Consider the following 110,062-nt stretch of genomic DNA (forward strand, 5'->3'; position numbering starts at 1 on the left):
AAGCTGTATTAGGCATACACTCAGTGATAAGTTCCCATCTCTTTTATATATCAGCTGATAAAATGTCACAAAACTTTACAATATAAAAGGGTGCTCAAGATGAGGACCTGCATTATCATAAAGACTTCAAAATATTTCACTTTTCATTATCTTTTTGGTATGTTGATTTCTGTTGGTTTTGTTACTAACTGCTAGTTAGTCCAGAGAGAATAAGCATCTCCTACTGAAAGGGAGACACATGTAAATACATGCAATGGATCTATCTGTCTAAACATAAATGCTCCTGCATAAGGTCAGCTGAGTCACTGTCCAGGCTTCATCAGTGGCATTGAACAGATTTTGAGCAGCTGGAATGGGTGGAAGGGCACTGAAGTTGTTTGTAAATACCTACATGTAGATCTCATATCTGAAAGCAGAATCCCACCTTAGGTACCTACAAGGTAGGCATCCACTCCTGAAGCAGCTATTACAGATTCCCATGACAATGAATAGAGAGAAAGGATTAACGGAAACACACTTTCCAAGATCCAAAACATCTGATCTGCTTCAGGTATCTATTTTCTGATGGGGCACTTCATGACTTAGAACTGAGTTTTGACAGTCAAAGGAGTCCAGAGTGAGCAGTTCAGGTGTTGGTGCTGCAGAGGCTCGTGCCAGGACAGGAGACTTCCCCACATGTCTGCTCTCTGAAGGCCCTGATGCTAAACTATCAGAGACGAGCTCTAACTCACTGTTTTTTCATTTCCCTTTTCTAGACATACCAAGGCCAACCAAACAGGGATCAAAGATTTATCTTTCTTAAATGACAGCTGAAAATACTAGTGCAGACAAAGCTTGAGGTTTGCTTTTTATAAACCTATTAATTCTACAGCTCTTTTTATCAATGGCTGCTGGCTGGAGCTGGTTTCATTCTTTTCTAAACTGGAAATTGACAGTTGAAAACAACAAATCTTATCAACAAAGTAGTGATTTCCAATGGAAAGATTCCTTTTGTGTCACCAGCCAAGTACCTATGTATATAGCAGGGAAAAACCACCTAGTTCTCATAATTTAAACCAAATAAGCACTGAAGCACTTTACTGATTTGTTAATGGCATGCAATTTACCACAATACATTCAAGATCAATATCAGCAATAGAACAGATAAACCACACCTCCTGCAGGAGAAGGAAGGTCCCTCCACAAGCCCCCCATACATAGAAGACAACCTCCAGACAGTTTCTTGTATTCAGCACACACACATACAAATTATGCTCACACTCTTGTCTTACGTGTTGTTATTCAGGCCACTTGTGGCTCTGTGAGCACCCTCACATACTTATTTTTTGAAGTGTTGTGAATATTAATCTCTTCCCTGGTTATTTTTTTATTGTTTAATGTAGACTGTGGTTTAGTTTCATATCTCTGTGGATGCTTGAAGCTGTGCACTCACCTGCAAGCCTGTTATTCATTAAAATGCAATCAGCAGCACTGCCAGTGAATTAAAGGTTGCATATTGAAGCTTCTGATAATTACGCAGGGAAAAACAACTATGATCATGCCCAGTGCACTGAGTTACTAAACTATTGGTAAGACACAACTGAAGACAAATTATTGTCAGCTTTGTTGCTGCCAAGTGGACTGAGCAAAAAGTGGGAAGCTGAGAAAACCTCTGCTTCCAGACTTGCACTTGCTGTTAATGTGCCATGTTATATTGAAAGCAAAGTGTGCGAGCTGGGAATGGCCTGAGCAAGTACAGGCTCTCCACATCTACTGAAAGCTCTCCAGCAGATTGAATAGACCTTTACAATAGTGGAGGGATCTGCTCCAGCTTCAAGAGAAATGGGAGCTGCTCTTGGCCTTAATAAACCCACTGCGTCTCGTGCATCCTATCAAGAACCCAGGACACCAGAACTAGCCAGCGTCATGGGAATATTGAACTCTGCTACCTTTTGATCCTCTGCTGTCCTAAGCTTGTTTTGGGGCTCCTTGGTACCACCACAGAAACCAGTAGAATCTCGTGGATGCTTTTGTATGTCCACGGGCTTCTCACCCATGCCAGGTGCTCAGACTGCATCTCCTGGTCCTGTCCCATTGGAGTTATGGCCTGTGCTGGGGAAATCAGCCCTGTCTCCTCAAACCCCCAGAAGTTACTTTGCAGACATTTGTCTCAGGACAGGATTGTGTTCATGGAGAATAAACAGGTGATAAACAGGTGGATATGTTTCTAAGCTATGTATAGAGTGCAAGTACAGCTATAACACAGCATCAAAATACTGGCTTGGTTTGGTAATTGACTGTTGTAGGTAGGAAGAGTAACAGTCTGAATGAGGAACATCCCAAGGGAAAATAAAAAGAAACTGAGAAAACAGCCAGCTAGAATCTGTGAAATAGAAAAAGGCTCCAACATAAGTTATAAAATGGAAGGGAAAGGGAAAGGGAAAGGGAAAGGGAAAGGGAAAGGGAAAGGGAAAGGAAAAGGAAAAGGAAAAGGAAAAGGAAAAGGAAAAGGAAAAGGAAAAGGAAAAGGAAAAGGAAAAGGAAAAGGAAAAGGAAAAGGAAAAGGAAAGGGAAGGGGAAGGGGAAGGGGAAGGGGAAGGGGAAGGGGAAGGGGAAGGGGAAGGGGAAGGGGAAGGGGAAGGGGAAGGGGAAGGGGAAGGGGAAGGGGAAGGGGAAGGGGAAGGGGAAGGGGGAACTGCTTGCAGGATAACCTACAGAGACACCAATGAAGGTGAAATGACATAATGTTTGTCTTGGGCAGGTCTTGGAGGAACCTCAATTTTAGAAAAAATCTACTGAATTAGCAAGAAAGGGCTAGGATAAAGGCTCTGTTTGTTTTAATCTTATTCTTTCTGCTTGTTACATTTCTATGAATAAATAAATCAGAATAGTCTGGGAAGCAGCTGTGCTGTGTTGTTTTGATACCAGAAGAATGAAGGGTGGCAAATTGGTGTGATGCTAATTTTAAAAAGGCTCCATGGGAGTTCTGAGGAACTCGAGGTTCCTAGTATCCATGTCTATACCAAGCAAATTAATTGAAGTTATACCAAAGATTAGAACTCGGAGACATCTGGATAAAACTGGTCTTTTTGAGAATCAGTGTGGCTTTTGTGAAGAGAAATCCTGCATTGTGAACAAGTTATTTGAGGGGGTGAACAGGAATGCAAATCAGAGGTGATCAAGATCATCCCATCTACTTGGATTTCCAAAAGCCTTTTGACTAAGCCCGCTGCCAAGGGTCATTTAAGAAACCAAGCAGCCATGGAGGAAGGAAAACAGTGTTTTCATGGATAAATAAATGCTAAGGAGGATAGAAAACAAACCTGGGGAGTTTTTCAGACTGGAGGGAGGGAGAAGCGTGGAATCTTCTTGATTTTTGACATATTTTGAATGAACTAAAAGAGGGGTTTGGTAACAGGCTACTGTGATATTTGATGTTGAAACTAAGTCACTCAGGCATGTAAGGATGAAGTTGACAATGAAGAAAGATGGACATCCGAAAAGAGTGAGTGACTAGACAATAAAATGACAAATGAAATCCACTGTAGGTAAATATAAAAGTATGTAATTCAAAATAAAAACAAGTAAATAAATAAACCCTAAATTAACTTTTGAATTAACGGGATCCAAGATGATCATCCTCACTCGGGAATGAGCTCGTGGAGTTATAGTGGACAGACCCATGAAAATGATGGCTTAGTTCTCAGCTGTGGTCAAGTAAACAAGGAAATCACAAAGAAATGGTGGCTATCCTCAAACTACTGAAGAAATCCATGGTTAATCTGTATCATGAAAACTGTGTGCAGTTCTATTCCATCATCCCAAAAAGGTTGTAGTAGGACAGGAAGAAGACAGTAGGATATTTAAAGGTACGGAAAGACTCAGAAATGGCTTTTTGTGACAGGTCTGGAGAACATACGCTGAGCAGAAATATCACCTGAGGTGATGATGTTTATTGGCTCATGAGAAATTGTCCAGCACAACACTGTTTAGAAGGGGGAAACTGATTTATAAATTATTGCATAAATCACTTTTTGTTGTAAAACTGAACTTTCCTATCTTTTAATATTTAAATTGCAATTGGCTTGTAAACCTAATAAGGATAACTGAATTATTTCCATGCTTAACTAGATGACACACTGAAAATTATAAGGTTATGTGAACTAATAAAGAAGTGAAGCAACATAATTACAAGAGTAACCTTGCCAAAACAAGGCTCTTGCATCACAAAATGTAACACTGAACAGCTATGACTTAATTTCACAGTGTCTTTTTCAAAATGAAAAGTGATGTAAAATGACATTCTGGAGTTCCATGTGTGTTGTTTCTTGGTTACTTCCAGACTGAACACACTGCCTTTATCAATAAGTGATGTGCTCTGCCAGCCCTGGAAAGCCTGCCTGCCTTCTAAAACCCAGCCTAGCTTCTCTTCTCCTTATGTCTGCTCCAATGCGTAGAAGATGTCAAGCTGTGAATTCATTTAAGATTTGTCAGCCCTAAGATCTTTCAACTGTGCTTTATTTTCTATATTTTATTTATTTATTTATTTATTTTAATTTGTACACAACTCTAAAACCCCAGGTTTGGTGATTACTTTGTTGAGATTGTCCCTAAGGGATTCTCTATAATCAATTTTAACTGTATTATGTATATGAGGTACTTGAAGAACTGAAACACCAAGATACAATACAAGAGTATTTCTGCCACAAAAGATCTGAGTGCAAGCACCAGGGAAGTGATTTGTTGAGTAAGAAGATGGCATTTTTACATATCTGCTTTCTAGAGTATGACTACACTATAATTATTTTTGACAACATATTAAAGTACTCTGATGTATTCTGTAAAATTAATGAAGCCATAGTAATGTCAGGTAGATCAGCAGCACTTTGCTGTTATATCCTCAGGGAGTGGTTAATTATAGAATCAGGTCTGTATAGCAAGTATTTGTCCATTTACCTGCCAGCAGAAGTAGAGCCTTGTGCTTTGGAAAATAGATTATTTGTAGGTTAATGAAATATAAATTAACAAAAATAATATAATAAACCAATAAGGTTCCTCTGATGGAGGATGGTGGATCTTTTACAGAAAGAAACCATGTGATTATGTTCAAAAAATTGATCAGTATACCTGCAAAACTGAGTTGTTTGCTGTGACCTGCTTCTTTAAATGCCACCTACCTTGTTCTGTGTGATGCCAGTCACAAAGAGTGAAGTCATTCCAATCTCTTTCATGGACTCTTGAATGCACTAAAGTGCATTTATTGTAGCTGTTTCTTTTAACTCAAGAATGTTCGGCTGCTGAGAAAGCATGTCTTGCTCACTTTGGGGTGCAGTTTTACTCTTTCTAAGTGTGGGAATAAACCAAAATTCACATTCCTGTTTTGTTGGATGTCTTCAATCCAGGAAACAATGTTGATTTCATCTTCCTGAATCAATAAACTCCTTTCTAAATAGAGAATCATCTAATTTTGTTATCAAAGTCCCTGAGGGCTTTATTAAGGGGTAATAATTTCTGAAACTACATGGGCAGTGAAGGTAAATCCTATATGGGCTCACTAAGAACCAGATCTGAGATCTCTCTGGAGCATGGGGTGGTTGAAACACTAAGCAGATGGCTTGTTCATACTCTGTCAGTCTATCTTCATAAGTTTTTAAACCTTATGCCAGTTCATAACAAAATGCAACAAACAGAAAGGAAATGTTGACGTATCATCAGTGGAGGAGGAATTACAGTCACTTTGGGTTTGATAATTTAAATGAAAAGAAGATAAATCATAGAATCACAGAATCATAGAGGTTGGAAGGGACCTCTGGAGATCATCAAGTCCAATCCTGCTGCTAAAAGCAGGTTCCCTAAAGCAGGTTGAGCAGGAAAGCATCCAGGCAGGTTCTTAAATATCTCCAGAAAAGACTCCACAACCTCTCTTGGCAGCCTGTTCCAGTGCTCTGTCACCCTCACTATAAGGAAGTTCTTACTCATGCTTGTGTAGAACTACCCACGTTCCAGTTTTGGCCACTGCACAGTACTGAAAAGAGCCTGGCCCCATCCATTTATCTCCCACACTTTATATATTTATAAACATTGATCAGAAATCACTCTAGTATCTTCAGGATAGGCCTGGGAGCCAGACTTGCAGAATGCTGTTGTCTACAACCATGCATAATTCTGCAAATTTATGCAAAAAAGCTGAGTCAGTCCTGCATAGATGCTGAGCTTTAAACTAGCCCATTGACTTTGCCAGGACTGAGTGTGCTTCCAAGTATTCTACAAGCCCATTATTGCATTGACTTCACAAGGAAAGCTTACAGTGTATACTGGTAGCCTTGTGTAGAGCTCTCTACAAGAGAAAGCAGGAAAGTGGTGGTTGTATTGCTCACTGCTAAGTAAAGAAAGATCTTTGCATTTAGGTTGATAAGCCATGGTAGGGAAATCAGAGTAAGTGGAAACAGAATCCTAAGACTTTTAAAGATGTTTAATTAAACTGATATTCCCCAACACTTTGGCACTCAAAGCTGCATTTTCAAAAGGTTTTTACAGGGTTATGAGAAACAGCTGGTGAGATGGAAAAATCAGTTAATCATATTCATACGGTGTATGAATAAATTAATAAATTCCCTTCAGTCTTATCATTTAACAAATCTTCCAGCTGAGCAGATAAGAAACCTTTGGCAAGACTACAATATCTTCATCTTGTTATTTTTTTACCTGCTGGCGACAAAAATGAGCCACAGGAATCTAGTAATAAAAAATAAAGAGCACACCAACTGATTTCTCTTTCTACATTTCTTTTTGATGTCTGTAATGTCAGGTGAGAAAAAATAAGGGTCTTCTGCCTCGTAGAAATGTAGAACATTTTAATCTTCAGTATAACTGCTCTCATCAACTGTGTTTCTAATAGAGATGAGAAACCTGTCACTGAAGAGAAGTGAAGTTAGTTATGGGCTAGTGAGGAAGAAATGGGCTCACCACTGATGAAGGTTGTCAACACTTCCCCTAGGTGGGAAGTTGCCAGCTTCTGTTAGGGAAATTACAGTATCACGACTACTCAAAGTGTGATCCTGGGCACATTCTCAGTAACGCTTTGTTGCCCGGTTTTTAACTTTCTGTTAAAACTACTGGAGATGTAGTTCAGTGTGAGAAACATTTCAAATTCATAGGCTGCCTCAGATATCCTCTGATCTTTTCAGTGTGGGGATGACATAAAATCCAGACATATAGCTAATGGAAACCAGAACAGATCTTTGAAGCTGAGGCCTTGAATATCCATGATGATTTTTTAAAATCAATTTTGTATCTTCAGGGCATGAAACAGAGCTTCTTTTTGCTCAGATATGTAAGGAGAAAGAGGTGTGTTAAAGACTGTCAATGTATCTTTTTAATAGGCTACTAAGTGTAATATAAAGGGGTCCTAAACAGATTTACATCAAGACATGTCTTCTGAATATGTGTCAGTGTCTTTTGATGGAGGTATGGTGATACAGAATTTAACAAAATGCCCGTTCGGTATACTATGCCGTGTCTTAAAGTTCCAAACCACATTGGGATTGCTGTTTGTCAGGTAGACACCTGAAATCCTGCTCCTTTAAATTTTCACTGTTTTGTAAAATTTCTCTGTGCAATAGAATTAGATATGTCAAATATGTCACTATGTATACCTTTACATTATTTGGCCCAAATTATCTTCCTGTCATGGATTCATGGATTTCATGCTGACTGGCCACAGGTAAGAAAAAAAAAAAAAAAAAAGAAAAAAAGAAAAACAAGATCCTGACAAAGAATATCTTGTCCTTCAGTAGTAGTGTGGTAATAGAAGAGTTGATAAGATCTGTTTTGTTAAACTGATTTCTGGGAAAAAAAAAAAAAAAAAAAAAAAAGCAGAGTTATAAAATATTTAGTACACAGTGGTCACTAATACTTGTGAGTGCCTCTTATTTTCATTTTAAAAGACCATTCAGAACAGACAGTTTAGTATTTACACAACTCACAAATTATAGAGCAAGATACTGAAGTTCTTTGTTCGTCACCCAAATATTCTTAGGATATCATCTACCAAAATGAAATCCAAAGTCATTCTATCTTCTTATATCAGAATAAATTAGCACTGAAATGTATTAATAATTTACAAAGGAGACTGCATGAACCAAGTGATCAAAGCAATACAAATCTGTCATGGGAATTCACTTCCTGAAAGCATCTTTGCTTCTGTGGGCTTTTAGTGTCCCTTTCACAGATTTTTTATGACTTAAACCCTGGTGCCTCACTCAGTATTTCTACAATCAAAAGACAATGGTGGCTTTGCCTCAGAACATCCAGTGTGGCTACTGACCAAAGAACTCCACAAGTCAAACTTGTTCTGCCTAAGGTGCTCTCTTCCCCACAGCTGGAGGCTCACCCTCTCCGTTGAACTTATGCTAGTGGATTGGACAAGCAACTGCACAAAGATTTATCTTTCTGAATTTGCTTTAGGATTGATCTAGGTCCTTACCATACTCACAACATACCCTCACAAATAGCCCTGTCAGCACAACTGTACTGCAGAGAACTACATAGGCAAGGGGTAGGGAAAATGGCAGTGCCTTGAGGTGTAGTTGAGCCACAGCTTTGGATGCTTGCACTTTGACTAGAGAGGTCTTAAATTAATGAATAGCTTTTACTACTGCTTCTGTGTATTGTAGTGATATATGCAAACACATCAGTGAATTCATTGCCAGGTCATCTAAGAGAAAGCTGGTCTATCTAAGACTGAAATCTGGCTAGAAACTCCTGTAAGTATGGCAACTAACTCCAGGGAAGGAGTTAGTGAGGTTGATACTGGTTTTATCCAGCACTTCTCTGACAAAGATAACCTCCTCTGTCCAAGGGGTACTTCAAATAAAGTAACTTTAAATTTGTATTGCACATTGTAGAGAATCAAGACTTAGTAATACAATTTAATTCTGTTAGATAGACTTAGCAATAGAATTTGGAGAATAATTCTAGCATCAGCATCACATTGATTTCAGCATCAAAATTTGGAGGTGAAATTAAATACAATGGCTGAGGCTACCTAGCAGTTTTCTGCCGGAAGGGAGAGTTTTGGCTTCTCCCTCTTTCATATGCAGCATCCACATGAAGGCCCTGAGTGCATCACTGCCTTCACCCCACTTCCAAGGGTATGGCTGCCTGTGCTCACAGACAGTTTTTAAGTGGGACAGCCACACAGCCCTAAACACCTAAGTGATAAAGACTCTCCTCCAATGCTACTAGGTTTGGGATGGTGTCTGTGGTGGCATTAGATGTCCATCTGGTGTCAGGACAGCTTACAGGTCTCAGCTGCTCCTGTGGTAGCTGGCATTGGGACCCTTCTAGGAAGGATGCTGCAGCCAAGCCAGCAGTTCAGTGTAACCAGCAGGCTATCTGAAAAGAAGGGACAGTTAAAGCAAGCCAAGTCTGCTAACATCTAGGAACATCTGAAAGACAGCACAGGTATGCCACAGTGGGCCATAATGTACCTCTGTTTTTCACCCTGCTAACTGGTTGAGATTAGTTACATTGTTTGTCACCTTGATAACATCTTAAGTTCTGCTTTTAGTAACTGGGCTATATTGCAGTAAAAATTAGGAGGTCTTGCTTATGCATCTCTAAAATCTTCAAGCTATCTTCATTTTTATGACAATTACAGTTTTTATTCATTTTTCTTAATAAGAAAGCCACAATAAGGAAGCCACAATAAGGAAGCCACACACCCCTAGAAAATTAGCCTTTTCAAAATTTTCAAATTCAAAATGCTGCTTTGTCAGGAAAGCAGCACAGTGAGAAGAATGCAACTGCAGCAAGAACATTCCCTCTCCCTTCTCTTCTCTTATGAAAGGTGAAAAAAAAAAAAAAAGACTTTTTCTCTGCTGTGGCTGGTCATCTTGCTTTCTCAGCTTATTCAGTTTAGAAAAGAAAAAGAGTGGAATCCATAGAAGCATGCTTATCTCTCCACAGCAAAGGGGCTCAAAAAAGCAGTAACCAAAGGGGCTCAAAAAAGCAGTAACCCCTAATAATATGCTCCCCCCCTTCATCAGCTCGAGTGCTAACTGGGACCTGCCTGGGAAGTGGTGGTGTTGAGAGCAGCATAAAAGCTAGCACAAGAAAAGAATAGCTGGATGCTTACTGAAGCTGCAATGCCAGAGGTCGTAAGAGGGCTTAGAAACACAAAAATAGTGTTAGGTGGTAAAAAAATACTAGTTTCTATCACACAAAGTTGTGTGTAGGTCTTTTCTCATTTACCTTGTACACTGAGCACCTACTTCAGAGAACCCTGGGCTGCCTTTTCTACCAATGATGAAACACAGGCACTCTGAGGGCATACACGATGGAAGCTTTTAGCTATCTACTTTACACTTTACACTGAATTCACTTATTCCCTTTGCTGACCAAAAGGAAAGCCTAAAATGGCAGCTATAAACATCCCAACCATTACCTCTTTCATCTCACAGACACCCTTTGAACACCTCTCAACACAGAATACTTCTCACTGCAAGAACTAAGAGAGAGGTTCACTCAAAGCATACGAGCAGAGTACAAGAAAGGAGAAGTAAAGAAACCATCCATTTCTTTAGGAGTGTTTTCACATCACATTCAGAACTTTTCTTTTAAAAAAGGTTAGTGCCTTTTCAATGAGTTGTCTCAGCCCTATGTAGATAATTATCTTGAATGAAACCAATTTGTCATATTGAAATGCTGCTTGGTGTCACATTACAGAGATTGCAGCCAAAAATGTGCATCCAGTTCAGTTTTTAAAAGGATCTTCTCACTGATTTACAAATGTTAAGTGGTCTGAGATATCAATACTGTGCCTAGAATGAAAATAAGGTTGGATTCTTTCAGAGTAGCTACATATTCAGTTTAATTTGTAAGTTCATTATTTTATTCATGGTCATCCAAAATCAGTGTCATAGAGAGCTTTACTCTGTATTGAGAGCTGACCAAATGTGGTAGAGCCCATCGGGGTCAAACAGCTGAATAAAAATGTGAATAATGCGTGATAATCAGTAGGTAGTATTTTTTTACAAATTCAAAATGAGTTGATTTTGTTTCAAAATGACAGCCAGCAGAGGGGAAAAGCTATCAATTAAGGAGAAAAGAAAAGAAAAGAAAAGAAAAGAAAAGAAAAGAAAAGAAAAGAAAAGAAAAGAAAAGAAAAGAAAAGAAAAGAAAAGAAAAGAAAAGAAAAGAAAAGAAAAGAAAAGAAAAGAAAAGAAAAGAAAAGAAAAGAAAAGAAAAGAAAAGAAAAGAAAAGAAAGAGAAGAGAAGAGAAGAGAAGAGAAGAGAAGAGAAGAGAAGAAAAGAAAAGAAAAGAAAAGAAAAGAAAAGAAAAGAAAAGAAAAGAAAAGAAAAGAAAAGAAAAGAAAAGAAAAGAAAAGAAAAGAAAAGAAAAGAAAAGAAAAGAAAAGAAAAGAAGACCCACCTATTTTAAAGCTAGGAAATATATCTACAGTACTTTGCAGACTACAAGCTATAAAGACAAAAAGGGTGAAGTGGACTATTATTTCTTCCTGCTTTTGTTCCTCAATTGAGGAAATGAAGGATTAATCCTAGATCCTCAAAGATGATTAATCGTGAATTCAATGGGACTAATTATCTCTGAGGATCAGAGCCAAAGTGATTTACTAAAGGTCACCAGGAAGCCTGTGACCATTTCAGAAAAGGAACTTGAATCTGGTGAATAAGAATCCAAAAACAATAATGAAAATGTTTCTGACTTCCACTTGGAGTCATTTAAGAGCCCCGAGGAGCCTACTTTGATGACAACCTCGCTGATATGTTTAATGCAGCAACACAGAGCAGTTACTAATGGGCAAGAGAAGCTGTAGCTTTGCAAAGTATTTGTCACCCTGCAGCTACTCTTCTTTATATTATGGTTAAGTATCAAGTGGCGTGGCCTTGGCAAAAACAGGCTAAGCTAAATCATGAGTGCTGTAGGATGAAAATGTTCTCACAGGCTCTCCCATCAGGGTAGCTGCTGTGGTGTAAACTTGCCTTGCGGTAACTTGTTCACACAGTCACTTCTGCTAGCTTCAAGGATTAGCAGAATGCATGTCCCAGGGGTGAAATTGGCCACCTCTTTTTATTTAACTCTACTTTCTGTGATAAGTTATATTAAAATATTTTATGGTGGTTTTTGGTGGTGGTGGTGGTGGATTTACGTATTTATTTATTTGCTTGTCAAGTTTTGAATATGAAATAGGCTTACTGCAATTCTCCGACAGGAGTCCTGTCATTACTAAGCTGATTAGAGATCCAGGAGCAACACAGCTGAGCTCCATTACAAGCTATCAGTAACAATCACCACTGGGAATTACTATGTACTCCTGAAGAACAAAATCCATTTTCAATCAGAATGAGAGATGTGGGACAGTCAAGGAAACTCAGAAGGTGACTGGGCAGTGTTATCAGTTAAGAAGATTTTATAAAACATCAACTGTTCAAAGCTTTACCTACTAACATGGTATAAAACCAGGCCCTCAGACATTCTGGATCTCATCAGGGGCAAAACTTGGCAGTGAAGAGGGAGCGGGGCTGTAAATTGTCCCTGACAGTTTGGTTCCTTGAAAGCCTGCAGCGGTGCAATCACCCAGCTTCCCAGAGCACTCGATCACACAGCTGGCATGCCCTTAGAGGGTTCCAGCAAAATGCCTCTGACACGCATTATCAAGCAGCACAAAAAACTGCTGCACAGGCAGAACCCCTGGCATGAATCAAAGCCTTGAAGGTTGTCTTCAGCTGACGAGGAACTTCCTGAAGGACATTTGGCACTCTCCCCTCCGATGCCTGACACCATCATTGTGATTCCTGTCTGATGCAGGCCAGCTACGTGCTGCTGTACGAGCATGCAAGCTGGCAGGGAGCACACCAGCAGCTCTGTTGCAGAAGCAGTCCTGATGGCTCCCTTCTTGGACCAGCATGGGGTGACTTATGATCGCATAAGGTGGTGTGGCAAGGGCACAAACTGTCAGCATCCTTGCAGTTGTTGTAGAACAGTGAGTTCAATAACTATAGCTTCCTCCCCCTCATCATCATCTTCCTCTGAAATGGACTCTTGTTGCCTTGCTGCTGTTCGATCCTTATCACGACCTTGGCCATCTCCGTGAGTGATCATTGCTGCCTCTTAATAAGGAAATGTGGTCTTACGTAAGCAGCTAGATTAATGGGCATTAATGGTACAGTAAAATTATTGCAAGTTTCCTCAGACTTCTTTTTTGAGCTACTTCCTTCCTAATTTGGAAGAATTATCTATAGTTGCCAGAAGGAACCACAGAACCCCTATAAATCCACTTTTTTCTTTTTTTCTTTTTTTTTTTTTTTAATGTGTTGAACTTGCTAACACACACAGCAAGACAAAAGGTCTGGGAGTTTAACAATTCTCTCTCCCCATGGACTACCAAAGGCCCTTAAATTGCCCATTGCTAATGATCTGGAACAGATGACTGAGAATAAACATTTTTTAAGAATACCCTGGAACATATGCTCACTTACTGCTGAATTTAAAGCTGAACGGGCTTGAAAAATATCTCAAAGGGTGAACCCAAAGCCCCAGCTCCCATGATAACCTTATCCTGGAGGTCTCTATAGCTTGTTATCACATTTCCTCAGGACACCACAATTAAGCACTTTTTTTCCCCCTCCATATGCTCTCCTCCCTAAATGCTCAACTTTTATAAATATCCACAGACAGTGGAAGCTACCATATTAAAATTTGGCAGTGGCTGTCAAGGATCCCTTTTAGACAAGACATGGTGTAGACAAAGCATGATACTGGGTGTGGGGAGCTGTGCATTGTGGCTCCTGCCCATGGGGTAGCTTCTGGTTTTATTCAAGGATTCTGTAAACTGCGGGATCACTTCAGAGAAGGGAATGCAGGTCTTCACTTTATAAACTTCTCACTGGGGACTCATCTGACCTCATTGTGTTTGCCTTCTGTGCTGCTTACAGATTTTATTTAGAGGGAGGTGCCGTGGGTTCCCTGCCCTTCTCACACGTACAGCCTGGAGGTCAACACACTGTTGGAACTAAGGGTAGGCAGTTTGCACACACTCTGAGGTTGATGAGGATGCTGAATCCAATCTTCACACTTCTTGGATGACTTAAATTGTTTGAAGATGACACTGATCTGTGAAGTACTTTTGTCTGGATGTAGCATTCAGTTTGGAGGCACTTAAACAGCTTGAAGCTGCGACGAGGACAGTTCAGGCTGGATATCAGGAAAAGGTTCTTCACGGAGAGGGTGGTCAGGCACTGGGACAGGCTCCCCAGGGCAGTGGTCATGGCACCAAGCCTGCTAGAGTTCAAGAAGTGTTTGGAGAATGCTCTTGGACACGTGTTCTGATTTTTTTGGTGGTCCTTTAGGGGACCAAGAGTTGGACTCGATGATCCTTGTGGGTCCCTTCCAACTCGGGATATTCTATGATTCTGTGATTTTTCTGAAGTCGTGTAAAAAGAGAAGTCTCATTAGCTTTGTGATTATACTAATCAACTTCAGCCCAAATTCCCAGTCACAGTTAGACTCCAAATGGGACCTATTTCATAAGCCCTTAAAAAACTCTGTTCCCCAGCTTTTAAATTCAATACTAATTCTATGATCTTATGCCAAGATTCTTAATTTCTCACCCCCATCACCTCTCCCGGGGCTGGTGCTAGCTTCATCTGCAAGAGAATTATGAGTCAATCATGAGTCATGACAAGCCAAATGCTGTACACAATTAGCTGCCTATTTACAGTTTTAAAGACACACTGATCGCATTAGGGTTGCAGTGACTTATGAGTAATTAGGATTCCTAGGATAGGTTTCATTCTTCCTGGTTGAGTAATGGATTGACACAGTCAGATGGCATTGTTTTCTCAGCATAGACCATTCACAAATAAAAAAATAAAATAAAATAAAATAAAAATAGGACATTCCTATGCAGGAAGATCTGGTGCTAGGAGCAAAATGGAAATCTGCAGTTTATAATACACACTTGTAGTCCCAATTTCAGTATTGAACACAGAATGTTTTGTTTTGTTTTGTTTTGTTTTTTTCTGGAGTTTTCTTTGGCTCTGTTTTTTCTCACAAATGGACTCTACACACTCAAGGCTTACCTACACTTTACACACTGCTAATATTTACCATATCTGATAATACTAGGTCAATGATACAGTGCAGTCTTTGAACAGAAAAGCTCTTTTGGATGCTTATATTGTTTGCTGTACAGTTTGCTTCACGTTGTTCAGTTGAGACAGTGTCAATCATAATGGACAATCTTTCAGACCTGACTCCACACAAAACCCTCAAGTCTTAACACCCCATGTGGCATTTGACATTTGTGTTTTACCCCAAGGGCTGCTTATGCCTTGGCTGTGCAGTAGACTTGTAACAACAAGAACCCCTTCTGCAGATTGTGTTCATAGAGGAAAATCTTCACACACTAGAGCTGACAAACACAATGAACTTCACCTTAGAAGAAAATGGAAGGCACATTTTCCTCTTCTAATTTTTTTTTATATTATGTATGGCATCAAACACCAAGGACTGCATGAGGTAGTTGCTCATCCATCTGCTATCCCAAGACATTTCACAAACTGATAGATAGAGATCAAAGCTGTTTGTAATGGAAACAGCACTGATCTGCAAAAAGAGATGGCCAGGTTTTAAAATGCAATGACAACATATCCAGCGTCTGCTACAGATATGATGCCATTCATTCCCTATTGCATATAGAAACAAGCGTGACCTAGCAAACCTCAATCTTTTGTTGGTGTATTCGGTTCTTAAAGGTATTTGCCTCAGTAAACTGTTCTGGGAGGGGGGAGGGGTTATAAGATTGCCCAAAGATAAATATCCATTTCTTTGAATTGTTTAAAAACACACCAAAAGACAGACAGGACAGGAAGCCATGCTAAATGAATTATGAGAAAAAGTTGGTCATGTACTACTATCTCAATTTTTCTCCTGTTTTTCCACTGAATCTTTCAGATTCAATTCTTTAGGGGAAGGCCAAGTCCAAGACTTTTATGGAGGTATGCCAACAGAGAATTTGCCCCCAGGTTTATTTTGTGTATGATAATTGACAGCCTTGTACCTGTAGCCAAAGGGAGCAGATGGAAGAAATTCTTGTGACAATTTTTTTCTAGTTGTATGCTTCAACAAAACATAAAACATTGCAAGAAGGTGCTTTCTTCCTATCATTTTATATATCAAATGTGGATATCAGAAAACCAGAAGTCTCCATTTTAGTTTACATTCAGCTATGGAAGCCACCACAGCACAATTTCCCAATAACACTCGGAATAGCTATTAACTGTTTCGCATTAACTGTTTTGTTGTTCTTTCTATTTTCCAGCTTCTGAATATATATATATATATAAATATATATATATACACTTTCTGATATTCTGTCATATTTTTGTTATAACTACAGCCAAACCCCATGTTAGCATGATTGTGACTTAGGTAGGACCACTGAGATTCAGTAAAGTCTCCTGATGTGGACTTGAAGCTGTGAACTCAAGCTTGCTTTACAGACACAGGTCTGGAAGCTATTCCTTTGTTAATCCAGCTGTAAAGGCATATGGACTCAATGCCAGACATGCTATGAGCTGCTGCCTACAAGTATGACAATGCCCTTAACAAACCAATTCAGTAAGTTAATTAGACTGTTGATCTTGATCAATACAACTGGCTTTATAAGGATATTTGGCACATAAAACTCATATTCACTAGGATATTAGCTGTTAGTTTCAGTGAAGTCTGCTACAACTGCTACTATGAGAGAGTTAGCTTTAGAAGCAACTGTGGTATAATCCGGAATAATCTTTTTGTGATTCTTGTAAGGATATGAGATGGGCTGGGCAGGGTCAAGTAAGTGATTCCTCTAGCCCAGGATTCAGCCTTCAAAAGAGATTACTGTAGTTTGTCAGATGGAGCTCATGAGATGTGGCACATTTTTCCTCAGATGTCTCCGTTTAGCTATGCTCCTCTTGGCAATGGCCTTACATTTCTCAGGAGCATGGACATCAGTAATTGCCAGACTCAAACATCTGGTACTAGGACTGATGCTTCTGGAAATCACAGAATCAGAACATGAGAGCAGTGACAGATGAGTAGCTACGGGGTTTATGCAAGCAGCTGGAGACAGAAGAAGCACCTTGGGGACTGCATCTTGCTCCTCAGTTGCAGGAAAAGTATGTTGGGCTGACTTACACCAATAGTACTATATATGTAATAACTCTTTAGCATGCTCCAAGATCACGAGAACTCATTGTACCCACTGCTATGGGTTTTATTCTGGACTTTGAGGACAACCACTTTGATGTGCAGAAGTTCTATGTGCTGTGAATGTGGAGGACGTACATCCCTGGAACGAATCACTCCGGACAAATATCTGAAGGAAGGGTGTCAAGAAGATGGGACCAGACTCTTCAGTGGTGCCCAGTTACAGGATGAGAGGCAATTGACACAAACTGAAGCACAGGAAGTTCTATTTGAATATGAGAGGGCACTTTACTGTGAGGGGGACAGAGGGACATGTTGCCCAGAGAGGTGGAGTCTCTTTCTCTGGAGATATTCAAAACCCACCTGGATGTAATCCTGTGCAACGTGCTCGAGGTCATCCTGCTTGGCAAGGGGGCTGGAGTAGATGATCTTCAGAGGTCCCTTCCAGCCTCAGCTGTTCTGTGATTTTGTGTGACAGGGCAAGAACACAAGTTGTGGGATGAGGTGCTAATGGAAGTGAGTCATCTCATGGCTGAGGGACTACCTCAATACCTTTGCCCAGCTACATTTCTGCAAGCCTCATCATGCACAGGAGGCTTCAGGTGGTCCCTTCACCACACCACATACATGTATATCAGCATCTTTCACTGCATCATCTACATGTACTAGGGGTGGCCCTTGCACTTTTCCAGCTGTGGTGTAGATGCAGGGACTTTATGAAATACAAGCACATCTCACTTTTTAATTTCCTTTTCTTCCACACATTGACAAGAGCACCGTTCAGCGGGGTAGAGCAAGGCTTTGGTCAAACCTGTGCTCATGGCAGCAAACCAACTTCAAAAGTAGCTGGAATGGGTGATGAAGCCACCCTAGTCAAGGGATATTTACTAAAACACTCTATAGAGCAGTTTCCAGCACCCAGTGCTGTAGAACCACCACCTCTTTAGGAAAAAGAAAAACATCCCCAGGAAAACAGAGGTCAGTGTGCTTGATAAAGACAATAAGAAGAGTAAAGAAGAGTATGCTCACAGTAGTACTTCCTCCAAATGCTCTTATGGCAGCCATTCTGCAAATAATGATTTGAGGACTTTCTGAGTCAGAGATTTTGCCACTATGTTTATTACAACTGTATTGTACAATAGTGTAATACAATTGTGTTATACACAATGGCTATTTAAAATATATACCATACACAGTTATATATGCACTATTGCATATAACACAGTGAATTCACATTTTACTTTGGGTGCAGTTTTCTTTCATGAATTTGTCCACTCATTTTTTGAAGTATATAAACTTGTAGCCTCCATACATTTCTGCAGTTAAGACTTCCACAGCTTGACTGAATACTATATGAAAATTCACACCCTTTGCTTTTATCTAGTCATCTGCTACTTTCATTCAATGTCCTCTTGCTTTTGTGTTGGGTGAGGCATCTAATAACTATTTATAATTGTGTTTTCTATTGGTTAATCTAATTGGTTAATCATTTTCATAGACCTTTCTACCCTCTCGGTTATCTTCCTGCTAGTCTATTCACTTTTCCATTTATTATTTAGCAGTTCCATACTTTTGATTATCCTTATCATTCATCTCTGTACTTCCAGCTTTGCTGTCTGCCTCAACATAGAAGAACCAGAACTGTGAGCTCTTCCTAGAGGCATACTGTGAATATTATTTTCTGTTCAGTTTGCTATTGCTTAATATTTTTAAACATACTAGTTGCTTTTTGTACTGCGACTTTTGAGCTGTCATTCTCACTGATTGTGCTTTGAAGCTTTTTTTCCTGCAGTTGAGTCGGGGAGCTTATAGAGCTTATATTTTTATGTTCATTTCCCTTTTTTTTTTTTTTTTTTTTTTTTTTGGGGGGGGGGTGGGTTGTTTGTTTGTTTGTTTTCAGCTGTACATCTTTTCTTTTATTTACATTGAATTTCACCTGGTCCCTCATGAGAAATTAGACATGAAGTAAGGGATGACAATTCCAGCAAAGAAATTCAAGTTAAAACACTACGAAGAACTTTCCAGTGGTAAGTAAATCATGGCCATAGATTGCCTAGAGAGGGTCCAGATCTGCTTTTTAAGAGTTATTTTAGAGCAGATTAAGCAATCCATATTGTGTACTATATTGTAAATTATGCCTTGGATTGGAGGATGAACTAGTTGACTCTTAAGGGTTCTTAAATTTTTTCCATTAACATTGAAAACAATAGTTTCAAGAGACTTCCCTAAACCAAGGTTCATATGTTGTCGCTAGTTTTCTTCTTTCTCATCATGCTGGACATTTGTGATGCAAAGGTAGTTTAATGCATCTAGACAGCAAGTTGATTTGATGTTGCAATGTTAAAAACAGAACAATGGGAAAAAAAAAAAAAAAAAAAAGTAAGAGAAATAGCAAGGAATTATCCTAGATTATCACTTAGCATGAACCAGTTATGAACTGATCTTGACAGAAGTGCAGAAGCAGAAAAGCTGTTAAAGGAGTAAAGGAGTCATATATCCTCATAATTCAGAGGTCAAGAAACATGGAAAGACTTCTGCCTCCTACTGAACTCTGAGGAGCCATCTCAAACGAGAGCTTTTATTAAAAATAATGCTTTTATTAACCTTGTGTTTTTCTTGCCAGCATTTAATGCCCTAAGAAAGGACTATGACATTTTGGAGGGGATGGCATTTGAGAAGTATTTCATAATTTACTGGTCCAGAAGGAGATCTAGATTAAGACTTTATGATTCTCAGCTGGGGACAGCATCCTAAGGATCTTTAATTATGTGGCATGGAAGCTGGGACACGTGAGGGGACCGTTTCCTGACATTGTTAGCTACCAGCCCAGAAGAAGGCTGTTCCAGCAATTACAGAATTTTCATCTGGGAGGAACTACTTCCATTTGGTATAATTGCAAAGATCAAGACTGATTTCATTTTGATTCGGCAAAAGGCCTTTGAATACTAAAATAATTATGTTAGCTCAGTGTTTTCCATACAGATTTGGTTGGAGTCAACACAAACACATGGTAGCATTTGGAGGACAGGCACTGTGAAGAGGACTCTCCTCTGAGAGTTCATGACTTTGACAAGTAATTAGGGTTTGAATTTTGAGGCATGACAGGAAAAGAAGAAAATGAATATGTAAAGAACAGAACAGAGACAGAATAGCATCAACTGAATGAGAGCAAAAAGAGAACTTCAATGGTTGTGATATCGGCACTTTGGTGAGAAATGCTGAGAATTTTTAAGAGATACATGAGGAAACTGGGAAAAGAGATGTTTGAGAGAAATCTGTCTTTTGAGAATGACCAATGAAGGAAAAAGAAGCCAAAGGGGACAGAACTAATTTAGAACAAGGCATGGGTGATCCATAACATTTTCAGTACCAGGTACAGCTTGATTTATTAAAGCTATTCAGAAACATTGATGTCGAGATGAGCATTTAAAACTGTTAGACCTCATCTACAGAACAGAGCCGTTGAGGCTCTGTTAAAAAATAAAAATAAAAAAAATAGCAGAATGTTCACATATTCACATGTATTTCTGCACTCACTAAAATTTTTACCTATCATAGCCTCACCAGAATCCTACAGTACTCACTATTTCAGGTGTTCATTTCTAAGAAAATTGGAAACACATCCATGTGAATGCTGGAGAATCACACGGAACTGTGTGAAGGCAAATCTAATTCCCATATCTTTAGATTAAGAAGATATGTTATTTCAGATCAAGGCTAGAATTTGCTGTTTCAGTAACAGTACTCTAGATTTTGCAAGAATAAGGTGTGAAAGAAAGGTAACTATTCCTAATAAATGAAAGCAGCATTAATGGGTTTTCTTGTAATATTGGGGATTATGAATGTCATTCCTTACCTACTGCACTACAGTGTAATTTCTGAACCCACAATCTCTAAGAAAAACATACTGTATCATGCATTTAGCAGGAGCAGGAAAGCAATGGTCAATGGTTATTCTGACATTTCAATTTTTGTATCAAGTGTTTTATCAGTTATGTGTTTTGAGTGGAGTAAGAGGAGTTGAATTATTAGACTTTTTTTTTTTTTTTTTTTTTCCTTTCAGGCATTTAACAAATGGTTCTTCAGCTGTATGTCTAACTTCATCTTTTTTGGCCTCTTTAACAGCTTTTAACTTATTTAGATAATTTTAGCTTATGTCTTTTTCTTACGATGATTCTTGGCAACGCCACTTGATGATTCTGGGACTCTTGGTAGGTGCAGCACAGCAAATGACAGAAAGAGTCTATGTGCCACACACAAAAAAAAAAAATAAAAAAATCTGGGTAAGCACCAGACAGAACATGATCTGGTGGGTAAGACATACTTCACCCACATGAGAACAGGAAGTGAGAATTTAGCACATTTTCTCTTCAAGGAATTTTTCTTGATGGCTCACACCTCACCTCTTCCCTTCCCTCTCCTTCCATCTCCTCCCTCTCCCTTTTCGTCTCTCTCCTCCTCTCCCCTCCCATTCCCTGTTTCTTCCCTTCACTTTCTTTGACTTGCCTTGACTTCCCTCCACATAGTCAAATTATGCCCTCTCTTTTCCTGTCATTCCTCCCAAAACTCACTTTATAACACTCTCCAGTTGAGATCTCAATTCAAAGTCCAGTTTTCCCTTAGGATTTCTTCTTTCCTCAAGCCTATCACTAGGAAAGGTGAAGAGAGCGGCTGTGCATCTTAGCAGAAATGAGAGAAACATTTTGAGAAAGAGAACATGAAGGGCATTGACATGACTGACCCAAAAATTCAAAGTTGTCTTCAATGATGTTTTCATTGGACATCCATTAGAGATGACTTGCAGATTCAAACACAGCCTCCCTTGGCTAGAATCTTGCATAAGGGCATAAACAGTAAAAGAGAAGAAAGAATCAAGAGAAAATGGCTTTTGATGGGAACATGGCACAGGGAATATGGCACCAGGTCAAACCATTTTCACCCTAATTTATTTTCCAGTAGTAGTGCAAAACTACTAGTGCACAAATACTACTATTAAGCACAACTGCTGCTACAGGAGAAAGGCTATAACCTTATCCTGCATTTTGCTATAATCATTAACTTTGCACATTAGCTGTAATTAAATTTACTTTGTGAGATGGCTATACTCCAAGCTTAAATTAATTCCAAACATGTATTTTATAAAAACATTTTAAAGGCAACAGGAAAATCATTTTTACTGCTGTACTAAAAGCTGAAGAATTTAATGCCACTTTTCTCTGATTCAATATTTATGTCCTATAGAGAAAAAAAGTCTCTGAAAATTCTTCCCGTGGTATCATACAATGATATTTGCTAAATAATGTTGCCTGTAGTAAATGTGTACCTTGTACAAGAAGGCACGTTATACTCGTTTTGCAATGAAAGAGAGCTTTGCACAAAGAAAAGAGGATCTGCTTCCTGAAGTGAATCTACTATGCTGGAGGCGTGAGCTATGTAGGTTTGATTGTGAGTTCTGTCAGAGCAGAAGAGAATTCTTGGGGACTTATGAACTAGTCTCTCACTACTGAGAGATTGAGAGACTAGTTCATAATGGTTCAGAAATAAAGCTCTATGTGGCATGTCAGAACTTGGGAGATGGCTGTAACGTGGTCCAGAGATTGCCCAGGGACAGTACAGTACAGAATTGGTACCATACAGATCAGAAAGACATTAGGTCAGAACGGCTGCCTACACAACAAACCCCAGCAAAGACAGATCTGTGCCAAATGAGGTATTGCCCCTGCGTCCTTATTATTTTATGGAAAAAGAAATATACACTGTATATTAGTAATTATCCAGAGACATAGTGGGTTTAACTACAGCTAAAGCAGGGAATTCTTCTGGTCTGCTTAGGTCATGAGCTCACTGATAGAAAATTAAGGGTAGCAGGTGAGAATGAGGTGCAAAAAGAATGATGTCAAGTTAGAGAAGAGTTCAGATGGCTGCAAATGGAACCGTGAAAGCAACAATCAGATGATCCTTGTTTAGAGACATTCAGGAAAGAAGACTGTGGTTTATCATCTCTCCTGTAAAGTACACGTGTTTTCTAGAAGAAAAAAAATATATATATATATATATATATATGTATATATATATATTCACAGCTAGAGAAACTGTAGAAACAGAGTAACAGTTTTCATAATGCTAGAAACTTTTAGTTGTTAATTTTGGAATATACTCAGTTCTTTATATGAATAGCTAGCAGCATGGAATCTTACCAGATAGCAGGACCAGAAAATAACAAGTTTTTATAGAGAATCTTTAATGAGAAACCTAAAGTCAAGGATTTTCTGAAGTTCATTTTGTCCAATTTCTTTCCTCTGGACCAGAAATCAGGGGGTGGCTTTGAAAGCTAGAAATGACAGGCTGCAGGGGACTGAGAACTATGCTACTGTATGTTACGCTTCCTGGTTCCTGCCAGCTTCTCCATGAATTCCTCAGCCAAGCCTTTTCATTGGGAAGCATATGCACAGAAAGAACAAGATGAAACGCTGCCTTTAGCAGCGGGTTGTACTTGAGGCATAACAAGTGTTAGAAAGTGATCTTTGCTCTGAAGTTGCTTTGTCCCTCCATGGAGAAGGCTGCCAGAACCACCACTATCATGGGTTTGCCCTCATTGCCATGCTGAAATACTTACAGAGAGTGGAGCCAGACATTTTGCCTATTTCTTTTACTCTCCCTATATGATCTGCAAAACTTTTCCCTCACCTTGATTGTACAGTTGTGGTCTCAGCCACAGCCACTGCAGTGGCAACCTGTCTGAAAGAAAACCCTTCTCTTTGTAAGATCGTTCTCTGTTTCAAATATATAATTGTTTGTGTGTGATATTACCAGGACTGTCTTTGCCAGGTCTCTTTTGAAGCACGAAGTAGCAGCATTATCTGAATGCAGCTTTGCAGGAGGTATGCTTCACTCTACCTCTCTGACACAAGAACAGATACAAACTCCCAAATTGCTGTCAAATATGAAGAAAACTGAAAACCCTGTGGAAAGCCCCACTAGTTGCACAGAAGTGTGTTACAGTTACATCAGCGCTGAGCTTGTCTCCACAAACAAGGAGATGCCCATTTGCTCATATCCCAGCTCTGCTTCTCTGAATGCTTTAGAGAATGGATACCACCCCTAGTAGTGCTGACCATTATCTAGCCTAAGGAAACTCATATGAGCGACAATAGGGAACAGCTCAGAGGTATAAAGGAAGAGGTGGAAAAGAAGAGGACAAGTTTTTGTGTTTGCCATAGCAAGGAAGTCACAACCCTATATAACAGAGGGTTCATCATTTGATCTTTTCCCAGAACACAGTGGAAGGGAAAGAAACATCTGCAGAATATTTCCACTAGATTTGGCTCACTTATTATATTTAAACATTAAACAGTTTTGCAAACTCTCTGAGCTAGTTTGACTGGGCTTCTACAATCATTGATATGAATAACCTGAGTACCATCAAAATCAAGATTAATGGTACCTAGAATTGAGCTGAAGGTGTTTTACAGAGTTTAAAACGAGAAGGGGATATTAGATCATACAACTTGAATCTCTTGTATTTCACAGACCATTTCACAGATGTATTGCCCAGTTCCCCTTTTATTGTGGTATCTTGTGTCTGGCTAAACACATTTTCCAGCAATTTAGCTAGGCGTGAATCTAAGAAATTGAAAGCTTGAGAATCCACCACTGCTTTATTAGCTTAATCCAGTGGTTAAGCAGCTTCACCATTAAGAGTTTGTGACTAATATCCCATCTGAAACCTCCTGACTTAAATTTCCAAGAACTATTGTTTTTGCTAATGTTTTTTCTTTTTTTTTTTTTTTTCCTATCATTTTCTCTTCATAAAGGTACTCATAATTGCATGATGTCTCAAGCCTTCTTTAGAGAGAATGCGTTATGTGTCTTATTCTAAAGCTATCCCTGCATTTTTCTCTAGGTCTTAAACCTATTTTGTAAAGGTTTTTCACATTTATTCTGTTTTCTATATGTTTGTTTTAAAATAGATGAGCTAGGTTTGTTATTTGTCTTTCAGAATCAAGTTTACTGTAAGTATTGAAAGTGATATTTTTACCAGAGCAGCACTGGGAGCCCTTGATGAAATGCTTGCACATTGTGACCTTTAAGCCATTTTCAGAACCCCATTCTTGCAGTAAAGGTTCACCATTCCGTAAGCAGGGCTTGAATTTCATGTTCTTAGTTTTGCATTCGGCTGTGGTAAAGACTGTATCAGTTGAGGGTGCTAGGGACACAATCAAGGCCTCACTGTAATTTGCCATACCGTGCATCTTGAAATGGTGCATAAATTTCATCAGCTGCAAGTTGTTTTTGTTTTTTTTTACTTCCAGATCATTAATTCAAATGTTGAAAAATATAAGAATTTAGTACAATCCCACCAAAGACATTCATTTTCTATGTGGACAATTTATCACTGATAACTGTTTAAAAAATCAGTTCCCAGACTATTTTCTTTACTGGTCAGTTCCAATTCATATACAATACTGATCTCTATCAGAACGAACTGACAAGATTTTTACCAAAATCTAAATAAATTACATTTTGTATTTTTATCAAACACATGCTATCTTAAAATACAACTTAAAAACAAACAAACAAACAAACAAACAAACAAAAAAAAAAAACAGACTTACTTTAGAAGGCCTATTTCCTATTGAAAGGAGTGTTCATTGGCATTTATTCTATTTGTTATTCAATTCCTTAACTGCTATAACTAGTTTTCTAGTTCTCACTGTTAAAGATTTATGTATCTGTGACTTATACCACTATATCTTGTCTATACTACTTTGAGCTACCCTCCCTGTGTTGGGAATATTGCCACAGCACTAACAGCCTTCCTGTCACTTGGAATAGCTGTGGTGTCCCAAGATTTATTAAAACTACATTTCAGCAGACAAGAGGTCTATCTAGCCAACTCCTTATATCTCTAGTTACAAATTATATTTGCCTGTAGACTTGAGAAAATTTTTCTTTAGCAGATGTTTAATATCCTCCTTAGTTGCTATTGAACTATAAAATACTTCTCATTTCCTCTTCTGATGGAATAGAAGCATCATACATTTTAGAATGAATTACAAGAAATATTTATTAAACCTCTTTTCTTCCTTACTAACCTTACCATCTCCATTTTGTAGTGGGCCTAAGCAGGATTTCACTTCTAATACTCTTCAGCTTCTCTTTTTTATAAGTATGTGATGCTAGCATTCTTCAGCAATTTTTCTACATTTCATGATTATGTATTCATTGCCAGAGATAGCTCCTTACATATTTTTCATTAGATTTTTTTTTTTATTCACAAATCATGTCTTGCTTTCATTACTGTGCCAAGACTGGCTGTATGCCAAAGTTGTCCCTTTCAATAGATTGGAACTGTCTTTTTTAACCATCCAATACATTCTTCTTTTAAATAAACTTTTTTCATTTTTTTTTTCTTTTGTTCATTTTTTTTCCTATTTTAAATCTTATCTCTAATACACATGTTGTGCATATTTAGGTGTAGCACGTATTTTTTACTTATTATTTAGAGATTTTTTTTTTCCATAGTGATAGCAAATAGTCTTGGTTACTGCATATAACCACCAATTTTCCAATCAGTATTTACTTCTTCTTTATCATAATTTGCCACAAACAGTCACTTCACATTTACTGCACCATCTCTCATGTAAGAAAATTATTGTCTCAAATTTTTAGGAAGTTTAACAATGTCTTAGCACTGCTGACCTGAGCTCTCCCTCCTACGTGTTCTACATTTTTAACTTAATAGGCTATTAAGTTAGAATGGGGTGTATTTTTTTTTAGAATAAACTGTTAAAGGATGGAAAATTTTGTTGATTTGCTTGGCTGGGACATGCTTGAAAGACCATTAGTTTAAATACAAACGGTTTATTATATGGGAGTAAAGAAGCAGATAAGACTAATAAGGCTAGAGATAGGTTAAAGAGCAACCTCATGGATTACATTAATACACTAAGTAGTGCTGGCTGTCTTGCCTGTCAGCAAGCTATCAAGAAATTAAGGATATTATATATAAGCTCACGTCTGATGCCAGTGGAAATAGGTCAAACCCTGCTGCAGCTGGTCACGTCATTGCTAGCATCTGACACACCTTTGAAACAACCAATTCAGGACATGGGCAAACTAGGAGGACTAAACAGTGCAAGAAATTATTAACCTATGAAGATGGTGAAGCGTCTGAAGGGATGATGTTTGAGGAGTGGCTGAGGTCCCTTGGTTTGCTCAGCCCAGGGCAGAGCAGGATGAGGGGAGGCCTCATGGGGGCCTGCAGCTCCCTCAAGAGGGGAGCGGGGAGCGGAGGGGCAGGCGCTGAGCTCTGCTCTCTGGGGACAGAGACAGGACCCGAGGGAATGGCATGGAGCTGGGACAGGGGAGGGTCAGGCTGGGGGTTAGGGAAAGGTTCTGCACCAGAGGTGGTCGGGCACTGGGACAGGCTTCCCATGGACGTGGGCACAGCACTGAGCCTGCTGGAGTTCAAGAAGTGTTTGGGCAATGCTCTCAGACACACGGCCTGATTTTGGGGTGGTCCTGTGTGGATTCAGGAGTTGGACTCAGTGATCCTTGTGGGTCCCTTCCAAGTCAGGATATTCTATGATTCTACGGTTCTGTGAATATCATTGCAGTCAGTAGTGGTGAATGATTTTCACATTAATTCTCCCCTTTTTTTTTTTCTTTTTTTTTCTTTTTTTTTTTTTTCTCCAGGCAAGATGGATCTTCAAGACCCCACCTGGATAAGTAAAGGAACTGCAATCTTATTTGAAATAAAGGCTTCAGCTGCAGAAGACATTGTCCATAAATAAATGGCTTCTAGGTCCAAATTCTGCTGTGAGTGATATTTGCATAGATATGTGGAAATTGGCAAGATTGACTTTGCTCTTACCAATTTCACCATGGCTGCTCAAGCTTTAAATCACAGCTGAATTTGGCAATTAGCAGTCTATCATACTAGATAGTAGACAAATATATGTAGACATAGGTTCACATTTTTAATTTTTTTTTTTTTTAAACTACCAAAACATTAGGACCTATTAATATAGATAAGAGGGTAAACCGTAACATCTCGATTCTCTGCATCTAAAAATCTTTCTTAATACATGCAGTTTCAGAGCAGCCCAATGATCTAAACTTCCAGTTTTTGTTTACTATCCAAAACAAAGCATTTGCATTTTTAATCACCACTAAAGAAGTCAAAAATCTGCATCTATGCTCTCCTTACAATGCAAACTGTCAGTCAACTTCATTCTCAAAGCACTGGCCCAAAGCTATTGACCCTCCTTATTTCAGGGTAAGGAAGAGTGGAGGAACCTCTAGGTGGACTCGCAGCGCCACATGGAAGCAAAGAGGGACAGATTTTCAGTTTTCAGACTTTCGCACATTTCTGAACACAACTTATAATGGCTTATTGAGAAAAAGCAGCCAAGCAAGAACTCGTTGGTCCTTAGACAACTTCCATACTTTACTTGGAATAAAGTTGTCTTCACTAAAACCCTTGTGTCAAAAGTAATTTATAATAAAATAACACCCACATGAACCACTTGATTTATTTCATATTATTGCACAGTAGCAGCATTATAAGGTACTTCTACATTTAGAAGTAGTGAGAATTTTCTATATAAGCTACTCTGTTGAAGTGAGGTAAGTCATATTTGTCTTTATGTTAATATATGGGGAGCTAAACAATCCTCAATGTTTTGAGCATGTTCAAATTCCATTTTGAGCTCCCTACTCTGTTTTGAGCAATTTAAATGCCCAAGTCTATATAGGATGGACACAACAGTATTGAAAATTGAGAGTGGAGGGCAGAAAAGCCTAGGTTGCACATTATTTACCTCCTCTCCAAACACAACACCATGAATGATCAGGAGATTCTGACTGTGTGGTGAAGTATTATAACACTGCTTGCAGAACACTGTATAAAAGGATGTTGAATACCAATGATTCATTAAGCCTACACGATCCCATAGAGTTAATAATGAAATAAACATCATTAATTACAAAATCCTTAGGAAGGAGTTGTCCTTAGTTCTCTCAACATTTAATATGCCAAGACCTCTCAGCACTTTTCCCATTTTTCCCACATACACTTTCATGAATCCTTCTGCCTTGTAAGCGCATCTTAAATTTGCAGACTCAGCTACTCATTTTCTCCTCTACGACAGCACCGATGGCCCCTGGGAACTCAGGAACCCTATTTTTCTGAAAGTCACTTATTGTGTATAATTCATAACGTTTGAAATATCATACGTAACATTATGTATTATTATTATTATGTATAGTATTTGTAATGTTTGAATATAATTCATAATGTTTACTACGCATTGTCAACTCATAGTAAAGATTAAACACTCTATTGATGCAGTCCAAACAGCATGGCTTCCTGTTCTGAACAGTTTCTGAAAATCTGCCACAGCTGGGACAGCACTAGTCAAAGGAGAACATTGTGCTCTGCTTCTTCAAGAAGGTGATCTTGTCTGACTACCACTTGAAGTAGTAACAGGGTAACTTCCTCACAAAGTTCCATAAATATGTGCTGCTTCTTGGGAAAATTATGTATCTGAAGCTGACCATCCCAAGTGTACAAAGCAGTATAATCTTCACTAATTCTCCTGTATCAGGACATGAAGCCAGTAGCATTATTCAGCGTAGACGTTAAGTCTTCAGTGACCAAATTAACTTCTAGCTTTCTGTATGCCAATAGCTGCTTCTAAAATAATAATCAGGATCTGGACAGAGTCTGAGTGTCTACTGACTAGAACCATTGAGCCCAACTAGAAGAAGCTCATCCAGTGAATCACAACAGTTATCTTTCTGGCTGTAATGGCTAAGAGTTATGCAGAAATAAATGTGCCTCGGCCAAATGGGTTGGCAGGCTACAGGGACTTCTGGGTTTGCAAAAAGGGTCTGAAAAAATATGTGAAGCTCTTTTGCCTAGAAATGGTTGTTGATGCTGAAGTGCAACAAAGTCTGTGATATGTCTCCAGAAATACTTGCAACAGGTGTATGTAGCTGCAATATCAATGTGGTATAAAGACTATAAATCAATATGAATCCTTGAGGTGTAGTTGTATGACAGGACCAATAAACTCAATGTTTGTGAAAAGAGTTCCTAGTGAACTGTCAGTCCCAGGGCATCTAGTAACTAGTCAAGGAGCTGGTCCTACATGCCTGAAAAACAAGATGGAGAAAAGCAATTAAAATTGTGATATATAAGCAAACGACTATGTAGTGCTCTCATGGCCCATTAATGGCTCCATTTTGAGCTGTCCAAGTGCTGGTCTCAGTTGGTTTCTTGAATCTGAAGCTAACTTGATCCAGCTGGTAGTCTGGGCCCTGATTCCTCCAGAATCAGGAACTGTTTAAACATCCAGCTTTAATATAATGGCTTTGAAAAGAGGTGAGACCCAACAGACTTTCCAACAGACTGTTAATCCTGGATGTTTGCAGGCAGGCATTTGGGTCCAAATTAGACACACTCCTCGTTATCAACATGAAAGGCAGAAAATTGCTGTGTGCACAGAGTACAAAGAGAGCATATTTGACTAGAAAACGTTATGCCTGTTCCTAAATATACAAATCTTGTAACATCAGTCTGAGAAAGGGGAGAAGACATAGCTTCTTAGGCACAGACTGGTTATGTTTTGAGGATCAAGCCATGCTTCAGTCCCATGGAGTGCTAATTCCTTCTTTTTCCCCTGCAAAACAAGTTATTTTCTGTCTCTCATAGACTGAATATGAAGTCCCTATACATGAACTCCCTTTGTACACGTACTTGCCAAGCATTTCAAAGAGAACAGAGGAGCAACTTCTTGAGCAGAATACAACAACGGTATTCAAAGTCATGAGTTTGGCTGCTTTTTTCCTGATTTTCTGTAAAGGAGTGAGCTAGAAAAGCATATAAATGAGAGACCTACAGATCTTATTCACTGACAGTTCTTAACATGTAATTTCATAAACCAAGGCATTTTGTCTTTCCTGTGTCAACTACATTCTACACCTCTGTCCTTCCCTTTCTCCAAGAATGGGTGCACTCATCTACAATGCAGTAAAATAAATAAATAAATAAATAAATAAAAAGGACTGTGATTCTCTTGCTTTTTGAAGAATGGTGGCTTAAACAGAACAAATAAAAACAAAAATCTCCAACTTCCTATTGAAAAACAAAGCAGCAAAACTTCCATGACTGTGTAGAAGAATTTGCCAAGTTGCTATTTCACAGCTTCAACAAAGTGATAAAAAAGTGTGTAAAAATAACTCCAGTTCATGTAAAGAACTTCCTGTTAATGGGTTAGAGCCACCCATGAAGGGAACTCTCAAGTGTGAAATAAATCTTTCAGAATAACAAGACACTTTCAGAAACTTGTGGTGAGAACTGTGTGGCATTAGGCCAAAAATAGAAAATATAAATTTTGCTGCCAAGATAACTATGCCAGAAGAAGTGTATCTTCCAACTTTTGCATATGTAAAACCTTATGAAAACTATTCAGGAAATACTTCACTGATTGATCAAAGTGAGAAAAGACTCCTCAGAACAAAACCTGTGTGAGTTACTCTAAGGTAGGAGTGACCCCAAGGTGTGACTCTTTTAGATCATGAAATAATGTCAGTGCTAAAGAAAAAAAAAAAAAAAAAAAAAGTTAGCAAGAGAAAGATGCTGAAATTCAGAGACAGGTACGTGTTTCCTATACTTGGCAGTCACAGATGTTAGCAATGGACAGTGCAGCTGATTGGACATATTTCCCTGCCAACAGAGGATTGCTTCCCTTATCTAGAGCTTTGCTTCCATCTAGTTTTAACTTCCTCAATAAGCAAGGCTCTCCCTGTTTGTACAAGGAACAGAAAGTTTCATAGCATGAAATTGAGCTAATTACTTTTTTTTTTTCCTAAATGTGTTCCATTATTTATGCTTGCTGCTTCATTAAGCAGAGTGATTATGACTACTTTTACTACTGTAAGTAATTTTGTTCTCTGTTATTCACTCTTTCTTGGCTATAAGGAGAGAGATCTGTCATGTTATTTTAAAATAGGCTTGAATCAAATGATTTAGAATGAGAAGGAATCAATCTGTGAAACAATGTTAACTAGAATTAGCAGATACTGACCTTTGCCAAGGTGATTCCTACTCCACACCACAAAGGAGTGTATCACGACTCACATGGAACTGAAGACTTTGCAGGATGCATTCAAAGGTGCTGGTTCTGCATGGTGGGAGAACATGCAGTATGACGCTGATTTGCTCTTGTGCTAAAAGTAATAATCAACCATCCATTCACTGCAAATGGAAATTGCCTAGACTAATAAAATGACCTCCAGATAAGGTCTACTTCAGCAACTGAAATCGTCATCAAAGAAACACTGTTCTGCAATTTAGAAATGTTCTAGTAATTAAAGCTATTGAGATCACAGGGGCTAATAAATGTCCAGGAAGAGATTCAAGACATATTCTAAATCCTGTCTTGCACATCTTTATTCAGCAGTATTTTGGTTTTATTATATGGTGGATGTGATTTTTGTGCTGGGGGTCACCCAGCTGGAAAGCAACTCTGCAGAAAAGGACCTAGATAGACACCAAGATGAACATGAGTCAGCAATGTAGCCTTGCTACTAAGAAAGCTAATGGTATTCTTGGCTCCATTAGGCAAAGTGTCATCAGCAAATCAAGAGGGGTGATTCTTCCCCTCTACTCAGCACTTCTGAGGCTACACCTGGAATACTGCATATAGTTCTGGTCCCCCCAGTAAAAGAGAGACATGGATATACTGGAGAGAGTCCAGCAGAAGGCCACCAAGATGGTCACAGGACTGGAGCACTTCTCCTGTGAGAAAAGGCTGGGAGAGCCAGGACTGCTGAGCCTGGAGAAGAGAAGGCTCAGAGGAGATCTCATCCATGTCTGTAAGTCCCTGAAGGGATGCAAAGGAGACAGAGCCAGGCTCTGCTCAGTGGTGCCCAGTACCAGGACACGAGGCCATGGGCACAGCCGGGCACCCAGGAGGCTCCCTCTGAGCACCAGGCAGCACTGCTGTGCTGGGCGGGTGACGGAGCCCTGGCACAGGCTGCCCAGAGAGGCTGTGGGGTCTCCTCCTTGGGGAGCTCCAAAAGCCGCCTGGACGTGGGCCTGGGCAGCCTGCTCTGGGTGTCCCTGCTTGGGCAGGGCTGGCACCAGGGGCCTCCAGAGGTGCCTTCCAATTTCAGCCATGCCGTGATTCTGTGATTTGTAAATTGGTTAATTTACTTTGAATTAAAAGGAAATAAATGAAAAGGCAGGCTTACTTTCAGCAAACTTATTTACCTGCTGTCTTAAGACAAAGGTAACCACACAAAATGAGATGGACCTGCAGAAAGAAACCCATTTCTGATGACCATTTTACATCATACGTACATACATCCAAACAGAATATATATCCATAATTCAAGTCAAATTTCTATTTGTGTATATGTTTATTTTTAGATTTCTCATTTGCAAAAATAAATCCATCTGTAATTCATACAGGCTGATATGCTTCTGACTTCTTAGTATTGTTGGGAAACAGAGACACCTGGAACAGTGTGAAAAGGGATATTTACAATATTTGATAAAATCGGAATCAAAGTTTTTTAAACTTATCTGAAAAACAAGTTTTAACAAACTGCTAACAGTAGCAACACTTGCTTTGTTTTTGGTGGAAAGAGCTCAGCATTCATTGTTGTCTGGAAGTTAGTATCAGTGAGCATAATGATCACTCCGCACTTTGTCTTCCTTTAAGGGAAAAGCTGTTTTGATGTTGCTGAGTTTCTGTACCTTTCCATGATTTGCAATTTGACCTGAACCCAAGAGCAAGTGGGAGGAATAAATGGAGAAGTTGCTAAGCAGTACAAGGTGCAATAAAGAAGAAAAATCTCTTACCTATATACTCACATTTTGATTCCCTCATCAAATGAAGTGTTCCCAAAGAGATGTGCTTCAAAAATGGTTAGTTCTCAGCTTCCTCAAGAACTCCTCATTCCCTTGTATCTTTCAAGTACCTTTCAAAGCTGTTTTAAAAATTCAAATGCTCTCCTTGACTTGACCTTTTCATTTTATAACCAAGCAATAAGGTTACAAGATGATTTGCATTTAGATTATGTTTTCTTTGTAAGGATATCTCAACACTGGATGCATGAATGTCATGGTTCCACTTCTCACAGAAGTTCTTAATATGGCCTGTGCTCTTAAAGATAAAGGCAAATGCATTTTTGTGTAAAATATAGATAGATACGTAAGTGGCCATTGAGTGAACTGAATTCATAACATCACTCATAGAAACATGCAGAAATAACTTCCAGAATTTGAAAATATTACTGCAGCTATACTCATTAGTACTATTGTATGTTGTTGTTGTTGTTGTTTTTTTTAATACATGTTTCTTCCTGAGACAATTACGAACCACATACTAAGAACTGGCACAGAAAGCTAGAGCATTAAAATGAACTATTTCCCAAGCACAAACGAGACAACAGAAAATTACAGAATCTATTTAAACAACAAGGCGTCAGCCAAAGGACAAATGAACTATTAGATTTCAATAATCACATATGGCATCTCCTTTTAATTATACCTGGGAAGGCAAAACATGATGCAGCCGCTCCTGGCTGGCCAGCAATGATGTACAGACCGGTTACAAAATGCTCAAAACATGACCTTCCTTCCCCAAGAGCTGGAATGCCAGAGATGGAAGTGCAGCCCATGGGAGCTTACACTTTGCTTTGCTTTCCATCATGATATTTGTCTTTTCTGAGCAAACCAGGCAGAAAAAAAGCATCAATGACAGCTTTTTTAAGAAGAGCTTCATTTGTTAGTTGCTGCTAATTTAATTCCTGTTTATGTTTCCATGCCCTCAAGCAAGCAGATGACAAGGTTCTGTGGTGAAGAGAATTGGGTAATACCTTATACTGCGGTCCAGTAACAGCTTCATTAAATATCAAATCAATTTTCTGATTAATTAGCCCCCTTAATATTTTTGTAAGGTATTATCAGCTTTCTGATTTGTTGTTGTTGTTGTTCTTTTCTCCTCATATGAGAAAAAAGAGAACTAAGGAGCTCCAATGAGCACCCTCTCCAATGAGATTCCCAAATGTTACCAGTGTGTCTGAGGCAGAATCCAAATGAATCAAAAAAAGAGGCAGTTTTCAGAAGGGCATTTTCATGGAAGCCTTCATTCTGGAAATAATTTTCTCCTCTAGCCTCAAACTGCTTAAATCTACTGGTCTTACTGGCCTGTGCCAAAACCTAGCTGTCCCAGTGGGATTTCAGAGAAGCGGTGAGGAAGGTACAAGTAACTCTTCCTCCTGTAATTTTAAAGGTATCAGCTTCCAGTTTCTTATTTGCATTTTAATTACTTATAGTGTGGATGTGTAGAGGTAGTGTGGGTAGAGAGAAATGCTTTTATTTTGGGTTCATTATTACTTTTGATTTTATTTTAATTAATGTCAGGGGCACTGAGAATTTTAAACAGGCGTTCCTTCAAGATGTGTTCCAATTGAAAGAAATCAACAAAATTACTTCAGTGGAGCTGTAATGAGAAAAATTCTAAACATTTACTGGTACCCTCTGCTCCAAGGAGCTCACTGTCTAAAGAGGTAAGAGGCAGGATAACAAGACTCCATGTGAGTTTTACATGCTCCATTACCAACACAGATGCAAGACCTAAAGAGAGGCTCTGGTGAGTCCTCTGTGTCTGTATCAGGGATGAAATAAAAACAGGGGCAGATGTCGGGAGCATCTCCACTGTCGAAAAAGAAATAGTCTGCAATTTTAGTTTAAACAGCACTAAGGCAGGGAATTATTTTGCTAATTTTAAAGGTGAGTGGTGGGTCAAAGGTGACAAGGATAAAGTACTCAGTTAATTGTCTGGGGCTATATCATGTGATTAGCTATTTTGATAAATGAGGGAGAACTGTACTAGGCATGGTCAAGGGTGAAAGTGAATGGCTACAACTGTAAACAGCACAATCATTTACCTTAATGACAGGAGAGGGGATCTGTGGTAATTACCAGAGAACAAACGGGGTCAACACTGTTTCTTTAATATAGGATGAACCTACCCGTACAACAAGAAAGGCTAAACTCATGGGGAAAGGAGGTAATAAAAATGAAGGGGGAGCCAACAGCAGATGGTCACGGAGAAGGTTAGTGTAACCTCTTGGTGGGAGTTGGGACAATTCAGTGCCTGTGATACAGACGGATGAAGTGGAAGGAGAACGGAAGGTAGGCGCAATAGTTACGAGTCCTTTTTTGTTGGAATAAAATGAAGATTTTTTTCAGAGAAAAAAAAAAAAAAGATGGATTGAGGAATTAAATGATGGCTGAGATTATGGACACAGGATTAATTTACATGGCAGAATAAAGGTGTTTACTTAGGGGGAATGTATTTGTAATGGGATGAATTGGGTGAACAATGCTGCTCAGACGAACCCTTTAATAGGTAAAATGTATCCAAGGTGTCCTGTTGATGTGAGCCAAGGTGAGAGTGAATACCTGAAACAATGAACGAAAGGGCAAGTAGCAGGGAGATGAAAGATACAAATGCAATAGATCAGTGGTCATAAGGAGGCTGAGCAGGAGGGGATGCAAATGGCACCCTTGGGTCCCACTCTCACTGGTGGCACGAATAGATGGGATAGCATAGGGATGGTATATGTGTCAGGACATGTTGGGCCAGACAGCTACCACCACATATGTCACACGACAGCAGCTCAGGCGGGCACTCTTCCCCCTCAGAACCGAGAAACCCCCCTGCGGGGCCAGGCCGCCTTCCCCACCCCACGACAAGATGGCGCCCGCCGCCTGCCCACCGGGGCGCCTGCGCGGCCCGGCCACGCCTGCGCGGCGACCGCGGGGCGGCGGCGGCGGCTGCTGCTCGCGGCGGCCTCGCTGCCCGGTGACCGGCGCCCTGCGGGCCAGCCCCGCCGCCGCTCCCCCTTCCTCCTCCGCCTCCTCCTCCTCCTCCTCCTCCTCCTCGCCGCCGCAGCTGGCGCTGCTCGTGATGCAGCCGTGCGGCGGCGAGGAGGAGGCGGCGGCGGCGGCGGCTGGAGGGGGGGTGCTGCCGCCGCAGCCTGCCCCCGGTGCGGGCGGCCTCATGTTGTTCTACGAGCTGGGTCCCGGCGAGGCTGAGGCGGGGGAGGAGGCGGCGGGCGGCGAGAGCACGGCCAGCCCGGAGGAGATGGACGACGAGGAGGCGGCGGCGGCGGCAGCAGCGGCGGCGGCCACCGCCTCCTCCTCCTCCTCCTCCTCCTCCAGCGGCGAGGCGGCGGCGGCGGCGGCGGGCGGCGACTGCAAGAGCTGCACCTACCAGGGCTGCAGCGAGACCACCACGCAGGTGGCGAAGCAGCGCAAGCCCTGGATGTGCAAGCGGCACCGCAACAAGATGTACAAGGACAAGTACAAGCGCAAGAAGAGCGACCAGGCCCTGGGGGGCGGCGGAGGAGGAGGAGGAGGAGGAGGAGGAGGAGGCGGCGGGGCAGGGGGCGGCCCCCGGGCTGAGGTGAGGCACGGGGGGGGGGGGCTCCGGGGAAGGCTTGGTGTTGGGGTTCAGGTTTTTTGATAGTTCTGATTATTGGTTTGTGATTCAGTCGAGGCAGCGCTGCTTCTGATGATAGTTTTCACTAATGAGTTAGAAAGCGTTTAAGATTTTGTATTCAGACCTGAAAAGAGAGCGGAATGGTTTTACTTCTGAAGGCACCGGCTTGTTTGAGGCTGAGGGGACAAGCGTGGGACAGTGGTTGTCAGAAGAAAAAAAAAGCTGCTTACCTGGCACAGACGCTCCTGCTACAAGTGGCCTTTTTGTGTCAGCACAGCTGTCTGTGGAGCTGTGTGATTACAACCAGGGACCTCATGTAACTGCAGAGCAACTAACAAAAATACTGGGTGAACATAAAGACATGGGTGAACTCTAGATTTACATACTGGTGTGATTTCCTCTGCTCTCTCTTAATTTCCTAATAATTCAGCATAGACAGTTCATGATGTGACTACACAAATACTTGCTATAGCTCAGAAAAGGGGATGTTATGGTACAGTTGCAGTATTAACATGTAGCGACACGTTAAGTTTTTTTGATCTGTAACATAAAGTAGTGATGACTGTGTGTTGGAAAAGAGAGGGCTTGCTTTTCCCACTTGAGTAACGTTGAAACTAACATGCAGTAGTCGAAATTAAGGCCTGAACTTGCAGAAGAAAGCAGGATAGTTAGTGATAAAGTGGGTGTGCCTTTTTGCAGTGCTGATAGTGTGTTTTGGGGTCTTGGCAAACAGCTTGAGTCAGAGTGTCAGTAACCTGTGAATTTTATAAACACGGGGTAGCATGATGATTGAAGTTTTCCAAAACATGAATGTTTTCTTAACAGAAAATCACAGGGCTACATTGTTTAGAAGACAGCCTAATTCACGAGTGGTGTTTGTACAGGGAACAGAACAAACAAAAAGCATACGGATCTTATTGTCTCTTGTCTGCGGCTTTGACAAGTTCATACAAGTATTCTGGCCTGTTCTATTTTGCAGTGAAGAATATTGTCATTCCCACCTGATTGCAAATGCTAAATATAATTCACTTATGCAAACTATAGGCTGAGGTGTTTTGAATTAGTTTACTCTTTAGAAATGCAATCAAATAAATTCAAGACATTAGCTGGCCATGGTAACTTGGTTAGGTTTGCAATTTAGAAGGCTAACTCAGCCACGTTGCTGGAGTTGCATTCACTGTGAGTGATGGCATAAGGAAAATAATGTGGGAAGGAAAACAGGCTGGTTCTTGAATAAATACATACCCGTTCTAGTGCTGTTATTTTCCTCTGCAGATTAATAGTGCAGATTCTTTTAGGATCCTACTCTGGTGGTAAAAAGTAAGTGTATGACACCAGGTTTTACAGCCTCACTTTTCTATTATTTTTTTTTTCTTTAATAGGATTGTGTTGAAGGTTCAGTTTCTGTTACAAAACAGAGAACCGGCTCCATTGGAGATCGCCCAGCAAGACCTACTCTTCTAGAACAAGTCTTGAATAAAAAGAGACTGGTAAGTTTTGTTTTCTTGGAGGTCTTGAACTCAAATAAATAAAGGCAGTGCAGCAATGTTTAGCTGTTGCCCTTCTGAAAGGTGAACATCAGTTCAGTGATCATACACAGTATGTGCATGTAGATTTGAAATATGCTGCATTTCAGGTGTACGTGTATGTCTCTGCTTCTGCATGAAGAATACAAAGGGGACGGAGTTTATTGGTGGTTGCCATGTTAACCGAAGTTGAATATTTTGGTAGTACTAAATAGGTGTAGTTGTTTCATTAGGGTAAAGAGTACTTAAAATATAACTGAGATGTTTTAAACACATTAGCTGGACTTTTCTGTAAAGCTTCTGACACAACAGTGCATGGGCTTCAGGTCTTCTGTAAACTTTAATTACTATAGTGTGTTTTAAAAGTTGTAGGCTTATTATGATACCACACTTAAAATTGCATATATATTTGCTGGTAAAAAACTGAATGGAAATAGTACTATGTGTGCTATTTGTAGACTGCATGAATGACTTATGCTGTAAATTTTGTGTTGCTTCTGTTGCTCCTTTAAGTACATGGCAATAACTGAGTCTAATGAACAGTAATAATGCAGTCCTTACCATTGCTTGGGATGATGCTTCATTGCAATTCTTTCTACTTCATTGTTGTTTGTTTTTTGTTTATTTGTTTTTTACAATTTCCTTCCTCCGGAAACTAATAGAACTGTTTGACTGCTCCCTGTTATCTGTGCAAAGCAATTTAACAATTACCATTAAAGTGTGGTAGTGCTTGTTCAGAAGTTTCAGAGAATCATAGATTATCCCAAGTTGGAAGGGACCTACAAAGATAATCAAGTCCAGCACCTGAGTCCCCAAAGGACCACCCAAAAATCAGCCCATGTTTCTGAGAGCCTTGTCCAAATGCTTCTTGAACTCCAGCAGGCTCAAATTTGAAGTCTGTAAGGAAGCATCATAGAAGTCTTAAGTATACAGCTGTACAGACTTATTTTCTTGGATGAATTCTTAATATTTGGAGAATATCAGATGAACGTATCTGATGGTTATTTCTAAAACTTAGGGGAGTATCTGTAGCTCTTCAGTTGAACTGTTAACTTTATTTTCCTCATCATGTGTTGTTCGTTATGCCCTGATTACTAAATTGTTATTCCCTTTCCTGTCTGTTTGTATTCATGTGACTTTTAATGAAATTTTACAGATTTTTATTAATGAAACATTTTTTTCTGGTATATCAACCAAAAACTCTTGGAATAAATAGATGTTGAGAGCTTTGTGAACAGAGTTCTGTCGAGGCTCTTTGAGGATTAAGGTTTCTTTACATTTTTCTGGGGAAATGAGATTAAGACTGATCTGTTTCTTCTTTCTCTCTCTGCTCTGACTCAGCTTCAGTTGGTCAGCATTATTCCTTCTATTATTTATTCTTTGCTTTACGTGTATCTGCACAACACCAGGCCTAAAGGACATGCAGTGACCAGGAAAAAAACACTTGTGACCTCTCACATTTGAGGCTTCTCGTACCTTATGTTGGGCATCTGAAAGTTACTGCATGTCAGTGGTAGCTGCCCACAGGTTTATCATTTGGAAGAGCAAAGTCCTTTGTGCTTGCTCCTAAGTTTCTTGCATGTTGTGTTCATCTCTGTCAGGAGAGGCTGGGCTTTTTTGGCAGCCCCTTTGTGCCTGAATGTGCAGCTTGCCCTGGATGGAGAGGTAGAAAGCAGAGGTGGGAGGCTGAGAAGCCACAAGGTTCTCAAAGAGGAGCTGGCCTCTGGCTTTATCCTCCAGCCAGGGAGGATAAAATGTCATAAAACAGCAGTAAATAAAGGAATTCTTACTGAGAAGTACCCTGTGCAGTGAAGTGACTTGAGGAAGCAAATGTAAGCTACAGAAAAGCAGGCTGTGTGTCTGTTCAGTGAGACGGCTTGTTGTTTGTAGTCTGACCTATTCAGCTCTAGGTTGAAGCTGTATGCAAAATTTACTTTTTTTTTTTTTCAGTAATAATCTCTGCAGAATTGCCTCCTAACAGCACAAAGTTCCGACCCTTTCTTGGAAGCTGCAGGTCCTTTTCAGTGTGAATCTGAATTGCAGAGTTGTAGCACCTCTTTGGTTGCCTTAGTGAAGTGACTGCACAATGAACAACCAGTCTAGGGAATTAATTCAGCTAAAAATCACTTTTTTTCTGCAGTGACTTTTGATCCATTTTCCACCTCATTTGCCATTTGACCTTACAAATGGTTGTGCTGCCACCTTGCAGGAATGAGAATGAACAGTTCAAATTGGATGGCAGACTGCAGATGTTTGGGCCAGTTTACGCAATACTGCTGGCAAATGTCAGTCTGCATCCTTGGGCTTTTTTTTTTTCCTCATTTCACTTTCTATTTTAGCAAATTTCTACTCATTCACTCTACTCTATTCATTCATTTAATCTGCCTTTTAAAAAGGAGTTTATTCTTAAAATTTCACATTCAGTGACAAGCGGTTTCATTGTCTCTGAGTAGTGAAAGTTTTCATATGCTTTTGTCTTATCTGTTCCTAATGAGCTTTCCTATTCTAGGATAGGTGATACGATGTAAGAGTATCTCAAACTGTCTTCTGACTGAAGGCAGGTTGTTTGTTTGTTTGTTTGTTTCTTTTTAATACATTCCTTGTGGCTGGACTACTTTTTTTGAGAAATGTTGAAAAATTACGGAATGCTCGGTGAAGTTTAGCTTTGCTACAGAATTACAATATTTAATTTATATTTATTGCAGCTCAGAAGTACTGTCTGTAGTAGGGAATTGGGAATTTGGCTCAAAACTGAAGCTTAGTTGAGGCTGACATTGTTCTCAGTGTCCGTAGATTACTACTGTTTGCTGTTTTGTATGGTTTAGGCAATATCACTTGTTCCTTAGGTTCTGAATCTGCTTTTAGAATGTGCATTAACACTGGTTGTGGTTACCAGCTGATGTCCTGAAATGGTTTTGAGATGTTTTTCGTGAGCTTGCTTTGTATTTTATCACTATGGCAGATAATTTAAATTATCTGAGTTACTTAAAGTCCCCTTTCTCTTTCTTGCAGTCCCTACTGAGAAGTCCAGAAGTCGTGCAGTTCTTACAGAAACAACAGCAGCTGTTAAGTCAACAGGCTTTGGAGCAACGGCAGCAGCAGTTTCAAGGAGCACCTGGATAATCAGAACAGATCAGTGACCTGCAAATGAGTCTGGTGCTGAAGGAGGATTAGGATGTGTATATTTTATTTAAATATAGAGAATCTCAGTGTTAAAAGGAAATGAGAAGTTGCTGCTGTTCTGTGTTTTATTTGTCTCTTCTTTGCACTTTTGAGGTTTTGAGCTGCTTGGGTGTCTGCAAACTTGTCAGCAAATCTGGACGAGTCTATTTTTTGATTCTTTATAAAAATTCATTGTAATGTTTGTTTTTTTTAAGTGAAAATTTGTTTATATCAGTAATACTTAGCTGTACACCCTTTTCCTACCAAAGTCTTCCACTAAATTAACATTTTTCTATGTAAAAGTTTACTGTTAAACAAGTCACTCTTTGATGACAATCATTGAAGGAAGTCGGTTACTTTCTATGGAAGTTGTGAAATAAAAAGTCCCCTTTGAGCCAGTCCCGTGGCATGATCTAACAGTAATTCCTCAGGGATATGAGAAGCTTATGTCCAGTAGAATCTTGCACTAAAGACAACGTGCCATCAAGAAGTCCAGCAGTGGCTCAGAAAAGTCCAAGCTGAGTGATCCTCCTGCCATATATTCATTATTTCCAAGTTGCTTAGGTTTGAAATGCTTCACTCTCTGTACAATGCACATAAAGGAATTTGTGTTAAAAATCTCCAAAACGGAGAAACAGCAAAGTACTTTTAAGAAGATTTAGAGGTGGAACGTATGCAGTGGAGAGTTGGTGCTTAGAAATAACTACACAAAACAAGGTCCAACATGTTACACATGAAATCATGTATCACAACTTATGTAAAAATGAGCGATATTCTTATCTGTGAGTGAATAAGATTGGAGTTTTTAACTCAAATGCTTAAGGTTTTTAAGAGCAAATGCATCCAAAATGTAAAATGCAGTTGTGCATTTGTTTCTTTTTCATACTCTCTTCCAAAAAAGTACAGTTAAAATTATTTGATCAAAACAACAGATACCAAATCAGCTCAAGTGCTGGATTTCTCAGGTTTTCAGCTGATTCAGATGAACTTAAAATTGATTTGGTTAAAATCCAAATGCTGTATTATGTAAATGTTGAATCCCAAATTTTGTCTTTAAATCAGAGTTTTGTATTAAACCACATTTCCTAACAGAGGTTGTCTGAATGGTGGAGATGCTTCTTAAAGTACTACTTGGATATTGCAGCAGTTTGATCTGCTGAATAGTATCTGTTCAGGAGTGTTTGTTAGTGTTACACATTTTGTAAGCTGTGCTTTGTGTATGTATAGAAATTGTTCAGTAGGGATTTCTTGTATTTAGTATTGTGCAAGCTGTTCTTTTTTTAAAAGAGATCTAAAAAATTTGTACCAACAGCTCTGGACCAGTAAGTGTTTGAGTAAATCTGTGTCTTTTTTTAAAGAAAACTATTTTTTTTTGTTCTGTTCCATTTGTATGTTGCTTTGTTGTTTATTTCTATATTAAAATGGCAAGCTCTAGGTAGGTGACATTAAAACCTCTGTTTTCCCAGACTCTTATGACACAGAAAAAGTTACTTTTGCTTCAAGCAAAATGAAATTACTTTTTTTTCAGTACATCAGAATACATGCAAAAACGTAATGGGCTGAAGTTAGAGGAGGAAGTATTTTGGTTTTATTTCAGATGGTCAGCTCATGAAAGCATTTAGGCAAACAGCTCTGATTAAATGTTTTGAAAAGAATGAAGCAATTCCAGGTACCCAGTCTGGCCTTTACCAGTTTCAGTGGTAGTTGTTTTTCTTCTGTAGCTTTCCCATTTCTGTTCTTATTTTAACATAACGCTTGTTATTTTTAAATTCTCAAGAAGTTTGTTTCAGTTCTTCTTTTGCAAGGATATTTGTAATTTGTAATATTTGGAGTCCTTACCTGTGTTTTTTTCGTCTAGATGTACTCAAGTTATTTTTTCTACTTTTTTACACTTTTTCTCTGATGCATTTCTTAACAACTACTTGGAAAAATGATAAAGGTTTGCTTTTCACTAACAAAATAGGAAAACACATCCTTTGTGTTTTAAGAAAATGTGCTTCCTTTAGCAGACAGGAAGATGTGCTGTACTGATATCAGGCTTTTGCTGAAGAGAGCATAATTGTTCTTCTGCAACAAAATATTAATGGCCTGATTTGAAATGACATCTGAGGTGTAAGTTGTTGGGTTTTTTTTGCATATTTTTAGATTTCTAAAACATACGAGTCCCTGGAATGAAAGGTAGAGTTCACCAGCAAGGTATGAGTCACTGTGAAATGTGTAGTTTCTGTTAGTCTCACTGTAGAATTATATGGGTTGGAAGGGACCTCCAGTGGACTGTAGTTCAACTGCCCTCTGGAAATGGGTCCCCAGCAGAGGTTTGAACATGTCCAAGGGCAGAATTTTTGTAGCCTCTTTGTGGTGTTTGATCACCCTGGAGGTTTTGAAACAGAAAATTGTCTGTGAATTTAACTCCCTTCAGCATCCTTTTATCCAGTCCATGCATCACGAGTTTGGGTATATGGATATTCCAGGACGTCAAGTCAAAGACCTTGCAAAAGTCAAAGTAAACATTGTTTGCTCCTCTCTTGTCCATGGAGCCAGGCATTGTGTTGTGGAAGGCATCCAGGTTGGTTGGCTGTCACTTGCCTGTGGTAGTTTGTTGCTGGCTGTTCCCAGACCCTCTCTCATCCTGTATGGGCTTGGAAATGGCTTAGAGGAGGATTTGCCCCGTAGCCTTTCCAGGAATTGAGATGAGACAGCAGAGTGTACTTTTCTAGATTCTCTTCCTTCCCTCATTGAGGACAAGTGTAATCTTTTTTAGAGATAAGGAACCTCCTCTGGTCACCATGACCTTTCAGAAATGGTTGAGGGAGGCCATGCAGTGATACTGTCCAGCTCCTACAGCACCTGTGATTGCATCCCATCTGGTCTCAAGGACTTGTGCTTGTCCTGAGTGGCATAAGCAGTCCCTAGCTGTGTCTTCCTCTCCTTTGGTTACTGCTTCACTCTTGGACGCTGCTAGCAGGCTTGAGGTATTGGGAGTGGAGAGGACAAGCCTTATCAGAGAAAACCCAGAGACAAGAAGCACTAGGTACTTTGGCCTCTGTGTCCTTTCACTAGGTATCCTGCCCCACTGAGCAGCAGGCCATTTTCACCAGGAACGGAAATACAGTGTGGAAGAGAAAATGCAGAAGGTGAAAGTTGAATCTATAGTCATGTTGACGCTAATAACTTTATAGGGTGAGATTTATATTCAGATGATTATTTTGTTCTGGTATCTGTCCCAATTTACAGAAATAACATCTGGTGTTGATTTCACAGCAGTTGCTTCCGACAGTATCTCAAGGAAACTTTCATGTGCCTGCCGTAAACTATGAGATGTATGAGCATCTGCAAATCGGAGCTCAGTGCAATGCCTGAATATCTTGTCAGTAGTAAATTGTATAGGTGCATTTTGCCATTACTTCATACCAATCAGCTACCTGTTATCTAGTGTAGTGCACGTGTGCACCTCAGAATTCTTGTTTTACTTTATCAGCTCTCAGATCTAAAGTAAGCTCTAAGTCCCTATGGCAGTAGATCTGATGGAGACATCTAGGCAAACCTGATAATCATTTACCTCTGGAACAAGCAACTCAATTGTTGGATTTTCTGTGTGCATCAAACTTTGATGTCTTTCTGGAAACTAACCAAATGTAAATTAGTTGATTTGGTGCAATGATACCCCATGCATTTCCTTACCCAGGATTGCTTCCACATGAGATTTAACCAAAGGCTCACACTTTTTTTTTTTTTTTCCCCTACAGTTTTCCTGTGGGCAGTGACAGAGGCACTGCATACTACTCACATTTACAATTCCTAGTTTTGTGGCAGACCATGTATTTCTTAGAAGACAGCCAAATTCAGCAGATCTTGAGACCCAGGGGACCTTCCTATTGCAGCCTGGTAGATGTGAGTCTGCCTCTGGTCTGTGTTCTCAGGTTCAGCCGTAGCTGAGACGTAGCACATATTTCTAACAGACAGATGGACCCACACACATAAAACTAGCGTGGGCTGGCCAGACAGCTCAAAGGGCAATGCACATACCAGCACCCAAATAGTCACATAGCACTCACCCAGGCTTGTGCAGCACAAATGGGTCCTCTCAGTCCTCCACAGCAGCTTGTGCTGAATGCAGTTGCTGGAACATGCAGGCACACACAGTGAGTTTCTCCAGCAGCTCAGCAGTGAATCCACCAGGCAGCCCCTAGATCTTGCCCCGGATGCATTGTTATTTGCAGAAATATGCAACTGTTTTAGAAACAATTCTTTAGAGCTGCTAATTCTAGGAACTATGTTTTATCTAAATGTTTTCATTGGGCAGGTTCCTTTGACGCATTTAAGAGCTTCTATTTCAGTTGCTTCTCATACGCTAACCTAAATGTCTCAAGAACTCTGAAGTTAGCTTCAAGGCAAACTTAAAGCTGATGTGCATAGACATTGGGGTGGAAAAGGGATGCAGGGAGCGTTAAGACAATGCTGAATGAGTTACCTCAGGACAAATGAAACATGCTGAAGATCTGCATAGAGATGTGCATCTCAGCTGTCCTGTGCTTGCAATGATGTGATTCCAGTGCCTCACAGCCTGGTGTAGACAATAGATGTGCTGATAACAGGGCTGTCCTGTTCAGGTAGTGTCAGAGGGGGCTCTCAGGGAGTGTGCTACCCCTGCAGTCTCTGCGTGGCTCCAAGACCATTACCTGTCCAACTCCCACGCTTCTATTGCAGAACCCAAATCCTGAGTTTAAGGAAGATTAAATCCTGACTTTTATAACCAAGAACCGTACGTTCTTACTCTACCTACCTTTTTCCTTGAGTGATTCTTGACCTGCACTACTACAAATACTACTACAAATCTGTCCTTCCAGTAATGCAGGTCTGCTGGCCCACAGCTAGAGCTTCTGTCACATGGCAGCATCACTACTACTCATTAAAAGCCTGCCAGGGTCTGGGTGGGTTCATCTGAAAGTAAGTGGAACCACCCTGTTGCATCTTCACATCTACCACAGGAAAGCTAATGAGGTATGCGTGTTATTACTGTAACAGGCAGATTTTATGCCATATTAATTTTCAATCTGTTTTGTAGTGTTTAGCATCCCATTCTCATCCTCTTTCATAAGACATACTTGTATGAATAAAGGCTTTCTAAAAGCTCTGCTTTCAAAAGTTACTGGTCATCAAACTGCTGAGGCCAATCTCTTTCAAAGAGGGGGAAAAAAGGAGGGAACAAGAGAAGTTCTTAAATCAGAAATACTTTATTAACAGTAAAACACAAGACGTGAATAATCCCTTTTACAATAGAATAGTTCCAGCCAAAGAAAATGGAGTGTGTTAAAAAGTGTACTGTTCAAACATCAGGCTAAATATGTTGACTTCAGGATGCCTCAAAGCAGACGCAGCAGTAGGAATACTGGTGAAATCATCCACTTGATTAGCAGTTGTATTCTTGATATGCCAGGGCAGAATACTCTGGGGCTGATGAGAGGGCTCTGAGCTGCCCTGATCTCACAGACTCCTGAAAGTGTGTCTCAGATTTCTTGTTCTCAAGAGGCAAGAGTCCAGCTAGCATTATTTACACAGTGATCCACACTGTTGTACAGAGTATCACTAACTGTGAATACTACTTACTGTCTTCTTCCAAGTGGTGAAGAAGTTTTGCCTTGACTGCGATGGAAAAGAGAGAGGGCAGAATTGTTCGTAGGCAGAAGTGGTACCATTAAATCTTTGTTTCACGTTTCCCTTTTTTGCACCAGACTGTGATAGCTAGTATTTAACACGAAGAAAACAGACCTTGCTCAAATCCACCATTATGGCCCCTTGGTTGCATACATCCTTGCAAGATGATGGCTTCATCGATCCACCCAAAAAGGCCTGTTTCTTCGTGTTTTTTTTTGTCCCACTTCTCAGCCCAATTTGAATGGCAGAGGCGATACTGAAATGAGGGATTAAATTGCTAACACTGAATTGCTTGTAGAAAATACACCGTGGTACATTTAACTCGTACTTAGTATTATAAATAATTAAAATGAACTCCAATTACTTGAATAAGTGAAAAAAATGTATCTAGAGGTGCATTATCTCTGCTTGTCATTACGTTTGTTCCCTTGCTCTCCTGTTTGCAAAGCATCTCATGGACATAACTGTGAATTAGTAAGATGTAACACACTTCAGCATCAAAAAATCACTTTGAAACAGATGATGTGCTCACTACATTGAAAGTGCAAGGGGTCAGACTTTACCAACTTTTTTTCTAGCTTTTCTTTGCTGATGAGGTCTGTATTTAAAATTATTAACTGGTAGGTCTATTTCTTCCTATGCTATTCATACGCAATATTATTTGAAGACTAACACGGAATATAAAATAGCAGCATCCATGGATAATAAAAACACTATGACTGAAGATCTAAAAACCGTTCACAAATAGCTGCAAATGTTCACATTGGCTATAATGGAAGAGTAGCTGACTCTGGAGGACTTAGTGGTTATGTCTACCTTGCATAAGAGACGTGGCCTGCAACTTAAATTCATCAGCTGTACAGGCACCAAGTTTGTAAGCATGGCTTGGGTACAAGTGGAAGCATCCTCCTGATGGGACTCTCAGACATCTCGCCTCCTTGGCAGGTAAATGTGGCATCAATATGGCAATGTAACATAAGGTGCCCCGGGCAAGCTGTTTGGAAAGCCCTGAGGTGAAGAGGGAACAGGATCTTGGTCACTCCTGGCCACTCTGGAGCTCCTGAGAGTTGGTGATCAGTACAAGCTAAAGTCCTGTGCTGGTGCACATGCAGAGGAGTCTGCATTAGAGACACTAAGCGATTTCTTTTCACTGAACAAAGACTAAATGCCCACTCAGGCTTTCTGTGCCTTGCAGCAAGGTACTCCCTGAGCTGCACCAAGGAGAAGCCCTCTTTCAATGGCTGCAGTGAAGTCTCCAGGTTGAGAAGTGTTTTGTTCACAGATATAAAGCCTCACATAATCTCTCTCCCTACTGCAAGATGGGACCAACTCTACCATCAGTCGTTTTTTCAATGGATGGTGACCTAACCTCTTACATGCCCTCAGAGAAGCACACTGACCTAGAGGGGCTTGGGTTTGGATGGTCGAGTAACTTCTGGCTTCTCCAGAGCAATGAACTCACCTTTGGCTTGGAGAGCACACGTGGCATGCTGTGTTCAGTAGGTTTGTGAGGAAGAACAAGGGCAGATGAGATAAAGTTAGACACAAATGGCTGATTTGCTCCATTTTAAGAGTTGTGCAGTGGAGATGATGTTTACAGTGAGAGGTGTTTCCAGTGCAGATTTTATACTGAGGGAACATTAATACCTAGCAACTCTGTCCTGCACTGAACTCGTGAAAAAATAGCGGAGGATAAATAAACATGCTTCATCCTGACACCGTCTCTGCTAGCAGAGCTCCTGCCTGTGGCAGCCTGCTAGCACTGGGTGTCTGCACAGAACCACAGAGCAATGTAAACGGGAAGGGATCTCTGCAGGGCATCTACTCCGATGCCCTGCTCAGAGCAGGAACCACTTAAGAGGCTGCTCAGGGTGTTGAAAAGCTTGGCACAGCACTTGCTGGAGACATGGAAGGAATTTCTTTGACTCCAGCTGATTTTACTTGGGGCCACAGTTCCCCTTCTTGTTGCTAACACAGACCGAGCGTAGCAAAACACGAAATACTGATGAGGAGTGAAGATGCTTGTGGCTTTACAGGAATATCAGCAAGCACACAGCAGAGCCCTTGTGAAAAGTCAACTCAGTGTAGCCTTCAAAGCACGGGGGCTGCCTGGATGTGCTATGGGTGAAATCACCATCAGGCATAGCCAGCTGGGTTGTCTGCAAGGAAGGGTTTGATGGGGAGAAAAAGCATGTGCTGCACCTCTGAATGCTGCAGCCATTGCTCCAACGTACCTGATCTCCTGTTACAGGGCAAGGTCATGGGCCTGAGCAGTCAGCAACAGCGGCACTGAATGGTTTCATGCAGCGTGCCACAGCTGCTTTGGTCACCTCTGGATGCAAATGGCACATTAATACTGGTGCTCCTGGAGAACTGGCAGCAATTAAGCAGTCATCTCTCAACTACTCAATAGGAAAACCAGTGGTCTGGTACCATGATGGACGTGCTTTATGCCACCACCCAATCAAACTCCCATTGCTGCCTGCTGATGCGTGGTACTTATCCACAGAAACCTTCAAGAGGGTTTGGATTGTTGATGGCTTGCAAAAACATTTGAAAAAAGCTGCCTTCAACTAAGCAGTCTCCCCGTAAGTGGTTTTAAATCTCTCAGGAAGTCCATCTCAAAACTATTAATGAGTGCATTTAAAGGCTTTAAATTGAATATAGGTTGATAGGTTCATGAAGATCTTTTAGCAGAAAATATTTCCTTCCAAAAGGAGATATTTGGATCTTGTTACAGCGAGATACAAAGTTGCCTTGCTGTAAATTATAAGAAAAACAAATTTTTAATTTATCTCAATTCGTATACAAGAGAGGACTCCAAGACAGACTTTGATCAAAAAGGAAGGGAAATAAATGGTTTAGTAGCCTTACTTTTTATCACTGCATCTAGGCAGATCATCTTTCTATTTACTTGTTTGCCTCATCCACTGCTCCTACTTCTCCCCCATGGTGAGCTCTTCCCTTCTCCTGGGAAGGAGCTGTCAGCTGCTCTATTTGCACAGCAGCTCGTGCAGTGGGGCTAGCCTGGTCAGGACTAAGCCTCTAGAGGCCACCAAAATCAGAAATCATTCACAAAGTGATAACAGCTTGCCCAAAGGCTAACAGCTCTGGGATGGATGTTGGCTTTGATTGCCCAGAATCAGTGCTTTGATCCAACTTTTAGCAGAGTTACATGATTCATCTCGTCCTAATGTAGACATTTCAAATAGGACACGAGAACCACGCTCCAGAAATGCCTGTTCCTTTCCTTATGAGTAAGGGAAATATTTAGGTGACTGCCTTTAATGAGATGAATGTGTGGGCTGCAGTGAAGCCAGAAGGGCTATCTGCATGAGGATTAGAGAAAAAAGTAGAAATACAGGCAAGGAAAAGCTGCTCTGAATTTACCAACTTCCATTTAAAACCACCAACACTTACTAAGCAAGCATCACTGCCAGGCTGTGAGTTGTTTCACCTCCCCAGGGGCCCACCTCTCCTGCTTGCCCACATTTTGTGACCATGTGTTCCCCTTACATGCAGTGGGAAGACAAAATCATGCTCAGGGTGCGGTGTATTTGACCAACCTAAAGCACCTTATGATAAGACGAATGATGCCTCAGAAAAACCTGCTTCTCTCCACTGACCAACCATAATTTTCCTTCTGCAGAATCACAGGAAACTGGAAAATGGAGATGTTCAAGAGCAGGCGCACCTTAGCAAGGCCACCTTTGCTCTCTGGGAGGAAGATGACAGTGCTGGGGATGTCTAAAAGCAACCCATAGGCTTCCCTATATATTAGGAGGGAAGGAGGTTTCAGCCTAAAAGGCAAGGATGAATTTAGGATAAAGGGCAGAGCTAGAAGACAGAAGTGATTTTTAATTTGTCCTTAGCTGCTAAGTAAGCAAAGGGATAAGCAATATGAAAAGCACAATGAAATTACTGGAGAAAAGGTGTAATAACCACTGAAAACAATGTTACCAACAACTCAGTACAGGGAGATTGAAGACAGAGCTGAGGAAAATGTCTGTTTCCAAGCCTTTCTTTAGTCTGTTAAGCAGTAAATGGCATGCCTGGAGTTTCCGTGTAACGTTATTACTGGATTTCATTGCTGCAGGAGACTGTAAAGCTTTTCCTATTCCACACTGACACTACTGATGGCAAATGGTGACAAAATAGGGTTCTTCACATTTACAAATTTTCTATAAAACTTGGCAATACTGCTCAGTCTTAATGATCACTTATCCTTCTGTGCCCTACCAATGCTGGAGGCAGCTGATGGTGCATTCAAAGGAAGTAACCCCTCTGTTTTACTCATTCTTCTTCTCTGTTCATGATTACCGCCTCAGAACAGGTATTACATAGCATCTAAAAGACACAGAAAGTCTTTCCAATGAATGTTACTTGGTTTGCATATGCGATGGACCTGAAGATTTCAGGCATCCTCTTCTAATCATGCAGTAAAATGCGTAGCACCAGGTATTGTGTGAGAGGAAAAGAAACTTTCTGTAAAACATTTTTTCTCCATATACTATGTTCTAAGGAAGAGTGAGATTTGAGTAACCATTCTTTTTGACCCTTACAGAAAAAAAAAATAAAAATCAGTGGCCCAGAAGGAGCTAATCCTGTACCCTTTCAGCAAGGTAACAGGGACCGCCAAAAGACAGTAGGGTTTCACCTGCCTCCTCAGAAAAGGCCACCAAGTGAACATTTGGAAAGGCTGGCTGAGTGACAGTACGGACAGTAATTTTTCTTGCTTACAGAAGGACCACAGACAAGGAGATTTTAAAAAAAATAATAATAAAAGGTTTGCACATAGACTCACTCTTTGCTTGTTCGTGGCTTACACTGCCTCGCCACTCCCTGCAGGCGAGGCAAAACCGCTGCAGCTGATGAAGCCTGTATCTAAGATGAGGAACCATCCATGGGGATGTACGAAGTGACTGACAGGGAAGCCCCCTCTGTCAAACCCAAGCGTTTCAGTCAGATCCCGAGGACTGGCACAGCACAGGCAATAGATGTGACTGGTTCACGCCTCCTCCTCAGTGCATCTTGTGAGCGTGGGGCTTCCTGTTCCCAATGCAGAGACCATCCCAAGACGAATTACTCAGTTCTTTAATGCACACTTCATTTCCTTTTTCTGAATCACAGTTCAAGTCCCTTTTAGACGTACCCTTGATATCAGCACAGTAGTCTAACTACAGTTAGTCCTAACTTTAAAACAAACTACATCAATACTGTATAATGGATAGGATTCAGTTTACATGCCGGATACATATGCAAGTATGTATGTACTTTGCAAAAAAAGTACTGGAAGTTAATTAGATTTTAAACTTCTAGGCATATATTTCAAATTCTCTTTTTTTTTTTTTTTTTCTTAGGAGCCTGTTACTTTTCAGTGCAGCAGTACCATACACTACTGTGTTAAGAGTATCAGGCTACTCAGGTGTGTCCAGAATGCTCTGATAAGGCTCCAGAGCTGAAGGCATCCCGAGGGCTCTCTCCTCCTGCCAAATCCTAGGGGAGACAGGGGTCTCAGCTCCTCAGAGGATCTGCTGTCCCATCACGTTTTGCTGTAGGGAGACAGACTGGGATTGCTGTTTAGTCCTTCAATTCACTGGAAAAAAGTCATCTCTACGTGTAAGTCCTGTGCACCACTTAAGGTCCTCTTTCAGACCTGAAATTAGGATGTACGATGGAGATAAATGGTGCCGAGATCTGACTTTGGTTGCCTGCAGAGGGGTGAATTTCACCTACTAGGAACAGCTACAGCCAGGTTTCTGAATCCACGTGAAAGTGCTGAGAATTCGCACCGTTTACTGGCTTGGCTGGGGAATGAAGATGCTCACAGAAACTGCTCGACACTTTTGCAGGAATTTGGCTTATTTTGTACTAGAGAACAGATATGCTATACCTGAATTTCTAAACTTATTGTACTGGCATCAGAGTAACTAGAAACCACAAAACGTATCATGAAAAAAAAAAAATAGGAGAGTAGACTATGTATAGGAATATTTACATCTACATACATCTACATATAGAAGCTTCTGTTCACTGGAAATCCTATAAGCCACTGCCTGCAATAGCATCCATCCTAAGGGACTTCTAGAGATGATTCCTAAGAGACTGAGGAGATGGGGTTATGAGGTGAGCCCATCTGTGTCAGCACCTTATCCAGCCATTGCAATGGTCCATGCAGGTGGATCTCAATCCAGCAGGGTGTGCTTGTAACATCTTGGCGGTGATACTCTGCTCCCCAGCCCTATAAAAGCATCAAAGGACCAAAAAGTGAGACCTTAAAAAAAAATACAACATTAAATCACAAATCCAGTGCTGTCGGTCTAAGACAACTGCAGGTAGCCCATCACCCCAGTCACCAGGATATAATGCTTTGTCCTGGGGATAATTTTCTCTGAAAACTTTGCCTTTTTAAGGTTATTACCATTAGTTCTCAGGATCTTTATACTATTGGATTAGAAGTGCTTCGCAACACTTGCAGGTGCTGAGACCAACCGGCACAGACTGGCCTGGTTCTGAGCTTGGCTGCCTGCAGATTGCCTGTAGGGAATGGTCCCTGCTGCTCGCACTCCAGAGACATGCCCACAAAAATCTGCCAGGCTGCTGTCTGGCACAGACAAAACACAGACCAGGCCCTGTCATAACACTTTAGCAGGAACTGGTAACGATCCCAGGCACTGCCTCATTTATCAGCAGAGATGCATCCCACCAGTCTGCGACTCTTAAAGTTCTAGGTATTTGTCTGAGCCTATGGAAGCTTCCAGCAAGGTTCCTCCTACCTCCTTTACCTTAAACTTAACTCATGTATAGGCATTTTCCAGAGTTTTTATATCCTTGAACATATCCTTTTTTCACACTGGCTGTCTGCTGTGGGAAATCCTGCAGTAATTTCACCAGCTCTTTCTGGGAGATGAGGGACAAGGAGCTCCTGTCAGAAGGTGGGCATGGGATGCTAGCAGGGAGAAAAAAGAACCAGAAGTCCCTGCCTCAAGTGGGCGCAGATTTTAGCCACCTGTGTAAATTACCTGAAGAGTTTGTGGGGGTCAACAAAGTGCCACAGGTCTTGACCAGACAGATGTTTTTATCAGCACAGAACTACAGAAAAGAAGTCATAACACTCAGCATCTGACCTAGCAATTCCTGCTCTCCTCTCTTCAGCCCAATACCAAAGCTCTGGAGACATGACCTGATCCAAGGAAGAGCCTGAGGTCTCACAAAACAGAGCTCAGATCTCCACAGGGCAATCTGCAAAATGCTGTCCCACTGCAAGATGAGGCTCTGTATTTGTGGGCCACTGACCAGGGAAGCTGAACCCTACAGTTATGCTAGTCAGGGGGGTGATATTTTTGTCATAAGAGAGTGCCATGGAGATATATTAATGCCAATGTTTACCAAAGGTACCTGAATTGTAGAGTGCTGAACAACTCGAACTACTGAGGATGCTAGGAACCAGTTCTCTAGACACCCACCTGCAAAACTAGGACCAAGACCAAAACGAGATGCCATAATAAGTGGTCTGGATAAAATTCATTTGTGCTTAATGGAGAAAAGGGGCAGAGAGCAGAAAATGAAGATATGGACCCACCAAAGCCCAACGAGTACTTTTAATCAGGGAGCATTTTTCTGCCCTGAGCAACATTTATCAGGCTAGAAAGTGCCTGTGTTCATAGGCAACTCAGATTAATGTTCTGGAAATGTTTGCAAAAAATGCCACTCTTCGAGTGCTGTCAGGCTTCTGACTTTGTTAAGAGCCTTAAATCCTCAGCTGCAGGGAAAAAACATGGCCAGAAGGGCAAGTGTCAGAGGAGTTGATGCATCTCCCCCAAACAACAGGACGGAAAACCTGTAGGAATAGGAATTGCAGGTTGCTGCCTGATTGTGAGGAGTCTGGCAGTCCGTGTAGATGGCCGGGCATCTCCCTCTGCTGGCAGCTCCCAAACACTTCCAGCCACCTTCCCCAGCCCTGCTGCCTGTGCTGCTGGAAGATGAAATGCCTGGAGGCAAGGCTCCCTGTGCTCCCCCAGATCACAGCAGATCACAGCAGATCACACAGGCTCCCCGGCTGCAGGGAGCTTCCTTCAGCCCCAGGGCTGATGTGAACCCAGAGGTGGAGCTCCCCTAAAATGGGAATAAAATGAGAACAACCTGCAAAGCTGTGTTGTTGTTTTGCACAGAGGATGGGAAGAGGGTAACAATACCCACAGGGGGAGTCTAGAAGCGAGCTTTTCACCATGGGACAAGCCTGCTGAGGAAGCCTGCTGCTCCTGCCAGCCCTTCCCACCTTGCATGGGCAACAGCCAGGGTCCCAAAGCGCTAAGCTGCCTTGCGCTGGGCTGCACTGAGCTGCCTTGCACTAGGAAACATGACCAAGCTGTGCTGGGTCAGCCCCTCAGCCCCCAAACCTGCAGGAACATGGGAGGGAGGGCACTGCCTTCGGTCCTTCGCTTGGTGAAGGTCTCTGTCTCTCTGGTTTGTGCTTCAGCTGTCTCACCTGTGGAGAGGGGACAACAGCCAACCTGGTTTTGCTAGGTTTATCAGGAGGGCTGTGTGGATGGAAATTGTTACCTGCTCTCACCGATGATACATTCAGATGTGCCTGAGGGCTGAGCTCCTCCCAGCTGCTCCAGGGGCACACCAGGGGTGGCAGAGAGGGCAGGAGCCTCACTTCCCCGTCCTGTGTCCTGCCTCCAGAGAGTGATAGAGTTCTGGCAAGTTTCTCATGACTTAGTCCCTGCCCAGCCCTGCCTCCCAGCTGGTAGTTCAAGCACTGGTGGTGTAGGGCTGAGCCCTTTGGCTCAACTTGCCCAGCAGCACCCCGACACAAATCTGGGGAGAAGCCACGGGACTGCCCTGCACCTAGGGTCTCGTGGTGTGTGGCATTTTCTGGGGGTCTGACAGACAACATGCTCCTCTGCCCAATGCCCAAGAGTATTTCTGTCCCTGAACTAAACACACCAGGGCTCACACCTTCGAAGAGAAATAATTTGAGAAGACTGAGTACAGGAAAGGGTTTTTACAGGCCAGGAAGAGTCTGGGTGACATTTGCATAGCCATTTTCCAAAGGTCATGGGAAAAGGTTCAAAATAACTCCTTGCAAAGGTCTTCTGGTGCCTGAGGCACTATAGTGGCTGCTATTGTTTCAACAAAGCAAGGTGATAATACAGCAGCTGTGTTACTTAGTGCATCAGTGCCACCACTTCTGCTGCCATGCTGGGCTTGGAGGCAGATAACACATCAAAGAGACTGCCCCTGAGTTGCTGAGATAATGAAGATATTGCATAACTGGCTACACTGCCTTTACAAACATGCCCATTCACGTCTTCCATTAAAGAAAATGTTGTTTGTTGGGTTTCTCGCTTGCTTTTTTTTTTTTTTTCCCTAATGCTTGCGTGTGAACAAGATGTCAGTTCCTTCCCAAGAACAAAGCAAGAACATGGTCACAAGCACGGAGATTTTGGTTTGGACTCTTGGGAGAACTTACAAGGCACCTTAATGCTCTTAGAGAGTTAAGCAGATGGGTCTCCAACAATGGCTGGAAAGAGTAAGGGCCAGAAAGCTCCCTGGGACTCTACTCATCTGCTTTGCAGAATACAGGGGAACTGGGCTTGAGCCTCAAGCATTTTTGTTGTATCCTAGATGTGAATTCAATCAGCTCGATTCCGTCATTTGTATAAAACCAAACCTGCAAGACGAATGGACATACTCAAGCCACTTCTTATGGTATCTAACAGGACTGACTTGCTTCTAATGGTGCAACTTCCCTAGTTTGCAGGCTGAACGTTGCTGCCAGCTCTTCCCAGCACCACTATGGGAAGTCCGAGTCTAGCACATCTGTAAACAGTCTTGAAATACTCACCATTCTCTGGGGTTTAGATGCCACAGCAGGCACCCAAGTAAATCTTAAGTGCTAAAAGGTCTCAAGAGATCTCATTCTACTTAGAGGGCCATTCAGAGACTTAAAAAATTCCCACAAAGACTGATACGATGCACACAGAGAAGTCAGATTACAAAATTCAGATTTCAAAGACACTTATGGAAACAGTAATGGCTTTGGTGGCTTCACGCTAAATAACAGGGGGAAGGTCAGTCTTTTTTTGGGTTTTGTATTCTGCTTGCAAGAAGTCCTTCTGGTAGTGAGGCTGACGATCAGGAATTAAGAGAACCTGTAAACAGGGATCAGAGAGGTGGCAAACATTGACAGTTCCCAACAAGCTCAATGGGAGCTGAAGGAGGAGCTAGTGTTTCTTGACTATATATATACACATATATATATGTATACAATTCTATGTATACAACTTCACAGTAACAGTGAGACTACAAATTGGTCTGGAGACATACGGACGTTTTTTTCAGATCTGTGGCTCTACCAAGCTCCCTTGCAAAGCAGTAACAGATCACAACTGCCTAAGATATGTGCTACATTTACATGCCGCTGAGCCCATCTAAGCTGAGCTCCTTTTGCAATCAGTGGGGGTACACCACCGTTCAGTCTCTGCTTGTTTTCCACATGAGCCTATGGAAATGTTATTTTTGGAGTCTAGGAAATTTCAGGGTTGTCCACAACTATTGATTTTAACCACCTGCAAGACAAGCTTAAGGCAAGATTAGAAAACAGGCTGTCTCTGGAATGCAATTTGCAGCTTGGGTGCATACTCCTATTTGGGAAGGATTTGATAGGGTCTAGTTTTACTAGCTAGCAAGCTAGTTTTCAGCTAGCAAGTGATGGGATTGTCCTTTTCAGAAAGGCAAGAGAAAACAAAAAAGCCTTACTTTAACAAAACTCATTCGAATTGTACACATCTTGGTCAGCTCATATACCACTTCAAAGCCATGGTTGACTGATTGGGCAAGCAGCTGGGCGAAGAGTTGGTTGTTGAAGATCTTAAGGCTGCAGCCGCTGGGGATCTTGCAGACAGTGGCTGGGTGGAAGCCATGCTGATAGTTACAATTGCGGCTCTGCACAAAAATACTGCTGTCACTGACACATTCAGCATAAACTTCCCCGCCGACATAGTAAAGATGAACACCTTGAGAAAGAAAACAAGACAGGTATTATTCCTCCATTGTTCACAACATGTTATATCAGTAATTTAGTTTGTTTCTGTGAATTTTTTAACTATTTCACTGGTGTGGACATACAAGCCCAGTATCATTCCAGGCACTCAGTGCCTACACCATGGCTTTTAAAAGACAGTGCACTTTGTGTATATCCATGTATCTGTGCATTCATCAGCACTAAGAGGAAATTGTCAAGAACAGTATTTCAAGGTATTGGTACAGGAAAAAAAAAATCTCAATGTGATATTTTGCTTTGTTTCTCTGTGAATATTGGCTTACTTCTTTAACCCAACAGCATGGAACTTTATGATACACACACGCACATGTGTATACACACACAAAATGTCAAACATATGTCAGCCATATACAAAGTATGGATCAGATCTGTCAGAGAACCGACAAGTCTGTTACGCATTACACATCCACATCTATTTGGTTTGAGCACAGGCACGCTGACCAAGACCCACTTTGTCGCACGCTATGTACTACTACTGGATCCTATCTGACGCAGCTCAAACACAGCATGGTGTGCCCTTAAAAACAGCTTTTCTGTATTTTATCCACCACATCAGAACCACATATTTACATTTGCATGTCCCTGACATACTCACCAGATCTTTCACGTTCAAAGCAACCTTTAGCAAGAAACTGACTCATTTCCAGGTGGACTTCCCAGTGCCTGAATGCCTTACGAACACTACCTCCCAAACTTTTACCATGCCTTTGGAAACGAACATGGAAGCATTTCTATCCATTCAAGAACTCCAGTCCCCCCAGACATCTGCTTGCATAAAAATAAATATAAAGTGGTGGGAGAACTGTTCTTAGCCCAGTTTGGCAACCTTAAAGTTAGAGATCTGGTGTAAGCTAATTGTGTAGAAGCCTTCCTCAGCTGACAGATGATGAGAGGCACAGCAACCTGTCGATTCACTCCATCCACCACGGAAAGTAGGTTCACAGCCAGCTCAGGCTGATGGAAGTCTGTGCTGGTGCTGAAAAGGCTCTCTCCCCATGTTCCTGCTGCTTCTTCCCACACCTGCTTTCATGCTGGCAGCAAGGCTTGGGGACTGGGCAGCCACCCAGGTCAGGGAACTGAACCCAATGAAAACTAACTTAAAAACAAACGAAAGGAAACAACAAAGATTTATTTGCAGTGAGATCTTCATCAGTGCCAGCATGACCATGGGGACCCAGGCTGCTTAAACGTGAGCATGAAACCACACCATGAAGGGGGCCAAGTCATCCTGTGAAAATGAGATGAACAGCCTGGAGCAGTGGAAAAACTCAGGCCTTTTTTTCACATAGAAAACACCACTAAAAATAATAAAATCCTCCCAGGTATGGCATTCAAACTCTGACATATAAATGCACACATTCAGAGTCTAAGTGGATTGTCTGCAAAGCTAGTGATAACTATGCTTTTTACTAATTCAGTCATAATTTTCTTCATTCCGGTTGTCTTTCATACAAAAAGACTGGTTAAATGTTCCCAGCCTCTGTTCCTGATTCTGTGGTCATGACAGCAAGGGGCAGCGGCACATCCTGAAAACAAAAACAGCCTCTGAAGAGAAGTGGGAAAGGCTTGGGGAAAAGCAGGTTGAGTGGGAAAGGGATCTGGGAAAAATACGTTCTCCCATAGACTTCCAGAGTGACTCAGACAAGAACCCTAGTCTGTCTTCAAGCCATCACTTGACTTTTACTTCTGTTCACCCACGAGATCTCAAATTAGATGTGAGTGACAGGGAGGTGTGGCTCGCAGCACAAGCTCGTATTGCACTGGGAACACAGGCGAGACTACAGCTCCATCAGGCCAGTCACCAGCTCCAGCCCAGCTGCGCCAGGTATCACGGGGAGGTGCACTCTGCGGCTGCTATTACATGACCTAAGGCTCCTTTCCCTCCCGTGGACGGGGGATGAAAGGGAAGGACATTAGATACTAAAACCACAAAGGCTCTAGCTGACCCTGATGGAGTCCGTGTAACTTCCTGAAATAAACAGTGAGAGAAAAGGGGAAAGAGAGAAGAACAAGGACATAAACATTCGCCACATCTCAGATCTTCAGGTGTGACTACTGATTTAGGGTGACTACACTTTTAGGTGCAAAGCTCTAAAGGCTGGATTTTCAGAGTATATTGAGTACCCAACTTCCAAAAAAAAAAGAAAAAAGAAAAAAGAAAAAAGAAAAAAGAAAAAAGAAAAAAGAAAAAAGAAAAAAGAAAAAAGAAAAAAGAAAAAAGAAAAAAGAAAAAAGAAAAAAGAAAAAAGAAGAAAGAAGAAAAAAGAGAATGTTTCCAAAGGCATCACCCAAACTGCACACTGCAATAACAAAAACACAAAAGTAACTTCTGAAAGCTGAGGCTATAATTTTCTTTTTCCTTGTGGACTTTTTAAAAGCAATAAATACAGCAGCACTGAAATGTCAGTGTGCATTTCCATTCTTCTGGTATTCATTCGCCAGAGACAAGCACCCTGAAGGAAGGCATCCAGCTGAATGCATGTTTGGAGAAGCCCAAATCAAGGGCCCATATGTTTTAGCAGGATTTCATTGCTCTCTGCAGAAAGTGGAGGTTCAGCAGTCTCCAAGCATCCACATCTTTTTGCCACTCTGATCAGAAGTCCCCTTTTTGTCCTTGAAGTCTGACTGCTGAAACAGGTCCAATTGCTAGTAGATATTGCATTGTGTTCTGGATTGTTTTTAGCTTTGATGTGGTATTTCCAGGAAACCGTTTCACGCTGATACACTAGATGACAATTCAATCGCATATCCTTATCCTACTGAGCTAATCTTGTTTACTCACTCTTTTTTTCTCCCCTGTTAACATGTGACAATTGTATCCATTTCAGTAGCTTTCATCTGTCCAGCGTGCCTTTGAACTACAGGCTTTTGGAGCTGCTCTGTGCTCTTCTGCAGGCCTGTACTGGTGCCACTTCTATTCCACTTGAACATGTTTTTTTTAAGATTTGCATAAACAGGGAAGAGCATTAAAATTAAGGATCTCAGATACACTAAGCTTCTCTCTGGGCAGCCTGCTCCCTTCCCTTGGGCAGATTCCTAGTGTACGACTTAAAAGGACTTTTAATCAATGAAGGCACATCTTCAGATTTGAAAGGATGAGGACCATTAGCATTTACCTCATATTCTTCCTGTTCTGTCTCTTCCTCTTTTGGGGCAGAAATTCACAGGATGTAACATCCTCAAATGACAGCTTTGACCGAGATCTTTTGTCGTTCTTCTTTCAGGGCCGGGCTCAGCTTTGATCTACACCCCTTTGACAGCTTATGCTGATAGAGAAGCTTTGCCTTGTCTTCTGAGTACATTGGAACTAGACGTGCAACTCCTTTCCACTGCTCACCTCACACCAAACTACTCCATGACACTTGTCCTAGACACATCACACTAGCTTCACACAGCACATTTGCAACACAGATCCTTCTTTTCCTTCTGGAGCAAAGTGCAAGAGCCAAGCACAATGTCTCCAGCACCAGCCTTTGGGTTCACTGGTGTTTGTTAAAACTATGTCACATTTGTCTCAGACCTTCCTCATACACCGTCATTCAACACTAGACTATCAAGAGCCAATTAAAATACTGCTCTAGGCCTGGGAAATGAGGTGAGGTTGACAAGATAATAGGAGTGGAACAATTAGAGTTAATTAGCCCAGTAGGGAATCCATTCCCAGGCAGCTACTGGTGAGAGGCTGGGCTGGCAAGATAATGAGTCTAGACTGGATATACCAGAACAGGCAAAGCTTCATCTGCACAGAGAAGTGGCCAGCACAGGGCTTCTGACTCACCACAGCAAACAACAATAAATTCTGGGAGAATATCAGGCCCTACACAGCCCTAACGAGCTGGGATGGAGCATGTGGAGCCATGCGTATCCAGGTGAGGTTTCATCCTACATGCCACCAGTAACTTACAAGCTGGTGTGCCCAAGATGTGCACACACCAGAAGAAGAGCACACAAGACCTGCTGGAGGCAGAATCCATGACTTGGTTTTACTAGTAAGAAGCTGATGAGGAACGGAATCAGATTGGACTGATTTTCTTAAGTTGCTACGGGGAAAAAGCTACAAAGGCAACTCTTGTAGAGTTCTTCAGCTAAATAGCTCAACTGCTAAGTGTTTCATCCATCTCCCTTTGTTATTTGGTGGTAGGAGAACCAGCCCTGAGGCACCAGCAATTATCCTTTTAGTGGCATTTCAATGGCAATATTCCCAGTTGCCAGAAGCTCTAATAAATAAAATGAAAATACATACTGCTAAATTAGAACATACAACTATAAACAACATTTTTCTCTTTGCTGGCCAAGTAAATAGCTTTTGTAAGGAGCTACTCTGCTGATTGTTATCCAGTCAGGAAAGAATCAGCTGCTTTTCTTCTATTTCAGAAGTAATCTCAGCTTTGTTTTTAAGACAAACACAGCTAAATTTGTTAATGCAATGTATAGCTCTTTCAAGCTCTGAATACTCCCAAGCAGAAGGGATTTCTTCTTACCTTTTCCTATGTGTCTCCTGGTGTTTTCTATAGTAGAATTGCGGTTTACGTTTGAGAGCAGTCCCAGGCAGAACCTGTTTTTGTTATTTGAGGGATCTGTAAATCCATCTATGAGGATACTTCGAGAGGAAGCCTGGAAAGTCTCCCCTACCCTGTTGTTGAGTTCATAGTACGCAACTGAGCACCAGTGTTGGGGTTCCTCATAGCAAACAGGCCGAAAATCTGTAGGAAACAGAATTAATCAGCCACGCAGGTCTCAGTAATACTTTTAAAACAATCATTCTCTGTCTCTTTTCCTCCCTCCTCCCCCTTCCATCCTCCCAGCTCTTCATCTAAACAGTCACTTATGTCAGGCTTTATCTCAACAGCAGCTTCTGTTTCTTCTTAATTTTATGATTGAAGCTCCAAATGTGCAAAGGGCTGGTATACCAGCTTAACTCTAAGCCTCTGAGGAGTCCCACTTGTTCTTAAAAGTGATAACTCCGATGCATTAAATTAAACACATGCTGACATTCCTTGCTGAACTGGGACCCAACCTCTACACTGAAAATAGTAAGGGATACATCTGCTCTGCACACCAGCAGCAGCTAGGGATGACAGATGGGCTCAAAGCAAGTCAAAACTGAGCCAAGCCTTCAGTCTAGTACCAAACGCTGAAGTTCAGAAGTAATCAATCACTCCCCCCCAAATTTTTTGCATGCTTTGAGGCTTTCTGCTTCCATGTGGGACTGTAAGTGGAAATGTCATCAAGGTCATTTTTTTCGGATCTAAACCCTGCCCAGGTTTTCTAACTCAGAGACGAAGACTCAATACCGTAACAGAATCTCTGAGCCTCATTCGTCCTGCAGGAATTAGTGGGAAACTTTATCCTGCCTGCCTCCCACAGGCATGTGAGACCTCTTGCCCCCAGAGCACCTTTGTGCTCAACCTCTAATAAAATTCCAACTAAGATTCACTGTGGCAGTGATCAGAGATGGCAAATTACGGTAAGGAGATTAAAATCTCGACAATTTACTTTAAAATATTGGTGTCTGATAACTAGTAATTATCCAGCCGTTCTGTGTACTCATCTGTTATTAACACTACCATCCTCAGCTTGCTTCTCCTCTGGTTCTCTGATACATACGTGTTACTTCATGGTTGAGAAGCCTGGCATTACTTGTTTAATGTGCTTGTCTGTGCAGAGTTCAGTTCATATGCTGTAAAGGACATTTGTTTAGGACTGCAATACACTGGACTACAAGGACAATGGTGGTTTTTCTTTTACAGCAGGAGGAAGCCAGAGGAAAACACAGCAAAGGAACTCAATTCCCCCATGCTGCTCTGCAGCAGCAGCCTTCAAAGGGTGGAGGATCAGCATCACCTGCCTTAATAGTCTGGAGGTAGCAGAGACCACACTGGAGAGGTCATTAAGATGCTTTGAGAGGGGGGAGGAATATCCCAGTCCCTTCTACTCTAACCACCCATGCACTTCCCCACTACAGAATCTTTTATATAAGGACATAGAGTTTGGCCTTCTGTAAAAACCTTTTTGTACTTCACTAGAATATCTCCTTTTCCATTCTAGCCAGTCACTAACATAACATTAACACAAAGATGGTAGTAAGAAAGTTCCCAAATGTACAACTTTAAAGTACATAAAAACCACAACTAAAGGTGATAAAGAAAGTTTTGATATTGATAATGCTCTTTTGTGTTGTATTGCCTCTCCATCCTTGATTTGATATCTTTGTCTTTACAATGTAGATAACACCGTTTGCCTTCATTAACAACTTTCTGATTGTAGTAATCCATGGACGCAAGTAAGGTCTAAACTCTGTAACTCTGCACATAAGTCACTGAATTCTTAGATCATCCTATTCTGCTAGCTAATGGACATGTCTAGTACATAGCCTTACCCTCAGAACTGTCTGAAATCTATGATTACAGATCACTAAACCTTCTAGTTCAAATAATATTTTTTTTGCTTAACGTTTTTCTTTGAAGAATAGTACAAATAGTTATTTACTTTCAGTTTCTCCATCGGCAGATTTACCTCCATTGGGCAAAGACAGTACTAGTTGGCTTTCAGATATTGCATCCATTGACCGCCCATTTAAGTTTCCTGGAGTTTCTCTTGCATGGTAAGGTGGGGGTGGAGTTTCCACTGTTAGAAAGAAGGAAAGAAAGAAAAGAAAGAAAAGAAACCGAAATCAATACCTTGGTCAATGCTCCCCAGCATTTCCTGGTGGATACTTACCACTTCTTCTGCACTGTTTAGCTAGAAAGGGTTCAAAACAAAGCACAGATCTGAACCTGACTGCAGTATCCAGATTAAGACCAATGCATGTTCAGGAAGAATGGCAAGGGAGGGCAATCGTGTTGGACTTGGTACACTTGAAAGAAGGAGGAACAGTCAGAACAATGCCTCAGGCCCAGAGCACTGTCCTGCCAAGACCTCTGGTAATGCAAGTGGTTACACTAAGAAAGCAAACCAGTTTGATCCTTCAGTTCCAGACTTCTCTCCTAAATGTAAAACCCTTGCAGAGGATGATTTAAGAGCAGAAGCTAACTGTAATTGCTCCTCTGGGAGAAAGCCTGCTTTCTTCACAGACTATAAAGAAGGCCTATGGAAAGCCTTCTAAAGTGAGAGTTGGAAAAACTACCTCCAGATTTGTCCTTTTCACCTCTGCCCTAGAAGGGAAGTACAGCCCTCTTCTGATTTGTTCAGTCTCCCATCAAAGAGCAATGGAAATGAAAGAAAAAAGTGGAGAAAAAGTACCAACTCATAACCTGCCCAGACCCTGGTTCGTTTCCTTTATGGCACAGTAAGCTGGAAAGCAGTTCTCCATAGTGGGGATTCTGAAGAAAGACAGGAGGCTTTACAAAGTCAAAGAAAAAGTGACTTTGTTTTCATATTGGAAAACGCTGATGTTCACTATATAAACTCTGAAAGCATGAAGTAAACAGAAACTCAATGGGTCTGTGGGCAAGTTACAGTGATACGTGAGCCTGCAGGGTTAAAGGTATCTTTAAGAGAAGTCCAGGGTTTAACCCAGGTCCAAGCTGAAATTTCCTCTTGTGTATGGGGTCTGTTGACTGGCCCTCAAAACACAGCAACTTCACCCAGAGTGGATAAATGCAGACTGTCTCATAGGATAACCACTGAAACTTCTAAATACACATTGCACGGGAATGTTATTAATTCTATTCAAGTAGTGCTCATGATTTAGGAATCTCATACGCTATACGATATTCCTAACATACAGAGGGCATACCATTCCCACAGAAAAAGCAGCAAACTAGGACAATAAAACAAAATCAAGAAACAGTGGAAGATAATACAAGTTACTGAAAGAAATAATGTGGTTATCCAGGTATTTTGATGTCTACACCTAAGATAGTCACTATGAACTTTCCTAAAGAAAAATGGGTACTTCCAGACATGGTGCATCTCAGCTACGTTAGACATGTACCCTAAGAGGAAATGAATCTTGTTCTAGGAGTGCCTATTTTTCTCTGTTGACTACAGAGAGCATATAAACAATTGCATCAGATGCAGAAATTTGCATTGTTGACATCTATATTTGGTGTCATCCATCCCACTCAAGGTTCTTGATCTAGTCCTAGTTTGCCTTACATAGTTCATCCCTGATCGTTACACAGGCAAATTATGTTTATCAGCATTCACTGTGCTGTGACATACTGAAGCTCAGGTTGAGCCACTTACATTTTTAAGTAGCTTTGCCAGGCCCCAAGTTCAGTTAAATCACACGAGTCAGAGTCATTATGTACTTTGCAATGGTCCTGATTTACCTGTCAGAACCAGCTCCATTAAATCCAGCTCGGTTACAGAGAGGTGAAAGAAAAAGTTGGGAGAAGACAAACAAGTCCTACTACTCTCTGAAGTGTTTGGATGTTGCTAAGTATGAGTTAATCTCAACTACAGATCTGGAGAAGAAATGAACAGAAATCCATTGAGTGTACCGGGAAGGGAATAATGTTGAAAGTGTCCGGCTTAAAAGGAAGTTAAAATACTACAAATACCTTGTGAAAATAAACATCTTTCCTGCACTTAAAATAAGAACAGATATATCATTAAGGACATGAATTTAAATGCTTTGTAGTTGACACTTTAAAACATTAATCTACAGAGTTCTGACCTGAATTCATCCTTGTGAAAAAGCCGAGATCGCTGAAACTATTTCAGAGTTACAACAAAGTGCAGAAGTGAATTTCCACCATGCTTTGATATTAAAGCTAGCTCTCAGCTGTGTTGCATGACACCTTCTTCGTATATTTAACAGTAAAAGAATAGTTAATTTTTTGGTAATTAGAGCAATACTAAGTAAGGAGTTCACAACACAAACAATCTGAGTGTCTTGACCCTGCTGAATTTGGAACTGTGGAAATGTGAAACACATTTCAAAGTCATGGGTATTTGCCTGGTAGCTTCACCAAGTGTTGGATTAGATTATTAAACATCTTAACTTCCTGAAGTTTGCAGTCAGTGGGATCATCATATATTAAAAATAATTGCTGTGTGTTGATTTCCCCATTTTATTCTGTCTCTCTTGGTGTTTGTAAAGATCCCTATCCTGACCACTTCCATTAAAGTTGCCTAATACAGGTGTTGCAAATGCTCTTTTCCACAGGTTGTCCCAGAAGCTTGGATGGGCAGCTCTGGGCAGAAGATGGCCGGGCACACCTGCTCCTCTTTTGAACTTCTCCCTTACAGTAAACATGGAAGTTCATTCAGGCACTTCCAGGAGTGGAATGACTACAGCTCTCAGTTCCTTGAGCCTCCATTAGAAGGAAGGAGACAATACTAAGAGGCAGTCCCAAGAAATCCCATTCCAAATCCATCCTGTCCAACATTTCAATCTGTAGCTACAGTCTGGAGGGGGCACATAGAATTGCCTCCTGATCCCAGGCCCTGGCAAAAGCCTCAACAGCCTCTGTTGGGATGTCTGAGCTCGTTCTTACCTGTGAGCTGATAGGGACTCCCTGGTCCAGAAGAGCTTCCTGGTGAGTTGGGGTAGCTGATGCTGTTGGGCGACTGGGAGAACATGTGGCTGGGTGACGATGGAAAAGGGGTGCACGGGGGATGCTGGAAAGAATCGGGATAGGTGGCATTGTGTGGCATCAGAGGCTCGCTGTGCAGAGAAGTATTTCGAAACTTGGCAAGGAGGCTGAGGTGAGGGTTAAACTCGCTGTGTCTTGGAACGAGTACAGGAGGTAGGACTGAAAATAAAAACAAGAATGGAGAAAAATCGATTTAAACTGCACTCCTGAGAGTATCTCTCTTTGTAAGTCAAAAAGAGCCATATTCCATGCTACCAAATATTGCTGTCTATATACAAGTAATTGAACGGCAACAAACCTGTCCAAAAACAAGAATCAAAACATGATTTGGGACCCTTTTTCCCAGATTTGCAGCCAGCTTCTGCATTTCCACGTAAAGAATATGGACTCATTCCTGACTTAAGCAAGGTACCATAAAATTCACATGTACAGTATGGGCACACAGCCCTCTTACAGAAATGCAACAGACACATTTCTCCGTCTCGAAATTACTTTTCCTTCCTGAAAGGATGACAGTAACAGGGGTTTGCTTAATATTATAATCAGATTTTGCCAAAATCAGAGCCAAGTTTAATATCAATTAATAGCAGTCTGCAATACACAGCATTATTTTACCACCAGATTGGCAAAAAAAAAAAAAACACAGACCAGAAGCTGGAGACTAGATTTAAAAGGTTTTCAGGTACCTGAAAATGCTGCCAGCCAGACAGTGGGATCTTTAAAATGAAATGTAAATGGCAATTGAAATATCGCAGTAATATTAATCTATCTCTTGCAATATAGTTAGAAAAGATCTAGCATGAGGAGACAAATGTCAATGATTGATAATTGGGACGTGAAAAATGCAGGTCAGAAAACTGAAAGCCAAATTCATCTGTGTAAAATAGAAAAATAATAGAAATTATGCTTCTAATAGAAGAAAGCATCTCTCCTCACTGAATCTTTTCACTTGGATCTTACACTGTGCTGTAATAGTGCTGCACTGTGAAAGCCAAAGTTCACCTGAATGATTTCGGATTTTGGATTCTGACAGATCAGAAGCAAGAGCAGAACTGGAGCCAAAACACTTTTGGAAACCCTACTAGGTGACCTACCTACAAGATGTAGCCCTGAGGCTGGAACACAAGGAAGCTTGCTAAATATTTCTGCACATGGGAGTTCAGCTTTGGGCTTTAACTGGGTCCCTCTGTAGTCCTTGCAGGAGGGGGTGATAGCACCTATAACGTACCACAACACTTCTCTTTTAGTCACTAGCTCATTCAGCACCTAATTGCCTTTGTTAAGGCCTTAAACACAGGCAGGGGAAATGAATCTCCAAGGTCTAAAAGCAAGAACAGAAGATAGGGAGGCAATTTGGGTTATTGTGACAAGGATGAATTGTCCCAACAACGGGAACAATCCTGCAGGCTTGTATTGATTGACCTGGTGTCGAGTTCCTCTGGCCTAAAACCCAGCCTCACATAATCTTTCAGTCCATCCTTACCAGCTTACGGAAACAAATAGCAACGGGCACCCTTGGCTGTAAATGCTGACACAAATATATTGTCTGAACGTGTTTAAACATATTGTTTGGGCCCAAGAGCTCCGTCTAGGTAAGGCCAATTCTTTTTAGGTAGGTTAGCTAGCACCTTTAATTACAGCGAACTCTCGTTTATCCAGTGTAATGAAAGAGAGGAGTAATTGCTATAAAGCAACCAGAGAGATAATGCAAAACATGTGCATGAGAAGAGGCTGCAGGAACACCCTCCTTGGGAGATGAGCACCCACTGCTTGCAGGGAGAGCTGGGGCTGTTCGGCAGCAGGAGCCGTGCCTGGTCCCAGCAGCAGCTCAGGTCCCTGCTCGGGCTGGGCCAGGGTTAAGCCACGCTCCTGCACAGCCACTGGCATGTGCCATCAGAAAATTTGACAGTCACCTGTGGAAGTACTGAGCACTAAAAACTTACTAAAAAAACCCTGGAGTGATGGCAGGGGTTCACTGCAGAAGTTAACTTCTTACCCGCCGGAACTGCGGGGATGCCTCCGCACCCAGCAGAGGTGCTGAGCAGTGCTGGCACCTCCACGCGGGCACCACTGCTGGGGAAGCTGCTTTCCTCAGCCCTGTGGGAACTCGGAGCAGCAACTTTTCTAAATGAGGGCTGAGAATGGAGATGTGTGAACAGCACTTGCCAGGGAAAGCCATTGACTCGCCCTGAGTGAGTCAGCAAGAGGAATTTTCAGGCCTTGAACTCATTCCCAGCTCTGACCAGGGCACTCTTCATTTCTGCTCCTCCGCTGTACAGTTTTTGCCACCTCACTCAATCTTTCCACTGACTGCTCTGTGGCTGCCTAGAGGGCTGAAGCCTCTGTGGTGGTGAGGAATTCAGAGATTTTTTTTTTGTTTGTTTGTGGCTTTAAAAAAAAAATCCCCTGAGGGCCTTGTTCTCCTTGTTCCTTTGGTAACGGAGATCGCCCTCCAAGGCTCAGCCATTCTGAAGGAATTGTGACCAAAGGCATGAGACTGAGTGACTGAGTGCATCAGGGTCAGTCTGTCCTGCATTTTACCTGCAAATTACCTGCATTTTGCCACTCAGTGGGGTCTTTTTCTTCTACCTGCTATTCAGAGCCAGTATCCTTCCTTCTGTGTATCCCTAAGTGTTCATAGACCATAGAATCACCTTAGAATGGTTTGGGTTGGAAGAGACCTTAAAGACCACCCAGTCCCACCCCCCTGCCATGGGCAGGGACACCTCCCACCAGACCGGGCTGCCCAAAGCCCCATCCAGCCTGGCCTTGAGCACCTCCAGGGATGGGGCATCCACAGCTTCTCTGGACAGAGAATCTTTTGACAACCTTTGTTCAACTGAAGGCAAACACAGGCATGTCCCAAGTCCTGCCACCACTGCCTCTCCTGCTCTAGGCTCTCTCCTGTTCTCCTCAGCTGCAACAGTTCTTGCTAGAAATCTGGCTGGGATTGTGGTTATTGAGCCTGTGACCTCAGGTGCTAGCAAGCAAACTGTCTGCCTCACTATTTAATTCCAGGTACAACATCTGTGCTACTACTTCTGGCACACCAGCCCACCTTTGAAGAGTCCAGTACCTTCAGAGGTCCATCCTCTGGTGAGACCCACATGTTCCACCTGTTCACTATGCCCAGGACCATTCACAAACGTCAAACACATGGCCAACAGTAAGACCATCAGGTGGTCTTCTAACTGGGAAGATACCACACTGCAGTCCTACAGGGGGCTGACGAAAGCAATCAGTTGGTCTAAGTTCACTTCGGCTCCTGCTATCTACAGCCACAGTGCACATCAATGATCTCATATAAAAATAAGGTGAATGTTTAGATGGCTTTGTATTTTTCCAGAAATGCAGCTTCTACTGAAAATGAAACATCCAGACTTACAACAAGCCCTTCAAGAGGGAATCTAACCAAAGGAGTCTAACCATCATGTCTACCTCCTTTAGGCTAGGTGGCCTAACCCCTACCTGCACTGTGATGTTGCACAAATGGAGGAAATCTTTTTTTGTTTCTTTCCTAAACGGCACCTGTGGTCAGCAGACCTGCAAGGAGGAGATCCACTTGAGAACACCTGCAGCAGCAACGAAAGCCACACAGCCTGTGCAGCACTGGTCAGCACAGACCGTGACATGGCTGGGCAGCCTGAGGACCAACACTCGCTGCTGTAGGGATTTGCCAGGCCTTCTGAGAAGGGACAAGGCCCTCCCATCTTGGACATGACTCACTCATTCTGGATAAAAGGTAATGGACCTGGCCACAGAGGGGCTGCTGACTCGGCAAGACAGACTCAGTGATGAAAGTAAGCACCAAAAGGACAGACACTGGTATGGAAGTAATATGGAAGAGCCTAGATGTGGAAGATTTCCTGTAGGAAAAAAAAAATAGGACTGTTGTTTGAGCAGACTGGCACCTAGATCAATCGCTCCCAGCCTTTTTTGTGGTGATCTCAATGCTTCAACTTCCCCACCAAGCTCATTTCTTTTCTTCCCTCACCCCCCATTTGCAGCACTGCTTTCCAACCGGCCCAGAGCTGTGTTACTGCCACTGGCAGTGCTGTAAGCTGTTTCTTTTTCCCTTCCAAAACAAGGTGGTCACATCAAAGGTGCCCAAAAGTGTTTGTGTGGGTCCATGCCAGCCAGCACAGGTCACGGCTGTGCTGGGGAGCATGCTGGCATTTCAGCAATACTACGGCCATGTTCCACGTACTAGTGCAGACACAGCCAGTCTGTTTCACTGGTTTAATGGTAGGGACATATTCACAGATGAAACCTTCTGTGTATCAGCCTTGAAAGCCATTTAGCAGCTGCTGGGTCATCCCAGCACTGTTTCTTGTCGGTGAGCACTGACCAGATCAGAAGATGGGGGTTTAAAACAGCCTGATGCAGAGCCGTCAGCCACGGCGCTGAGGAGACTCCATTAGCTACGCTGGAGTTACACCAGAAGAAATGAAAAGGCACTGGTGACTGCAGCTTTCAAGGAGAAAGATACACAACATGGGATATTTTATGAGCATCTTTTCTTAGTTTCTCGAAGAGTTTACGTTAGCGAGGCAGAAGATCAGCTCTTTCCACTGAAAACTGTTGACAACGTGCACCACTCCCCGCAGCTGTAAAATTTTAGTCGTGACAATGTTTACAGCAGCTCAGATACAACTTCAAAATGACAGCTCTGCTGCAGTGGGTGGACTATCAGGAAGGGGAACAGCCCCTGTTTAACAAATGTTAACAAATGTCTCTCCCTTATTTCATCTGTGTGAAAAGAAACATCCCACAGTTCACTTATCTGATCCTAATGTCACCTCAGAGTAAAGTTCATGCCAGACAAAGAATAATCACAGAATAATAAGTATACACTTACCAACCGTATCCATTAGTAAATTGAATTACTGCGATTTTTTGGCAGCGAGGGAGAGCTAGGTTAGACATTAGAAATCATTTTGAACTGCAAGGAGAGCAAAGCAATAGATTCTTTTGCCTGGGGAGGTTGTGGAGCCTCTATCGCATGGGATTTTCAGAGCTAATTAGAAAAACATCTGTCAGGAATGTAGCTGGCAATTAGCTTTGTCTTGGGAGTGGGGGGAGAGGGGAACAGGTTGACCGCTCGAGATCTCTACCCTGCTTTCTAAGATCCCTACAGAAGTCAACAGTGAACACTGCAATTTTATAACAGCTGTCTCATTGACACGAAGCCCAACTAAATGACCCTTCAGTCAGGTCAGAAGTTTTCAACGCTGACCAAGTCCAGTCTACACAGGATCATTGGTGGAAAAAAAAAAAAAAAAAGAAAGAAAGTTTTATGAGAACTTGGGGGATTTATTCCACATAAACTACCCACAGAGGCCATTAAATCCCACTGAAGGCGTACCATCAGGCATTTTAAGAGGAGTCAACTGCACTGGTTTCACAACCATGGCAAAACAAGCCATCTTACTGAAACTCTACTCTTTACAGAGAGAGCTATACCTTTCTCCTTTGGATCAATGAGACGATTTTTGGTTTTCAGACAATGAGGCATAAACCCAGCCAAGGTGGTAAGACCAGGCTGGTGCCCAGCCTTCATGCACATGGGCATAGTAGTGACCTTGGTCAACAGGGAGAGGGCTAGAAGATGACCAGCACCCACATCCACGAGAGGAACCTTGCTTTCAGCACCCTGGACAAGATCCTTCAGGGGTCCAAGGACACGTGGACCCCTGCCAGGAGCTCCTCACCACACATGGCCACGACTGCGATGCCCCTGGGCAGGGAAAGAGCCAGGGTCCTTCACCATCAAACAGAGCCTGCCTCTTCAGATCCCAAAGGAGGACTCGTTTGGATGCACCGGGTACAGACCTGCCAGCACAAGAGCTAATGGAGAGATGTGAATCATTTGGAGGTGAAATAATTACCTGGGGTTTCCACCCGCCGGTAATGGTAGGGGTTAATGCACACTTCTTTCTGTTTGGAGCCAAATGGGAACTCGCAACATTCCAGTGGTTTCAATTCATGGTGAGACTGTAAATCAGGCCAGCGCCACACTCTGCAGTATATGACGTGGGGCAGCCCCTTGCGGTGAGACACCTGCAGCCGCCCATCCAAGGAACGTGGGATCGTGACACATTTACTGGGCTGACCCGGGCAGCTTAGAGCCCTTTCCAGTTCTTCCATGGCACCCTTTTTCTTCTTTAACTTCTTCACCAAGGAATCAACAGCTTTTTCTGCCCACTTTTCCTCTTCATCTCCTTGTTTCCAGCCCAGCAGCCTTTTCACTGCGGGGCTGGTGAAGGAGAACAAGGAGCTGATAGGGGTGCTGGAGTGCATAAGAAGCAGAGATCACACACCAGTGTCAACGGAAGCACGAATCACTCTCCCGCCTTGCAAGGCTTGCAGAGTTTTTACAGTACTGAGATGGACGCTTCCTTCCAAGAGAGGATTTTGTAGTCTCAGGTGCTGGTCACGAGTAGTCCAACAGGGTGGGTCTCAGAACTTCCCAAACATCAAGAAACTGCTGATGAAGCCTGGAATAACAACACAGTACAGAGTTAAGCTTCACACACTCCTTTCATTGTTCCTTCAGCAGCATATTTTGAAAGACAAATGATTCAAAATGTGCATTTAATTTTCAATCATTTTCTGCTTTTTTGTTTGTTTGTTTTGCTTTTGTTTGGTGGTGTTTATTTTGGGTCCAAGTCTCTCCTCCCCACTATCCTCCACACTCATTTTACAGCTGGACCTCAGAAAGTGTCCAGTCACTTTCACTTGTAGTCAGAGTTGAATGCAATAGGCAAATTGTTGCAGATTGGGGGTGTATTTATTGTGAAAGAAAATGTAGTGGTTTTTTTTTCTATGCTGGTAGCTGTAGGTTCAGCTCATGCATCTTCTACAAAATTAAATCTGTAATAGCAAATTGTATGGGAGCAACGAGTAGGGTATTTTTCTGTATTCAGCTCCTTCTCTGCCCCTCCAATCTCACTCTGCTTGTCAAGAGCTGTACAATATTAACTGTGAAATTCTTTTAAAATTCAACTACTCCCAGATTTCATTTAGTGCCTTGAAAGATCTATCACTATTCTGTAAGCTTATTTACATTGTCTCACTTTGCAAGAGAAAACCTTGTTTGCCCAGCCAGTCTGTTTGGCTGTCTCCAATAATTCAAAGTTTTTTGGATGAAAATCACAGGCTTTTGGACACAGACTGTATTGGATGGATCCTGGGTTGTTTCTGCTAGGAGCTGCTACTCTGACAAAGTCCAACAGAAAGAGTTTAGTTCTTGAGGGCTTTTCTTTGTTTTTATTTTACTTTTTTTTTTTTTCTTTTCTTAATGTAGCTGGAGCCAGTCTAATTTTAGCTGAAAATGACATATTTCCACTGACTGGAACTCTGAGGAAAAACGTCCTTGTATGTCAAGCTATTTACTGCTTTAAATATAGTCCACGGACCCCCTGTGCATACCAAGTCCAAAGGACTGCACAAAGCACTTAAAACGGGAGATGGAGGCAGCTGGTGAGTGGATGCCTCCGGAGCAGCAGCTCCGTGACCACCCTGTGGGAAGAGCAGGTCCTTCTCACCCCCATGCAGCCACCGAGGAGACAGAGAGATGCTGCCTGCTGGTGGCAGCAGCAGGGCTTCCCAAACAGTGTTATTCTGCAGTATTCCTAAATTCACAGCTGTTAGAATGAGTTCAAAGGGCGCTTGGGGACACCGGTCAGGAGGCCAGTCCCAAAGCCTGGTCCCTGAGCAGGGTCTGACACCTCCAGCACCACCCAACCCTGCAGCACACTCTGGACGTCAAGGAGCACGTGGACAACGCTCTCAGCCACATGGTTTAATTTTGGGGTGGTCCTGCGTGGAGCCAGGAGTAGGACTCGATGGATCTTGTGGGTCCCAAAGATGAAGGAGCCTCCCTGGCATGTCACAAGCTCCAGCAGTGGCTGCTGCTCCACCAGGAGGTCCATACTCCAAGCACCAGGGGACAGGAGGTAGCGTGAAAATAGGGACAGAATGACTACAGAACTGGAAGGGAGAGGAAACCCACCTTGCTTCACATGCCCCACAGAATTAGGGTCAGGGTTATACAATTTCTTTATCTTTATACTATGTATATATCCGATTGTCATTAGACATTGAGAGAGGCTCTTGCCAGAGTACAGCAATAAGAACTGCTCAAACTTAAACTTGGCCCAGCAAGTTTAAGCAAAGAGAAACTTCAGATCCTATACTTCTCTCTCCCTCTGTATTTGCAAAAATCCTACAACCTGGAGCGTTTAACTGGATCATTGCAATTACCACTGAATCAGAGCCGAAGTTTATTCCAGACACTTAGAAGGAACAAGTGAGAAAGAAATGAACTCAGAATGATTTATCCCAGGAAAAAACCCTCGAGCTGTTTGTAAAACATACTGCGGATGAACTTTGGGGCCGGCAGGCCTCGTGGGATTGGGCTCAGCCTGCAGGGCTCCAGCTCCTCCCAGGTGCCTGTCCCTTGCTGCCCATTGGAGCCTGCGGAGAGCCCGCCGGTGGCTGCCAAAGGCTGGGATGGCTGCGGGTCAGCCCTGAGAGCAGCAAGAGGAAGAAAGGAGAAGCTGGGATGAAAGCCTGAGATACCAGCAGCGGTGCAGGAGGCTCTGCTGGAGGGGAAAAGGGCCGGCTCTTCTTATCTGCGGGGGTCTCCCGGGCGTTAGCGTGTGTCAACAGCTGCCCCGATAAAGTTAAGGCGACGCTGCAATCATCAGAGAGGAAAACATACGTGTTCACGTCGAAGTATTGTCCCGAGCTTTTCTTTTCCATTTTGACCGGGGTTTTAAATAAACACATTAATCTCGTTCGGTCAAATTAAATAACTCAACAGTGACATCAGTATGAGTCTGAGCACTATTGTTGCTAGTGGGAGAGTCGCCAAGGGTATGTGTATAAAAGCAAAAGCAGCGCTTTGCAGCCCATGTGATGCAGTCTCAGATAAGTACGTTGCACAATTTCCTATCGTTCTCCCCCCAGTTTCTCCTAAAATCCTTTTTGCCCCAAATCCGACTGACTTACAAAATACAAGTGGCATTAAACACATTAAACAGCTTTCAAAAAATAGAATTATCAGAGCATCCGAGTTTAATGCTATTAAATTACATAATGCTGCATATTATTCAGCATATTTAGCAGCATAAGCCCTGTGTTGCCAGGCTTAGATACCCCATTATGAAATACCCAGGCAGCCACTCCACTCCAGGGCTGTAAAGATAGAGATGTTAATTCACAATTTCATTTTAATGATCTCTTAGGACAGCAGTTGTTTAAACTGCACGCCTTTTCCACCAGGCAACTTGCCCACCCAACTGGAAACTTCCGATGCCGGAAGGTTTTAGAGCTGTGTTGGACACATTTGCCGTGCTGACGACCCGTCTTGCTTCTTGATGCTCACCGCTAGAGAACACAGAGGGGTAGGGAAGTGTTACGGTTGTGATCCACATCCCCACCACACGTATCACACCCTGGCCATACCGTGATGGGAGTTCTGGTCTGGTTGCCTCTATCTCCTTCAGCGACAGCATGATGTACTATCGTATGAGTCACACATCATTCAGGGGACAACTAACACGATTCCTTCTTGGAAGACATGGGAAGCTTTGTCTGGCTGGTAAGAGACCAGTCAAGACCAAACATGGTCAGTCTTCCATGCCCTATGTCTTTACTCCATTGCCAAGTTTAGCCTAAGGTTTAAAACTTGCTTATGGGAGGCACAGAAGCCATACTGCATGTAAGCATGGACCAAACCTTTTTGGTTTTGTGGTCTGCAGGAACAGGAAAAGGTGAGACTGGAAACATTTCAGCCCAGCTCACCTGTTCCGCTCTCCCTAAACACAGGGTGCCCACCTCAGCTACATCTAAGCTAGTAGATTAAACAATGCTGGGGAACGTTTCTAAGCATGAGAATTTGATTATGTACAGTGTAAATTGTTACCACGGTATCTGGAATGGCTTTGATCTGTGCCAAGCAGCAGTCTCGCACATAATTCTTGTGCACGATTCAGGAGTTAGCAGGGAGCAGGGCTCACTCCTAATAAGAAGTCTGCATAGAGCCACCCTGTTTTGGAGGATGAGACACCTAGTGCATGGAAGCAAGTGTCTCCCTCCCAGTTGGCCTCAAGGCCAAGAACAGTACCAGGCATGTTTAATTTACTAGTTTGGAGACAGCCTTGGGGTAGAATTTACATGGCCACATAAACACATCCAAATTGTTGACACTCCTATCTGACCTAGTCACCCTGAAATCCCTGAATACATATGTGAGAAGTACGTGTGGGTACGTGGCACAGAGCTCTCCGCTCTATTTCCACCCAGAAAAGGATCAGCAAAACCCAGCACTGCATACAATGAACACTGGATGAGATGAGTCCCACCTCAGCTGTGAATGACTGCTATGGACACAGAGCAGAGGGGACTGGAATACTTTCTCCTGCTCCTAAGCACATTTTTCACCTGGCAGTGCAGAACCAGCCCCTAGGCCCTCAGGTCAACAGGAGAAACGTGTTCCTCCAGGAACTCCTCTACGGTAACTTCCCCTGTGCTGCTGAAGAGCCTGACACTCCACGATCGGAGAGAAGCAGACGAAACACCATCCCTGTGGGCTTGATGTTCCCTGACCCGAGCCGAGCCCTGCTGAAGCCAGTAAGAGGGGCTCCTTCCACAGATCTCAGAAATTTGATGTGCCCCCCTCTGTATCTCATGTGGCAGCACATCAACACCTCCACTCTGGGAAGATTTGGAGAAATTTAGATTTGGTTTCAAGCAAAAAGGATCCACTGTGCCACTAGGATTTGCATCATCCCCCGGCAGAACATCTGCGCAGGTCCCTGTGCTGCCGAAGTTCCCTGCTAATTCAATTCCAGTGGGCGTAGTGGATCAGTCCTCGTTAAATTTCGCTTCAAGCTCTATGCAAGAAGTCAAAGAGGAGTGCTGCACGGATGCTGGTGGAAACAGGCTTAAAACACAACACCAGCACGGTGCCCAGGCCATCCTCAAAAGCGTATCCGTGCGTGTGCACATCTGTGCAGATGTGGGCATGCAGCTGGTGCCAGAATCGAACTCCGAGGCTCGGCCCTGCCTCGGCTAAGTGAGCTGTGAGAGGCACGGCTATCAGTCTCGAAAATGGCTGACATCACCAGGCTCGGTGTCACTGCCACAGCTCAGCCAGGCCACAGAGGGAGATCTCTCAGAGGGTCGTCTAGACAGAAGCTGCACAGTTCTTGGAGATTGCACGCGGCTGGAAAACGGAACAGCGAGACAATTATAGCTGGAAGTCTGCAGCTCGGTGACTAAATCACAACAGAATTGGATGGGAGAATATTATTTCAGTCGAACAATGTGAGAAGGAATGCTGTGAACACGCACGCGGTTGGTTATTTTTACCTAGCAGTGAGCGAGTTACTTCTACCTACTAGGAAAGGGAAAAGGACGTGAGTTCTCCCAGAGCTGATATTGCTGTAATTGAGACTTGATTTGGTTTCAAATCAATTTAGTGCCCAGCTGAGAGCAGCCAGCGTGCTGCAGCGGACGGAGGACTGCAGGCTGGCAAAGATCTTCCTCGGTCACGTTGTCACTGCTGTTTGCTCTCTGGATCTTCCACTGCTCAGCGGGGGGAAAGGGTTTTAAAATAAAGAAATGAAAGACTGTTTACAAATACTTTGGGTCTCAAAGGAGTGAGGAACCTCACCAATCTTGCCCTGGGCCTGCTCACACACCCTGAGTCTGAGGCAGAGATCCTGGCACTGGCACAGGATTTCGCAGGCACAGCTGCTCGGAGCAGGGCAGGGGAGGGAGGTTTTTATGCATGCATTTACCCCTGCAGAGCACCACGGAAATGCATACGTGAGCCACACACACACACGTGCTGCTGCTCCAGCAGGCAGCTCACGGCTCGGGAACAGTGGCCCCGTGTTACCCCTGACAGATGCAAATCACCTCGGAAAGACCCATGTTCCACTTGTGGCACCCATGGCATAATTTGGGATCCCCCAGGCTCCTTCTTGGGATGGGGACCAGAAAGACGAGGGTGTTGTTATGAACCCGTCCAAAACCACTGCCTTTTGCACCCAACAAAACACAGGGAATGAATTATTCATCGCATTGTTACCGAGTTCTTCCACAACCACAGAACCTGACACCCAGGGTTTTAATTAAATGGGATGTAAAGAAGGATTTTTTTTTTTCTTTTAATTAAGAAACCAAATTTCTTCCTGGTTTGACCCTGAAGTGCTCCAATTGAAAACAGCTGCAATGATATGAGGTAAAGCACTTGAGACTCAAATTTACCCATGTTTCACACAGCCCTGGCAGCATCTCATTGTTTATTCCTATAAGCTTAAATGAATAATGCAAACTTCTGAAACTCATTTTCTTGTTTATTTCAACTTTGGTCTGAAAGCCTTTCTGCATTGAACTTTGAGCAAAGCCATCGATATCAAAGAGAAATCCCACAGCCTTCATGCTTCTCTGGCTGCTCCTCCACACTGCGGAGCCCTCGTTGCATTTAGCTCCAGGATTAGAAGAGGACAACGTCTGATGCCAGTGTCTAAATGTCTGTGACTTCCACATAATCTCTCTGAGCTTATGGAACCACTCAGATATTACCTCAGCACAGTCCAGCTTCTCTTGACAGGAGTAACACATCTTCGTTTGCTATAAAGGAGGATGGATTCAGACACATGAGCTGCACAGCTTAACACAGCCACATAAATTTCCACAGGGCAAACACTTGTGGCTGTGTTTAAGGGGCATAAATTCAGTCACAAAAGTAAACTAAGTACCCAGTTTGCTTTTGGTATGTCCGTGGTGCCTAACTGGGAAAGGATGTACTAATTGCTGGGGTGGGACCACTCTGAGCGAGTGCATCTTTGAGATGGTGCAGCCCCAGGCTGAATGCAGAACGAATTCATCTTTTGGGTACCAGAATCAGCAAAGCTGTGTTAGCTGGGAAGAAGGGAAGGACATGGATGTGGTGACAGCACGTGAATGTGCAAAAGGCTGCTGCAAGTAGGATAGGAGCAATCTGTCTTTCAAGTCCACATGAAAATGTGTAAGAGTAGAGCTATGTGCTGGGATACTTACTGCTGTTGGAGGTCTGAGAGAGCAGATCACAGCACCACAGGGTGGCTGAGGCTGGCAGGGCCCCTGGAGGCCCCTGGTGCCCCCCCTGCCCAAGCAGGGACACCCAGAGCAGGCTGCCCAGGCCCACGTCCAGGCGGCTTTTGGAGATCCCCAAGGAGGAGACCCCACAGCCTCTCCGAGTTACAGAACTTTCTTCAGGAATAGCTGTGCTGGCCTTGGGGAGGAAGAAGGGACTGGGAAGCCCTACGGCCCTCTACAATCAAGCCCGTGAGCCTCTCTGTTCAGGCACAGCACTACACTAACACGGTTATGCTGGTTTCGAGCCCTAGGCTAACTCAGGCAGTGCTACCTGCGTCCCGCTGCTCAGGATAAACACGCTCACCAAAAAAAAAACAAAAACAAAAGCAGAGAAAGCAGAGGACTGGAAATTCTCACTAATTTGCACCTTTGAAAATTGCCCACAATATTTGGAGGCACCACAGAGAATTACCACAACCAAAATCTGTCCAAAAACACGAAAGCGGACCAACTTATCACTGTGATCTCTCTTTGACCGCGCTTCCTTCCTCGGCATTAATTTTTAAAGGAAACCAGGGGCTGTGATGTTTATACGGAGTCAACCACAGTGCGTTCCCTGGCTGGGCCACACCGAAGTCTCTGAGATGCAACCCCGGAGGGATACATCCTCTCCCCTGCCCCACGCCCTGCTCCCCGCAGGCAGGAAGACGAACCATTCACCCAGCCCCTGCCTTAGCCCTTCCTGGGCTGCTTTGCTTGGGCACAGAGCAGCAGCTCTGACAAAGTGCCCATCTCCCAACCGCCTTCCCCTCCTGAGATAACACCCCCAAGGAATAAACACACTGCGGGGAAGCTCTGAGGACATATCAGTGGGAGAAGGCAGCGGGATACGATGGGGAGGTGCATCAACTTGCCTTGGGGAGCCAGCACATCTCCTCGTGGCTCTGGTCATCCCCATTTTATAGACAGTCGGTCCCGCATTCTTCACATACCCACCATTCCCAGTGAAACTGTAGCAAAACCCATCGGTGTTGCTAAAAATGGAACAGTTGGAAATAACGCAAAAAAATAGAGTTCCTGCTTTTAAAATAAACGCTGACTCGTCTCTAATACAGAGCACGCAGCCAAGTGCCTCCAGAACAAACACTTCACAAAGGAAGAAGGGGACTAGAAAAGAATTTCAGCTTCATTGCTGGCCTGAAGTTTATATCCACACTAATCAGATCCTGTAATCCTTGTTATCAATCACTGGCATTCTTGGAGAAATTCCCAAACACCCATTTTAGGGAAAGGATTTGCTTGGAGTTAGACGTGAAGAATGCTGTGAATAGGGATACTTCTGAAGAACAGCTGCTTCACCTAGGATCTGGCACTCAGGTCTGATGGAGAGGCTATCCTGAAAGTTTAGTGCCTCTGTTAGAGAGAAATGCACTTTCTGAGCCTGAGTTGGACATTTATAGCACGTGCACAGGAAATGGGTAAGGCAACTGATTTTCCCTGTGTAGCACACGCCATCTGCCCAGCAGGAGATCTGAGGCCCAGCTCTGCGGCGTTCAGGTGCCCAACACCTTCATTTCCTGCTGGGACACACAAAAAAGGAGGGAGGCTGGCTCCTGTTGGCAGATCTGCAAGGTCTCAGCCTGACCACGAAACTCCCCGCGTTAGCAGTTTTGCAGGGAATCACGCTAGCAGCCCGCTGCCTTCAACCCGTATCACATGCAAACCTGTCTCTCCTAAAAGGCTCTCACTGTGGGAAGCTGTTAATGCGCTCGGACTGACGTGTGGGCTCTCCTGCTCCGACATCCGCAGCCGTCTGCGCTAATGGAGCCCTCACGGCTCCTGAAACCCTGCGGGGGGAAGGGAGGAGCATCCACGGGGCCTAAAACTGTTCAGAAGAGGCTTGGAGGACAGGTGGGCTCTGGTATGAGTGGGTTTCATCTGATTCACTGGCCGGGGTTGCCTTGGACAAGAGGCCGAGGCTCGCACTGAGGTGTTTTCCATGAGGAGTATCTGGATGTGCCTGGACTCTCGGTGGAAGCTGTTTCACCACACCAGCTCTAGGAAAAAAAGGAGCAAGAATTCCCTCCTCTGGGGGGAGAAGGAGGAGACGGCCGGCCAGCCCCGGTGACTTCAGCCAGAGACGTGGATGCTCAGCTTCTCTGCAAGGCAGAACACTTGCTTATGGCATTAAACAGCCTTCACATGCCTCTGTGTGAGCCTGGGAGCACAAAATGAGGGCTGGATTCTCTTTGACATGCAAGATGACACGCCGTGGTAACAGCCAGCTCCTGAAAACGCAGGGTACCAAGCAAAGGGCAGGAAGAGGGCCCTGAGCCTTCAGAAAAAACGCATCTCTTCTGCAAACTCACCCCAGGAGCCCAGGGAACATCCCAACTCCGTTTCTCCTCTTCCTCTCCCCTCCTACCACTCAGATCTGCCCAAGACCCCACACAGGTCCCTACCAAGAAGCAGAAAAGCAGCAGGGTGCTGCCTCACGCAGGGATGAATTTCAGTTTCCCTACCCTAGATGTCTCTGTGGAGGCCTCATGCCCTCCATGAAGCAATCCAGGAGCTCTCAATTAAGGAGATATATTATCTACCTCACACGCTGCAGGGTAAGAAACTGCACGTTGGCAGCTGGACTCGTCTGATGGAGCCAAGTAGGTGTGGGTAGGCCAGGCCAGCAAGTAACCAGAAGGGAGTCCCGAAAAGCCACGTGAGCTCCTGGTGCCTTCGGTCCCTTCTGAGCCCAGCATGTGGGACCCCATCCTGTAAATGATTTTCCTTCGGGTGCCCTACCATGTAGGTATCCCGACAAGGACCGTCCTGCAAAGCCCTCTGCACTCTCCTGATGAGGAACGCTACACGGGAAAGCTTTACCAAAAATAAATAAAAAGACTTTTCATTAAGGGAAGGCATGGCAAGGAACTGCAAAGTGATTAACCATTGTTTAAGTGCACCGACCTCGGCAGCACGGTTATTTGCATTATAAAGTGTTCTTAATTGCACGGAGCTTTGCTGTGAGCAAACACCACCTTCTGGAAAGGGTACCACCACCAACAGCCCGCTGCCTCCTGCTCCTCACAGCGCAGCTGCATGGCCGAGCACAACCCGGGGCAGAACAAACAGAGGAACAGGTATCAAGCAGCGACCAATCTTACTCCTTTTGTAGCCAGGTAATGAGGGTGAAAGGAAGCCTGAAGCAGAACAAACTGTAATGACCCAAGGATCTGGTCATTTTCTTTCCTCCTCCTTTCTACTTTTCAGTGGACCGCAGGACCGAGGCCAATAGATGTGGAGAACCCTGGAAGCGGGGAAATCTTTCAAAGCCTAACTAAAAAACAGGAGTATATAAAGACTCCAGAACGGGAGCCTGCGTGGAGACGTTTCAGAAAGGAAAACAAAAGATCCGGGGTTTTGGCAGGGGTCGTGCTGCCTGGGAACAGAACGTAGGTGGAAGAAGGGAGCTTGTTGGGAAACGGGAGGTTGCAGTATCGAGCTGGAAGGGTGCCACTGCGTGGACTAATGCTTTGGCAGCTGCAAACGAAAGGAAGGGGGGATGTAAGAAGTAACGTGAAGAAGAAGTGTCAGGAGACATCTGGGAGTACCAAGGCTTGTGAGGAAACACAGCAGTCAAAGGATGATGCCGAGTTTGGCAGAGGGAAGGAGGTGGTGGTGTGACTGACAATGAAGAAGAGTGGGAAGGAAACAAGTTCTGGAGAGAAGGATGCAGGAAAGACACGGCATTTCTCCTCCCAGGGAGAAACACACCTAGAGCTTCCTGCTGCCTCAAAAATAAATAAATAAAGATAAACCACAAGGTCGATTATCAGATTTTCTTTTCCTTTCTGCTTTATGTTTTTACAGTGGCGAACGTGTAAGCTAGGAAATTGTGTCCACCTCCACGGTGTCCTTGCTGTGCCCTTGTCCAGAGGAGCTGAACCCCAGAGAAAACTGTTCTGCCTAGGATGCATCTGTCTAGGATGCTGCAACAGTTCTTGCAGAAACCTGCAAGTGGTCCTGTAGAAAAATCTGTCTAAAAATCACAGCTATCTGCACAAAAAAAAAAAAAGAAAACTTGAACAGACAGAGTGTCACCTGCTCTGATGTAAACGTGTACGTACACCCATCAGGATCTCAGTCTGGGCTCCGATCCCACAGTCTATTAGATCCCCTCAGCTGCAAAAGCTCAGCAAGGTTTTCAGCTACTCTCGTGAATACACGGAGCCCTAAGCTCTCCAATTCACCTCTTTATCTGCAGAATTCCCACACTACTACCATTCCAACATTATTAAGAATATTTTTGAAAAATTAATTTTATTACACTGCATTCAATCTAATATTTCTTACAACAAACGTCCTCAAAGACAGTAATAGGAAAGCAGTGATTCTCTCAAATTGTCATTGCTATTACTGTCTTTGGCTGTTAATGTACAATAACTCTAATGGTTCTTTATACCCGCCTGCAGCAGGAAACCACGCAGTCTACCATAACAGCCTTCTGTATGTATGTATTTGCTGTGCTGCTATCATAAATATTTTAAGTGAAATTTTTAATTATTTCTTCCACATCCCTGTCATTATTATTGTTTGTAATAGATATGCTGCACAGCAAATAGAATCTATGTACACTTTTACCACGTTTTTTTTTTTTCAGCAAATTATCTAGAGCACATGTATTTTCCCCCCTTTTGGCTCCCTGAATTCTTCTGTTAGGTTTCTTTGAAGCAGGGTGCCTCGTGCAGCTGATGCCTGAATACTGCTAGCAAGTATCAGCACCGGTGATAAACACAAGCTAGTGTTTTGGTTAGAGGTCACTTGTAATTAGCAGTCATTGTCCTTTGAATTTAACAATGGAAAAATAAAACTTTATCGCGACAGATTAGCCTGGCCATCAGAATTACAGCACTTTAGCATTCAGCGGAGGATTAGATGACACGCTATCTGCCGGGCTGATAACAGCAGATAGCTAAGGATTCAAATGTGAAATGCACCAAGTCTGTAAAAGACTAAAAGGGGAGAAAGGAGGATTAACTGTCCAGATGTTATGTGATACATTACACTGACACTTCTCTGCTCCTATTTTACTGCATTAGGCCTTGTTCCGTCCCCAGCGAAAGCAGCACGGGGCACTGCTACCAGCTCGTGTGAAAGCAGCTTCCAGACATGAGTGGCTCCCCAATTCCTCTACACTCCTCTCCACCTTCTGTGGATATCTGGCATACGCGCGTGTGCCTCTTAGCTTTGGACAAGTGCATTAATAAAATATTAGCGCTCAACTTCTTTGCAGAGTTGTACGGCTGACAGCTCAGAGTAAACCTTGGTTCGTGTTTGTTTCAATTGCTGCATGTGAATAAAAGCATCTGTCTCCAGCCCCTATCAACACACGAATCCTGATTACCACCACGATGCGTGGTGAAACACGCTCAACCCCTATTTCAGTCATTTCTGCAGAATTACAGTTTATCAGCTTATATGCCTGTAACGTGGTGAAGTAGAAAGTGTTTGTTAATTCCATCGCAAGGGACAGAAAAGAAAGGAAACTACTGCACAACTCAGTAAACGTAACACAACGTATACTTCTTGATAAAATTCATGTTTGTCTTAGCCACTATACCAAATTAACTCAGTATTTAAAATAGGAAAAAAAATACACTCCCAGCCTCTGTTTTAAAACCTAGCAGGAAACAAAACACAAACCAGCCAGACACTGGTACTTATCAAATCTGGACGAAGAAGGGAGTTGTCTGGCTGGATGAAAACGGATGAGGCTTGTTGGAGAGATGACATTTGTCCTACCGTCGCTGAGGGGAAGAATTTTGTGGCTTTTTTTCTCAAGCTTACGCTCCTGAAGACGAGCAGGTCGCTCCTACCGCACGGACAGGCTGTGTAAAGCCCCTCGCTCCTCCACGTCGCAGGTACAAAGGAGAGAAACTTGCCTTATCTGCAGTGTCCTTCCCAAACAGCCCCAAACTTGAACACATTCCAAAGACGTGCACATCATTTCCTACTGCTACCCAGGGAGAGTTCATTCACTGAGAAGTTGACCATTCGGGGCTGAGTTTTTTCCTCATTAATCTATAAAATGCGAGTAATTAACAGTGTGTGTGTGTGTGTGTGTGTGTGTGAGCATGCAAGCGTGTGTCATTTATTTTTATTCCCACTAAGCCTTCTTTTAAAGCAGCCCTGGCTAGCATCAAATTAATTTACCCATAAAATCAAAGGAGGAAAACGCAGTTGCCACACAATATCGGAATTGTTGCAAATTAGCCAAACTTTGAGCTCCCCAGGCTCAGAGCTGCAGGGGCGCGGGGACAGAGCTGGGATGGGTCTGGCTTTGCCATGGGGTGGGCTGCTGGGTTTGGTGACCAGCACCAGGCAGCCCAGGACGGCGTTTGGTACGCAACCAAATCCCCGAAATTCTGCTCGGGAGCGTGTCCAGGAGCGGCATTTCTTGAGCAGCGAGCAACCTCTGAAAGGAAAACTATTCCCAAACGTGTCATGTGGGGATTTTTGTGTTGTTGTTTTGCTTTAGTTTTTTTTTTCTCTCCTCCCCCCCCCCTTCTTAAAGCAGAGGGAGAGCAATCATAACGGCGGGGAGGCTTGTCAGCGCTCAGCCATCCATAAAAACGCTTTTTTTTTTCTTTTTTTTTCTTTTTTTTTTTTTTCCTCCTCCTTTTCGCTCGCAGCCCTGGCGTCGCCTTGTCTCTGCCTCTCTGCCCCCGTCGCCCCGGCCCCCTCCCGGCCCCCCAGCGCCGCGGGGACACCGGCACCGGCCGCTGCCCCCCCCCCAACCCCCTCCACCTCCGCTAACTTCGGGGGGACGGCTCCGCGCGGCCCCCGCCCCGGGACGCGGCGGGGAGCCCCGGCTCTTACCTGCCGCCGGCTCGGGCTGGGGTCTCGGTGCCTCGCAGGGAGGGAGCGGGGCTGGGAGCGGGGCTGGGGCTGCAGCTGCGCGGCGGCGGCGGTGGCGGGGCCAGGGCGCAGCGGCAGCGGCAGCAGCAGCCCCGGCCGGCGTCAGTCAGGCGGGAGCCGGCTGCCTGTATTAGTGCGCCGCGCTGGAGCGCCGCCAGCACCAGCGCGGCCGCCGGCCCGCCCCTGCGCTCCCCCCCGCCGCCCGCCCCGCGCGCACACACACACAGACAGTGCTCACACACACAGACGCTGCTCACGCACACAGGCAGTGCTCACACACACGTATATAAACTGCACGCACACACAGACTGCTCACACACACACGTACACAAACTGCTCACACGCTCGCTCCTCTCACACACATACACCCCCCCCCCAAACTCCTCACACGCTCACTCCTGACACGCACACACACTCCTCAAACCCACTCTCACAGACATGCTCCTCACACACACACTCCTCACGTACTCACTCACTCACTCACTCCTCACACGCTCACTCCTCACACACACACTTCTCACTCACTCCTCACACGCTCACTCGTCAAGCACTCCCCCTCCGTGCACACACACTTCTCAAGCACACTCCTCATACGCTCACTCTTCAAACACAACCCCCCCCCGCACACACTCCTCACACATTCACTCACTCCTCACACACCCAGTCCTCACACACGCACCCACTCCTCACACACACACACACACACACACACACACACTCCCCCCACACACTCCTCACATGCTCACTCCTGACACGCACACTCCTCACGCATCCACTCCTCACACACATACACACTACACACACTCTTCGTGCACCCTCTCCTCACACCCCCACTCCTCACACGCTCGCTCCCTCCTCACGCACACATGCACAGAGCTCACCCTGCACACCCCCACCGCCCACACCGAACCTTCACCCCATGGCACTGCTGCCCCCCACCCGACAGACCTCTCGCCCCTCATGCACACACGAGCCCATCCCCACCTCTGACACACAATCATATACACACTCACACATGCTCACACACATGCACACTCACAGCTCGCCCCCTCACCCAGCCCACCCCACCCAGCCCTTCTCTGCCTGTCCTGCACCCACAGCTGCCCCAGCCCTGAGGCGCTGCCATTTCACTTCCCCATGGCTGCCCGCCATGGGGGTCCCGAGTGCTCCCGGGCCCCCCGAGGGCACAGGGGATGCCACCAGCTCCCCCCTCAGCTCCTCCTGTCACCCAGTCACCCAGATGCTGTGTCTTGCAGAAATTCCCCCCATCCCCCAGCTTTCACCCACAGGAGACAGCTATGGGTGTCCCGCTGGCCGAGCAGTCTGTGCCTTGAATTTGCTGTCCTGAAAATCCAACCGGTGATTTCAGGAGCCAGTCACATAGGACTTCCACTCAGACTTTAATAGCAACGCAAGGAAATAAAATATTTTGTAAATAGGATTTAGTAACACTTTCACAGGGTCTTTGAATGGTCCTGTCGGTTCATGGGACTGGCCAGAGAACAGCAAACCATTTCTAACTATATGCTAGATCAGCTGTATTGGGTAGCATATTGGATTAGCTGTAATAAGGACAGGCTGAAAGAGAAATAACGGGTAAGTCCAGTGGCTACAGCCACTCATACAGGAGGACACCAGAGACAAAAGGTACTTGTGAATTTAGGGCTCTAGGCGATGCTAGGAATAGGTTCTGGCTGAACCTGCCTCTGATTGCATTGAGAGTTCCAGTTAAATTGCACTGAGCCTTTTGAAGTCAATCAATAAATATGATTAAAGATATCATCCTGCTGACATTTTCGCCAATTTTTTTTTTCCTTATAAAACATGACAGAAAAGCTAATGCAGTTTGTGTAGACATCAGAAAGCCACAATGGAATTACAGCTCCGCAGTGCAAATTCATCAAGGCATGTGTGTGTGGAGGGAGAAGGGGGATGTAATGCAACTCCCTGAATACCTCTCTTTGCCACTTTGGTCCAAAACATCTTAAAATATCAGCTGATTCCCCACTGCTGTCTCCCTTCTCCTGCAGGAGACTTCTTGACAGATGAGTGGCAGAAGAGACGCTGGTATTTATAAATCACTGTAAACATTTATGAAGTGCCAATCACACATCCTAACTCGGCATGACTGGAGATTTTACATCCACAATGCTGTTTATTTTTAACTTATGCACTTAAAACATCAATCTGTAGAAAGATTATGAGGAAAGTAATATTATCACATCAAATACATCCACACTATGATAGGGGAGTTGCATATTTAGGTCTAAATCCTATCAGTCAAGCTCCCTGTTTAGACCTCTCTCTTAAATCCTGTGCTTTTGCCCTTGCAAGTGGCGGTGCTGACACAAAGCACCATGTAGGTGAGGATGCCCTCCTTCAGCCTGCGCACCATGCAGACTTCTTTAAAAATAAATAAATAAATAAATAAAAATAAAACACAAAAACCTTCAGTTTCTGCTCCTCTGCCTTGCTAGCCTTAAATCTGGTTAAGGTGCATTGGCTCATGCTTGCTGTTGAGTAAAGCCAGACACACGGACAGTTACGGTGGCTCAGCTGAGGTGTGGTGTGTAACTTTCTGAGGCATGACTACTTGGTTGTGAATCTTGAGGGCTTTCATACCCGAGTTCTGCCAAATCTCACTGCATCTGTTCCAGGTGCTAAAACCTCTGGTTTCTCATTCCTCTGCTCACAACTGCTGCTGGCAGCGAAGAGGAGGCAGAACAAGGTGGTCTCTACTCCCACCCACCGTGCTATCCCCAGCCCATCTTCCTTGGTGGTGTGAATTAAAATGCCACTTCTGCTACTGCAGCTGTTCCAGCCAGGAGGGCACAGCAGCAGGCAGACACTGCCTAGGTTTTTCAGTCAGTCTGTAAATCTTTACTTTGATAGTAGCTTTGAGTTAGACTCAGATCTGTAAAACAACTGAATTGCATTCATGTGTGGTGCCAGTTTTAACTGCACCGTGTTGATCGCACTACCTGTCATCTGTTAACCTATGTATCTGAACTATGTATCTTCTCAGGAGCAAGGCTCATACATAACACCTCCTCTTCTCCCCTCTCTCCCCACACACTTTAAATCCCTTCCCTAAAGTCCAAATCTTTGCCCACGTGGCTTTCAAATCCTGCGTTCTCATTTTCGGGATCCACTCTAACCCTTCTTCTGCTGGTGTCACTCATCACCTGTCAGTCCCCTGCCCTGCCTAGGCTCTGCTAATTCCATTCCTCACGTGCTGTTATCCCTCCTAAGTGTCTGGTTTCCTATCCTGCCCCTTGTAAGCAAAAAAGCCCAACTTTGGCCTTCTCACAGTATAACTTTCCTTCTCTAATCCCACCCTGTAAAACATGGACCAACCTCCTTTACTCATAAACCCAAACCTGGTCTGAGTGTTCTCCTCTGTTTGGTCTGCATTTTGTCTTTTTGTGCTGGATAGCTCTGTAAAGAAAATCAGGAGTAAAGGAATATGTGGAAAACTATGAAGACTGGATGAAACTGTGAAAAGGAAGGAAGGGTTCTATTTTTGTTTTTATTATTATTATTGTGGTTTGTTTGTTTTGTTTTGATGTTGTTTGTTTGTTTTTCAACATAGACACTGTGTAGTATGCATAGAATAAAATGAATTTTCCACTTGGAAGGGACTGCAAGTTCCCAAGAGCTGTAAGTACACCTACTCCCTGTATGTACTGTTACAGGGTTCCAGTGAAGTACTGGCACCGTCCACCACCACCGAACAAGAAATAACTGTTGCAGCAGCAGTGTTTTGATGAACCTTGCGCTCTGGAGATACCTCAACCCACTCCAAGTGTGCTGGCATGGGCACGAGAAGATCTCCAGCCACAGCACCATGGATTTACTGAGTTACGTTTTCCTTGTGGGCTTTCTCTAGGCAAAGACAAAGCAGACACTTGCCTCTGGCAGTGGATTCTTGGGAACAGCGACATAGCTGTGGTTCTGCTGCCTGCTCCGCCTGTGCCAGAGCCCTGGAAAGCGAGGGCTGTTCCTGTAGCTGAGGGTGGAGCCAGACGTGCAGGGCAGCATTGCCAAGAAAAAGAAGGATGACTCCTTCAAGTAGTGGCAATCACCATCCCTCAGTGGGTGCATGAACGAGATCAAACCATGTCAGGATGCCTACCTCCACTCCTTTTGTTCCCCTTCTGTCTAACTGTAGGGCTAGAGCAGCCTCAGCCCCTCATCCTTGGATTTGGCTAAGTCTGATGTTTGTGGTGTCCAGAAGCTTGGAGCTTGCTCAGTTTACCCTGCTTCTTATTCACAGGTTGTTTGAGGATATCACTATCCAAACAGAGGTCTGAACAGCTTCGGCACATCTGTATCAGGTTTTAAATAAACACTTGAACCATCAGGGAGTCTTCTGCCACACATCTTTTCCAACACCGACAGAATAAGACACTTGTTCCATACAAACATGTTTCATGCTGCTCACATCAATTTTCTGCATGTTTGTGGCATTAAGATGCTAGTTCTCAGAAGAAAAACAGGTGGAAAAAGCAGCTGCTATCTTATGCAACAAGTTGGTTAATGCAGTATTGCAGAGACTGTGCTGGGCAGCTGGTTTCTCTGTTCCCTCCCAGCAAAGACATCAAAATTACTCTTGTCTCACTATGCTTTGCTTCAGATCCTAGAAGTGAAGCTATAAATTCGGAGAAGCTGAAGAAGATGGAGGCAGGCAGACAGGTTCAGAGATGCACGACTAGAGGGAGAGAAGGAGAAAAGGGAATCAGAATAGTGGACATTTAACAAGAAGCACCTGAGAAGACCGTATAATGATAGCAGACTGTATAATAATAGCACAGAAATATTGCTGTGTAATAATAGCACAGAAATACCGGGAGGCACTGAGGTGAACAGGCTGAGTGACTTCACATACTGCCACCAGAATGTGGATTCTGTCCTTTTCTGGGTCAGACAAGCAGCAAGATCCAAAAATTATCATTTAGTTTCATGACACTTTTCATCCAGATGCAAAAGAGGTGTCAAGAGGTGCATGAGAAGACTATGATATGGACAAATGGAGATAAACCTTCAGCCACCAACCAAAAAAAGACTCAGAAAAGCATTTAAACTGGCTACAACTGAACTTAATGCAATTTGTAGAATTGAAAAGGATGATTTTTCTAGCCAGCACTGTAATTGAGCTAAAAATATTTGTTCTTGTGTGTATGCAAGTACCTGCTGAAGCAGCTGCACAAGATGAAGTCATATTATTTGTGATTAAAGATTTTAGGGGCAAATTCTACTCTGAGCTACAAGAACATAAATTTGAAGTAATTCCAGTGAAAGTTGTCATCATCTAATTATATCAAAACTCCATAGAGTCCCTTTTTTTTTTTTTTTTAATCCACATACTGAGACCTGACTTTAGACCACCAAAGTTTTTAATGGATTGAGGTCCAGCAACCTGTTTTATTATTCGTGCTGCATTTCTTTTCTGCTGCACAAAGTAAGACTCTGAGATGCTCAGAACGATGTGATGTTGGGATATATTTTTATTCCAAGAGATATGGTTAAATCACAGACTACAAGATCTTCCTGTTGATGGTCTTTTTCTTCCTCCTCAAAGCTATGAGACTGTGTGGAGCAAGAGGACAGAGACACGTCCCTGAGCTGCTGTACTGGACAGTCTGGGACTCGAGATTGAACTCAAATCAGGACTGTGACCTGTGGATGAGTCCTCATGGAAGCAAGTACACCCCAAAGCATCTCTGGCCATGAATAAGTCCACTCCAGAGCAAAGTACACCTTGAAGTATCTGGGGCCACAAATAAGTCCATGCCACAGCAGGTACACCTTGCGATATCTGTCTGTGGACAAGGCCATGCCCGAATGCCTCAAAGCATCTGTGGCTGTGAGTAAGTCCACCACACAGCAGGCGGAGCTCTGAAGGGACTGTGGCTCATGGCTAAGGCCATGCCAGAGCAGGTACACCTCTAAGGGGCTGTGGCCAATGGACAAGGCCAGGCTGGAGCACAGGTGAGGGGAGGAGTTCATTGCAATGTCAAACCCCGTAGCCTGGTCTGGAGAGACCAGGGCAGGAGTTTGTGATAGATATACCTTTAAACTCTTGCAACCTGTGACCTGAGTTGCATGTTACAGGAAGTCCTACAGCAGGAACCACTCAAACCAGCAGAGGATGAGCCTTACAAGACAGTGCAAGTGCAGCTGTGACCCAACCTGAGCTGGCTTTGGAGCTCCATAACTTTATGCAGCTCACTGCTGTGGGACCTGAGCATGACAAAAATGGTATGGAATAAGGGATGGATATTGCCATGGTTTTGTCTGGGATAGAGTTATTTTTCTTTGTAGAGGCTCACACAATGCTGGGTTTTTGACTTTTGATGAAATAGTGGTGATTACCCACTGATGTTTTGGTTGCTGCAGAGCAGCGCTCACACAGAGCCAAGACTGTTCTGCTCCTTGTGCTGCCCTGCCCACGGGGATGCATCAGGAGCTGTGAGGGGACACAAACAAGACAGGTGAACCAAATTAGCCAAAGGGATGCCCCACAGCACGTGGTGTCATGCTCAGAAATAAAATTGGGGTAAAGAAGGGGGGGATGCTGGGTGTGATGGCATTTGTCTTCCCAAGAAATTGCTGTGCATGCTGAGCCCTCCTTTCCTGGAAGGGGCTGAACACCTGCCTGCTGATGGGAAGTAGAGAATGAATTCCTTGTTCTGCTTTGTTTGTGTGTGTGGCTTTTGCTTTCCCTAGTGAACTGTCCTTAACCCATGAGCTCCTGAACTTCTGCCTTCCCAATTCTCTCCCCCATTCCACCTGAAGAGAGTGAGCAAGCAGCTGGACGGCACTTAGCTGCCTGCTGGGGCTAAACCACAACAGCTACCTTTGCATTTGTTGTGCATTTGCATAACAGTGTTAATGACTTAGTAAACCTTAGAAGGTAAACTCTGTAAGGATTCTGTTTCCATTCTGTTTAGCCAGCAAGGGCTGAAACGTGTAATGAGGAGTCACTTCCCTGCAGTTTGCCTGACCTGGCTGAAGTCTCAGCTGGCATTGGTTCAAGACCCAGTGAAATTCCTTGCTTTTACTTTATCTTCCAAACGTTATGCCTGATGTTGGGAAGAATCAGAGGCACTGTCAGCCATTTCACCCGATTCCACTCTTTATCCTACTAGTCTGAACAGTTTTGTCATTGAAAATTTGTTTGGATGAAAAGAAACAGTACATAAAGATACAATATGTAAAGATACACAAACATCCAGAGGCAAAGTGAACCTCTGACTCCACACGTACCCAGAGAGCCTGAGACTTAGCTATCCAACTGGCTATGGATGGGCTAGAGAAAATCTTCTGGAAAAACGTAAGGATTTTGAAAATCCATTACAAGCCTTGCTAAATTGTTCCATGGTTAGGTTTATCCTTCCTGTAAAGAACAATGGTTATCACTGAATACCTTGCTGAGATGATGCCCAAAAGCTCTTTAGATTCCAGGTTAGACCCCCCATCTTCTCACGTGTCTGCCTACGTTATTTCTTGCACTTTGCCTTACTTTTAAGCATGCAGAAACATGCACCAGGCTTACAAGCAGATATTGGAATAAATTCCCTATCAGTGGGGAGAGTCTCTCCCACAGAAGAGCAGATTAGCTAACAGGCTGTCACCTGGTCCTTCCTTGGAAACAGAGTGGGGGAGATGGAGTGGTCGCGAGGTACTCACCTGCCCTGTTTACAGTCTGACTGTGTCAGACAATTTTTTTTCTCTCTCCTTTTTACTCATGCCATAATTTGAGTTATTAGCAAAATTTTCAATATCAACTTCATAGTTAGTTCTGGGTCATTGTTAAAAACATAGTTAAATACTGCAAGGTTAAGAAATGATTTCTTTGGGCCCTCATTAAAAACCCATCAGGTTGATAAAATTTTCCCCTTTTATGGTGACATTTTCAGACCTAGTCAGTTTTTAATCAATTTAGAGTAATACAAATTCAATACAGCTTACATTAATTTACTAATTAAAACGTCAGGTGGCATGAAGCTGAATACCTCTGAAGTCTGTAATATCAGACCCATTTCCTTTGCCAGCCAAACTTCTAATTCAGTTTTAATTTCACCAGATATTTTTTGTTGACTGGTGTTACTCACATTGTCCTCCCTTCATTTTAATAACTAAGACCTGTGTGAACAGTTAATCACATCACTCATTCCATCTATCTCCTTAAAACTGTTGGCATGATATTAGCTGTTTTCCAATTTAATGTTTCCAGCCTTCACAAACCTGTTGAAACAACGTGCATGGGTCAGAGAGCTACTTGGTCTGCACATTTAAAATTCTTGAGAGCAAGGTATAAAGAACTGATGATTTCACAGTGACTTAAGTTAGACTTTGCTTTTTATCATCATCTTCAGCTACTGCTAAAACAGAAAATATGTTATTAGCTTGCCTAATAATACCTAATGTTTCATGTAATGATACCTAATGTATCAATTTCAGATTTTTTTCAGATACTTTTTGAATGGTCTTTGCTCTATTACTCACAGTTCTATCATTTCCAGCTAGTAGTATCATTTCCAGAAGCAATATTAATTGTTGTTCAAAGGACTTAATATCTGAGATGCTTAACTCCTTCCTCACTGTTAATTCTGCTAGCTGTGGATTTCTTTTCTTTTGATTCTCTTTCTTGTTTTTTGTTTGTTTGTTTGTTTTTCTTTTTTTCCCTCTAAAATCTCTATTTCTTTTTTTTTTGTCTCCCATGTTTCGTAGAATCACAGAATCATAAAATCATTCAGGTTGGAAAAGACCTCTAAGATCATCAAGTGCAACCTATATTTGCATTCATACCTCTTCTGAATCTGTCTGTTCTCTGTTAACTAGAATTGCCTCCATTCTCAGTTGGATTGTGGTTTTTAAAGCATCTTCTTGAATGTTTTAGGCACTTCCTTATTATTATTCCCTTTGCTATTTATTTTCTTTCTTTTCAGCTGATTTGGCTTTTAACTGTTTTCAGCTTTGTGAGACAGGCTTTTTGCTTTTTGTTTTTTAAATTGCCAAGTACATGTATGGCTGTCTGGTTACATGTCACAAACAAAATCATCATGATACTTTGCACTTAAGCGATCCCTTTAATTTTGCGTTAGATTTCTCTTCAAGTCAAGACTGAGTCTAACACATATTCGTTTCATGCTAGAGACAGATTTTTTGGGGGCTAGGAAAGTAATCTTTAGTGAAGAGAATTTTTCACATGACATTATTAACGTGAGAAGATATCCTTCCTGACCCATCCTGGAAGTACATTTAAAAGTGAGACTGTAGACATTTGGCCATGTTTTTAATGAAGAATAGGTATGAAGAAGACCAACATGTTTTGAAGTGTATTTTAAGAGTGTGGTCAGCTTAATCTACTAAGTTCTGTGCGTGCTGGGCTTTTTCCATTTGAAACTCAGCTGAACTCATTCCACCTATGGAACTTTGGTGCAAAATAGATAAAAAATGCTTTTGTCTTTATGGTAGTAAGAGATTGGCATTTGGAGGTATTACCTTAGTAGCCTGTGAACTTCTTGATATTTCTCAATGTGTTTTATCTTCATAAACCAGCCATACTGAAGCAGTGATCCCTAGAAAATCCTTGTGTGTTTATTTAGGATGGATGGTTATTTGGATCCTCAGAAGCTCATGTGGTTTCTTCATATTTTTGCTGTAGAAAGGAAAAAAATACCAGTTGTGACAACAGGTTGGTAGGTTGACAACATTCTGCTTTTTTTGCATTTTTTCTCCACCTTCTTCTGAACTTACTACCTCATTAACAAACGTCTCAAAATAGAAAGGAGAATCTCTGAAAAGATACGCAAAGGCTCATTTTGGAATGTCATTTGAGACTCTCCTGACTAAATGCTGTCCTCAGACTTTGCTCTCCAGATGAAAACATGAAAAGATGTTCACAATTAATGTTGATGGCAAGCATCTCCTTAATAATGTTTTATTTTAAAACACTCCCATGTTTTAAACAAAGACAGTATATATGCCTTCCAGGGGAAAAAAGACATCTCTATAAACTAGCCTATTTAAAACTTAAAATATAATGAGAGGGGAAAAAAAAAACATAGTGATATTTGACAGACAAGAACATTTTACTGATAAGCACAGTTTATTTGTGCAGTGTTGGCATTAAAGCAGGATATAGTGAGTAGAAGGGAAAATGCCATTTGTATTAGAAAACTCACTGTATTTTAATTAAAAACTTGATTTATATGGATCAGATTTATCTGTATTTTCACTATCTGGCAGAAGTAAAAAGAGTCTTGTAAACTTATAGTTGCTTCAAGCAACAGGGGTCAAGCAATGCACCATTTTACCATGTGGTTGCTTTAAAACAAGTTGGGGACCGACTGAATATTTTGCCTAGGGGCTCCAAGAAGAAAATTGTTGTGCTCCAATTCACTCCTTGGAAATAAGTTAGCAGCAGTTCACTTGAAGACCATGATGTTATTTCTACTCTGTAGGACCATTATCAGTGGTCTGTTTGGAGGTCTATGCTTTTCAAAGGGAGATGCATTTGGAAATTTATACCCTGATTTTAAAGCTGACTGCAGTTTATGGGCACTACAACCATTTTTCAATAAGTTATAGATCAAGCAGTTATTAAGTAAAGATTGCAAGATTAAGCATGTGATAAATTCACTCCTCTGGGAATCACCTGGCAGCAAATACCAGGCCTCGCATTTAATCAAGTTATCAGAGAAGCTGAGTTACATTAAAAATCTTTTTAACAGAATATCAATTCAATTAATATTTTAGACAGCAAAATATACAAATCATAATGAATATTTTTATACCTACAAAGATTTTTTAACCCACTCAATGCCTAACGAAAAATACTTAGAGATAGCACATTAGTCTTACAGTTTCTGGTCTTACCATAACATAATAGTGGGCGAAGCAACTGTTTTCCTATGTAGGAAAATTGATGAACATTTAAAGATGTGTCACTAAAAAATATACTTCCAGATATATCACTATATGAAGTTAGGACAAAAAAAAAAAAAAATCTATCCCTTAATTCATGAAGCAGTTACTTGTTTCCTAGAATCTTACCATGTTTGCATGACAGGGATGTGCAGTGGTGCATATACTGTTGTCTTTTTATGTCTCTTCATCTTTTCCTGCCTCCCAGCGCATACTCCAAAAATTCTTCTCAGTCCTTCCACAGGTACTTCTGGTCAAATGCCTATAAAATGAAGCATTCTTTGTTTTATTTTGTGGCTTCTGAAGTTTTATTTCCCTCCATCACAAGACTTAAAGGCACCATATTCTACAAACTAGCACATTTAGATGCAGTGAAACTCCATGTTACTGTGCACTAATGTAATAATGAGAAATGTAATTAAAGTCACTACTATAATAACATCTTATCGGAATGCACAATGAAGATAAACTTGCTTATTCCAGAGACAGAGGGCTTATTGCATAGGAAGCAGTTTGTTCTGATGGATTCTTTGATCTACAACCAGTATCTTTGTTAACTGGGAGGGTGGGGAAGGGCTTGGTATATATTGCTACATTTTCCTTCAGCTGCCAAGCAAAGAATAATTAAAAATAAGGGGGGCTTCAGGATCAAAGAAATGGAAAAAGTTACGTTGCCTAGTGGCTGAGGGAAAAAGTTTTTAAAAAGATCTTCATTAGTAAATATTTAGATGGCACAGATGCTGAATAAACACCTCGTTTAGCTAGACTTCAGCAGAACAATTACTGTGTGAAAAAAAAATCAAAAGACTCAAAAGAAAAAAATAAAACTAGGTTGGTGGCAAGTATGTAAACTGTGTATAGAGATACCACAACTATGCACAAGGTATCAAGTTTTCTCCATGAAGGGCAAGAAATTGCTCTGACTCATCTCCCCATATTTTGTACACAAATGAGACTGGATGGCAACTGAAAGCCTCAGAGATGTTTCAGAAGTAATTCCTGGGAATGGGGTGAGACAGTGTCAGCCCACTGGCCCTTGGCACCGTGTGTCTCAAACACGTAGGGTCAGCTAGCTTCAGTCTTTCCCAAAGGGGCCACTAAGAAGCTGAGGGAATATAAAGAAGAAAAGGAGTGATTTCTTTTTCTCTGCTTAAGGCATGCCAAAGCTAGAGCACAGCATTAATAGTTTATTCCAAATGCTTAAACACTCGGTGCATGGTTCCATGTTTGCAGAGTCCAAGTGGAAATGACTCAGCACAAAAAAAAAGAGAAAGAGCAGGCTGCCCTGTTGTAATTCACATAATTAAAATATTCTGCCTAAATGCATTACATCTCCCCACACACATCAAAGGCTTGTGTTTCCTCAAACTCTCCATTTACATTTAGGGAAGCCAGAGTTCTTAAGCTCTTAAGAGAGAGTAAATATGATGTGGCCTGGGCATCTCTGCCTTGGTGTGGATAACAAATCACAAGGCTGTGTAAAATACAAGGTCCTGGGCAATGATGCCTCATATTTAATATGTGCTGCAGCAGTGCCACAACTCAGTTACCCTTTGCTGTTCTAACAGCATGCAGTTTGCATGTTAGCCTTTATTGACATGTGCCTGCAATCAGGCACCTAGCTCCCTTAATGATCTACACCATCAGCCCAGTTGAGTAGGAGAATGAGGTTGCAGGTCAAGGAATCAGCACAAGAATTTGTATCCTAGCTGGGGGTGCGTGATTTTTGTCTTACTTGTGTTTTGAAGGGTGGGTGGGGAAAGTGATGGGAACTGGGAGGCTTCCTAAAGGGGTGACACTTCAGATATGCACAGGACAAGGGCCTGCTGTGCCACTGGTGGTGGTGGTAGGTTGGGGCTGCCCTCCTTTCCTGCTGGGTTAGATAAAATCAGTGAAGACTTTCTGCACCAGCTTGTGTGAGGTATTCGCTGTCTGACCTAACAGCCTCCATGTGGTGGAGAACACAGGTTGAGAGGCTTTGTTTTAGGGAAATAAGGACCAGGAGGTCGTGGTGTGAGGAGAGCAGCAGCTGTAGGTTTTGGTCCAGAAATGAGAGTTACAGTCATAGCAGGCCACATCAGGTCAAGGAGGCCAACTGATGCAAGCATGGAGAACGGATAGAAAGGAAAGTCTTAGGAGAAAATCTGGATGCTGCCTTCCCTTTCTATAACCCCGTTAGCCAGGCCTAGGCCCAGGTCAAGGGACGTGAAAGAAGTGAGGTAGGGGACAGGCTGTGGTGGTGGTACCCCCTGTTTCTAGGTGTCAGGTCACATCTTTGCCTTAGGGGATGGTTTTCTGTCTCACTGTGTGACTGACAGGGTCAGGAGCCTTTCCTGGTGGGGTCAGCCACTTCAGGAGCTGGAGTCTCTCACCTGGCCCATATTCCCCAAGTCTGATGCCTGCAGGGGAGCCTCATGTAGGGTTAGTGACATGGCTCTCTCTCTATACCGATGGTAGGGAAACTGTATGCCAATTTCTGGTTTCATTTTTATGTCTGGGGTGGGGGAGCAAAGCCATTTGGAGTCAAGCTGCTAGAAAACGCATATTGTGGAGGTGTGTTTCAAGAGGCACTTACTCACAAGAGGGCTTCACAAGGGACTTGCAACCTCCTTGTAGGAAAGTGAGCACCAAACCATCTTCTGAGGCAGGTAGGAAGTAGGGGCTGTGTTACCCCAGTAATGTAATGGTTATAGTAAAACGGAGCAGAGAGGTTCTGGGTTCTCCTTAGCTTAAAAATAAAATAACTCGTGGTATCTCCTTTGTAAATAGCCACTGAGCTATTGTTTAAATTGGGTTGTTCAGCAGAGGGTGCAAGACTCTTGAGGGCATAGGCTAAGTAGAGAAATAAACACTTTTTTTTTTTTTTTTTTTTTGTGTGTGTTAACACAGAGGAACGTGCTTGAAAATGGAGATTCTTGGTTCTCATCCATGTGCTGGGAACTGCTTCACAACACTTGCCTGTCAAGTCATTGAATAAAATGCATCTGCAGCACTGGAAACAAGACCCAGGACTCCTCTCCCAAGAGGATATTTAAACTTTTCATTGGAAAAGATTTAAACTTTTCATTGGACATATTTTGTCAGCAATGATTTTATTACTCAGTGGCTATTAATCATATGCCTTACTGTGGCATTCATATTTCAAATCATTAGCCTTTTACTTTCTGGCAAAAATGTAGTAGATCTGTAAGACTGACTGTTCCCTGCTGTTGAAAAATCCATGGCATCATAAAACTTGAGAAGTCTTGCACTAATACAATCAATCTACTAAATGACATCTATATTTGAAACGCAGTGTGCATGTATATTGCTTCACAACAGAAAACACTGGTGGCAGTGCCTGTTCTGGCAATTGGTAAGTTTCTTGTATGTGAGGGTCTGTTGACCCAGACTTCATGGCACTTACAATCATGAAGCTGTGTTGCCACATAATATTTTTTGTCAGGTTTGTATCGTATCTTTTATTATTATTATTGTATCTTTTTTATTATTATTGTATCTTTTATTTATTATTATTATTGTATCTTTTTTTTTTTTTTTTTTTTTTTAAGTTATTATTACGTTATTTGTTGGTTCTGAAAGATAATGTTTGCCATTGACTTTACATCCAGTGAATGTCTCCTATAAGCCTTTTTGCTGTGTAAAGCAAAGGCGTAGGAAATGTGAGCCAATTTATTTTGAAGCTCCTAACTGTCTTACTGTCTACAGAGAAAACTGCCACCGTATGTGCATTGCTTGCTTTAATCTGGTCTCTTCCTTGAGAATGAAGAATTAATCTATACAGGATACAGTCCTAACTAGAAGGACTGTATGGGATTCAATTGTGAGTGAATACAAATGCAGATCAAATTAGGAGTAAAATGTTGACAAGTCTCCAGCGGAACATGAAATCTTATATGAAAGAATGAAGCTTTTGCAGAGCTAGGAACATGAATTTCCTAAGGAACTTTTAGGGTCCTTGTAAACTACTGTCTAGGTACAGCTGAGAATATCAGTCTACATGCTCACTTTTCCTAATTTTGAAGTTATCTGACTGAGCTTTATGAATGACCATTCTGCAAACGTTTTCCCAAAACATTTTGCTTGATGGAAAAATAAAAGCTCTTGCACATTGCTCAATCTGGTGCAACTGTATTATGCATTAGATTTGCACTTAGTAGCAAAAGTATTTTCCCCAAAGTAATCACTGCACTTAATAAAACATACTTAAAGTGGGGAATCGGTGTTGGGAATTGATTGGTGTTGACTGGACACCTACTGAGCTATATACATAATGCTTGTATTAATAGAGAGGAAAGGAGCTAAAACCCCAGGATTTTTAGAGCAGCCTGCAGAAAGGGCAAATGGGGTCAATGAAATCATTTCATCCCCCCTGTGAGTGCTTGCTATTCACTGCGAGGAGCTTTTATTCCAATGTATTCAAATCTTTTGCCCTAACACTGGAAAATTCAGAAGGATTTTTTTTTTTTTTTTTAGTGTAAATAAGTTATCATGCCCTTCTTCCAGATTAGGGATAGATTGATGTACTGTGTAATCTTGAATAAATCAGAATTTGCCAGGAATAGAAAGAAGGCTTCATTATTTTATAACCCAGAGAAATCAGTAGATGTAAAATTAGATTCCTTTAAACATGCAGGTCTGTTCAAGCCACTCCTGAAATTCTTTTGTGATGGGGGAGGGTGCATGCAGCAAGAGCAACCTCCCTCACTGTTTTCTCTGAAACTGTTTCAGTATTAGAGGTACAGCATCCATGGTTTTGGGGAATGGAGTGGGTCTTGCACTGGATTTTTCTTCCTTCCAGTCTTTCAGTTTTCTAAGTGTAAGGTGCAACCCCGTTCTCCCTCCTTTGCATGGTTCTTCAGGTATAACTCGTTTCTAGGGTACCTGAGCAGTGACTCTGTATTTGGGACTTGATCCTCTTTTACTATCTGGAGAAGGCAACAACTAGGGCAGGAAGTTAGCTGTACCATTAATTAACTCCTTTGATAAGTGAACCAAAAAGGTCCATATTTTTTTGCCACAGGATCACTTGTGCTATATGCAAATAGAGGTGTGGGTGTAAGAATTTCAGACATATCATGTAAGTTGAGACAATGCATGAATATATGAATAGTGCACACAAAAGTTGCATAAATCTTACATATTCCTTTGCAGTCAGCTGTTTCTTCTGTAGCTTTCTAGCAAATACTTGAATGAGATTGCTTGCTGTCTCCTTGATGAGAACAACTGGTACTTTTTGTAGTCCCACTGCAACACTCCTGCAGAAAACTGACCATTTGTCTTCTGTTCCTGTTCTTATGAAGCATTTTATTGAGAAAATAAATTGTAAAGAATAGTAGAATTAGACATAACACCAGAAAACATTTTTCTTAGACCAGAATTTTATTGTTTGATTGAAAAACAGTAAAGGCTGCTCTAACCTCATCTGTGCTTAAACTCTCATTATCATGAAAGCTTCTACCAGGCAGAATCTAGCCAGACTTGTAAAACTACTAAGGAAAAGCTGACACAGTGGATTAGCACTTCCAAAACTTATGACTTGGCTTAAAGACTGGAAGATGGCCATGGATATGGTTTTGGTTTTTTGTTTTTTTGGCAACAAGATACAAAAGTTATCAGCAGTGCTGATGTTGAGACCTTAAACGGCATCAGACCTAGTCAGCCAAAAAGAGTTAGAAATTCCTTGTGGTTTTGACCTGGTTCCTGGTTTGACAGCAGATGATTGAGTGCATGCAGCAGGGTAGCTCATGACAGTCTGTGCAACTGAGGTTGCAATGTGGCTACAGGATGAAGCCTGTCCTTGACATAATTGAATGACTCCCATAGCTAAACCTTTCTCTACTTAATGAAGATAGGAAGATAAAGATTTGTCCCACATGTGGAAAGCTGCTTTCCAGAGACCACGTAAAGTGAATTTGCCAAAACTGTTCGCAGAACTGAATGACTCTTCATCATCCTGTGGTTCAAACAGCTCTTCTGATCTCCAGTCCAAAAGCTGACACTCGGTATTTCTCTTTGTTTTGTGACGGGATCTTTATACAGATTCAGAATAACCCCAGATGAAACATTAGAACATGGCAAAAAACAGATGGGAATTCCAGAGTTAATGTCACCTCATTCTTAACGAATATTGTACAGAACATGCCAGCAACAAAGGTTTGGATTCAGTCTAAATTTTGAAGCTCATTCTACTAAAAGAGCAAACTGTTGGAAGTTCAAAGGAGGACAGTGATCATAATCTTGACAGCAAACATGAAGACACAAGGAAGGTAGAGCCTGACAGGTGTAAAGGCATAGACCTGAGAAGGACTTAAGGTCATGCAGGTAAGAGGGCTCACCTGTGGCTATGCCATTTCTGGAGGACATGTCTGCTATGCAGCTGTTTCTTGAATACTAAGTGTGCGCATGGAAACAGACTAAGTTTTAAGTTATTTGTATAATTTGCTGCTTGTATGGCAGTACTGGGAAGAGTGGTAGAGTTGTAGACAACTGATAACCACCCACAGTCTGTTAGAAAGGTTATGACTGAGTACTGTTTATTGATGGTATAACATGCCCTTAGAAAAGGTATGAGAATTGGGAGGCCCGATGCAATACCTGGGAGCTGCTGAAAGTCTATTTGAGTGGCTTTCCTCATGACTTGTCTGAAGCATTTCCTAGGGGCCTGCTGTAAGAACACTTATAGAATCAGAATCCCAGAATCATCTAGGTTGGAAGAGCCCTCCAAGATCACCTAGTCCAACCTAGTCCAGCAAGAGTTCATCTTCTGCAGAAAGGGAGACGTGGAGCTAATGAATGTACACATACCAAGGCTCCATGTCTGTGTGTAGAATAAGAATCTGGCAAATAGTCATCTTACAGACTGATTCACTCTTAACTGCAAGAGTATTAGTACTTGGAAACTTCTCCAAGCAATCCCAACAAGGAGGAACTGGATTTCTTTTTTTGTTTGTTTGGTGTTGTTTGTTATTTTGTTTTGTTTGTTTGTGTTTTTTTTTTTTTTTTTTTTTAAGCCAGGGAAACATCTGTTTAAGGGAGTCAGGACAGATAAACAGGTCTATGGAATGAATGGATGTATGAAAAGCAAAAGGGATTTAAAAATATTGAAGAAAATGGAGGGTAGTAAGCTCTTTCCCTTCTGATAGATCTTTAAAAAATGAAATCATATTCCAGCACACCCTTCTCAGCTATGATCTCACAACTATTATAGCAGCACGGTCATATAAAAATACCATCTGTTTTTCCAGCAAGAAACAAAGGTTTGTCTGTATCTTCTCCCCTGAGCCTAGATGACCCCCTGGGCTAGCGTGGTCGAGACTCCCTTATGTGCTGTTGGCTAACGCAATAGGCACGACAGCAGCATCCAATTCTTAACCTCTGAATCCCTGTTCCAAAGAGGTAGATAACTTATGGTTCAGCTGGCAGGGTGCAGACTTCAGCAGTGCTGGAACACTACTTTAATTCATGCCCCTTGAGCTATAACAGACGTGCCACTGCATCCCTAAGTAACATACACGGATCATAAATAAGGTTAGATGTTATTTTAAGTAATAAACACTGAGATACAGAAACTTCATTGCAGTCTTCTGTCTTTGCTTGTCTCTTCATTTGGACTATTTTTAGTTTGCAGTCAGCATGATGACTGTGAACCCAAGGAACACTTGGACAATAGGTACATAAATAATTATGGATAGGTCTCCAGAGCCATAAACATTAGCAGAGGGATTCAAGTTAAATACTGGCTGGGACTAGTCAATGCCTTGGAGGTGTTGCTGTGTATGCTTATGCATATTAATATAATTTTGTTAGACTCGATGAAAAAATCCCTTATGAAGCGTTAGTAAGTAGTGCAGAAAAGTGAGTTTTTATGTAGGTATATCAAAATTTTTCTTAAGAATTGATATCTGCATTTTTTGAAGGCACAAACTAGGAAAGCATTGATGTTGATAAGAATGTTGCAGAGTCTCTGAAATTACTTTCTTCTAGTGTTTCTTTGTCTGGCTGGATCACGCAGGAGCCCATGAGTAATCTGAAAGATTTGTGTCTGCGTGGGTCAACCCTACAAAAGGATAGGAGGAAATAGTAAAGGTTCAGATTTCACTGAAATACAAATTGTGAGACTGTTTGTATCTCTGCAAGTCTATAAAGAGAAGAATGAAAAGTTAGGCACAGTTTGAACGACAGGCTTTGTGATGAGGGAAGCAATCTACTTATGCTCAACTTTGTTTCCCTACACAACCTCTGCAGTTGAGTAGGACTACATCAAACTGGAAGCAGTCAGCCTTTCTCCCACTAGGAACAACTGGCAAATGTTGCACCAGAGCCTCCTGTCCCGTGTTGTGACACTACGTAAAACCAAGTGGTGGCTTTGGGATACATCAAGAGATGGTGCCGGGTCTTTTTTTACTGGAGGTCTGCACCTTCAGCTCTCGTCTAGGCTTGAAAAGATAAAAAAATAAATGTAAATTTTTATTTCTTACCTCAGAAAAGAGGTCTCATCAGCAAGCGACAAATCATTCTTTGAGCTTGTGCTGAGTTCATAGCTGTCAAAAGGGGAAGTCCTCCTTTTGCTGCTTTTTACCGTGTGCCTGCTGGAGCACACAGTGAGTCATTTTGAGTCACTGAAATGGCAGAAAAGGATCTCTGAAGGAAAACAGAAATGGAAGGTGGCACCCTGCCATCCCAGTGAACTGAACTGGCCTGAGGGAGTCTCCAAGCAGCCGCAGAACAGGTGTAGAGGGAGCTGGATTGCTCCTCGTTACGGCCGTGTGCAATTAAACCAGCACAGCTGCTTCTGAAATAGTACCTAGGAGCATCCTCTGCTGCTTCTGGGGTTGCTGCACAACAAAGCTGAACTATGTTGTGCCTGAAAGAATAGCACTCGCAAGAAACATATCCCTTGATTTTGATGTAAATAGTAAATACCCCAGAGAGAAAGCCTGGCACCCAGATCTTCCTCAGCCCCAGGTAAGTGCTGTGATAAATGAGGTCGAGTCATGTTTCCCTGCTGGGCTTCATGCAGAACAGCGCACGGTGGAACAGCTTCAACAGAAGGCAGAGAACACCCCCTGGGACAGATGGGTTTGGTCTCCCTCCAGTGTGGGAATTTGCTTTTGGTCTCCCGTTCCTTAGGTACTGATTTGGATCCGTAGAGCAGTAGGCAGGCTCCTGCTCTGTTGAGGGCAAACTTCAGCCTGATTTTATAAAAGTCTTCTACTCATCCTTACCCTAAGAAAAGGGCTCTGGGCTGTGCAATGAGCCGACAGATCTCCCTGCGTGCTGAACAGGCTGCTGTTAGACAACTGTGACCATAGCCAGCTGGCTGCTGGCAGGCTGCATGTGGTATTTCACGCAGGTAAAAGGTGCCTCATTTGGGATACTGATTCCAGTAACCTCGAGGGAAGGCACCCACCCGGGATCTTGATGGTTAACTTCTGAAGTCATGCACTGGATCTGGTCCAGAAGTTGTCACCTGATGTGATCTTCATGGGAAAATCAAGATACATGGTTCCAAATGTCCCATTGGCTCAGGCAGCTGCATGCAGATACTGGAAATAAACTACACTGAGCCACCAGCAAGAATCTAAAAATTTACAGATTTAACACACAAAAAAACCCTCCTCCTTTTAAGGTAAAAGCTTGGGGGAGATCAGGCTGTGAATGGCTTTCTGTATTTCATACAAAGACAAAGCATCTCTGATCTCTGACAGCTATGGACTTCTACTAGATGTATTAACTTTTAAAGGATCTGGTTTCTGACAACTCTAAATGAGTTATGTTTTCCATCGCTCTGCATCTGACATTTCTATAAAACTTTTAGGTTTATGTAAAATGTTCTGGTGTCACAGACTGTTGCCTGTGTGCTAGGATTATTAAATACTGTAATTTGGGTCTCTGCTACGTGGCATCTCATATAAAAAATCCATAAGCCTGTGTGTAGCTGCTTTTCAAAACATCTTATTATCCTTTACATTTGCTTAAAAGTGCATACTTGTCATTGTGCTTCATTTTCTCTGCATTCAGTAAATATATGGACTAAATTAACATTGACCTGTATATTGATACGGGTCTCAAGATGCATGGGGACTTCAGAGCTCTGACACAAATCTGGAATTTGTCAGTGTTAAAAATCTTTGCTCTGCTGTAGCCTGATCTGAAGGCATGGATAAGCCATGGTCTGTAAAATACTTTGAAGTTCCTCGTACACACTCAATTTCACTGTGACCAACCTCCTATGCCCTTTAGTTTTCACAGTGCAAAGATACTTTTTGCTCATCTTTTATTTGCTCTTTGTTGGGTTCTACAAAGTAGGCTCACCTTTGCCTCATAAGCGTGATAGTTATATATGGCCCTTACACAATTACAGGAATGCTGGTAACAGAGCAAAATCCTAAAGCCAAGCATGAGTCTAACCTTCTGTTGGAGCACATGCC

General features: G+C 42.5%; 2 protein-coding genes across 3 annotated transcripts; one reads left to right on the forward strand and one right to left on the reverse strand.

Moving 5' to 3' along the window:
- Positions 1–36,978: 36,978 nt before the first annotated feature.
- Positions 36,979–44,367, forward strand: RFXAP (regulatory factor X associated protein; the record flags this gene model as incomplete). The annotated part of the gene is made up of 3 exons (XM_082751742.1): positions 36,979–37,689; positions 39,108–39,215; positions 42,264–44,367. 3 exons carry the CDS (start codon positions 36,979–36,981, stop codon positions 42,372–42,374), a joined length of 930 nt encoding a protein of 309 aa, XP_082607868.1. The 3' UTR covers positions 42,375–44,367.
- A 3,332-nt stretch (positions 44,368–47,699) lies between these two features.
- Positions 47,700–88,788, reverse strand: SMAD9 (SMAD family member 9). Of its 2 annotated transcripts, none has more exons than XM_082762757.1 (7): positions 88,656–88,788; positions 74,573–75,181; positions 68,586–68,843; positions 65,656–65,766; positions 63,621–63,842; positions 58,836–59,092; positions 47,700–54,309 (listed from the first exon to the last, which is right to left on the reverse strand). In XM_082762757.1, the coding sequence occupies exons 2-7, from the start codon at positions 74,982–74,984 to the stop codon at positions 54,166–54,168; spliced, it is 1,404 nt and encodes a 467-aa protein (XP_082618883.1). In that variant the 5' UTR covers positions 74,985–75,181; positions 88,656–88,788; the 3' UTR covers positions 47,700–54,165. The 2 variants fall into 2 exon arrangements, with proteins under 2 accessions (XP_082618883.1, XP_082618882.1); XM_082762756.1 differs by having other exon boundaries at positions 65,629–65,766.
- Positions 88,789–110,062: the final 21,274 nt, after the last annotated feature.

The sequence above is a fragment of the Aythya marila genome, assembly GCF_965140915.1.
Source record: "Aythya marila genome assembly, chromosome: 1".
NCBI classification, from domain to species: Eukaryota; Metazoa; Chordata; class Aves; order Anseriformes; family Anatidae; genus Aythya; species Aythya marila.

Excerpts from the sequence above, each read along its gene's own strand:
- SMAD9 (XM_082762756.1), bottom strand. The coding sequence starts at position 74,984 with ATGCACTCCAGCACCCCTATCAGCTCCTTGTTCTCCTTCACCAGCCCC. Across the intron at positions 65,767-68,585 it reads GAGTCCCTATCAGCTCACAG|TGGAAACTCCACCCCCACCT; the intron begins GTAAGAACGAGC and ends TCTTTCTAACAG. Across the intron at positions 54,310-58,835 it reads TTCGAATGAGTTTTGTTAAA|GGCTGGGGAGCAGAGTATCA; the intron begins GTAAGGCTTTTT and ends ATGCTTTTATAG.